This window comes from Scleropages formosus, chromosome 3 (genome assembly GCF_900964775.1).
Source record: "Scleropages formosus chromosome 3, fSclFor1.1, whole genome shotgun sequence".
In the NCBI taxonomy this organism is placed as follows: domain Eukaryota; kingdom Metazoa; phylum Chordata; class Actinopteri; order Osteoglossiformes; family Osteoglossidae; genus Scleropages; species Scleropages formosus.
In genome coordinates, this window is record NC_041808.1 from 19,467,528 (window position 1) to 19,598,448 (window position 130,921).

General features: G+C 43.7%; 6 protein-coding genes across 15 annotated transcripts; 3 read left to right on the top strand and 3 right to left on the bottom strand.

Annotated features, from left to right (window-relative positions):
* Positions 1-13,937: 13,937 nt before the first annotated feature.
* On the top strand, positions 13,938-22,728 carry agtr1 (angiotensin II receptor type 1). 2 transcript variants are annotated; one of them, XM_018753127.2, is made up of 3 exons: positions 13,938-14,381; positions 19,563-19,721; positions 20,632-22,728. In XM_018753127.2, the coding sequence occupies exon 3, from the start codon at positions 20,731-20,733 to the stop codon at positions 21,790-21,792; it is 1,062 nt and encodes a 353-aa protein (XP_018608643.2). In that variant the 5' UTR covers positions 13,938-14,381; positions 19,563-19,721; positions 20,632-20,730; the 3' UTR covers positions 21,793-22,728. The 2 variants fall into 2 exon arrangements, with proteins under 2 accessions (XP_018608643.2, XP_018608642.2); XM_018753126.2 differs by lacking the exon at positions 19,563-19,721.
* A 1,307-nt stretch (positions 22,729-24,035) lies between these two features.
* LOC108935215 (glycogenin-1) lies at positions 24,036-34,282 on the top strand. The gene is made up of 7 exons (XM_018753637.2): positions 24,036-24,296; positions 27,897-28,032; positions 28,815-28,989; positions 29,116-29,278; positions 31,678-31,804; positions 32,406-32,631; positions 33,139-34,282. Exons 1-7 carry the CDS (start codon positions 24,290-24,292, stop codon positions 33,304-33,306), a joined length of 1,002 nt encoding a protein of 333 aa, XP_018609153.1. The 5' UTR covers positions 24,036-24,289; the 3' UTR covers positions 33,307-34,282.
* A 69-nt stretch (positions 34,283-34,351) lies between these two features.
* On the bottom strand, positions 34,352-51,614 carry hltf (helicase-like transcription factor). 5 transcript variants are annotated; one of them, XM_029250321.1, is made up of 25 exons: positions 51,505-51,614; positions 51,028-51,409; positions 49,049-49,215; positions 47,472-47,605; positions 47,292-47,383; positions 42,653-42,724; positions 41,854-42,045; positions 41,570-41,665; positions 41,419-41,467; positions 41,193-41,259; positions 40,978-41,054; positions 40,461-40,508; positions 40,095-40,196; positions 39,404-39,495; positions 39,101-39,244; positions 38,726-38,864; positions 38,391-38,526; positions 37,984-38,163; positions 37,776-37,900; positions 36,960-37,141; positions 36,675-36,797; positions 36,402-36,514; positions 35,507-35,687; positions 35,311-35,391; positions 34,352-35,140 (listed from the first exon to the last, which is right to left on the bottom strand). In XM_029250321.1, the coding sequence occupies exons 2-25, from the start codon at positions 51,259-51,261 to the stop codon at positions 34,994-34,996; spliced, it is 2,973 nt and encodes a 990-aa protein (XP_029106154.1). In that variant the 5' UTR covers positions 51,262-51,409; positions 51,505-51,614; the 3' UTR covers positions 34,352-34,993. The 5 variants fall into 5 exon arrangements, with proteins under 5 accessions (XP_029106154.1, XP_029106153.1, XP_018608746.2 ...); XM_029250320.1 differs by having other exon boundaries at positions 40,101-40,196; positions 47,460-47,605; XM_018753230.2 differs by having other exon boundaries at positions 47,460-47,605.
* A 2,451-nt stretch (positions 51,615-54,065) lies between these two features.
* bdh1 (3-hydroxybutyrate dehydrogenase, type 1) lies at positions 54,066-57,752 on the top strand. The gene is made up of 5 exons (XM_018753657.2): positions 54,066-54,322; positions 55,585-55,695; positions 56,055-56,196; positions 56,332-56,484; positions 56,613-57,752. The coding sequence occupies exons 1-5, from the start codon at positions 54,110-54,112 to the stop codon at positions 57,077-57,079; spliced, it is 1,086 nt and encodes a 361-aa protein (XP_018609173.1). The 5' UTR covers positions 54,066-54,109; the 3' UTR covers positions 57,080-57,752.
* Positions 57,753-59,405: 1,653 nt separating this feature from the next.
* nck1a (NCK adaptor protein 1a) lies at positions 59,406-97,718 on the bottom strand. 3 transcript variants are annotated; one of them, XM_029250376.1, is made up of 5 exons: positions 97,578-97,718; positions 81,470-81,506; positions 77,142-77,385; positions 62,580-63,301; positions 59,406-61,789 (listed from the first exon to the last, which is right to left on the bottom strand). In XM_029250376.1, exons 3-5 carry the CDS (start codon positions 77,365-77,367, stop codon positions 61,595-61,597), a joined length of 1,143 nt encoding a protein of 380 aa, XP_029106209.1. In that variant the 5' UTR covers positions 77,368-77,385; positions 81,470-81,506; positions 97,578-97,718; the 3' UTR covers positions 59,406-61,594. The 3 variants fall into 3 exon arrangements, with proteins under 3 accessions (XP_029106209.1, XP_018609172.2, XP_029106210.1); XM_018753656.2 differs by lacking the exon at positions 97,578-97,718 and adding an exon at positions 85,223-85,351; XM_029250377.1 differs by lacking the exons at positions 77,142-77,385; positions 81,470-81,506; positions 97,578-97,718 and adding an exon at positions 71,544-71,622.
* Positions 97,719-103,108: 5,390 nt separating this feature from the next.
* On the bottom strand, positions 103,109-106,520 carry slc35g2a (solute carrier family 35 member G2a). 3 transcript variants are annotated; one of them, XM_018753361.2, is made up of 3 exons: positions 106,213-106,520; positions 105,315-105,497; positions 103,109-104,447 (listed from the first exon to the last, which is right to left on the bottom strand). In XM_018753361.2, exon 3 carries the CDS (start codon positions 104,422-104,424, stop codon positions 103,174-103,176), a length of 1,251 nt encoding a protein of 416 aa, XP_018608877.1. In that variant the 5' UTR covers positions 104,425-104,447; positions 105,315-105,497; positions 106,213-106,520; the 3' UTR covers positions 103,109-103,173. The 3 variants fall into 3 exon arrangements, with proteins under 3 accessions (XP_018608877.1, XP_018608875.1, XP_018608876.1); XM_018753359.2 differs by having other exon boundaries at positions 105,303-105,497; XM_018753360.2 differs by lacking the exon at positions 105,315-105,497.
* Positions 106,521-130,921: the final 24,401 nt, after the last annotated feature.

Below are 130,921 nucleotides of genomic sequence, written 5' to 3' on the forward strand. Positions count from 1 at the left end.
TCGTCTCCGATAACGGCAACTAAACAGCTACAGAGCTGCCCTTTAAAGAGGCCTGATTGTGTCCAAACACCTTGTTAAGCTTAATTTAAAATTGCCAAATAAAACGTTCGTTAAGATATATTAGGCTACAAATCATTAATGTGTTCACTCTTAAAAAAAAAAAAAAAAAAACCCAGTCAAACGTGTTTAATAGACTTTAACATTAGCCGTCGATCTCACTGTTTTAATTCTGTGCTTTGTTCCAAAACTCAAATGTATTCAAATAATACATCTTACAAGTGTGTTTACAAATAGATCAGATTCATTGTACGTGACAAAAATACTGAGGGGAAAACAAACATTACAGACTAGGCCAGACACTCAGTCTCAACTCGCTGACGCGACCTTGTAACTTACGGGTTCATGGCGAGCTGATTCCCGCAGTATTTGGAAGGTACTTCTCCTAGTACAGTAAAATAGTGCTTTTATGTTAATTTGTACATTATGGATTCTGGTCTGATGTGCATGCCGCTTATATATATATAACATGTCAGTTTGTACGGTAGGCGGAACGTTTCAACAAACATGATCATGAAGATGTTTTTCAGTGAACAGAAACATAAAGCACCTAAGTATATCTTCGTATCGCTCACATCTGGTCTTTTTAAAATAAAGATTCCAGTAAGAACGTTTCTTTGAAAACGGAACCTTGACTCCCTGTTGCATTTACACAAGCATCGGCTGTTACTCGTCCTTTAGTGCAGCGCTGACGCGACACGCGCTCAGCAAACGCGCGCATCCGGGCCCTTCACATTTCCTTCGCGAGACCTTTGGTCAAGGGTTCGCGCTACGCTGGAATTCCTGTCATTTGTGTTGCGTAATATTTGTAATTTTGCGGTAAACACAGTATTAACTAACAACAGTGGTCAAATGTTGAACCGAATATTACCCTTTCGGATTTCTAATTGGAAGTGAATGTTTACACTTTACAACATACTGTATGACGAATAAGAAAGCAAGACCCGCTGTTGTGTTGAATTGTAGTAGCTAGTGAGGATATGCTTGTGTAAACCCTGACAAAAAAATCATTTTTAAAATGTACTTAAAGTTTACTTGTTTCTTTCAGGTTCATTCATTGCTGTTGTAGTAGTTGTGTATGTTTTGGTGTTGAATTTTTTTTTTTTTTTTTTTTAAATTGAATAAAAATCTTTATCAATTTTGTAGCCACATGTATGTGGTTGCCTTGTTTCGTATTAATTTCTCACTGGCAAATATTTCAGATTTAACCATCAATGAAAATAACCATGGAACACGATAAACACGTTTTATTATTTCTGCTAAATGTAGCATTACATTTATTCATTTAGCAGGCGCTTTTCTCCAAAGCGATGTACATCTCAGAATTCAAACAAATAATATGCTAGTTTATTTTTGACCAGGGAACCTTTATGTAACAGTCTCCGCGATGTTTTCAAACAGAAGCTGGTGTCACGGAACAGAAGAGCAGCATCCCGACACATTTTACACAACTCTCAAGTGGGCCATGTTCTTTCACGCAGGGTATACAAACACAAATGGTTTTTTAGAAAACACAGCACTGAGTATGTGTCTTTTATTAGCCCTCATATTTTTGATGCCACGTTTTACCTCTTCGTAAGCGATAAGAGACGGTTTCAGGAAGGGGCTCAGTGTTTTACGCCCCATCTGACATGGTTTCCACAGATAGTAAATAAAGAGTAGAGCTGAAAATCTATTTGCTTACATTTTTTAATATCAAACCAATTACTGCTTTCTTAAAATGGCAGTTTATTTTTCTTTTAAGTTTTTTGTTGTTTTTCTTTTGTGACAATGAAGGCCTTGATTTGTATTTGGCTTTTCATCTTCTCACAAGTGTCAGTCATGTCAGTTAATGTCAATGTCCTGTTGAATGACAGAAATTGTCTGTGCCGAATTTATATTTGGACAACTTTTTCTTTTATATTTGATGCTCTCCATCATTTGACAGCTTTTGTTTTCATTTGAATACATGCTGATCTGAAGAGATGTGGGCTCTGCTTTACGAGATAAACATAAAGAGCAATCAAGGTCATTTGTATAATGATGGAAATCTTTTGTCCAGCACATCAGAAAGGCTTATAGACTAACTGAGGGGTTCCTTTTGACCCACTGGAGATGTTTGCTCTTGGGTTACGGAAAGATTGTATTAAACAAAGGTGAGTTAAAGATTATACATTCTGCAATAGCCTCTATACTTTCTTTTTCATCTGCAACTTGGTACATCAGCTGTTCCATTGTATTGCTCACAATAATAATCAGATTATTTAGAGGTTTTCACTAGGTGACACTGTGTTTAAATTCCACATACATGTATCGTGCAAAGCATTTCCAGCTGTTGATTGAACATTTATAAATTGTAATAGCTTAACAGTCAAGAGGAATAACAACATGGAAGGTATCTTTAAAGAACTCTGTAAGCCTTTAAAGTTAATGTGAATAATGTAATTTTGTGATATGATTTCATGACAAGAGGGCGCAGTGGCGTGGTGGGTTAAGCCAGTGCCCGCTGTGTGGTGGGTCCGGGGTCCGAGCTCTGTTTAGGGTGCCTTGCCATGGACTGACGTCCCGTCCTGCGTGTGTCCCTTCCCCTTTCAGCTTTGCGCCCTGTGTTGCCGGGTTAGGCTCCGGTTTGCTGCAACCCCACTTGAGACAAGCGGTTGTTGGTGATGGACAGATTTCATGAGAAAGAAAACATATAAGGCAGTCTGGACTGGGAGGTATTGAATTTTGGCTTTGCTCCACATTTACTGGAACTGCACCAGTTCACAAGACATTTTTTGAGCCATGTCTTATGACTTCAACATTCGCAGATTTGATCATCTTAAGTTATTCTGGGAATGTAAGAGAATTTTATTAGCCCATATGAAAAGAAAACCATAGAAGGAGGTTTTTTGACAGACCTTAATCCACACTTGTCATATATTTGCACTCTTACCAATAAAGCCCCATAGGGTGTGTTACAGTGGTGCAACATGTAGTGTTTTTACCTCGCAGCACCTGGGCTGTGTGTTTGGACACCTTCTCAAATCTGGCTCATTCTATGCGGAGTTCACGTGGCCTTCCTCCGAGTGCTCCAGTTTCCTCGCATAGTCCAAATACCTGTGGTTCAGGTGAATTAGTCACTCTAAATTTCCCACAGTGTATGTGCCGGCGACTTTTTAGTATTGCTCTGCTGTATAAATAAATTAATGACTGTAGGGAGTCTAATGTAGTGTATCTAGCATTGTCAGTCACCTTGGTCAAAGAGCCCACTGAATACTATTAACTGAACATTGGTTTGGAGACCAAGTTGGAGAAAAGGCTCTGCTAAAAGAATAAATGTAAACACAGGATGGAAATGTTCCATAAGGGGTATGAAGGTATAGGTTGTGCATGCTGTGCTGCAGCCTGGACCAGGTAGTTGTAAAGTCTGACTGCTTCTCAACATCCAGGACGCATTTGGATCACCACTGTAAGCAGACAGAAGAATTATAGGCAATGTTTTTTTTTCCCATACCCTGCTCTTATGGGTAACTGGATAGATATTAGAGGAAATCATAACTTATTCCCACTGGAGTTAATTGGAACAACATGTCAGATCCCCCTAGGACTTCTCTCCATGTCCAAATGCCATTAGGGGACCCATTACGTGGGCTGATTCGGTTACTGTAGCGACTGAGGCTTGTGTCTTTCTGTGGCCAGTGCACTTTCTCACAAAGTAGCTGATTTTCCTGCTTGATAAAACGCTTGTGTATGACGCAGACAAGTACTCACCCAGCCAGCCCTACCTGTATTTAGCTCCACTCTGTCCGAATGCAATAAAGCTCCCAAAATATTGCCTGTTGCTTTCACCCCTAATGTGAGTATGGTTCAATAACTGTTAAGGGAGAGACAAGCAGTGTGTCTGGGTTGTGCCACCTCCCGTGCAGATATCTAATTTATGGCCAAGTGGAAAAACATTGGCGGTGTATTTAGTTAATGCTCAGTGAAAACATTCACCAATTCCTAGGAGTACTGAGCATTCTTTCATTTTAATTAAGTGTTTGAGGAAAAGACAACTGCCTGAATCGAGTTGCTTTAAATGCTTTGAAGAGAATGCAAGAAAAGGATATGCATGCATTCACAATTATTTCATAAAGCAGCCGGGACAAGCTGAGACCCTTAGACATAGTGCTTCCATATGCTGAGTTGAACTGATAGTGCTGTGCTTGTCAGCATCTTGTTTCTCATGGGTTTATGGGAGCTGAATCACAGAGCCATCTGGAAGTTTTGTTTTAGTGCTCATTTTTATGACCTGTAATTATCAAAAGAAAGGATGAAGGGACGGCCTTTAGTAGAGCTGCATGCTGCTTAAAATTTGAAAATTTACATCTCTTTGGGAGACTTTAATGTTCTAAAACAGATGAGCAGTTGGATTTGATGTACCACATTGTCACATCCACAGCCTACAGAGCCCTTTTAAAAGAATGAAAAATGAATATGCCTCAGTAACTATGTTACAATTCTACATAATGTGGTGAGGTAAATGAGGGGGGATGTGGGTGAAGAGTTGCAGGCAGCATTGTGCACGTGGCGAACAGGTTTATAATCTTATTTCCATTCATTGGAGCTGAGGAGCTGGTTGTGAGTGGCGGCTCTGTTCGGGCTGTCTTCAGCAGGCCTGGCGTTGTGATTGAATTAGAAGAGATGTGTGTGTCTGTAACTTTGAGCTCTGATGCCTGGGTGCCTGTGTGCACATGCACACAAAGAGGTGCTGAGCAGCCGTACGTCAGAGGTGATGGGACATAGGGGTTTCAACCTTTTTGGTGGAACCCCCGTGGGAGATCAAATGACAAAAAAGCTTAGCCAGAACACAAATTCTTTTATTATCAGTAAGCATAAATTGTGTCATATATTATTTACAGTAAGTGTCCATTCCGTGTTTTGTTGGTGAAAATCCGTGCCTTATGCTTCAGTGAGAAGCAATTACGATTAAATCCCAAATTCATTGTTTTCAGGGTTTGCAGTTTTCCTTAGGGTTCAACAAAGGATTAATAAAAAACAATAAACCAATCATTTGAGAAGAGTTCCTATATAAAATACTCGTAAAATGCCCAAACTGAATTGTATGACATTAATAAGAATTTAGGGTAATGTTGACTTTGTGGTGCTAGTGTAGTGCTAAATTATTAATTCAGTGAAAAATATGAGACTTTTTTATTAATGCCAATGCATACTAGAAGGTGCTGCCTAGTCCTCTGATGGGTATAGTTATAAGAACTGGGCAGAGTCTGTCCCTGGACTATCACTGTGAAAATATTTACAAAGCTTTTAGGCTGGTATTTCATTAAGTATGAGGCTGACAAGTACAGGCCCAGAGGTCCCCCTGCGCAAGATCTCCGTGGGAGGAACCAGGCCGTCTGCATAAAGTCATGCAGAGACTGAGAACAAACATGCATTCAGTGAGATTCAGTGTGGAAGGGAGGGCAGACGTAGCAGGGGGGTGATGGGGAGGGCAGCTACACAGCTACCCCACGGTGCCTGATTATTAACACTGTCATAATTAGATCTGCCCTCCTCAGTAGTGGGACACTGCTGTATGCATACTTCAGATAAAGCCCAGGGTGTGAGAACATGTGTGACAGGAGAAGATGCACCTGCTGAAAGTTATCACTGATTAAGGGTGACCTTTTAAGCACATCCTCCTTTACATCTGTGTGAGATGTTTGCTGTTTCTCATGGAGTGGACTACTTTTCCTTCACATACAGCTTTGAGATAGAATGACAGCTTTACTGTAGTTGTACTGTAGTACAGGTGTGTTCTTACATGCTGAGCCCATCATAATGCTCCAGGTGGAGTGTGACAAAATATAATTTGTCATATATCACATCACTGAAAACAAAGAGAATGGGCCAAGGACCCCCAAAGAAGTGTGTCCTCCCTCCAGGAAGGAGAAGGATGATAGGACTGGTCAACAACAGTCAGTCAAGTCGAAATAGACTCGGGTATCGTAGTCGCTGAAACAACGCATTCTGTTGGTAAATCCTCACATTTTGAGTGAAACACACTCAAAGAAAAGTATTCCAAAAGAAATTGTAGAAGAAACAGAAGAAACTCATGTTGATTCACGGTTCTAAAGGTTAAAAGACAGGGCAGAAAGGATAATCAGGGTTTGGAGCAGTTCTCATGTCACCCAGCACCATACGCTTTGACTCCGGATATCGTATTTTACGAGTGTGACCACAAGACCATTAAATTAACAACTTTGTTTGAAAGGATACATGAGAAAAACACTTCACTAACTCCCAGCATAATACCATACCCATAACATTACTCACAGCTACTGTGTCTGTCTTTAAATCATTATATAGAAAAGTGCAAAACTGATCGTTTTGCTTGCGACAATAAGTTTACAGTGAAAGTCTACTTCTGTTTTTAGAGACTTTGTCTTTTAAAAGTGCTGTACTAGTGAAGTTCACAAGCTGGCGCTGACCGAGAGGTTACTATTTATTTGTCAGTCAACAGGAAACAGCAGAAAACAAATCACAGCCACCATTAGTATATTATCTCTGACACATCTGTGCAGAGAAACCTATCTGCTTGTTACGACACAATGAAAAATGTCATAACAGAATGGCATGGTGTGGGTCACTGACCCCCTCGGAGGAAGCTGTTGTCTATTTGGACTTAGTGAAAGATCAGAAAAGGGTCTGTGTTGACTCAGATGTTGAAGAACCTCCACCACACTTTGGATAAAACTTGAGAAAAGCAGAAGGCCGCTTCAACTTGAGCAGGGGGGAGGCAAAGGGTGGATAGCAGGACCTGCGGATATGTCCCTGCTATTGGCGCCAAAGTCCGACCAGTTCTCTCCAGTTTTCTGGTTAAGGAAAAAATACAGTCTCAATCCCCCCATCCCTGATCCCCCATCAGCCAATTGCTTCAGAGATTTTTCTCAACCAGCGAGGGCAGGGGTGGCAGGAAGGTCTGTTCACTTCCCACACAGTGGTTATCCACCAGGGAATCTGTGACACATTGTTATTTATTTGATTTCAGACAGTTTTGGATAGTTCTACTTTCATGGAGTAATAAAAACTTTTACTGATTTACTCAGCCGAATATACACTAAAGCACTAAAATGATAAGGGTTAGTCACTTTTCTCAGGAGCTCATGTCCTAGGATCTAAAATCTCAGCCTTAAGGTAATTTTCTCATTCTCATCTGACAAATGTGAAACAGTTTCCTTTCGGTTACTAACATAATGTAATTCACATAATTGTGAATTCTGTCACGCTAAGTGTTTGTAATCACTTCGTCAATACTGCTATCTGAGAAAGGCTAGGAATTAATAATCCTTGTAATGTGTAAATATATCAGCTGAAACATTAAAAGTATTGATATTAACAAGATATTTAGTATTCATTTTGTTTTAAGAAATATTGACCTTGAAGTGAGTGATATAAAGGCAATTACATTTTTAAAAAATATGTTCTTTGCAGTGTTGTATTTGTTTCTGTCAAGAATCTATGGTGTGTGACAAACAGTCTTAATTATATGGTCTGGACAATAGCAGCAGCAAGATTGTGTGGATAGCTTGAGGCTGACATTAACTGCTCGGCACAGGTTTAGGATATCTAATTTATTTCCCATTGAAACAGTTGTAGGCAGCCTGATAGCCTTGAAATATATAACCTGTGCTTTGTCTCCTACATAGATTCTCAAAATAAATTAATTCAGTCATTTTATTAACCTTCTGTCTGAATATTGTATTTCAAAACACATATTCATTCACTTTCACACAATGATTTGTTTATGTACCATTCAGCACATGTTCCTTCGTGAAGAAAAGTTGTACACTGTGATCTAAAATGGACAGATGACACAATACAATGAAAAACACATTGTGCTTTATGGGAACACTGAGAGCAATGGAAAACAATGCAGTGGGAATTTCTCAAAATGAGTGTTATTATGGTGACTGGGTTCTTGTCATTTTTGCCCTGAAACCATATGTTACAGCTTTGATGACAACATATGGCGATCCCAGGCCTGCTCGGTATAGAATTTTCATGATACACGTTCTTTCCAGTTCTACTTGCTGCTCTTGGTCCGTGAGAGATTTCCTGTCCATGTGTTTATCTGCTTTTGACATATCTGTTTATGGCCCCAAGTTGCAGGGCAGAAGCTGAGGTGCAGTGTGACCCCAGAGGCTGTAAGATCTACTTTGTGTACGCAAATAGTCCCCCAACGCGTGAGTGATCAGAGTTTCCGTGACATCATAGCCTGCCCCCAAAAAGACCAACCTGACCTGACATACTGGCCTTGGCTGCAAAGCAGCAGAACCTAAACAAGCATGTACATCCTAAACATAAAGTTGACTGGTTCATGCTGGTTTTCACCTTACAGTTAAACACATACCGAGAAAGCAAGGAGCCTTGTCGGCAAAATCTACTGCAGAAGCACTTCACCACACATTTCTGTATCACTAAGACAAGCCACTCTGGTTCCTCTCTTATAGCTGGTGTTCATGAAGACCTGCCTAAGTCCTTCAGTTTTGCCATGGCAATGACAGGTGCAGTCTCCTGCAAAATCTAACACTCACTCAGGTTTGTCTAAGGACAAACAAGTGACTCATATCAATATCACTCACACTCACACACACAGGTTGAAACCACTTTTCCCGAGCGAGGTCACTGCAAGCCGGAGCCTAACCCGGCAACACAGGGCACAAGGTTGAAGGGGGAGGGGATACACCCTGGATGGGACGCCAGTCCATCAGAAGGCACCCCAAGCAGGATTCGAACCCCAGACCTGCCAGGGAGCAGGACCCAGCCAAGCCCACTGCACCACCATGCCCCCCTCCTACCAATATGATTCATTGACAATTCAGATTGAAATATGGCTGCCAGTGATTTTGATAATAGGAGCTGTGACCAGTTTGAATGCTCTGGAATTGGGGTACTAGTTAGCATCTTTCAACATAGAACAATCTGAATGTTGCTTGCTCAAGGTCCAGGAGCAGGGCACATGACACGTGTTCCTCCAAGAACTTTGGATATATCTTTTGACATAGACTTTGTACATAAGCACGATCTAAGCAACAAAGTAATTCAAAAATAACATGAATATTCTAATGTGGTGTATGCTCTTCCCAAAAGACATTTAGACTTGTTCAAAATTTCAAATGAAATCAGTCCAGTGTCATCACAGATCCATCATGTTTTTGTCGATGAACAATTAAACAGCTGAGTGATATCTGATCACCCTTCCATGAAGTATATCTGTAGCCCACATGAAATAATGGAGTCCTCCTGCATGTCACCAGTTTTAAAATCGGGCGACTGAGTCTTTGGAACTTCTGGAAAGCAGTTTCTTTGACTGTTCCAAGTATAGGATTAATAAGTGCACATTTTCTCCTAATCACATATTGTACAGTAAGAATCAGATACCATTGGCTTGCCATCAGCATGTCACTAGCTTAATGTTCAGAACAGTGTCCCAAACCTGAACAGTGCTTACAGCGTGCGGTCATTTACGTCAAATTACGGGTTTCCTGTACTCTGTTGGCAGCTAGATATTTACTGATTTCAGGTTATAAGTACTTCCAGAGGGTACAACAGTAGTTCCCTTAGTTAAGGGTCTAGTTCTTTCAGTATCATCGGCATGGACAGCCAAGGTAATGCAAACAATGTCAGCATTTTTCATGTGAATGAAATATTTGATTAACCCTGACTCTTTTCAACAGCGATAAATCTCCAAACTAGTCCTTGGCATGCAACGAACCCCTTGGTTTCTCATTAAGTCAACACTTGGGTGGATAAGTTTATCCCTACAGCTGCCTTATTATGTACACAGCAACTGCGGCAATGTCTCCATCCAGAAAGCTGCAGCAGTGCATATTTCCTCTTGTGTTAACTTCCGCATGAGAAAAAAGGAGATCTGTGTACGGCCTGGATGACGTCAGATCACAGGTGTCCAGGGAAGGGAATAAAATATGCATCACCCATTGGTCCATTATGTACATCCAGGAAACCTCGCTTGTTTTAAGCTTAGGGCGCCCTACTTTTGGCTCTCAAGTCATATGTGATGTCATACATGGAAGGATTCACAAAAAGAAATTGAAATTTGCATCTTGAGAGTTGGGTTCTTCATGTATAGCTGCAGTCATCCAAGTCACGAAGACCTCATTATTGTCGGTCTCCTCCACTCAGTTTTTTCTTTCATCGAGGTTTCCTTAATTCATAGCAATTTTCAAAAGAGGTTACAATGAAATGAGTTATCGGGGGTTTTCTGGAAAGCGCTGTTTCATGAAGGCTCGACTGGATGTTATAAGAACAGATTACATCTTCACCACATTTAAAATTTGATTGCTCTCAGTAAACGAATAATTCCTTTTACAGTACAGTGGATTCCGGTTAATTGGGACACATCAGGGCTTGATCACTTTAGCCTAATTAATGAGCTGTTGAAATTATGAGAACACGCATATAAAGAGTTAAAAAGGTGTAAAGCAAAAACAAATTACCATTTACTGAGAAACAAAAATACTTCAATGATTCTAGAAGAGATGCTACAAACCAGAGAAAAAATTGTATGGTAAAAACTATTCAGTTTAATGTTTGTATCAAATGCACATATAATTCTTGCCAGTAAATGATGATAATTGTTATTGGTATTTTTGCTGATATTGAGTGCTTTTGTGAAACAATTCTGTTAGCTGGTGTCTGAAATCTGTTTGTGGCATCTTGTTAAGGGACTGAAAGATTACTATATCAAAATGCAAAACCAAAAAAACACATCACTGTCTAAATACACCTTTTGTTACTGAGTGAGTCAACACACAAACTACAGACCTGCAAATTTACCTTCTAGCTACAACTGTCCTGAGTAAACAGCATGGTGTCCCAAATAAGTGAAGCAAATTTTCTCTACTTGTTTTTGTTCTTTACAACTTGTCCCTGCCGTGGGTTGTTCCGGAAGGAAGTGGCAGACCCAAGTGCGGAGCAAAAGGGGCTTTATTATGGGAAATCTAAGTAGTGTTGTCACAGGACAGGCGAAGGTCTCCGAGGCGCGTACGTTGTTGAAAGTGAAATCCAAAAGACGAGGTCGATGAATAGGCAAGAAGTTGATGATCACAAACAGTTGAGGAGGACAGGGAAGAGGGAAGAGGGAAGAGGGAAGAGGGAAGAGGGAAGAGGGAAGAGGGAAGAGGGAAGAGGGAAGAGGGAAGAGATCACAAGACTAAACAAGGTTCCACGTTAGCTCCCGCTCTGCCTCAGCCTTTTATGCGTCTGTGTGTGCCAAGCCCCAGGTGTGCCTCGTCGTTCCGGAGGCGTGGGCGTGGCAGTCCCAAATAAACGGTTGTCTTGATTAACTGATGGCCCAGTTAACCAGAATCTACTGTATATGCTCAGTTCCCGTACTTAGGAGTAAGTAATTTGATCTAATGAGATCTCTGTACATGGGGAATAATTTCCTAGTGTTAAGGGTCTAAAATTTTAAATGTTTCACTAGGGCATTGAAAAGCATTGTGAATGATGTTATAATTGTCTTAGTCATTTCATTTTATGGGTACAATGATCCTAATGCTACTGTACTGAAGCAGGAAGTAAATATGCTCAACGAACTAATTTTTTCAAAGCATTTCTGATTAATTATTTCAACAATAAATGTTCCAGTGTTGGATTTCATGGCCTAATCAATTTCCAGATGCATGAAACAGACACCTTCATTTTCTCCCACAATTACCTGAAGCTATGCATTCACAGTTGACCCATTTTTTGGGATGTGAACATAAAGGCATGATGTGTACATTTTTAACTGACATTTCCATTTTGTCACCAGAATCTTAACTTCCTTACAAAGATGGCAGTCATGAAAAAAAGACTGGTGCATGAAGGGCACCTCACAACCCTGAGCGATAATTTCAATATGTCATGCCACTGTCATTTTCACCTTATACTTTTTTTTTTTCCACAAAAATCTCCTCCTGAACATGAAATCTTCCTTTGACGGAGCAGATCACACATCAGATTAACAAATTGAGACTCAATTCTGCTTCTTACTCAGGCTCCAAAATAACATCCTGTTTCCAAAAAACTATTTGTTTATCATCAATCATGGAGAAAGGCCATTTTAGAAATGCTAAAGAGGCATTAACTGATGTCTATCTCACTTTAAGGTCTCATGAGGTTTAGGCATCCATTTCTGAACAAGCGAGGAATTCAACACAGGAATAAAACATATAATTTGCCCATTTCCTCTCAGTGAATAAGAGATAAGGAAAAAAGGCTGGCTACAAGCCACTGATCAGCTTTTTTGTTGTAGTAACCACACTCACTTGAAAGCTAGTCGCATATATCTCGCACAGTGTGAGCACCACCGTAGAACCATATAGATATATATCTGGGTACCACAACGGACGTGTTGACATGAAAAAGTCATTCCAAAGCCTAGAAAACACATTAGAACCCTGCCAGTTTTGCTGTTTCCTATTTTAATCACAAAGCCCATTTGATCTGCTGAGCAGAAGCCGCGCTCACACTACTTGTCACAATATCTCCACCCTTACGAGAACGCCAATTGCATGAGGCGCACCGTAGAATCCAGGCTGGCAGGCCGACCGACTATCAGCAAAACAAATTGGACCTTCTTTGATGCCTCTCAAGGCTCCTGTTTTTTGGACAGTGAAAACAGTGGGGTAACACTGAGGAGGGGCACTCTGGTGAGGAGAGATTCTCTGCCTCTGTCGCAATCTTCACACACCACTTTTAAAAACATCCTCTCGGTGTCCCAGCTGGATGCAATGGATGTATTATAATGAAAACCATCAGCCCATCTTGTCTTGTCAAAGAGCCAGCCTTTCTCTTTGTTTAATGCAGATAGGAACACTGCGTTATATATAGCAGCTACTTAGCTGACCTTGGCCCGGACACCACCTCTCCTAAGATAATGGTGGTCAGTAGTTTTCCTTCTCACATAGAAAATGGCTTTAGTTGCAGAAGTAACCACAGCTTCCACAGTAGACACATTACAGTTATCCTTTGCGATGGTACCTGAAAGAAAGACGGAAAACTATTTAACTGCAGAAATGTGACTGATTCTCACAGCTGACATGTGTAGGGTTAGGGTTAGATGCTTTGTTTAGAGACCATACCTGCTGAAAAATCCACCCCCTACCTGCTGTGCCGGTGGAAAAGGCCGGATTGTGCAGAAGAGCCCGAGCCCTTCGAAACTGAAGGTCTCTCGGGAGGTGAGCCGGGAAAGAGAGATGAAGGGCAGATATCGGTGCCACGTGTGGAGCTGTCCGTTGAGCGGACGGAGTGAGATCATAATTATGCCGGGATAACACTCGGAGAGGGCTTGGGGATTCCTCGGCGTTCCTGCTGTGCAAAATGCGGGATCACCTTACAGTTTGGTTCACAAATGTATTCTATGTGCATTGTTTACTTTAAAGCACAGGCTCGCTGTTGCAGGTCATCATGGGAGGTGGCTAAACAGCATTAGTGAAAACTGCAATCCTAACCAGACTGGAGGGTGGAGACTCCCCACGTGGACTGATCCCAGGGGTCACAGAGGACCATGTCGGAAGCGCTCTCTGGGGACAGTAATTGAGCCAGAGTTATACAGCCTGCTGCACTAAACAGGTTTCCTTCGCATTAGTCCTGTTGCTGTGAGAATCACACACACAGTATGTCTGCAAAGAATGTAAAGTGTCTGACGCATTGCGAGGTGTTCGTAACACAGTGCCACTGTCATGTTGTGATCTGTCTCATTTACACCAACATCTCGCATGAACAACTACTAAGGCTGTGCGACACTGCGATGATCGCTACAACACAACTGGGAAAACACATGTCTTTGACCCCGGGATGACTAGATGACAGCTACCATTAAAGGCCACAGGGCATTCTGTGTCCCTCCCTCCCCTGCTTCCTCTCTCTTTGTCTCTGGCCAATGTTCCAGGACACTGCCGACATTATTAATAAAGGCTCCCCAGACGGCTCATTGTCACCGCCGGGACTGCGACGGGACAGAGGGGGCCAGCGTATAAGAGCAGTTGGAAGAGATGGGCTGGACACTGGCATGGGTGCAGACCATCTGGGCAGAGCTTAGATCTGGTGTGTGGAAAACACACAGGAGAGTTCTTTTGTTTGTGTGTGTGTGTGTATGTATGTGTGTGTGTCCATCTGTCTGTCTGTGTGTTTGTGCGGGTGTCCAGGCGTTTGTGTGTCCAGCAGAATCGCGAACTCGTTGCGCTCTCAGTCACCCTGGAGGCGTCATTCATTCATCACGAGGGCACTGAAGAGCACTCTCTCTCCCCCCCAGCCATCATTTCCTTCTCCCTCTTCTCGAAGAGCTTTACCAGACAATAGCGCCACAAACTCAGGTAAGGGCACTAAAGTCCATCTGCGTAGAGAACATTACGGTCTCCTTTCTTCGTTTCAGATACCGCTGTAAATGCTGTCCCGCGTAGTCCTTTTATTGCATCTGTATGGTTTTTTTTTTTTTCCCTTCCTTTGTTGTTTTTCAATTTTCATAATTAAAATTTATACCAGAATTTAGCCAGTGACATCTGTAGTATATTTAAAATGTCTTACAGATGCAGCTGAAGCAGTTTAATAACCCAGGAAAGATTTGTGTGTGCATCGCAAGCTGTAAAACAACTTTTCCGTTGCGTCCAAATCGCATCTACTGCGTAGTAAATTTTAGACTACAAAGAATTTTTTCCTGTAGTTGCTCCAAATGTACAGAATTAACTAACGAAAATAACAGACGGTGTTTTTCGTCTCTCCTCTCAATATTTCAGCGTAAGGCTAAAGGTGATCAGTCATTTATTGCCAAAGATTTTTCATTATTTTGGACTGTCTTTTGTGAGAACAATATGGGAGGGAACGGTATGTCCAGAATTAGGAATGCGACTTCCTCAACTCCCTGCTGTGGTGAATATCGACTTCCTGATCAACATCGCTCCTGGATCTCGAAAATCTGCAGTTAAACATGGTGAAGTCTCCTAGGATCAGGGAAGTGTTCTGGCATTTTCACAGCGCAGGGTCGTGACCCCGCTCTTCCTGAGAAAGAAGCTTAAATAATACAGCATGCTCCAGCCTTTCTCAGGAATGCCAGGGGTTTCCTCCTTCTTACACTTTCTCTTGGGTCGGTCAGCGGGGCTCCAGTGCTGCTAACAAGCCCAAGGCCGGTTCCACTACATTATATTTGTCCTTTATATATTTTTCATAAATTAATTTTCTTTTTTTTTCCCAAGTGCATTTATTTATTTTTCAGTGTTTTTCTTTCGCATACAATCTCAGTTATCACTTCGAGTTTGAGCAATTGCTTGCGGTGACTGCGGTGCAGGAACTGTGACCAAAGGCAGATGCGGCTATTTAACCTGGTCGACTTCACTGAAAACACCCGGCTGTGTCCGCGGAGAACCATGTAAAAGATGTGACTTATCCTGGTCGTAAGCGACTCCAAGCCTTATTGGTGTGGAGCGCTGCTGCTGGCTGGAGAAGAATTTAGGTCCGTACCTTATGTGGGTCCGCTGCCGTTCCGTTTTGGCCGGTACCTTGTACAGATTTACTGCTGTTCCCGGCTCAATCGCCCAGGCGAGCCTTTCCTGAAGAGCAGACGTGCATCCGCTCCTTGTCAAGCATTTGTTTGCCTTCATATGTGATGATCACTCTGAGAAACCTGAGCGAAACTCTGACCGCCCCCCAACTCCAGTCTCGCCAGTAGTTTCCAAGAAAACCAAAACTAGCTGTCGTCATTTATCAGATACCATCATTAATCCTGTTTCTCGGCCGTTTCATCGTTGCGCAGAGCTGGGTGTGCTCCTTGATGCAGGGCAGTCGAATCGAGATTAGATATCGCCATTTGAGTTTCCTCCCGCAACATAAAAACTCCAAAGAGAAAGAGTGGCACACCAGGGTGTGAGAGCACGCTTGTTGCTGCTTATCAGTATATTTCAAGTCCTTGGAAATATTCCCTGAGCAGATGGCAATCTATTTTTCCCCACACGGGGTGGAAAGAAAATAACACTAGAAAGAGGCAGAAGCGATGCTGTTGTTCAGAATAGCGAAACAGGAGAGCACCGGCCACACAGCAGCAAAGATATACAGAATGTAGAAAACAGACATTTGAAATTCTATATTTGGCAAATATAATAAAAATTTAAATTACACAAATTATGGTCATTTGCTGTTTTATTCCGTTCTGCATTTAATTTAGAGCCCATCACAGCTATAATGATTAACTAAAGAAAACTGCTTTTAAATCTGACAATGGACATCTGTACCGCCGCTTTATTGTGCCAGCTTTGAAGAGGAAACTCGGTGACTGATCTTTCATGATTTTGTTGCCCTTGGCACCCCATCATCCAGTTGCAACAATGTCCACATCTGCAACCAATACTGCTGCTGGTTTCAACGGAAAGTGATTTTCTAGTAATGCCAAGCAGCTGGTGCTGTACATGAGTAGTCCAGTGGCAACAGCCTGTTTCCATTATCGCGCATCTCAGGTAGTGCCTGTGCTGTGCCATGGGAAGAGTATGGGACATTTCAGAGAAGAAAAATTCAAGAAAATATCCTTAAACTGCGCCTCTGCAGTGCACTATAGTAAAAAAAAAAAAAAAAAAAAAAAATTGATTTATGGGCAATTTTCTGTGTATTCTATTATATCCATCACAAATAAAATATTCCTAATTCTAAAATGAGTGGCAGATTAACACATTCATTTAAATGATTTTAGTTAAAATCATTAATTTAATTAAACAAAGATCGTAAACATGTTTATTGTATGCAGCATGTGAAAAGATAATTGAAATACCAAATTACAAAAAGAAACAAACAATATAACTAACTAGGCATAAGGCCACCTTTTGCCTTCAGAAGAGTTTTAGTCCCTCTTGAAATGGATTTTAGAAACACTGAGAATACTAAAGCCTTTTGTTTTTGAAGGGTACAGAAGCTTAGAAACCTAGGCCACAATCAGCGCTTCTCACATGTCCAGAAAGACTCTTACCTTTAATCTGGTTGTCTGGGGAGATACTGGACATTCCTAGTGTTTATGAAGCCAGTACTGATTCACTACTGATAATTTGTTTACCAGCAAGTACTGCAGTGTACACTCACTGGCCACTTTATTAGGTACACCTGTTCAACTGCTCATTAACTCAAATATCTAATCAGCCAATCACATGGCAGCATCTCAATGCATTTAGGCATGTAGACATGGTCAAGACAATCTGCTGAAGTTCAAACTGAGCATCAGAATGGGGAAGAAAGGTGATTTAAGTGACTTTGAACGTGGCATGGTTGTCGGTGCCAGATGGTCTGGTCTGGTCTGGTCTGGTCTGGTCTGGTCTGGTCTGAGTATTTCAGAAACTGCTGAACTACTGGGATTTTCACACACAACTATCTCTAGGGTTTATAGAGAAAGTTTCTCTTTTTCTGACCAATCTAGTGAGTGGTAGTTCTCTGGGCTAAAATACCTCGTTGATACTAGAGGTCAGAGGAGAATGGCCAGACTGGTTCGAGCTGACAGAGAGGCAACAGTAACTCAAATAACCACTCGTTACAACTGAGGTACGCAGAAGAGCATCTCTGAACGCACGTCGAACCTTGAAGCAGATGGGCTACAGCAGCAGAAGACCACACCGGGTGCCACTCCTGTCAGCTAAGAACAGGAAACTGAGGCTACAATTTGCACGTGCTCACCAAAATTGGACAATAGAAGACTGGAAAAATGTTGCCTGGTCTGATGAGTCTCGATTTCTGCTGCAACATTCAGATGGTAGTGTCAGGATTGGGCATAAACAACATAAAAGCATGGATCCATCCTGCCTTGTATCAATGGTTCAGGCTGGTGGCGGTGGTGTAATGGTCTAGGGGATATTTCCTTGGTACCAACTGAGCATCATTTAAATGCCACAGCCTACCTGAGTATTGTTGCTGACCATGTCCATCCCTTTATGACCACAGTGTACCCATCTTCTGATGGCTACTTCGAGCAGGATAATGCATGATGTCACAAAGCTCAGATCATCTCAAACTAGTTTCTTGAACATGACAATGAGTTCACTATACTCAAATGACCTCCACGTCACTAGATCTCAATCCAATAGAGCACCTCTGGGATGTGGTGGAACGGGAGAGTCGCATCATGGCTGAGCAACCGACAAATCTGCAGCAACTGCGTGATGCTATCATGTCAATATGGACCAAAATCTCTGAGGAATGTTTCCAGCACCTTGCTGAATCTATGCCACAAAGAATTAAGGCAGTTCTGAAAGCAAAAGGGGGTCCAATCCAGTACTAGCGAGGTGTACCTAATAATGAAGTGGCCGGTGAGTGTATATGATGAAGCGTATGGGTACGTTACTGCCTAGGAATATGGGTACATTATGAGGAAACAGCACGTGCACCACAGATAATGCCTTGTTCCTTTCACGTTCCTTTCCTGCCGTTCTCTATGTCCGTGAAGAGCAGTCATCGCATGAATGTCATTTGCAGTATATTGATTCTTCCGCATTTTTGTTCTGTTTCAGTTTTTTTCCCCAGACTGAATGCTAATATTTGACTACATTGTCAGATGTTCTGTGATAACTGTGTGTATTTTATAGCTTGTACTTTAAAAATTTTCAAACTGGGCTTCGTTTCTTTCAAATTCGTAACCATGCTGACAGTGTGGCCTACCACAATTATGCACCAGTTTTCTTGACTTTATAGCAATAATACACACACAGAAACCATTTGTCCCAAGTGGGATCACGGCAAAGCAGAACCTAATACAGGTCGTGGGGTTGGAGGGGGAGGGGACACACCTAGGATAGGATGCCAGTCCATCGCAAGGTACCCCAAGCAGGACTCGAACCCCAGCCCTGCCAGGGAGCAGGACCTGGCCAAACCCATTGTGCCACTGCACCCCCCACAGCAATAATAATTCTGCTGAAATAAAATTTAATTCTAATACTATCCATGGAGGGGGCGCGGTGGCGCAGTAGGTTGGACCACAGTCCTGCTCTCTGGTGGGTCTGGGGTTCGGGTCCCGCTTGGGGTGCCTTGCGGCGGACTGGCGTCCCGTCCTGGGTGTGTCCCCCTCCCCTTCCGGCCCTACGCCCTGTGTTACCAGGTAGGCTCCGGTTCCCCGTGACCCCGTATGGGACAAGCGGTTCTGAAGATGTGTGTGTGTGTGTGTGTGTGTGTGTGTGTGTACTATCCATGGCCTAAATGTCTTCTCTTTCAAGTCAGGTTTATTGTCACGTGTACATAGTAGGAGTGTACATTACACAGTGACATTCTTGCTTGTCTGTCTCTGAAACATTATATACAACATCAGGACAATACATGCAGAAACACACATCAGGCAAAGTCTCTTTGTGCAGCTGGAAGGGTGGCTGAGCGCTGAGTACCTTCATGGCTTGTGGGTAGAAGATGTCTCTGACGTTGTGGTGCAAGTGCTAATAGTTCTATAGCTCCTGGCAGAGGGGAGCAGAGAGAAAAGTGCTTGTGAAGGGTGACTGAGCTCTTTAATGATACTGTTTGCCTTTCTAAGGCACCGTGTGTTGTAGGTATCTTGTACAGAGTTCCTGCGGTATTCTGGGCTCAGCAAGTGCCGCACCGGGATGTGATGCAGCCGGTCAGGATGGACTCCACTGTGCCCCTATACAAGTTACTGAGCAGAGATGGAGACATTTGGACTTTCCTCAGATGAGGACGTAAAGTCGTCGGTGAGCCTTCTGAACAATAGCCGATGTATGTTGTGCCCGCTTCACGTCCTCGGTGATGGCGACTCCTAGAGGTTTAAAGCTTCCGGCTCTCTCCACAGCATCCTCTCCAAATTAGACAGGAGGGTGGTCTGCTTCTTCTTCCTAAAATCCAGGACCAGCTCTCTGGTTTTGCTGACATTGAGCAAGAGACTCTTGTCCTGGTACTGCTGCGTCAGAAGGCAGATCTCCTCTCTGTACACCAAGAGGCAAGTGATGAGGCCTGTGACGGTGGTGTTATCAGCAAATTCAATTATGGAGCTGGAGCAGTGTCTATTTTGAAAAAAATGTATGTCATAACGGGTGGCATGACAGAACGGTGGATAGTGCTGGTGCCTCACAGCTGCTGAGATGTGGGTTAGGAGGCGAGTTAAAATGTGTATGGAGTTTATATGTTCTGCTGTTTGTGTGGGTTTCCTTACAGGTGCTCTGGTTTCCTCCCACAGTCAAAAAACATGCATTTCACGGGTTCCTGTAAATTGCCCTTTGTGCGTGTGAGTGAATGAGACTTTGTGTGTGATGGACTTGCAATGGACCGACGTCTCATCTGTGTTGTACCCTGCCTCACACCCTGTGCTTCTGGGATAGGCTGTGGAACACCACGGCCCAGCATAAAACAAATAGTTATAGATAAATTATTTTATTTTCAAAGAAATTTACCACACATTTATAATTACTGAGAACAGCACAAATTTCATATGGGTGTAACAGATGAGAGCCCACCTGGGACTTGATTATAATGCTACCTGGTTGAAAGTCCCTGTATGTGTGTACCACCAGACAGGCAATAATGTCGTCAAAGAGTCATACAGTGTGTACCATCTAGCCATGCTGAAGGAAAAAGTCTAAAGATCCTTTGTTTTCTTCTTCATAGGACACCGTGAGTCATCACAGCACAAGGCTGCTGCCAGCCTCACAGAACTCACCTCCTTGATCTTTGACCTGTGGTCTTTCAACCATTTTGGAAGGAAAAATGGAGAACAGCACAGAGGAAATAGGTCTCAAGTGCAACATGTCAGGAAGCCATGACTTCATCTTCACCCTGATCCCAGTTGTCTATGGCTGCAATTTCGTTATTGGCATTGTAGGCAACAGCATGGTGGTGGCTGTTATTTACTGTTACATGAAGCTGAAGACGGCAGCCAACATCTTCGTCCTCAACCTGGCTGTGTCTGACCTCACCTTCCTCATCACACTGCCCATGTGGGCCACTGTCACTGCCACTGGCTACCACTGGCCTTTCGGTAGCTTTCTGTGCAAGGCCACAGCTAGCCTGGTCATCTTCAACCTGTACACCAGCGTCTTCTTCCTCACCTCACTCAGCATCGACCGCTACCTGGCCCTGGTGCACCCGATGCGCTCTCGCCAGTGCCGTACAGTGGCCAACGCCCGCATCGCCTGCGTGGTCATCTGGGGCTTCTCCTTCTTGCTCAGCGTCCCCACAGCTGTGACCAGGGATGTCTTTCAGCTCAAGGACCTCAACATCACCGTATGTGCTATCCTGGATAGAAAAGACCTCAACTACAACCTGGTGGCTCTCAGCTTGATGAAGAGTGTGCTGGGCTTTCTCATCCCCTTCGCTATTATTATCACCTGCTACTGTTTGATCGGAAGGGCACTGCTGCAGGCCCACCGGGTCCAGAAGAGCCGCTCACATAGCGATGAGGTCCTCAGGATGCTAGCAGCTGTGGTCCTGGCCTTCTTCCTCTGCTGGGTTCCGCACCAGATCTTCCACTTTATGGACGTGCTGGCACTCCTGAGGGTGATTGAGAATTGTCACACGCTGGATATCATCCACACAGCTATGCCCTTCACCATCTGCATTGCCTACTTCAACAGCTGCATGAACCCCATCCTCTATGGCTTTGTGGGCAAAAACTTCAGGAAGAACCTGCTGAAGCTTCTGAGGGGCAGCCCGCCCACGGTTGCCACCCATGCCAGCCTCACCGCCAAGATGAGCATGTTCTCCTACCGGGCTTCTGAGTCACTGCATCTCACAGCCAACAGGACCACCAGCCTGCCTGATGTCAAATGAAATGGGCATCACAAATGACATCACATAAAACCACATCTGATAGGGTGATTGCTCACGTGCTTTCAGAAAAGCCAACACTGCGGCTGGGTGTTAAGCTAAATATGGATACGCGGCAACAGCGTGGCTTTTCGTGACCGCCCGTAAGAGGAAAACACACTCGGTCATAACAGGGGCTCCTCGTTCGCCTTGCGCCCAAAGCCCTTCTCTCCTTGATTCCTTCACTTCTGTCTCTGAGATGAATCCAACTGTAAATCAAAACTCTCAATAAGGATAACATTCAAAATGCTTATGGTTATTCAATGTATGCATGAGTGTTTTGTGATGCATGACATGTGTCGAGGTTACGAATGACCCCTAGAGCAGAACATCTGTGACCTATGAGTGAGTTGCACTTCACTGTCCTGATGTGGAGCTACTCTGCAACGTCATATTCGTGATGGAGATCATTGTTGTGTTTGCATTCAGCACCTCTCTGAATGGGACAGCACACAGGAGGCGCAAACTGTGCTTTAACGCATATATTATAATGGGAGAGCGGCCGCTGCAGTGAGGGGCGCACGAAACAGCGGAAAACGAGACATTTTAAAGAAATATTTCCCCCTTGTGGACATATCGTGTCACTGTACAGCTGAATTGGACCGTTTACCCTTTACCCGTGTATTCCCGTTATTTATTAGTGTACTCAATAAAATGTGTTTCGTTCGTGTGCTTCATGGACGTCATTTTTGTACTTGTACAGGCCGATGAGGTATATGAATGAATGAATGCATGAAGGAATGAATGAATGAATAAATGAATGAATAAATAAATAAATATTCTCACAGAAGAATCACGGCTCTGTGCCTTTTTCCCCGACAAACATGCGAACGGCAATACATATAAATGAAATATAGAAACATAAATATAAACTAATATTCAAGTCACACTTCCGATTATTCATTCACACGAAAAACTGCAATAGGAAACTTATATTGCGCCACCAGGTGGGGTCCTATTCAGTTCGACTGGCTGCACACTATTTTTGCTGCTTGCTTAACTGACGTCTTATGACGTAATAAATGCATGAATGAAAACATACACAGGGACTCGAAAAATAATATTTACGCCTTTTCTATTTTTCGCTAAAATGGATGTCTTTTATGATTTTAAAAAGTGTTTTGGTAAAAAAAAAAAAAAAACTGTCAGTAAGAAGACGACTCCCGCTGAGGCAGCGCAGAAACCAACGACTCTCTGAAAGTGACACTACACCGTTAACGTCAAATGTACTGTAATTATCAAGAACAATATTCCAAATATGCAGCAGTCGCCATAAAATTACTGAAATTCCTTTGTAATTACAGGTTACATCGTTTTACAGTACACGACTGCACGTGTTTTCTACTGCAGTAAAAAGACCCTTCAGCTTCCTATAGAACTCCATTCACGCCGGTGTATGTAGACCAGTTTAAACGGCCGTAGAACAAATGTTACGTTTATTTATTTAGCAGACGCTTCTCCAAAGCCACTTCCAATGAACTCTATGTAGTGTTATGAGCCCACACACCTTATTCACCGCAGTGACTTACACTGCTAGATACACTACTTACAATGGGTCCCTCATCCATACATCAGTGGAACACACTCTTTCTGTCACTCACACACTATGGGGGAACCTGAACAGCATGTCTTTGGATTGTGGGAGGAAACCGGAGCACCGGGAGGAAATCCACGCAGACATAGGGAGAACATGCAAAACTCCACACAAACTGAGCGGGGATCGAACCCACATCCTCTCGCACCACCCAGACGTTGTGAGACAGCAGTACTACTCAAGCAAAGCGAAACGAAAATAAACATGTAATTTCACCCCACGTTGCCAGCCTCCATCAGCTCGCTCTTTACTACTAGTGTGCTGCTTTGCATTTGCTGTGCGGTACGACTTTGTGTTTCCTTCCTGTTTATTCATCGAAAAAGTACCTTAATTTAATTAAAGTTGACCAAAAAATTACAAAGAAACCCCTAGCAAAAAGTTCAATATGTCTACATACACGAGTCCACATTAACGACGTTTTCCATTATTATTTTTTTTAATTAAAAAGTTATAAATATCCGCGCTGTTCCGCTGTGCTGCGCTGCCCTTCTGTCTACTGTAAGTATAGCGTGACTACCTGCATCCCATCACGTTAGGCTGGGAATGACCGGATGTGACGACATTCCGGTTCCGGTAAGATAATATACAGCGATCGTCCCACACGCGCAGAAGTCCGCTGGAACCACAGGACAGCAGTGACAGCGAAGAAGCGCATAACCCTCGGGGTGCATCGCGAACGCGCCCAGGGGGAGGGAGCGCGCCTTCCCCTCGACCAGGCACGGAGGGGGGGAGGGTCACGTGACGGTGTGTCTATAAACAGGGTTCCGCCCCCTTCCCTTAAAGCTACTGCTGTCGCACTGAGCTTTTCCTCCTGACAGCACGGTGGTGGTGTGTGTACGTGCACGCGCGGCGCGAGGGGCGGTCGTCATGGCAGGTGGGTGACCGCTGCGGCCTTTCTCTCTGTCTAATCCCGAACACTTCTGCAGTGTGTATTGACAAGTTTAGCGTGAACACCGGCGGCGACGGAACGGAGCTGGAGAGCGTGCGCGCGTCTCACTCACTCAGTGTGACTGTGTGTGTACTGTACGTACATACGTGCTTGCGCGCGCGCGTGTGTGTTGGCGGCTGAACCCGTGACGGCGGTCATGTCCTCTGAGGAGCCCTGAGCCCGACACACACACTTGCTCTAGGGCACCTTACGTGTTGTGCAGCCCTCGATAGCGTGTGCCACATGATGTATGTTTCCTGCCGTCACGTGCAGTTCCGTGTTGTAAAGGAAACTGTGTAGGTTTGGGGTCCCCGCTGCCGGGGGCAGGAAGCGCGTTCCCATCATCACTAGTTCATCATGGTGTCCGGGAGCATCTCGGAGAAGCGCGTCCACGCGGATTTGTTCGATCATGGATGGATGGAAACACAGAGTCGGCAGTTCGGATCAAACCGCTGTTGTTCCCGTGTGGACCCGACTGAGCGAGGTGTGTGTGTGTGTGTGTGTGTGTATATGTGTATATGTGTGTGTGTATATATGTGTGTGTGTGTGTATGTATGTATGTATATATATATATATATATATATATATATATATATGAGTGTCGGAGGCGTGGAATTGTGCGAGTCTGGTGTTGAAGGTTCTGGACCTCTTAGGATGGAGAGCAGCGTGCGGACAAAACAGACCGGAAGGGCAAGAAGAAGATGAGCTTTGCTCATGCATGGGATGTATTGTTAAAATAAACTGCTATTAAACGGGAGTTTCTGGACAAGTCTCTTTTTTTTTTTTTTTGATAATTAGTTTTCATGCATCTTGAAACTGATAGTCACATTTATTTATCTTTTCAATTATTATAGCAGTAACTTTTTTTTTTTTTTTTTTTTTAAGTTAAGCTGGCCTGTGTGTGAATAAATCAAGCAACACCTGTTGTTCACATTTTTGACTGTAACTTAATGGTAAGTGACTGGAGTTATGAAGGAAAATGTCCTGAGAGATGAGTGGTGCCAATCGGGTTCGTAAGTAGAAGAGCCAGTAGGCTGAGCGCGATGACGGCAAACGCCACGGTGCATGTGATTTAGAGACCGTCCTCGCACCCCGCCGGTGCTCGTATCTGTAACGCACACTCAACTTGGCTCATTCCCATGTGTCTTCTTGAGTCTGCAGGTGGTATGGACTGAAGGAGTTTGGTGTGAAAAGTAATAACTAGACAGCCGTACCCCCCGAGGCGCCCTTCTCACCCCAGTCATGTCTGGTCTCCTCTCGGTACAGTAACGGTACAGTACTGTTTACCTGAAACTAGCGGTGAGTGTCGCATGGGCCCGTGACTCTCGCCATTTAATCGATATGCTGATCACCTTCAGAAAGTGGAGGCAAGTTTTGAAGACACACATGTACACTCAGTCCCCTCCTTAGGAACTCCACAGGGACTGAGAATTGGTTTAAAGTTCCCCGGTTGAATGTGTCATGGGGTGGGCGAGGGGCTCGCCATCGCTTCTATATGCAGCTACTCGTGTAATCTGCGCTGGCACGGAACGGTGCTGTTGGACTAAGTGACTGTACTTCGAGAATTGCGTGTCTATCTGTATGTCTCTCTGCTGGTGAAGTGTACTTTTGTTAACTCTCAGTTCTGAATAACTTTGGCGAAAAGCATCTGCCGAGTGAATAAATGCAAATGTCAGCAACCTGTACCGCTCTGCGGGGGGGGGGGGAATCAAAGCTACAGTGCTTTTCAGATGGAAACAAAGTGGCATAGTGGACACGTTCACTCAGTCGCTCTCTCTCTCTCATTGAGCTCCCGTGGTGGGCCTGAGTGGCTCACGTACGCACCGGGGTGTTTCGACTCCTGTGGTATGAGTGTTTACGAGCAGTGTAAATAAGAAAGCGGAATAAAGAACCGTACCCAGAGCTATACCAGGATGTGGATGCTCATCTGCGGCTCCTTGATCGCTTCTTTTACCCCACACACACACACACACACACACACACACACACACACACACACAATTCAGAAACACCCAATACCACAGTAAGAAGCAATAAAAGCATAATAGTAAGAAATTTGAGAAATTATATGTTGCGTGTCATTTACCTTGAAGTGCAGATAACTGTGCGTCATCTTGAAGCCGGAGGTGCAAGATGACGGAGAGACGGCACTTCACTACCACCACAAAACTGATAGATGCGGAAAGTGAAGTATCATGTACACTTTGTTCACCGGCTGTCCTTACTGTTACACGCTTCAAAAAATGAAAGGTATCTTTATGATCGCTATCTGTCAGCACATAGGAAGTATCCTGCGTGCACAATTCAAATCGCTCTCTTCATGAAGTAAATATTTCTGTAGGTTTGGCACCCACAGAATCCAGAAATGGTCATTTAAAATGTGTTTAGAATAAATATGCAATATATGCATGTTAATTTTAATATATTTTATTTTTGCGCTAATGCCCATGTTTTGTTGCTTAACTGATGTTTTCCTCTGAAGTGACTTTACCACTTTTCCTGTAGTAAATCAGGGTAAGTACCTTCCTGAAGCAAACTTCTGCAGAGTTGAGGGGTGAGGTTCAAACTGGCAACCTTAAGCTTACAAGTCAATGGGTTTTACTGCTACGCCACCTGCTCGTAGTTCAGTCCAGCATGCAGGTATTAATGTTGCAGCATATAGACAACGCTTGTTATTTCACTGAACAGCCAGTGCCTTTGTCCATAGTACCTTACACTTGTTTCACGTTTGGACAGCAGGACATCTCACTGGAGCAATTGTCTTTAACCAGCATCCTCTGGGTTTTCAGCTCTCTGCTGCCCCATAACAATACCTGCGTTCAGACCGGTTAGACTTGCATAATAAAACTATTCAACAAAAAAGGGATCACATTCTAATGATTGAAAGATGAATGACTCTTGATTGTTGAAAGCCGCTTGCATAGTTCTCTAGCACATCGATAGACAGATTACCCTGAAGGACGAGGGTGAAGGTCTGGCGCACTGGGACTGGTCACGGCATTATGTTTCATCCACCATTTGTTTCCAGGGGCACACAATCATCATGGTGGTGTGTTTTTTTTTTTTTTTTTTTTGTAACATTAGTAGGTGTTGCATCAGTTTCGTTGTTGTTGTTGTTTTTCTTTAAGTTAATACTGTTATCCTTGATAGCTGTTTATGTGGCTAGAAATTGTACAACATTAGTTCAGGTAAAGACTGTTGCTGGAAGGTACCCACCGCACTGTGCTCTCTTTTCTGGGTAACTTGTCCGCTATGTGCAGCCCTAACTGGCATTCTTTCTGTAGTGGGGAAAACCATTAAAAATACTTCATAATATCACAATCTCTTTCTGATAAACTTGGATTCCTTCCTTTTTTCCTCCTACTCTCTGTTATGACAGGTTATTACATCACAGTAGGAGATGTCATCTTTAACTCGGAAGATCAGTCACATTCTGAGCATGCAGAAAAAGGGAACTTGCGGATACTGACGAAGGGAAGCATGCGGTTGTTCGCTTTCTTGCATTAGCTGTCGCGTTTTAACTTTCCGTTCCACGTTTTCCCCCAGACCAGGCATTTGTGACGCTGGCCACCAACGACAGCTATGCAAAGGGGGCGATGGTACTTGCCAAGTCCCTGCGTAGCCACAACACTTCCCGGAAGTTGGTGGCACTCGTTGGCCCCCATGTGTCGGACTCCTTCAGGTACTCTTCTCTGGACTGTCGCTCCGCTACGCTGGGGCCTTGGGCGCGTCACCCCTCTCCAGCTGCCCTTAGATACACAGCTGTTTTCCTCAGCCCTGCTTGGACAGGAGGTTAGACAGACTCACAGGCTTGTTATAACCTCCTAAAGAAACCTAGAAATTGTACAGCTGGAAAGCACTGTAATTGTAATACATGTGACAATCCCACAGAAACAACTGGGCTTTAGCATTTTAGCAGTGTCCTGTATCCCACAAAAAGATTCTCATGTCAAAATGATCAAGGAGGACGACATGTTCCACACAGAGGGGCTAACAGTGGGGCAATAAATCATGGTTTCCTACTTGTGCCATATTGTAAGATCTGTGACATCATACAAAGTAAGGAACACAGGCCATTAAAGTATTTTTAGCTTTCTCTTTTATTGTTATGTGACAGTTTTGTCTGCATTCTTAGCAATTTAAACAGATGGGTGTTTTACTGGAGAAACTGAGATTACCTGACTCAGGGACACGGCACCACAGTCTTTGCTCAGACACATTGCCCTTATTCCTCATTCACCTGCACTGTCTATAGTTTCCTTTAGCAAAGACCTTGTTTTTGTGCCTTTTATAGTGTTTTCTTCTTTTTTCTTTCTTCAAACAGTGGTTGTAGTGGTTTGATCACTAATAGGTCTAATGGGCCCTCTGGTCATTTGGTGGTTTACATCACATTTATTCATTTAGCAGACATTTTTCTACAAAGCAACATACAACTCACATCAGTCCTCCTGCTCTTTTATCCAGAAATGTGCTTTCCAAGCTGTATGATGAGGTCCGTCTGGTGGATGTGCTGGACAGTGGTGATTCAGCCCACCTGGCCCTGATGAAGAGACCCGATCTGGGTGTCACGCTTACCAAGCTGCACTGCTGGACCCTCACACACTACTCCAAATGCGTCTTCATGGATGCAGACACACTGGTGAGTGACCTGGGCCTCAATGCCAGAAAGAGCACATATTCCCCAGCTTTATGATGGGGTACTGATGTGTGTTTGGCAGGGTAGATACCATGGTGTGATAAGTTAATGACAGTCTTCATTTTCCAGGTGTTGTCAAATGTGGATGAGCTGTTTGAACGGGAGGAGCTGTCAGCTGCACCTGACCCCGGCTGGCCTGACTGCTTCAACTCTGGCGTGTTTGTGTTCATCCCCTCCAGTGAGACCTACGGCAGACTCCTCCAGTTCTGCTCAGAGACTGGCAGTTTTGATGGTAAGTTGTATGTCTGTCTTGTGCTCCTTTCTGGGACAGAACACCATAATGGGACAAAGTGCTGCTCTCCAACTGACGTTGCTTAAAGAACCCGCTTTGCTCCCAGCGGAGTCCTAGTGATGGTACTACAGAATATTGGAGAAAATGCCATGTTTAAATGCCACGTTTGACCCTTTGTAGATGGCCACATATGTGACCTGGATAAACTAAAAGTCCCCTGTCTTTGCTGGTTAGTGAAGAGCAGTTTTCCTTCTGTCCCAAGTGCAGCGCCTCTGACTTTTCCCACATAATATGGGTCATAGACATGTGGTGCATACCCTGGTGAGGGTAGTGATTGGGGTCCCAGTGTGTCGCCCTTCAACATGAGTAGTGATTCTTGTCCGGGGAGCTTTGACAGGAGTATTGGTACATTCTGAAACACAGGAGACTTGTGTAGTGTCACACAATGTGGCAACCTATTGAATGATGTTCATTCCAGTTTTGGTGGATCCATGCTGGTGCTCACTGAAAACAGTTGCCAATGCATATATTGGCATTAATGTCATGTGAGGAATGTGGTGAATTCATCACTGCCATCTCACATTCATAGTAAGCTGGTCTCCTTTAAATCCTGTGAAAGACCTGGGATGTCACAGCAACTTGAGAACAGGGGTAAAGTTCATTGCTGGAAATGAGTTTCTTGACAACTGTGACCTTTGCCCAGTGGATGCAGAACTGGACAAAGTTCTGCTTTTGGCTTCCAGTAGACTTTTAAATAGTATCGTGTCATTGTGTAGCTCACTTAGTCTCCAATTTTAAAGTATTTACAGTACACCAAAGCCATGGTTACATCACCCCAGTAGAGACTTCCTCTCTCCCCCTACCCTCCTCTGACTTGTAGGGTGTAGAAGAATAACTGACGTGTCCTTCATTTTCACTTTGGGTCCCTTTATCCACATTGATAAATTTGTCTGTACTTTACAGCCTGCTTCTTCTGACTGCCATTCTTGGAAGTTGTCTTGAACAGGACTCTGTCCCAATGCAGCCTGAGTGTGGTGTACCTTGACACAGATTGCGTTTACATCACTGTATCTAGCCCAAAGCGCCGAGGTGTATGGCGTGTGCTACGAATTACCACGGCAGGATGCACTTCCCCTCTCTTATATGTACAGACGGTCCCCAAGTTACGATGGTCTGACTTATGATTTTTTGACTTTACGATGATGCGATAGTGGTACACATTCAGTACAAACCATACTTAGAATTTTTTTTTCTCCCCCCCCGAGCAAGCGATATGCGGTATGATACTCTTTCTCATGATGCAGGACAGCGGCAGCGATCGGCATCTTCCAGTCTGCCACGCGGTCACTAGTGTATACAACTGATACTCTGCAGTACTTTCAACAGTGTATATTAATGTTGAGTACCAATACAACCATTCTGTTTCACTTTCAGTACAGTATTCAATAAATTGCATGAGATCTTCAACACCTTACTACACAGCCTATTTTATTATAATGAAATTTCCCAACTGTAGGCTAATCTAAGTGTTCTAAGCACATTTAAGGTAGGCTAGGCTGTGATGTTCAGTAGGTTAGGTGTATTAAATGCATGTTTTGACTTAGATATTTTCAACTTAGGGGGGTGCGGCAGCACAGCAGGCTTGGCCAGGTCCCACTCTCTGGTGGGTCTGGGGCTCGAGTTCTGCTTGGGGTGCCTTGGCGTCCCATCCTGAGTGTGTCCCCCTCCCCCTCCAGCCTTGCGCCCTGTATTGCTGGTTTGAGCTCCGGTTTGCGGCGACCCCGCTCGGGACAAACCGTTTCAGACTCTGTGCGTGTGTATTTTCGACTTACGATGGGTTTATCGGAACGTAACCTCATTGTAAGTCAGGGACCAACTGTACACTGTGAATTTGTGCACCTGTATAATGGTTCAGGGGGCCTGTGATCTGATTTGGCCATGTTGGGTCACTGCTGTGGATGGATTCGTGCCCAAATGACTAACACCCATTAGGGAAGGACACTTGCGCATTTGCCGACTTTTTCCTCTGTGGTTAACATTTAATTTCAAAATATTTAAAGGTGGACTACGAAAACAGAAGCTGGGCCTGGCTGCTGATTTTTCTAATTAAGCAGTGATGGGTGGCTGCTCTTTGCTGTCAGCTACCATTAACCAGTCACCTGAGAGAATGTTTTTTTCCATTCAGAAAATGTTTTTTTGGGAGTGTTGCCAGTTAACCTGGAAAAGTGCAAATGACACAGGGTAAGGGCAGAACCTGCAGTCCAGCCTCTGATCTGCTCCATTGAGGCCATTTTATTCTTGTAGCTGATTTTTAAAAAGCTTCTTTGTGAATGAATGGCTAAGGCTACAGTTTTGCAGCACTACAATAAAGGCAGACATTTGTTGTTCCCCATTTGCAGGTGGGGACCAGGGGCTTCTCAACAGCTTCTTCAGCAGCTGGGCCACAGCAGATATCTCCAAGCACTTGCCCTTCATCTACAACCTCAGCAGTATAGCCATCTACTCATACCTCCCAGCATTTAAACAGTGAGCACCTCCCCGTTAACCATTTGTTGTAGGATTACATTTTATTTTTTTAAACTTGTCCCAGTGTCTTTGAAACCAGCTTCAGAGCCGCGTTTTAGACTGAAAGGGAAGAGTAAGTGGATACACGGTCACATGAAAATGTGCCCGTGCCTCAATGGCGTCAGGTTACTAGAAACGCAGCTCTTGTCACGCCCGAGTCCGCTTGCTGTCCGCTGAGAGCCCTTCTGCTGTCGCTTCAGCCACCCACACGGATACTGGTCACCAAAAATAGCAGTTTATTTATAGGCATTTGCACTTGGTCACAGACTACTGCTTTTGCCATGTGAGGATCAGACCTTCCTCTTGTTTCTCAGTAACCTGAGCAGATGTGTAAAGCCATGGTTGGCATCATGTATGACAAAATACCCAGTGAAATTAAGAACTCGATAACTCTCTCTCTTCAGTCCCTGCAATGGTTGGGCAATAGAAAGATACCATAGTAACATTCAGTTCAACATTCAAGGATCAGTTAAAAGTAAGAATTGAACCCTCAAAGGGATTGATTTTGGATTGAATTGTTAAAATTTTCACACTGGCTCAGTGAATGTTTGCTTCCCTGTAGGTTTGGTGGCGATGCCAAAGTTGTTCACTTCCTGGGCAAAATGAAGCCATGGAACTACTCGTATGACCCCGAGACAAAAAGGGTCCAGGGTGACTCATCAGAGCATGAGTCAGTCCACCCCCACTACCTGCTAAAGTGGTGGGATATTTTCTCTACATCAGTTGAACCCTTGCTGAAGGAGCAGTTTGGGGACCAGCCTTTCGATTCTGGAAGCCACCATGATGTTGTAAGTGGCTCACCTCTACTTGGGCAATTTTGTCCAATTAATATAATTGTGGTCATTTATCATCAATCATGGGAATGTCCTTAATGCTTAGCTTTAGTTAAAAATAACCCCCCCCAACTATTGAAGCTCAAAGGCTACTCTTTGCTGCTCATTTTGATATAACCATAGAAACCTGTGTCAGGCAATACAGGAGTTGTTTAACTTTCAGGAATCTGGATAGACACTAAGTGCAGGGCTTAGTCAGCCTTGCACAATAACACTGGAGGTCAGTTCTCTTGGCTAGGCAAGAGTACTCCTCCTAGATGCCTAGCTCCTTCACTGCCTCAGTTCCTTTTTATTGGAAATATTAGAGCTGAGGGGTCTAATAGATTTGGGGTTGGATACTGAATGCACTCTCAAAGGAAATCATGCAAGAAGGCTTGTTCTGCATACCCTTGAAAGTTATACTCATAACAATGTTGAAGTCAGCGGCTTGCTCATGGCAGCACTTGTGTGCATGTTGTCCAGGACAGAATCCAGGAAGCTGTGTCTCGTGTCCATGTGGCTGAACCTCCCCCTATGCCGGAGATGTCCTCCCAGGAGCGTAAGCAGAAGTGGGAGCAGGGCCAGGCTGACTACATGGGAATGGACTCCTTCGAGAACATCAAGAAGAAGCTTGACTCCTTCCTAAAGTAAAAACGATGGAACAGATCCAGAGAAATACTACTCGCACTAGTTCTGCAGGAGTTCACCAGGGTGGGTGGGTGGGGAGAAGCACACAGAAGATCAATGTTCCCTGCTCTTGGACTTGCTGTTATATCTACATGCTCACATTTTTTTTTTTTTTTTTTTTGCTGTAATTTACCCTTAGAAACCCAAAGACACTTAAACTCTTGAGTTTAGATGTTATGGTTTAACCTAGCTATGCATTTTTATCTTTTGCCGAAAGCCTTTGCTCTGATCACAACTCCGTGCCACACACTGTGAAGCAATAACTTGCCACCACAATACATTAGTGTTACCACCTACTTTAGTGTTTTAGTTTTGTCACACCCATGTAACTTGATTCATGTAAACTAGTCTTTAGTATTGATAGTTTTAATGTTCTCTCAGGTTTGTACTAGTGTTCAGTTGGAAGAGGGGAGGGGGAAAAATCCTCTAAGGTTGCAGTGTCCACCATTTCTCACAAGGGATTGATTAGCTGACAATGCACACCTTGTAAACTTTGTTTTTGTGGTTCTCCCTTGTTATCTTGCATGTTTCTTAGTCTCGGGGTTTGGAAGAAACTCCCTTAATATTGCATCGTGCAGGGTATTTTAAATAAGATTCCCTTCAAGCCCAAGGACTGCTGCCAGGGCTTGTTGCAGTGGTGGAGAATTCTTCCCCCCTTGTTGCTCCTCACAAGCCTCAATGTTTCATGGGCAGTGCTGCAGAACTGTCTTCTAGCCATGGGAAGAGAACACCATTGCACTCCATAATATGTAAGCTACACAAGAAGGTGTAGCACACAGACAAATGATCAGTTTAGGGCAACATCCTACCCCACCATGCTGTATGTTCCACATGCTGTTGTTGGTCTGCTGTTGTCCTGGATCATAAAACAGCTAAAATCCACCCCTACCATACCCCTTTTCTTGCAAAAAAATCTAATAAAACAGTGGCAAGAAACATAGTGCCTTCAGTGGTACAGTTATCCTTCCCCCAGGGGAAAGGTGAGGCTGTTTTATTCAGTGTAAGCATTGGCCATTGGAAACTAGTTTTTCCCACATCCATTTCACCTGTAAATCCCTCCGAGTGCTTTTTTTAAAAAAATATTCCCTACAGAACTTCTGGAATGTATTCCCTTTCCTTTTTACACATTTCTAGTTAATCCCCCCTTAACACCAACCACTCTGCATTTCAAGGACTTGCTACAGTTAGCGAACACTGTTTCCATATGCTGCCCTATGAGGGCCCAGATGACCACCACTCATCCTCCCCCACTAAGGAAACATTTAACCATAAACTTCAGCTATTTAAACCCACATGCTTAGACTTGATAATTTTCCAGGCTGCTAGTGAAAAGGCCTGATTCTCCCAGTTTTAGCAACTTTGATAAATACATTTCTTGCAAGAATGTCAGGAACGATGTTACCCTCTAATATGTACTTAAAGCCCAAAAAAATGAAGCCTAAGCTAAAAGTAATAAGTAAAAGGAAAAAGATACTGCCAAGTCCCAGCCTCGTTCTGACATAATTATCCAAAAAAAAAAAAAAATTCTTTCCATTTCCATTCTTTTTCAGCTTATTAAATTGTTCGGAATTTAAAAACATATTGTAAAGGTAAGATGGTAATAAGGTAAATAAACAAAAGATGAGGTTAACAGAATCACCACACTGCACTACTACAACTCCATGAGAGCCCGAATGTCCTCAATGCGCGACTGTTTGCGTTCCTCTGCATTCTTCATCCCAAAGGCCTTCTCCACTAGTTTCTGCTTCTTTTGCTGTATCTCAACCATGTTCTCCTCCACAGAGTCCTTCACGATAAACTGTGGTAAAGGAGAAATTGTTACTTTTTGGTTTGAACAGAGTTGCAGTTTGACTTCTGTAGTTGATCTGTGACACACCCTTAGGAACAAGATGGGGGGGGGGGGGGGGGGACTGAACAAAGCAGGGGTGCCTTATCTTAAGCTAAGTGGAAGACATGAGGAAAGCTCACCTTGATAATTACCACATCAACCTTCTGCCCCAGCCTATGGCATCTGTCAAAACACTGGTCCTCAGCTGCTGGGTTCCATGCCTGTAACAGAACCATGGGCTTGGAATGTAAAATAACACATGCAGCAATGGACTTCCAAAAGCCATACTGAAAATGTGGCTGCTTGAGGGGGGGTCTGACCGGTGTCGTCACTCACAGGGTCCATGAGGAACACACGGGAAGCAGCAGTCAGGTTGAGCCCCACCCCTCCAGCCTTCAGCGACAGCAGCATGATGGTGGGGCTTCCCTGGGCAGTGTCCTGGAAGGCCTGTATGGCCTTAACCCTGCTCTTCTGGTTCATGGAACCATCCAGGCGTGTGAAGTCGAAGCCATGTTGCCTGTACCGGGGTCCAGTGATCAGAACAAACAACACCCACAGGTCACATGGTGCAGCACTAACAAAACTCCAATGATTCTACCGATCCACATAAACCCGAAAATAGCTAAATTACATTTTTTTTTTTTTTTAGCAGATGATTTTCTTCAAAGCAAGACAGTAATTATTAACTAGTACTTGCCTGATACCTTTATTCAAGGTGAGTTTAGATACACTGCACTAAACTCCCTACAGTCACACTTACACAGAAGAGGAACAAACACTCTTGCACACACAAGCAAAACATGATGAAATAAGCACGCAGATAGAAGAAACAAGAATAAATGCATAGACAAATTACAGTAGTACAGTAATACAGAACTCAGTACTGCTGCCATTAGGAGGCCACCACTCCGACAGGGAGGACTCATTATCGATCCTAGCGAGCGTTGCCAGTTGCACTCTTTGCAACAGCACAGCTGACAAGTCTATTGCTAAATTTGCCCCTAAGTTTAGTCAGGATTGCAAACATAGGGTGAGGGTCATTACCCATCGTGGACAGGAGTTTGTTCAGAGTCCTTTTCTTCCTCCAGGTAGTCACGATTCACTCCCAGAATGGAACCAGCCTCGAGTAATATATTACTTTATTAATTTGCCCTATATACTGCTCTATCCCTTTTCTCATATCGTTGCATTTGGATCCTCTCAGATTAGATAAACAATGTGGAAAGCCTACCTCAGTGGGACTTCAAGCAGAGACAGGAAACTGGTAAACTGAGACACCACCAAACTTTTGATTTTGGGATCTTGACTGCGCAGCTGAAACAGGTGGACCATCAAAGCATCCACCTATGTGCAGACATGCCACAAACAATCAACACAAACAAGCAGTGAGCGCACATTGTTAGAGAGCTCCACCACTTTTGCAGGAATATATCATCAGTTTCAAAAACCTTTTCCCTATATGTTTCCTTAAATTACAACCATTTCAAACATGCTCCCATTGTACCTTGGAGCTAGACAGGCACTCATCTTTATCTTGAGCTGCATCCAGATTCTCCTGCTCTCCTGGGTATTCCACCAGCTCTTTGATGTTGAGCTGCATCCGGCACAATGGGCATTTGGCATTTTCCTGAGGAATAAAGGAAGAACAGCTCGGCTAACGTGACCGGATGACACAATGCCTGCAAATGTAGCCAGGTCAAGCTTAAAACTGAAAGCACACATTTATTTGACAGTACTCTAAGGAACGGCACACAACAGAAACTAATGGGCAAGGGGGCATGGCCCTGACCTTTTCCGAGCGGATGACCTCACAGATGCAGGGCTTACAGTACACATGGGCACAGTAAGTGATGACAGGCTGACGGAGGGAGTCCAGGCACACGGCACACTCCTCATCTGAGCCAGAACTCAGAACCAGACTAATCTTCTTCACCAGATACTGCCGAAGTTCATCAGGTGTGCTCGCCTTCTCTTTAGTCCCAAAGGAATGAGAGGGAAAGTACAATTTAAACCCCACACGGTAGTTTACATCAAAACCTCAACGGCTCAATGGGGTAAAACTGAGCCAAGCAGCCATCAGGTAAATCGTACTCATTTACTTTCTTGGAAAATACTTTAACAAACAGCAAAAATACCCATGCGAGGCATGGTGGTGCAGCAGGGGCTGCATAGTGCCATGGCTGTCAGACATATGTTCAAACCCAGGTAGTCTGGAATTTGCATGTTCACATGCACTTCCCTCAGGTGCGTCAATCTCCTCCCGCATTCCAAAGACATGTTTCAAATCGACCAGTGGGCATAAATCCTCCATCGTGCATATGAGTAAATTAACATGTCTGTGCTTGCTTTGAAATGGACCAACGTCCCATCCAGAATGTACCGTCCCTGCCTAGCATCGTACGTTTCTGGGATAGGCTCCAGAGCCCCCATGTTGCCTAAGGATAAGCAGTTATTACTATGTGACCCATGTTCACCACCTTCCCCTGCAATACAGTATACACTGAAGCAAGTGATCAAAGACATTTACAGTAGCCCTCTGGAACATGAACTCAGTTCAGAATCATACTCTAGGAGTAGAAATGTGTACTTTTGCCACCAGACTGACCTGTGGGGCCTGCTGGGGTGGCAGCACCCTCCAGTAGCTGAGGATGGCAACAGAACTGCCGCAACCTGACCAGGATAGCCAGCACATCTGCGTAGTTAGTCAGCACGGTGCCCTCTCTGAAGTACCTGGAGGTAAGTCACAGGAGCACACTGGTTGAGGAATAAGCATAGGTCCAGTCCCACAGCCACCTGGTCAGAGCAGCCCGTACCGTTTTATTATGGCCCTGCTGTCTTTCCTAACCCTCTCGTACCGCCGTCTCTCGTCCTCAGTGAGAGTCACGTGTTCAACAAACACCTTCTTCTGTGGCAGTTCCACCAGCAGCCGGCCACCCACTCTGCTGTTCTTAGTGCGTCTCAGGGTGATTCCCTTCACTAGAGCCTGCAGATTCCTAACAGGCCAACAGCAATGAGTGAAAAAGAGAGCACATTTCCTCTGAAGCAGGGCTTCTGAGGAGCAAGTCACAAAGGGCAAGATCCCCCCCCCCCGCCATGGGATTGTATAAAGAGAACAGTCAACTTGGTAGGGCTGTGTACTAGAGAACCACACAAGGCAAGATCGCTATAGACCACGAAAGCCAATCCAGTAAGAGCACAAAGATTTTCCATGGACACCTACTGAAGCCCAGAGTGGTCACCCAACATGACAGGCCTCTGGATGACTCTGTTCCACCACTCCCTTATATCAAAGGGTTTGAGCTTCAGGAAAGAGATGAGCATCCACAGGTCTTTCAGGGAGTTCTGGACTGGAGTGCCTGATGACCAAAGGATGAAACAAACCATATGACCTAGCACCACTTTATGCAGAAACAATGACTTTAATTGAAGACACAAAGTAAAAGGCAGTTTTTTTTTTCTGTACCAACTTGAACAAATTAGAAGCAATCTCAGACAGAATAAAAACAACAGATGCACAAAGGAGAGTCTGAGTCCTGGCTGAGTCACTTATCTCACCTGACAAGACCCAGCGTCGCTCTGCGGTCAGAGCCAGCACAGCCTTGCTCTGCAGCGCCGCAGGATTTCGGACAATGTGCCCCTCATCCAACACCACCCGTAGCCAGCTCACTGCCTGCAGTGGGCTGCTCCTTTTGTCCTAAATGGAAGCCATAAAGTCAGGTCATCTTCAGCTGGCCTCAGGCTGAAGATGCTGATAAATTTAAAGAGCAAACTGAAGACATTGTGAAGAATGTGTTCAAGGAAAATATTTCAGCATCAGCCTTGTTTAAAAAGGTCATTTTCACATTTCGGACTGTAATTCTGACAACGGAACACCTATAGTCGGAAGAGAGAGAGGGAAAGAACAGAAGTCACAGGCCACTGGCTGCTCACCGTGTAGTCTGTACTGAGGATGTTATATGTGGTCAGTACCACATCCTGCTTGGCCAGGAACTTGGGGTCACGGATCCGTTCTGTACCATAGTACACATGCACATTCATCTTCACATCTGCAGATACATGCTGCTCAAATTGGTCCTGGAACAGCACATAGACAACGAGGTCAATCCTTCCCGCTAAATGGTACCGTTACAGCTACAGCAGAAGTTGTAGACTCATGCAGCGAGAGGAAAACGCATGCATAACAACGAACAAAATGAGAGAGCGCCCCCTTCCGACAGATCAGGCTTCACACACCAACCAATTGCTGAGCACAGAGAGGGGGCACACAATCAGGGTGGCTCTGGCTCCTACACTTTTCCCAGTCTTGCCCTGTGTGTCATCACCCCCTGAAGAGAATGAAAGAGAAACACACAGTGTACTCAGAAACTAACCTCAGAGTGAAGACAACAGCTTAAATTATGCCATCAAAAGCAGTCACTTTACTTTGTGTTCTATACCACATGATCACAAAGATTTTTTGCCTGCGGTGTTTGTTTATATTATACGTATATTCACATTTTTTCATTTAACTGATGCTCTTCTCAAAAGCAGCTTACAATGATTTACCCATTTATGCCGGTGACTAATTTTTACTGGAGCAATTACGGGTCGGTGCCTTGAACAAGGGCATTACAGTAAGAGGTGAGATTTGAATCTGAATCCTTTGAGTCCCAAAGGCAGTGGCTCGAACCACTACGCTACCTGCTGCCATTTTAATGTACACATATTATATGAGGGTGAGTCAAAGTATTCACAGTAATGCTTTTACTATGAATACTTTTTGACTTACTCCCAAATTTATATAATTTCTTTTAGTAGTGCTTAGTGCTGTATTTAGAGTGTGTTCTGTAATATTCCAATATTGCATACCTAACTTTCTGTGCATCAGAATGGTTAAGGGGTGTTGATCAAAAAAAGCAACACAAAACTTGAAGAAAAATTATACCCTCACTCTTCTTGTGGGCTTTCTTCTTCTGAGAACTCGGTCCCTGCAGAAATTCGCCCAGGGCAGCTGCAAAGTCACTGTCCTCAGACAGAATGACAGACCCTGCAAACACAGCAACGTCCCAACAACTTTCAAAACTGAGCGAGTCACAATCCTGAGGGCTGAACGTGGAGGCCATGGAGCTACATGAACAACAAAATCCATTTTCTCAATTATCTTGAGAACCATTTCCTTTTAACATCTAAAAACACAAATACAGAAACAGAGGAAAACAAAGCCACAAAAGTACAACTCAGTTATGACCACGAGCCCAGAAAAACAGCACTGAGCACCAGAGACGCACCAGAGACACTACAGAGGACTTACCCTTTGTGGAGCTGGTGGATGTTTCCCCTTTGCTTTCTTTGCGCTTAGCTGAAATGTAGAGCAACAGTAAAATCCACTTTAATCGCCCGATTACAACTTTCACAAGACAAGTGTGCTGTAACATAACATTACAGGACTTACTTAGCATAAGCCCTTATCCAGAGGAAGTTACAATAATGTGCAATTTTATATTCTCTATTCTGTCAAATAGTTATTAATTTGTTCATTCAATTTCCTTGGCAGCTTGTCAGTACTAAAGAGGCCATGCAAAAGCACAGGGTGCGAGGCAGGGGGAAACCCTGGAAAGGAGATGAGCAAGGGTAGTGTAGCAGGAGGTTAGATTTTAACCTGGGAACTTTCAGACAACGCTTGCTCTCTGTCACACACATGTGAAATCCAATATACTTTAAAGAAATTCATATTAAGGCTCCAACTGCAATGTTCCTCTTAATAAGCGTGATTGGCTTCCTGGCCACAAACCACACTTACACATGATCCTAGGTGATGAATTGCTCACCTCTCTTCTTGGGTGCCACACCTTCTCCAGCATCATCTGAGTCAGAGATGACAATTACATCGCTAGCTTCTGAACCCCTTTAGGAAAGAGAAAAGACAGATGTTCAGTTGGAGCTGAAGCTGCTGGAGCTTCAACACACCAAGCTCCCCGCAGAGGTGTGAAACAACAAGACAGGACAGGCTGGTAAGCCCACTTCAGCCATACTCATCCTTTACCTTTTAGGATGAGAAGAGCTTGCAGAAACTTTTGGCGTTTCCTCTGCAAAATGGCTTCTGCTCCTCTCTGAGAAAAAGCAGAAAATTGAGATGATCAGCTTGCTCTCCAATGATGTTCTCCACTGAGATCTAGCCATTAAACTGTGGAACAACTTTTCTACACTTCACAGTGCTGAAGAAAAGCTAGACCTGGACAGTGCAGAGCCCTGCTATCAAGCATCGTTACCTGATTCCAAAGACGAATTCCTTCCCTTGACCATTTTGGGAACCCTAACCTAAAGAAGAGGAGTGAGAAAAAGCTGAATGCATTCAGTGCTCTTTGAATATCAATGTCTTCTTACTGCAAGGCCACCAATCTTGCTGCTTTAGATTCTTACCGCTGACTTTGGTGAAGCTGCACACTTCTGCAGAGGCAAAGGCTTCCCATTGTGGAAATTTGTGAGGATCAGGGCAATTGTAGTAAGGGTTTTTCCCTAAAACACAAACCAGAGAAGATGTTTACACTGCATCAGCCCATTATGTGGAGTACATCAGCCAGTTCAATTTTCAAATCATCTAACAATTTTGTGAAATCCAAAAAAAATGGTATTGGTCTACTCACAACCAATTACAAAACATGGGTTTCACAGATTCATATGTGAACTGGCGTCTGTTTTCTCACCAGTCCCATGTCATCAGCTAGGATTCCTCCCTGGACCTTGTCTGGCCTTTCCTTCACAGCGAAGTTGGTGAGGACATTGAGGTACAGGTTGTTCTGCTGCTCCCAGAAAGGGGGAAGGTCATTGCTGTTCTCCCGCGAGGCCATCCAGGCCAGAGCCTGTTTCTGATGTGGAAGCAGCGGCGTGCCCACGGCCTGAAAGCACCAAGCACAACAGCACATAGCAGCCAAACTCATTAATGGCAACGGTTACCTGGGTGCTCCTCACCTCACGGTGCCTCAAAACCAGGAGTGGGATCCCAGCTTGGGCTCTTATGACTTATATTGTTGAGACGTGTTCTATGGTTGTGCCCAATATACAGGTGATATTCTTAAGGCACTGGACTTCTGAAAACGGTGTCAAAAGGACCAAATACCGGGAGGGTAACTTCTGGTACTAATTAGTGTAACTATTGAGGGGAAGGCAGAAAGTTCTTACAGCAAATAAAGTGCGTGAATTGTCAGAAAGGTAAATAAAAATGGCATACAGCAGTGTCTCAGGGTACACTGAGCATGAACCCACTACATAAAGTCATGAAACACAGGTGAAAATGACATGGGAACTTATGACAAGCATGGAGCTCTGTCTTGAAAATAAACAAACCACAATAAACAGAGTTTCAAAGAAGAATAAGTAAGAGTTCGTACCAGTGATTAGGATATGGCTCCATCACAGCTGAAAGGCTACCTGGTTACATGAATGACACTTAAAACAAAGCTGACCGAAAGTAAAAAAAAAAAAAAAAAAAGAGGGAAATCTGACCTCTGCTGCCTCCATCTCCCGAGTCTTGTCTTCCATGAGGTCATCGAAGAGTTTGTCAAAGACGTTCTTCAGCTGAGACACAGGAAACTGGTCAAAGTCTAGGCAGATTAAGGATACCCTGACCTCCTAAACAAACTACAATCAAAGCAGGTGGCATAGTGGTTAGTGCTGCGAGGTTCAGATCCCATCTCCTGCTGTAATACAGGCTTAAAATTTTAAGTTACTCTACGGGGGGAATAATCAACTAAATGTAAAAAGCAAATGTAAAAAGCAAATGTACTACAGGTGTTAATGACAAAAATAATTTAAAAAACACATGTGGATTACAAAACATGTAACATTTGAAGCATACATTACCAAATCAAGTTGGGCTTTTTTTTTTTTTTTTAAAGCACCGTAATGCCACAGTGCATGTCTCTAACAACACACATTTAAGCAATAAAGGCAAGACACAGTGGTTGCATGATTCGTCTACTTTCACCACAGGGCAATAAGGTGAGCTCTGTGAAGTCGACCCCCCTACAAACAGCACAAATGAAGAAAATCTTATGATTCATTAGTGCTACATTTGTGCCTTTGCAGTTCTTGAGATATTAACGTTTATTCCGAAGTGTTGTCGCTCCAACCCTCTACAATGCCGCAGACATTTTAACTGGGGCTCATTCATTAGCGCTACACTTGTGCCCATTTGTGCCGTTCAAACCGTAGTCCTCTCTCTCTTACTTTTTTAAATAGAAAAGATATTATTTCACGTGAGGTCACCCAGGACCGTGAACCCCGGTTCCATCTCTTATTTTTTAAATATTAAAGGATATATTACATATGACATTACTGCGGTATTTCAGATCTCAGGTATTAATGATTATATGACACGTTATTTCTGGCGATATTCATAACATGTACATTATGACTTGCAGTCCATACATTACTACTGTCTGTTACCTGTCCCACTTTACACTCATGTTGCGGTTGAACACAATGGAAAAACTGCTTCTGTTCAATGAACGGTATTACATGTATTCAATTAGCAGATGCTTTTCTCCAAAGTGACGTACATCTCATAGAAAATACAATGTGTGCATTACATTAGGAGAAAGAGACATAGCTGCAGATGTGTGATTCTTAAGTAGTTCCTTAAGTAGTTTCCTTCACCATATGCACCGACGTTCATCACACAAGTAGCTGCATAAAACTTTACCAGAAATCGCCGATTCCCAATCACCTTCCTAGTAGCTTTTTTTTTTTTTTTTTTGGAAATACATATAAACATTTACAGCACTGATTCACCCAATTCGACACACCGAGTAGGGAAAAAAACACTACTGTTAAGGGTAAGGTTTTTTTTTTTTTCTTTTTCTAAAATCAACAACAGAACTCAACATATATACAAGTTCACGGCAATGTTTCCAGCATGCTGTGTACACTACACGTGTTGTTCTGTAAAAAAAAAATAAAAAAAATACTGACAACAGAAAACATGAAGCGATAAACAAACATGTGCTGGAAAATTGCTGCTTCTCTTGTTCCAGTCTGGAAGTTGTGTGTGGGCAGTCACATCTCCCGACCGCCGCTAATGTAGCGCTGGGGCCCAGATCCGGCCTCATTCTATGCTATTGCGTATATATATAGTTGTTCAGTGTAAAGTTTCTTCACATATTATTTTCTTCATTGGAAATTTCTATTTTTGGTAAAAACTGTAGATAATAAAACACATTTCAATAGTATAATAACCCTGTGGCATCACATGGACTCCCTCCCCACCAAAAGGATTCTGGGTCCTTGTAAAGACTTATTTCATTTTAGTGTGTTTAATTACAGCACAGCATCCACTTTGATTTTTTGTTTGTTTAAAGTATTGTGATATTGGAAGATTTTGAGGAACAATGTCCTACCGGAACTGAGTATGTAAGAGTAGTTTAAGAAGTATTCATAAATAATAATTTTTTTCTCATAAGTTACATTTCTCAAAAACAATTAGTTTGCAGATTTTCCAAAAACTTCGTAAATTCGTATTTTTCATTGCCATATCCGTAATTTCAACCGTAGTATTTTAGGGAGATGTTGCCGTCGAAGCCGAATAACTTCAACACAGGAGGGAGAGAACGAGCAATTTTACAGAACGTTTATTTCCTTATGTTTTCTGTTAAGTCAGCATTGTTTAACAGAACAACACATGTGCTGTGTGTACAGGACGCTGCAAACGTTGCAGTGAATTTGTACAAGTTTTGAGTTCTGTTGTTCATTTAAAAAAATAAAAAATAAAAAAAAAACCTCGACGTTAACTGTACAGAAACCCCCCACCCCCAATCATTGCATCAACCTGGGTGAATCAATACTTTTTTCCATCATGTTTGAACACAACATGGACCGGTGAGTGTGAAGTGGGACAGGCAAAAGGCGTATTATTTGGACTGCGAGTCATGAATGTACATGTCATGAATTTCGCTAGAAATAACGTGTCACATAATCACTAATACCTGAAATACCGCATTGATGTAATGTGTAACGTATCCTTTTACATTTAAAAAGTAAAAGAGATGGAACCGCGGTTCGAACGGCACAAATGTAGCGTTAATGAATGAGCCCGAATTCGAGTTTCTCCAGCATTGTAGGGGGGCTGGTGACGTCACAGGTGAACCAGCTCGCAGAATGGTGTAAAGACAACAATCTCTTAATGTTGACAAGACTAAGATGATTGTTGACTTCAGGAGAACCCAAGCAGACCACTCGCCACTGCACATCTATGGAACAACTGTGGAGAGAGTCAAAAGCTCCAAGTTTCTTGGTGTGCACGTGACGGAGGACCTCTCCTGGACTCTCAACACCACCTGCCTAGCCAAGAAGGCCCAGCAGCGTCTTCAATTCTTACAGAGGCTGAAGAGAGCCAAAGTCCCCCCTCTCACCCTCACTACCTTCTACAGAGGGACGATAGAGAGCGTCCTGACCAGCTGTCTCACCGTGTGGTACAGGAACTGCACAGTCTCTGACCACAAGACCTACAGCGAGCTCTAAGAACAGCTGAAAAGATCATCGGAATCCCTCTTCCTACCATCAACTCCTCAAACAAAAACGGCTGCATCCGCAAAGTCACCAGCATCGCGGTCGACCCCAAACGCGGACTCTTCGCCCTGTTGCCGTCCGGCAGGAGGTACGGGAACACCCGTACCTCCGCCAGCAGACTCCGCAACAGTTTCTTCCCTGAGGCAGTCAGATTATTCAACACCTTGCTGGCTCCAACGTTCACCTGGCACAGTCAAACAGCTAACCCTGCATGACTCCATACACTACAAACTGCCTCCAGTTTACAGTCCATATCCGCATCCACATCCTGTGTATTTATTACTGCCTTGTACCCTATTCTGTGTCGCACTATGGTCTCCGGAGAAACGACATTTCGATCCACCGTATACGAGCTATATAGAGGAATGACCATAAAAACAACTTTAACTTCTAGTGCAAACTCTGAGGTTCTCGGTTCTGGGTCCGTTGTGGTGGAATGACCTTCCCCTATCACTCAGAACTGCGGAAACTCTGTCTATGTTCAAGAAGGGTCTAAAAACCCACCTTTTCCAGATCCACTTTACTCAGGATCTCTCCAACTCATTTATGGTGTAACTGTTCACGCATCGTAACTCCGTAAGCATCCCCAGATACAACCTTTATTCAGCCACTGCTCTCGCATTGTACTTGCTTATTTGTGTATCTTATAATATTAAAAAAAAAAAAAAAATTAAAAAAACTGGCGGGAGGGTATCGGGATTTCTCTGTCCTGTGTTTTATGCACCTACTCAAACGAACCTCGGTGCAGCAAGTGGTAGGTAACAAACTAGGTTTGCCTGAGACTTTCATGTCTGCAGCTATGTCTCCTTCTCTTAATGTAATGCATAAATTGTACTTTTGCTGAGAAGTACGTCGTTTTGGACAAAAGCGTCTGCTAAATGAATAAATGTAAATGTAAACAACTTCCATTGTCTCCAAAAGTAAAAAAAGGTAGGATGGCGGTTCGAACGGCACAAATGTAACAATAACAAAATATGCATGTCTTTATTTGAGCTGTTTGTGAGGGTCACCTTCATGAATGCAGGTGACATCAAGTGAAATACTATCCTTTATATTTAAAAAAAAATAAATAAATAAAAATAAGCAATAGGACCATGGGTCGAACGGCACACACACACATTTTCTGAACCGCTTGTCCCATACGGGGTCGCGGGGAACCGGAGCCTAACCCGGCAACTCAGGGCGTAAGGCCTGAAGGGGAGGGGACATACCCAGGACGGGACGCCAGTCCATCTAGCACTAACCAATGATCCAGAATTCGAGTTTCTCCGGCATTGTACAGTGGCTGGAGTCAGGTCATGTGCCATGTAAGCAACATGTATAACTCCAGAACCAAAGGAGGCAGAACTGCGCTTTAAACGGCAAAACGAATGAGCGCAAATTGGAGTTCCTGCGGCGTTGTAGGGGGGCTGAAGTGACGTCACTTCCGAAATAAATAAATGTTTATCTAAAAAAACTGCAACGGCACAAGTTCTAATTTTTTTTTTTAGCACAAATGTAGCACTAAGGAATCACAAGGTTTTCTTCATTTGTGCAGTTTGTAGGGGGCCAACTTTACGGAGCTGATAAAGTGGCATACCTGTTCCGGTGTCAGCGCCACCGCAGTTGTTTTTCTGGGGACTGTCCAAAACCTTTCCAGAGTAGTACCTGCTCTTGATGGCCCCTGCCCACCTGAAAAGTTAAACACATTAACAACATCACAGGTTTCCCATGTTTCTTCAGACATTTGGGGTTGAGAAACACTTACTTGCAGACAAACCTTTGGATCCCGGGGCAAGTTTGAACCCATGGTTGCTGAGCTCATTCACAACTTCCATGCGCTTCTCCTCCTTCCCCCAGAAGGAGAGATGTACAGGCATTGTGAATTGGTTGTTTGTACGGTAAGGAACAACCCTGATGAAATGACATCATGGGGGGCAGAGAGAAGAAAAATAACCATTCAGATCAATACATAAACAGTTCATTGCTCAGATATTTGTTTCACAACTAATAAATGTCACAATAAACTCATGCATACACAGTAACCACCACTCAGCGCTACACGGGTCCAGACCGAAACTGGAGAGGCATACAGAATCAGGCAGGGTGCTTCCTAAATGAGGAAACATCGCAGCACAATAGGTACCACTGGTGCCTCACAGCTCCTGTGCTGCAAGTTCAAATTTGGATCAGTCTGTGTGGAGTTTCTATGTTCTCCCAGTGACTCTGAGCAGCCTTTTGTGCGTCATTGCACTGCTATGGACTGGAATCCCATCCAGGGTGTACTCTGTGTCACTCCCTTAGCTTCAAGGTCAGGATCACCATGGCACTACACTGTACATGCGTTTACTGACGAATGAATGAATGAATGGGATGCCAGAATGCCACAGAGCATACAGGTAGACACAAACTTACTAATTCACAAAGATGTTATTTTAAAAACAACATTCAACGAGGGCTTCGGAACTCACCTTTCAGACCCATTCCTCTCTCCAGCTCCTGATACCTTTAGAAGTCAGCCCTTCACCACTGTTACTAGCCCATTTATCTATTCGCTGACCATTTTCCTATTTCTTTGTCACTTACATATGTGGCTATTAGCATATGTACATTATGCCAGCAGCCATATCAAACATCCTGTGCTTCAATAATCATTTCTCTGTATGTATCTAAGCCCCCTGCCATCTTGATGAACTCTACATTTAGCTGATACTTTTTCTCCAAAGCGACTTACAACGTTATTCTACCTACAGCTTGTGCTCCTCTGCCTTCCACCCCTCCTGGGGCACAGGCCACCAACAAGGGTTCCTTATTTACCCATTTATACAGCTGGGTAATGTTACTGGAGCAATTTAGGGCAAGTACCTTGCTCAAGGGGGACGCAGGGGCGTAGCGGGTTTGGCTGGGGCCCGCTGTGTGGCGTGTGAGGGGTTCGAGTCCTGCTTGGGGTGCCTTGTGATGGACTGGTGTCCCGTCCGGGATACGTCCCCTCCTCCTCCAACCTTGTGCCCTGTGTTGCAGGGTTAGGCTCCAGTTTGCTGCAACCCCGCTCAGGACAAGTGATTGTAGACATTGTGTGCGTGTGTACGTTGCTCAAGAGTATTACAGCCAGAGGTGGGGATTAAACCTGTGCTGTTGGGGTCCAAAAGCAGGAGTTCTAACAACTATGCTACCAGCTGTATGTCACTTTGGAAAAACAAGTATCTGCCAAATGCATAAATGTAAAAGTCAACCTTGGTAAGAAAAACACTCAGATCAAAAATCAACGGCAAAAGACAAATAAAGCAGGAGACCACACTCAAACCCAGAACCATGAAGCCAACCTGCTGAACCACAGAGGGTCTTTGTTCTGCTCACCCTTCCACCTTGGCCAGGTTGTTGTCCATGATGTGGGCCATGGGTGCAGCCAGCTGTCGCCTGATGTGTCCCACCTGGTTGCCATACACATTGGTCACCATCACCGCATTCCTGTCGTAGGGATTCTGTGGCTCTCTCACCAGGGAGACCATTTCCCCTTTGTTCACCTGCGGGAGACATTCGGGAACACATCACCGCCAAGCGGCAACTCGCACACATCGCATGCCTTGCGTAAAGTACACAGCAAGACCGTGTTCTTGCCTATTCCAAGCGAAAGCAGTTAGTTCCATACTGTGAACTTACAATAACTTTGGTTGTTATACAGAGAGCCTCAAACTTTCCCTCCACCCTTTTTATACAGAAATTAGTTGACACTCATGTTTGGATCTTACTCAAGAGCACCGGCAGCCTTAATTTTGAACATTTTTTGACCTTGTATTTTCCCGCAACTGCGTCTGTCCCATCCTTTCTGTCACTCCGCTGCATGTCTCTGACCGCTTCTTCATTTCCTTTCAACCCTCCCTCACCACTAACTCCTCGCCTCTTCCTGCACCTGTTGTCACCTTTCGCCGCAACTTAAAAATCTCTTTCACCTTTCTGCTTTGCCTCTGCTACTCTGGCCGCTCTCCCTTCTGCTCCACAATTCTCAGATCTATCTACAGATGATGCCACTAACACTTTCCTCTCTGCCCTCTGTCTTCTAGACCAGCACGCCCCATTGCTACCCCATGGCTGTCTGATACGTTACGTGCCAACAGGGCCAAACTGCGGGCGGCAGAACGAAGATGGCGTAAATCCAAAACTCCCTCGGACCTGGATGCTTACCAGGCGCTCTTAGCTGCTTTTCAGTCTGCTGTCTCCTCAGCTAAAACCTCCTTCTTCCACAACAAAATACAGTCTCCATCCAAAAAAACCACAGTCTCTTTGCCACCTTCTCATCCCTTCCGTGTCCCCCGCCACCTCCTCCTCCCTCTTCTCTCACTGCTGAAGACTTAGAGTTTGTCTCTGAAAAACAAAGCAGAGTGATCACCGATAAATTCTCACCAACCTGCCGGGTTTACGCCGGACCTCCCTGCGAAACTGTCCTCTCCCACTTCAAGCCGCTCTCTGAATCTGAAGTCGCTGACCTCACGATACTGCGCGGAGCAACCACGTGCTCGCTTGACCTGATACCATCGTCACTCCTACAGAACATTTCCCCGCAACTCTTCAGCTTCATCTCTAAGATCATCAACTTCTTGCTCTCCTCTGGCTGTTTCCCAGCTGCCTTCAAAACCGCTCTAATTTCACCTCTGTTAAAAAAACCCTCCTTGGATCCTAATCTGGTTGAAAATTACAGACCGGTCTCTCTCCTCTCCTTTCTGTCTAAAACCCTAGAGCGGGCGCCCTATGATAACTGTCTGATTTCCTCACCCGGAACCGTCTCCTCGACGGTTATCGGTCCGGTTTCAAAGTTGGTCGCTCCACCGAGACGGCCCTTTCGGTGGTGTCTGATGCTCTCCAAGCCGCTAGAGCCGCCTCCCTCTCCTCCATCCAGGTCTCTGGTTTGAATCTCACCTCTGGTGGCAGTACCCTTGAGCAAGGTACTTACCCTTACCATTACCCAGCTGTATAATGGGTAAATAATCCTAAGTGCTTTACCATGGTAAGTCACTCTGGGGAAGTGTCAGCTAAATGAATCAAGTTATGGACTATATAATAAATAAATTATTTTATCGGACACCCTGTCCAAGGTCCTACATTGTTTGTATTTCAAACAATTTGTATTTGCCCGTGTTTACGCAGAAGGAGGCAGGGTATTCTGAGAGTCAGTAACTCGGCACGAACCGAAGCCGAAGGCTCCTTCATCAGCGATACTACGGCGGAGCTGGATTCGAACTAGAGATGCAGAGAATGCAGAAGAGAGCAGCTGGAGAAAACAGAACGAACGAACGAACGAACTCTCCGGCAACACAGTGAGTGACAGTCCTAGCGCGTACCACACCAGTGTAGTATCGGAGGCCCACGACGCTGCCCTGCAGGGTTCCGAACAGCACGTGCCCCTCCTGCTCCTCCTCCGCGGGCTCCTGCTGCTGCTCGGTCCGCCGCAGCACCTGAGAGAGGCTGTCCCGGTCCCGGTCCCGGTCCCGGTCCGCGCTCTCCACGCCGAACACATCGGCGAAACGAAGCTCCAACCCGAATCGCCTCCTCCTGCTGCTGCGGGCGAACTGCATGATGACGTCGTCCCTGCCAGTGGTTCTCCTCCTCCTCTCCCTAACGGTTCTTTGGGGCGAGTGGCAGGAACCGCAGTCACTCGCTGTCAGTCACTGCCAGTGTCACTTCGGTCTTCACTTCATCATCGCTGAACTCAGTGAATCAGATCTGTAACATGCAGGTACGCCGTACGGTACGCCTTCAAAAAACAAGTTCCAATACAGGGATGGAAAACCGCGCAGGCGACAAACTTATAGAGGTACCTTGAAAAATGACACTGCGGCGAAACGACTACGGACCGTATTATACGAGACACTTCACGAACGCTCCACTCACTAGGCAGCCGTGTTTGCAAACAGGAACCACAAGCGTAGCATTGCCCTCTCCAACCTGGAATTACTGCTGTCACATGAACCAATCAGCATTTTGCGCGGAAATGAGCAACCGGAATCATTGTTGGAAATTTGTCCGTTGCGTGCACGGATTGGACAATCTGAATCAAGTGGCGCGCTTGATTGGTTCACAACAACAATGACGCGAAAGCCAAGGAGACGGCAGGTATTTGGTCGACACGGAAACATTATTATGGCGGCTCTGTTGGATGGATGGTTTTCAGTGAAGCACTTGCAATTTCAGCAGTTTCCCGTCACTTCTGAATATCTGTATAAAATAACAGCCCGTCTCAAAAACGAACAAAGAGTCGTTTAGCTGCCTGTGCAATATCAGAATCCGAATGAGTTTTATTGGGCAAGTTTGCTGAGATACACAGGCGGGAATTTGCTGTGTGGTCGGTGCCGGCCTTCAGTATTTACACACAAACAGCTGACAGAATTACAGAATAAGTAAATAAATAAATAAAATATTTACCGAATACACAAACATGAGAGTATAAATAGCAGTATTATTACAAAAAAGTTCATAAGAATTAAATTACAAAAAAGTGGTTGTATATGTTGCACTGACAGGAGACCTAAGGGACTGTTAACTGATCATGAGAGTGATGTTCTGAGGGGAAAAACCATTTTTGTATCTGGTCGTTGAATTTGTGCCCCGGGTATGTGGGATCAGTGACAATTTTGTTTGCCTGCTTCCTCATTTTGGACTTGTAGAGGACCAAGATATGTTTAATAGTAGGCCTACAGCCATTTTTTGGGTTCATTAGGGATTTCTTATCTTCGCCCCACACACACACACACACCGTCTACAGCCGTTTGTCCCGAGCGGATTCGCAGCGAACCGGAGCCTAACCCGGCAACACAGGGTGCAATGCTGAAGAGGGAGGGGACACACCCAGGAGAGGACACCAATCCGTCGCAAGGCACCCCAAGCGAGACTCGAACCCCAGACCCACCAGAGAGCAGGACCCAGCCAAGCCTGCTGCACCACCACATCCCCACGCCAAATGTAATTAATATAAAATTGGTTAAAATTCTTTTAAAAAAAAACTCTGCCAAGAGGTTCATGGGGGTTGTGGTGGGTTTGGCCTGTGCCTGCTGTGTGGCTGGTCTGGGGTTCGAGTCGTGCTTCGGGTACCATCCAGGGTGTGTCCCCTCCCCCTTCGGCCTTGTGCCCCGTGTTGCCAGGTTAGGCTCTGGCCCGTGGCAACCCTGCTTGGGACGAGCAGTTGCAGACATTGCAAAAATGGAAATAGGCACTAAACAGCGGCCCTGGTTATTTATTCTGGAGTGATATGTTAACTTCATAGTTAAAAAAAGTTGATTGGACTAAAGGATCACTTCTGAGAACATAAAAAATATATACAGTAAATGTCACATATTCCATATAACTCTTTATTGCAATACCAATTGTAGAATGTAAGGAAATCATTATGGACTTGTTAATGTCTACGCTGCTCACCAAAAGTTCTGAGTGTTGGTCCCGCAGACCCCATGCATATGCTGGTTTTTGAGCCCAATTCATTAGCCAATTCAGTTTTTGATTTGATGAGTAGCATGATTCTATTCAATGAACTCTCTAGGTTCTGTTGTGTTTTGTCATTTTAAAGTTCCTAGTTCTCTTATCCTTCAGCTACATTCCCCTTGATCAAGATATTTACTCTGAATCGATAACATACATTACTGTAGAAATACAGTAAACTGGTAGAGTAGTGGTTCGAGCTATTACCTTTGGGTCCAGATGTCACAAGTTTGATCCCCACCTTCAGCCATAGTACCTTTGAGCAAGGTACTTTACCCTCAACTACTCTCTAAATATGTTGTTTATTTATTTATTCTCTGTCAGCCATTTGTTTAAACACCTAGAACCACAGCAAATTCAGTGTGCATTAGCACAATTGGCCAATAAAACGCATTCTGATTCTGAATTGCTCCAGTCAAAATTACACGGCTGTATAATGATTAAACAATTGTAAGCTTGTAACGATAATAATTGTAACCTACATTACAAGTCGCTTTGGAGAAAAGCATCAGCTAAATGAATAATGTAATATGCTGATCCCTTGTAATACCCAGCTCCAAGGTGTTTACTCTGATTTGATAATGATAATATACCTCTTTCCTGTACAAATAGGTAAATGATTGTAAGCTTCACTCATGATATTGTAAGTCATCTTGAACAAAGCTGTCAGCTCAGTAAAGGTTAATGAGACAAGTCGGGCCACAAATATGACAACGTGATAGTGAGCCTAAATAACTGTTTAAGAGCTCAGCTAAAACCAGACTCTCACAGAGGGGTTTACCCTTCGGTATTTTGCGGCAGGTGCAGAAGCTGTTCTGGTTGGACTACATTTCCCATAGTCCTTTGCTCTGCTTCCATGAGTGAAGACCTCCAATGGCATTGAGCCCGTGCTGGGCAAAAACAGCCCCTGCGGAACGCGCTGCAGTGAGTGTGTGCGGGGGCGAAAGCAGGATGGTGTCTCCTACGTTTAAGCGAAGCATAGTCCTCGTGGCGTTTTCCGTGTCTCTGACACTAATCCTGGGCTTCGGACTGCCGGCTATTTTAAACAGCCTGGCCAGGTACAGCGGGTTTCCCGAGGCCAGCGTAGCCGAATGCATCGTTGTGGTGTATTTGCTGTTTGTGCTGTACGTGGCGATGCCCCCCATTCCCAGGGGCTCCGTGAAGGTGAGTCAGTCAGTGTCGGTGACTGAGCGGCTCGGATGTTGGTCCGGTACTGTGGTGGGCGTCTGGACTGGAGTCTCTTCCCACATGATATTGGAAGTACGAATGCGCTAAATAAATATGAGCTCAGAGTTCATTGATCGTGAGCGGTCCGGCGTTGTTGTCTCAGCAGCGATCGCCGCACTCACGACGTCACGTGTTTGTTGGAAGGATGAATTAATGAATTCGGTGTGGATGTGATGTGGGTTTCGCGAGACTGAGCCTGTAAATGAGCGCTCGTCTTTTTAACTCTGAAGCTAATTTCGACACGCATCATCATGATCATGCGTGTACGGTTCGTGTCCATGTGAGCAGGGCAGAAGTAACCCCTTGTGGTGTAACTGTAAAATCTAAATGTTCATCAAGATCATCATGCCCGGATAAGCCTTTTTACACACAGCTGCTCCTGCAACGTACCTCTAAATGTTTGTGTATCTCAAAAACAAAATGAGTAGGAAGGTCGGGAAATCGTCAGTATAAATAATTAAGAGTTTTGTGCAGCTAGTCGTGTGAGGAACTTCGCTGTTGTGGACGATTCGCGGTGGGAAGAAACGCCTTGAGAATCACGCGGCGTCTGCAACTCTCTGTGTGTCTCTTTAACGCACACATATTTTTCTCTCAGTCAGATGTACGTCGCTTTGGGGGGTAAAAAAAGCGTCTGCTAAATGAATACGTGACATGTATGTACACGTTTCCCACGCGATTGCGAGCGAGCGGCCGACGTGACGCTCTTCTTCATGTACTGTGTGATTTATTGATTTGGGACTGCGCGGAAAATGAAATTAATCATGTCGTGTCGCCGAGCGCGATGTCCGCCAGAGCGCAAATCAAAATGTGTGCAGTTATTGTGTGAAAAAGCTCTTTCTTTGGGAGCCGGAGGGCGGTGAACGCGTCGGGGCTGCCAGAGCTTCCGAAGCACTTGACTTGAAGCAAGAGGCGCGCGGACCATGAATGATCCGGTGGTCCGTGTTCACACACAGTCACTGTGTCAGTGCTCCGCACTAACTCGCACATCCACCACGACACAATATTGATTGTACCGCAGACCTTTACCCTTTACCCTTACTTTACTCGCGCCTCCTGCCCTTTCTGACGTGATGTTTTTCGTAATTCTGCACTAGTCAATGTTCTTGACCTTGTGTGGGACCTGAACTGGTCTGGACTGGAATGTACGTTCCACGTCTCAGCAAAGTGTAACCGGTTGCTGTGGCACCCTTCCCTTGCAGATTGAGGGAAAAGCAGTGTTCATTACCGGCTGTGACAGTGGATTTGGATTTTCGCTGGCCAAGCACCTGCATAAGCTGGGTTTTACAGTCTTTGCGGGATGCCTTCTGAAGGTACCGTCATCGTCCCCCCCTTCCTTCCCCGTCAACCTCTGAGAACACGGCCTTTGTTCGCAGGACGCCGTCATGCAGTTTCCTCATTCTGTTCCCGCTCTTCTGCCTTTCTACCCTGCCGTCGTACGTCCCCTAGTCCTGTTGAGGAAATTGCATGGTGTGCTGTCGGTTATTGCCTGTGACGAGTCTGCAGGGGGAGCCCCCCTCCCCCCTATTACAGACCACCCTGTGAACTTGCAGCACGAAGTGAAATCGCGGCACTTTATGTCCACCAAACTGGAATTTTGTTAGCAGTGAGTCGGGCAGAAAAAGAACCCCATAATAAAGGTATTAAATGGTGGCTCTGATGCGCTCTGTAGGATAAGGGTGGAGATGGGGCCTCGGAGCTGGAGAACATGTGTTCCGAGCAGATGAAGGTGCTGCAGTTGGACGTGTGCAGCGAGGAGCAAGTGGCCCAGGCTGTGGCATTTGTGAAGGCCAACTTGGAAGATCCCGAGAAAGGTAAAGGCATTGGGCCACATGGTCACGTTTTACTCTGAGCGTAACTTACGATTGGCATTTTGGTCCACAGACCTTTTGCGGTCTTGCTAAGGTGTCTGTTGTACAGGAGTACCATGGAAAACCTCTCTGGGACAGGTCTATGGGCCGTGGTGAACAACGCCGGGGTGTCCACGTTCGGTGAGGTTGAGTTCACCAGCATGGAGACGTACGAGCAGGTTATGGACGTGAACCTGTGGGGGACCGTCAGAGTGACCAAAGCATTCCTGCCCCTCATCCGTAGGGCTAAAGGTGAGCGAATCAAAGTGCGGTTTACTGAAGCACGTCCGTGCCTGGCTAGTCAGTCATTGAATGGCAAATTAACGAAAGGGTACTTGTACTGCGAACAAGGGTGAGACATGTGTTGGCATCACCCCCAGGTCGAGTGGTGAACATAGCCAGCATGTATGGTAGAATGGGCAACGCCCTCCGTTCACCCTACTGCGTCTCCAAGTACGGGGTGGAGGCCTTCTCCGACTGTCTTCGCTATGAGATGAAACGCTGGGGTGTCAAGGTCATCGTCGTTGAGCCCGGGAACTTCATCGCAGCCACAGGCATCCTGAACAGGGACATCGTTGCCGCCACGGCAGACAAGCTATGGAAGGAGGCGCCTGCCGAGGTCCAGGAAGATTACGGGAAGGCGCACTTCGAGCAGCACGTGGCCGTGGTGCGGTCCTACTGCAGCAGCGGACAGCGGGACGTAGCGCCCGTGCTGGCGGACATCGCGGATGCCGTCGTATCCCGCCATCCCTACACCCGCTACAACCCCGTGGAGGTACACTGGTGGATCCGCATGCAGATCATGACACACCTGCCGGCAGCCATCGCTGACAGGCTGTACTTCTGACCCGGCCAATTCATTACCTGTGCAGGACCAAACCTTGCGAAAGTCCATAAAAATAAAGTGGACTCTTCGGCACTTTTACTCCTCCTAAAACGTCAGCTGATATTCATCTATTTTGTAATAGATGAAAACAATCTGGTTTTCACATCATTTGTTAAAGTAGGACTCTAACACTGAGTCGCAGTGATAGTGCAGGTTTGGTCCTCTGATCCTGGAGTGGTCTGAACAGGAGAGTTTCATGCAGTGGAAATTTACCTTTTAACATGGGATCATAACAATCTTTGAAACTTTCGTTGATTTCTATGCTTTGTGACGTTAGATCTGTATTTTTAAATGTGTTCAGTAGCGAACGGTTTAGTGTAACCCTTCCCTGTGCCTGTAAAGTCCACCCCTGTCCTACGGACACTTCGTGCCTTTGTGCGTTTCCTTTCAGCAACTAAGGCATAAGGAGCAGTGAAACCACCCACTGCTTCTCTGGTGTGACCAGTTCTGGAAAAATGAGTTTGACACTATTTAGGGAGAGCTATTGATTGACTGCTTAGCTGTTACATAAGCAAGAGAGGGTGACTGGCTGCTTTTTCTCCTGTGGAGGAGAGTTGGAGTGGCACTCGGGGCCAACTTTGTGCTTCCTGCACCATGGCTGCAAATCTGGTGTAAAAAAAAAAAAAAAAAAAAACACTTTTGGCAGAGGGCATTGGCAAAATCTGTTTTGTTCAACGCTCGCTGGACTGCCTCAACACATACTTGGCCTTTCACCCAAAACTCAACAGAAATTCCCACGGGAGGAGGGCTGAACTTCTAAAGTATTTGGTTTTAAGAACTTTCTGAAGTATGACAAAGTTCAGCCTCTCCCCATCTTTAAGTTTTGCATTGACAGCTGTTATATCCAGGGATGTAATTACATTTCATTTAATAACCATGTTTTGCAATTGTTTTTACATGAACAGTTGTATTTTCCACACTAAGAGAAATCTTTCAATTAAAAGCTTACATTTTGTCACTCATGAATTGCCATTTGCCTGCTGATCTACATTTGACTGTAGATGCAAGAAAGTAACAAAACAATTATTTGCAGTTTCCAGTGTTCTGTTCAGATGTTCCAACTAAACATTAACTATGTTTGAGTCTGTAGATAATGCTACAGCTTGTGCTGTTCCTTAAAATCTAGATTAGATGAAGCCGGGTTCTAGGGTGTGTGTATATTTGCACATAAGACATCTAAGACGACAAACATTCCCTCAGTGATTTATATCTGTGTTGAAAGTTTACATAATTAATCATGTGCCTAATGACGTGTAAGGAACATCGTACCGGACAGCGGATAAAGCCAAACAAATGGGAGAAGCGTAAAGCCTCAGCTCTGATAATGTTGAATGACAAATTAAATGTGGTGGTCTTTTGAAAACAAAGCACTTGTCCATATACAGGCCTTTTATTTTTAAAAGCTTTGTTTTCATATTTGTACTGTTTTCTATCTACATATCACAATTTCTACTGAAGAAATGTAGAACTCAAGGCCACAACAGTGCGAGTCCAACTTGGTGCCTTATTGTGCCATGGCACTTGGGTTAAAGATTTACTCCAGCGCTTTCTCAGAACAGCAATCGCAATCCCTTGTGTCCTGAGAAGGCCAGATAATGCATTACTGAAATGTTTTATTCACTGAATTAAGCTTTTGGTTCACGCAGATCATGTGTACAACTGTGCAACATTTAATGTTTAGTGACCGCGGACAGCAACTACAAATCCACCGCATCTTGGCATGGCCAGCACTAGGTTACTTTGGACAAAACCATCTGCCAAATCAAGAATAATACTTAAAACCAGCAGTAGGGTATTAAATATTTACATTTGACCAAAAATGACTTGAAAAGCCCACTTAGACTCTTTAATTTTAAAGACATTGCATGTGACGCTGGTTAAAGAAACTGCACTACCCCGCCTGCCCACCAGGGGGCTCCAAAGACAGCTTTTCCTGAGCGCTGCGCCACACGTGTTATGACATTAACTGTCAGGCTGGTGCTTCTCCCCCCTACACACACACTCTTCCACCTCATGCTGTCTCCTTTGGAGAAATAAACCCACCAAGAACAAACACCACGGACGAGTCGTTAATCATTTTATTATTCACTTTTAACAGTCTAATAAACTTCTAGAAATATTGTGTGAAGTTAATTTCCCTCTGTAAACAACCAAGAGGGGACAATACATTAATGTTCACAGTATTAGCCTACTCCTTTGCACTGCTTACCTCGAGTGCTCTGCATTCAAGTGACTCTTCCACACAGATCCAGATGGCCTGCCAGGACGAAAGGCAGTTTCTTGTGGGTTTTTTTTTTTGATGACCTAATCAGCATTGTTGCACAGAAATAAAGAAACCAATGAACGTGACTCATCCAACTCTGCGTCTCACCCACCAAACGGACGACAGTTATTGAAATGCTTGAAGTGGAACTGAAAGAGAGCTCCTAGAGAACACTCCTTGAGACAACAAGACACTTCCTTCTCCTACTGCAAGCTTTCATCTGAGCGCATACGCATTAATGAAATAAGCTATAATAAATTAAGGTCACTTAATCTCCTAAGAAACTCAGATTTTCTAAACTGAGGATGAGCTGCTGCTCTCCATAGGCGGAAGGATGAAACCTAGAAGAGAACGTGCTGGTAAAAGGAGCGTGGTCCTCAACTGAAGCTATGCCTACATGACCTCATCGTTTTCCTGAAATACTGACGACGTGTTGCTTGCGCAGGACAGAAATTGTTCCGCAGCTTTTCATTTTCTGCTTTTTATCAATTCACTTGGACTGGTGGTACTTCGGGCCTCTGTCTTGCCCCATAGTTGCTTTCTCGACTTTTCCGTCTGCATTTCACACACACATTTTTTCCATTTCTTCTACCAAAACATTCTTTATTCCAACTCAGGCACATGAAAAAATCATTAAAATTGTGTCCCTGGTGAAGAATAAAGGACTTTTTTGCTGTCCCCCCCCCCCAAGCACCACTGGAATCAGAGACGGATTCTAAAGAATACCATATTTTTCCGTACAGACAAGCATCATGTTGCTCTAAAACTTTACCTCTCAATCTAATCTACCCCAACGCGGCCACAATGAGAATATTTTGTCTCGTGAAGTAAAAAGAGAAATCTGAGATGTAGAAAGATGATTTTTCCACACTACGTTCGGTTTCATACCAAGTCGACCTTCAGTGCAGGCAGCAGAAACACGCACATTCGCAGCGGTGCAGAAAAGTCACAAACAGGAAATGATTTTAACACTGGCAAGTGCTGTACACACACAGCTCTGTGATCTCTGAAGGCAAATGGGTATCATAAAGCAAGATGTGAATATGGAAGTGAATGAAGCAGCGTGAGAAATCAATTGCACACACGCACGCGCATACTTGTCTCTTTTCTCTGCTTGGATCAACACTCAGACTAATTAGTCATTGTTTCAATGAGAAGGGGCTGTTCTATGGCAATGCTAAGCCAGTCACATGTACAGTGGGACAAACACACGCAGCTCAGTGTTACAGTCCTCCCAGATGAACTAATGGCACTGAACTCCTCTTGTCCAGAGAGGGAGCCTCTCACCTGTGGTCCAAAACAGGGAAAAAGAACGTGACGAAGGGACAGGTCAGTGAGAGCACACACAGACTAGCAAATGGCTCCCCACAGCAGGACCCTCCACCACTCTTTGTCCCAAAGCCAGCAGAGAAGCTTGCAGGCAGCCGAGCTCCACTCCGATTAGTGCTACAGTTGGTGCGTGTGGGGCGGTGCTATCGGACTGCAGCGTGTTCTCTAGGAGCACATGAGCTGGGATCTTGACCTGCTCCTTGCCCCAACTCTAACTCAGACCATGGTGAACCTATACAACACACGGCACCAGCACCCCACGTAGCTCCTCGGCCAACTCTTAGACCTCTCAGCTGGCTGCGGAAGTCTACTCTATGGTACAGCAGGCCATACCCAGAGTGCCCTGACAGCCTGGACCCACTCACCCAACTCCCAGCACCTGTCAGTCACCCAACCTTAAGTTAATTTCGACAAAAAAAAAAAAAAAAAACCTGATAAAACATGTTTTGGTCAAGGTTGGATTTTCCTCAATGATTAGAATGCAGGTCTGGCAGCACTGCTGAAAAGGTAAATGTATAATCCTAATGGAACCCAGAGTCCACTGACTTCATAAACCACACCCCCTCAGACTCTACTCTCCCACAAAGTCCTGGGAGGTTCCGTTTGAGAAAGGCAAGCTTTAAAATGAATATATATTTATATATGTATACATTAACAAAACTAAATTGTAGCTGATAAATGCTCTGGTCAACATACATACATATCTATGACCTAAACACAACTCCCAAAATGAAATCATTGGAAAATAATCGAGTATGTCGGGTTCTTTGATACGCAGGAGTCCACAGAAAAAGCTCACATTCTGATTCTCTTTCTGAAATGACTTATTACCACCCATGGGATGTGGGCGAAACAAAACATCTGGGGGAGTCATCAGCTCAGGATCAGGACAGGGCTTTGACCAGGTACAGTTTGTCCCCTTGCTCGCTGGTGAAGATGGGAGCCTTCTTGTAGTGTTCCACAAGCTCTTCCATGGAGCTGAACTTGCGCTGGCCAATGCAGTATAGACTGTCCTTCAGCTGCACCTTGAAGTGCTTGTTCTTACCCTGGGCCTTCAGGGAGATGGAGAAGTCATTGGGCTGCAGGAAGAAAAGGGTAAACAGGCTGGTCAGAATGGGGCATTCACCACAAGGATGACCACCACAAAGACTAGAGAGGCCTGGGGATGACTCAGGTCATTTGCTTAAATTTTCATAATCGCAATGATGCCTATCAGAAGGACAGATGCACAAATTAAGAAGAAATTAGATGAAAAAGACATTCACATTTCCATTTTATATTGTCCAAACCTGTCAAAAGTAAAGCAAAACAGCCCTTACAGCCTGTTATTCTGGGCAATTTCTTTTAAGGAGACACTGCTAACAGTACTGTGTAATCTAAATTTTAGTGCTACATTTAAATTTATATTCAGTCATTTAAATTAAGATAGATATATTGTTCTCAATGAAATTTATTTCTGAACTAAAATTGTGTTGCAAAAAAGAAAGGCAGCTGGTAAACTTGTGAATAAATATTCCTGTTGATTTCCAAGGATATTTTAAACATGTACTGACTCAGGCCGAGAATTCAAAGTGCAAATAGTACAAATGAACAGCCATTAAAAAAACCCTATAGTTGATACATTAATACATTTACACCACAGGTTCAAAGTTAAAAAAGGAAATGTGATTTAAGACACTGCACAGATCAGGACAAGGGAGATTCAGCTTGGTAAAAAAAAAACAAAAAAAAAAAAAAAACAATTTGGCCAAGGTTTTTCTGAAGAATTGGACACATCTATGTTCAGACTGCCACCAATGGCTTGTGTGCAATGCTGTCCCATCTCACAACTCTAGAATAGCACAAGCACCCAGCCTGGGGCGCACTCACCGAGGACTCGCTGTCCCTGATGAGGAAGTCACCCTCGACACCGCGCTGGTTCAGTGCCACCTCCGCCTGGTGCCGGGTCACCCTGCCGTAGTACCACTGTTTTCCGGCAAACCTGCCGCTCGCCGATGGCTCGATGTAGTCACAGTCGGGTGTGGGCGGGCCGCCGTTCCCCGGGCCACCCTGGGAGTTCTGCAGGATCGTCACATAGTTCTTTGGCACCAGGCCCAGCTGGCCGTCAGCCTTGCGGCATCTCCACCACTCGGGGTCATTTTCCGGCTTCTCTACCACGTCCATAACCTCGCCCTTGTCGAAGCTCAGTTCCTCCTCGTTCCCGGAGCTGAAGGGGTAGAGAGCCTGCACCACGTGAAGCACGCGATTGCCGTTGGCGCTCTGCACTGCGGCTGCCAGCTTCTCCGTCAACGAGGCGGCCGGGTCGCCTGCCGCCATTCCATCGGGGTCCTCCGTCACGTAGTTGGAGGGAAACCAGCCCACATGGCCACCGTAGCCGCCCCGCCACCAGCCGTCACTGCATTTCTCCATGACGATGACTCGCGTGCCCTTCACCAGCGACAGCTCGTCCTCACGCTCAGCTGTATAGCTAAACTTCACCAGTGCTGGCAGGTTCAGGTCATACAGCCGCTCTCCATTGTCAGAGAAGACATCGCTGTCGGCGTTGGAGGCCGTGTCCCTCATGCTGGGCTTCCTCTTGACCTTCCCGATTCCTGCAGGGAACCGAAGCGGAGGGAAGAAGATTGGTGGGGGGGGTTAACGCTCTGCTGGGCATTACCTTTACACACCAGATGTGGATTCTGAGTGAGTCCAAAGACCCAGGGGGATGCAGAGCAATGGATAATATCATTCTCTCTGCACAGCTGATATGCCGTGCCCTGGTTTGAGAGAGGTATGACACCCGCCATATTTGGGCAGCATCAACCAACAAGGAGGTGTCCACCTTTCACTTTAGGGACCCCTCCCCTCCAAAAAAATAAGGTTTTCTCAACAGACAAACACACTGTCCGTTCATAAATCTAAGGTCACATTTACCAAAGTCGCAATCAATAAATGCTTATATTTCTGACATCTTTCAATTTATACACAGGTTAGGTTCTGTACAAACCCCAGATAAGGCTACAGTAAATGGAAATATATATGGTTTATTTTATTTTTTCACTTCAAACCTTAATTTTAAATGACTGAAAACAAAAATGTGTAGTTTCTACAACCCAATCAATCCCCAAAATTCCCTGATTGAGCCCGTAAGCGCGTGCAATGTTCTTCAGCTTCTGATCAATTCCAACTTTCTATATTACAGTCTCTACACAATCAAAATGTTAATCATACAAGCACCCCTTGTTTATACATTGGTAAGTTCAGCAGAAGTCTCAGATAAAGCTAGAATATATTTTTAAACATTTGTTAACTCCAAACATTAATATTAACTACTTAAAATAAACAATAACAAATAATGAAAATAAAAGAATGTAGTCTCCAAAAACTTTCATTTAATTATTGGTGAATGTTTATACCATACATGTGCAATGTTCCTTATGTATTTAGTAACCACTGACATTCAGAAAAACCATACTCTGGCTGTAAACACGGTAAAAGGCAGTTGAATGAAGACACTCCTACACTGCCATGCCATTTTGTTTCACGGCCGGATGCAAAAACACAGGTTACTTTTGCTCTGCAACACAGAAATTTTCTAAAATAAGTTGGGGAAAAAAAACGCAGTTTAAAAAAAAAAAGATCCGCTTAAAAGTTGTATCTCTGAAAATTCATAAATTAAACGTTCATAACAGAGCTAGTGTACAAAGGGGAAGTCATAAAAACTTTGTCAAAGTCATTTTTGTGATGGTTTCAATTCCGCACATCAAGGGAAGATTGACAAATAAGTTGGGCTATTTCAGCTTCTCACTAACTCTCCATTTCCATTCAGTCCTCAGTTCTGCTGCTGCTGTTGTGACTTTCTGGGCCTCTCAGGTCCGCTCAGCAAGTCAGCTAAGACAGAAGAAACAGTGTAAGCATAAGGTACAAGGGGGGACCGACCCAGCAGGGGTTAGTCACGGGGTGGCGCGGGGCCAGTGCCAAGCTGCCGCAGGCCTCCGACAGCTACGGTATCCCTGGCCTGCGCCGAGTCGCACACCCAGCTGGGATGAGCCGCTCAACATCGCAACGGGTTTCACGCTGCCAGACAGAACCAGTATCAACAGACCGGGGCCAGCGATGCCAGGGCTGCCAGATCATAACAGCAACAAAACTCTGTATCATCAAAGACCTCTTTGGCATGTTTGGCATCACAATAATACAGCCATCAGGAAAAGTGTGTATTAACAATACACAGAAGTACACTAACTGATTCATCTTTGCATTTTTTTTTTTTTTTTTTTTTAAAATATGACTTTTCACTGTTCTCAGAAAATAGTTTAAAAATCCCCCCCAAAAAAACAAAAAAAAAAAACCCCTACACAATTTCACTTTTAGTTGATTGCATCCACAAAGCTTTTTTGAGTTATACAAGGTTTTCTGGATCTACAGGGTAACAGCAAACTATTTGTGGGAATTTAATTTTTGCAGTTGGACTGTGCACAGAACCTCTGAGAACATGAAGGGTGCAGTGTATTCATCTTCCATTTTAATCATCACACTTACTCTGCTCCCAACTCCAGCTCAGAAGGATATGCAAATTGTAGCACATATTTACACTTTACAAACTCAGTAAACATGAATTACTTTGTCCTTCACCGCACCCACATTTCCTTGCCAAAATGGCATCTTGAAGAGACCTGGGAGGGATACAGCTGGGCGGACGCACGCTGCTTGACAGATACACGGCTTGAGCAGAAGCACAGGAGCACAGCCCTACATAGAACCCGAGTTGTGTGCCGGACGCTATTAGGCATCCACATGTCCCTGGGATTCGTCTGGATTGCGGACCCTTCTGGAAAGGCCGCAAACCAGTGATGTCGACACCGAAAAGATGAGCAATTGATAAGACGGACAGCGCGGGCTGCTGGTAGCATAGTGGTTAGAGCTACTGCCTTTGGATCCAAAGGTTGCAGGTTCAATCCCCCCCTCCAGCTGTAGTACCCCTGAGCAAGGTACTTACCCCTCCTGTGTAAATGGATAAATAATTGTAAGCTGGTAATAACTGTAACCTTAACACTGTAAGCCGCTTTGGAGAGAAGCATCAGCAAAATGAATAAATGCATTTCGCTTCTTATTTACAAAGACAGGCACCTCATGATGTTCCCTTGCGAAAGGCTCCAAACCCTTAACTGCTTCAATCCATGTAGAATTGCTCAGAGAGGTCAAATTACATTTTTATGGAAAGACTAAATATGAATCTGTGTGGGATTGTAGAGACCAACACGCAAATGCTTTAGGGGAAAGCCAGCCTCCACAGTAAGGAGTCCCTCGTAACAGGCTATGGACACACACTACCTCCAGTTCCACGGTAACACAATAGATGCCATTATTGTTCCTCTCGGTGGTATGCAGTCATCATTCCTTAGAGGTTGTCTGACCTTTGTCTAAGTAAGGATGCTTCTGTGGATCACCCAGGACATGCAGGAGAGGCAAGTAAACCCCCTCTTCACTATAGCACTGCCAGGACTTACTCAAAACGGAAAACATGGGCCAATGGCTTTCGAAAGGGAACCTGATCAAGAGCTGACTGAGAAGATGAATGTCAACTACGGATTGCACTTTAAACCATACTTTTCAACAATATAAACCTCCTAAAAGCTGAGTCATACAATACATTTATTCACTTAGCAGATGCTTTTCTCCAAAGCAACTTACAACGGATACTATGTAGTGTTATCAGTCCACACACCTTATTCACCAAGGTAACTTACGCTGCTAGATACACTACATCAGCGGAACACACTCTCTCTGTGTCACTCACACACTATGAGGGAACCTGAACAGCATGTCTTTAGACTGTGGGAGGAAACCAGAGCAACCGAAAGAAACCCACAGGGAGAACATGCAAACTCCACACAGACTGAGTGGGGATCGAACCCACGTTCTCTCGCACGACCCAAGCGCTACGAGACAGGAGCACTACTTGCTGTGCCACCACGCCACACAATATAGGCCGAGTTTAAAAATGATAGCTCCTACAACACATTTGTGCCTGTATCTATATGTACCCACGTCACATCTAGCAACTAAAACGGGACAGACTAACGCACAGAGATATAATTGTTTTGACACAAACTGCTCCAAAGTCAAAGGAGTCCACGTGCTCGCCTGCCGAGAAAGGAAAATATAAGGGAGCAAATCATGGAGAGCTATACAACACCGCCGGTGTTCCAGGCTACTGTTATGGTTCAAATGTAAGAGCAGCCCTTGTACCTGTAAATTAAAATGAAAATGAACAGCTTTGAACATGTTAAGTTTGACCTAGAAAACGCAGCGTTTTTCAGGCAAAATGGCAGAACTGTTTCCTTGCCTCAGTGGAATTAATAAGGTTAAACTGACATTCTGCAACACCAGAGGCAAAGGAGGAGCATTAGGTGGAACACCCAGACTGAGATCACTGCCCGTTCTTGCTAAACCTAACATTTAAAATACTGAGCTGCAAAAGCAGAAGCATTCTTCAGGGCCTGGATGCAATTAAAATGATATTCAATGCTTGGGGAATACTGCACTAATGCCTAAAGAATTGAAGGATATGATGGAAACTTGGATTACATCCACACGTTTAACAATGTGAAATGCATATACGATTGACATTACCAACAGGGGTGTAAACTCAGCTCAGAGGTAACCCTTAACTGAAAACACTTATACTGTGCTTTCAGAATAAAAAGAAATTTAAAACATCTTAAAATATACAGGAGACTCATCAAATTACAAATACAAGCCGGAGCAGAAAGCCATTTGTAACTCCTTGATTTTAACTCCAAAGCTACTTTTCCTATTAACAAAGCCTTGATAATACAGCATTTACTAACAGATTAGTTGGTGTAAAAACCCCAGATATGTCTAAAAACTGAGTACTTCATAAGACAAATAGCTTATCTGATCTACCTAAAAGTTGAAACAAAAAGTGACAGAAAATAAAAATTTCATCTCCACACTCTGCTGTTCAATGCATACTGTAGATTGGTTCATCTCTTAATCATACGCAACATGTGATCTTGTTATTGATCACCAGCACTCAGGAACACCAGACAGTTTACACACGTTGTGTTTTACGTGCACTTTACCGGGTCTCCTATTGCTTGAAGGGACAAAACATAGGTTGTGTTCACGCCATTCGAAATTTTAGAGAGACAGATTGAAAAATAAAAAGGCATACTGGGGCGGGATTTTTTTTTCAAAGCAAAAAAATGCATTGGAAATATACCTTTGAACACTGAAAGGAGACACATTTTTCTCTTTCAGATCCACAGAAATTCATCCAGTTTTGACACAAATGCTCATCACACTCCGTTTCCGAAGTTCCGCTGAAACTCGGCAGCCTCTTTGTTTTCACGGCCTCAGTCTGCATTGAGAATAATGGATGGGAATTGACCGAGATGCTTCCTGCAGGAAACCAAAATGGAAGCTTTGCATAACGCCTCCCTCCACAGAGCTGCATCTATTTTCCTGTCGTTCTTCAACCACCACGACGAAGAAAATTACTTTTCATCTCACGAGAAAGCACAAAGGCTGCGGGCAGTGGCAAACCTTATCGACCATGTGTTTCACCCCATTCATATTAAATATGAACGCTGAAGTGTGCACGAGTGCGGGAAGAGTCCGCTTACGTTGAATGACTGAATAAATCCGTCCTCTTTAATAGCCGAGTTTTTCTAAAGCGTTCTTACATCAATTCACTAGGTATTTTTACTGAAAAAATTCACATTAAGCACCCTGCTCAAGGACACACATTACTTTATTTAGCTGACACTTTTCTCCAAAGTGACTTAAGAGAGTAGGACTATTTAAACTGATGTACTTATTTATACAGCAGGGCATTTTTACCGCAGCAAACCAGGGCATGCACTTTGATCAAGGGTACTACGGCAGGAGCTCGGATCTGAACCTGGCTCCTCTGAGCTCAAAGGCAGCAGTCCAAACCTTTACACCGTGTGCATTTCTATTGTAGGCTGGCAACAATGTCCTGAGACAAGGACGAGCAGAAACTCAATGTTTCTGAAATTTTCCTAAATCCGTTTAGTCTAAATGTCCAGGAGCAGAAATGGAAAGAATCAGATGACTTAAACATACTAAGAGTGAGCAAATGTTCAATTTGCCTAAGAACTGGACACAAGCAGAGCAACATTCCTTTCAATCTTTGGCCCTTGAACCTGGTCGGCGACACAACAGCCCGGCGAACGGGAGTGGAGCCGCCCCATTCTGCTGCTTGGAAAAGTCAAATCCACAGGAGGAAAATGAGCCTATTGTGTTAAGATGCTCGACGTCAACATTCCATCTCTGTTAGCTTTCCTGTAGGGAGGATGTGCAGGAAGGAAGCCATGCTGGCTCAACCATGAATCAGAGAAGCCAAAGAGAAATTTAAATTCCATCCTTGGCAAGTCGGGGCTCCCATGCTTGAGAACGCACAAGTGAAAGTGAGTAGAAGAGGCGGCAAGTTGGTGAAACAGCACAGGAACACAACACACGTCTCTCCTGTCCCTTTCAGTGTGGTTTCCATTGCTGATCAGAGGCAAAGGAAGCTGGCAGGTTTTCTTTTAAGTTTTGATGTCTTTCTTTTATTCCAACGATAGATGAGTCCTGAGGTTTGAGACTTCCCCAGCACCGCAGTATCCTATTGTCTGGTAACAGACACAGTTTCAGTTTCAGAACCGCTTGTCCCTTACGGGGTCACGGGGAACCGGAGCCTACCCGGCAACACAGGGCGTAAGACCGGAGGGGGAAGGGGACACACCCAGGACGGGACGCCAGTCCGCCGCAAGGCACCCCAAGCAGGACTTGAACCCCAGACCCACCGGAGAGCAGGACTGCGGTCCAACCTACTGCGCCACCGCACCCCCTTAACAGACACAGTATTTGGGGAAAAGTTTAGCAGGAAACTCCAGGCTGGGAAGAAAAAAATAAAAACTGGACAACATGATGAAACGGTGCGATACAATAATCAGCGAGTGTTGCAGGAAGCGACATACTGCCATGACTGCAAGCAACGCTCTGGTCTACACAGAAATATAATTATACCGTTTCAGCAAGGTCCCCGAGATAGCGAGTGAGGGGAAAGGGGGGGGGGAAAAAAAAAAAAAAAAATCACTATTACACACCTTGTATTTTGAATAAAATTACAAAAGACAAAGATGTGCAGCTTAGCAAAACACAAATTTGCAAGCTGAAATTTTCTGTACTCATTGTCAATGTTATCTCTGATCTGTGTCTCAGAGACCTCAGCAAAGAAGAAGGAGGAAACAAAAAAACAAAAAAAAAAAAAAAAAGCGTGACAACGGCTGTGAAGATGTGAGGCAAGTAAGCACAACCAAACTTCTCACTTTTTGTTCTCTTGCAGACTGTGGTCATTCACTCATGACACCAGACAGACTGAGAAAGAGCCTCCTACATAGAGTGACAAACCTTCTCCAGAACCCCCGGCAACGTGTAGCCGTAAACAGGAGGCAGGCCCACCAAGTGCTTCTTTGTGTCACTGACCTGGACTAGGGTATGGATCAAGGCCAGGTGTGAGACGGAAACCTGCTCAAGGTACTCAGCCTGCTGTTAAAATGACCCATCAGGAGGCCTACAAGCTCAGCAGGAAACACTGAGGGAAGGTGTGTGTTGGGAACCTGCATGTCTTAATGACAGCCTACTGTTGCGGTTGTCTGAAATAAGGAAGGAGAAACACTTTTTCAATTCAGCACTGAACCTAGACAACTTGCCTTAGGCCAAGGGATAAAACACTGGAAGGGGAAAGAAAGAGCAAGAGTCTACACAGCAGGTAGCGTAGTGGTTAGACCTAGGTCTGAATCCCACCTCTTGCTCTCCAGCTATAATTACATCATATTTACAAATCAATGCAAACACTTAACATCATAAGTCCCTTTGGAGAAAAGTGTTAGATGAATAAATGAATGAATGCAAAAGTAGAACTCCTGATGGTTCCAAGATCTGTTACTTCTCTTCTCATTGCTTCCCTAACGGCAGCCCAAGACCTAGAAAATCTGTCTTGCATTAAAATGCTTCCGCTGACAGAAGAGGAAGAGCAAGCGAGAACAACTCTGTCGAAGTATACAGGAGATGCAGCTAATTCATTTTGTGCCACTCTGTCCCTCCGATTCTGGGGCATCCAGAAAATGGGCAAAGCAACACAACACACAAAAACACAGTCTTGTTGGTTCCTGACACATCCGGCTGTCCTTCACACCCATGGTCACCCATGACAGTGGAACGTCTGCCACTTCTTGGGAAAACAGGTAACCACAACGTACAGGAAAGTGACCAAGGCAGAGCACAGGAAACCGTATGTTACCGCTTCAGGAATTCACACCAAGAAGGAACAAAAAAAAAAAAAAAAAAAAAACACACCACAACTGGTTCATTTCCAGGAAGCAAAAACCCGGTGTTCGACAAACTGAAGCGGATGGAAAAGCAAAGCGCGCGCAGAGCGTGAGAGACGGAGAGACGTGGAGAAACTGCTCTCGCCAGTTCAGACAGCTGTCAGCAAAGCCGCATCTACCCACTGTTCACAGGTGTCAAGGGCATCAGCACATTACCTCCCATCTCAACTATTTAACCATTTATAAAGCAAGCTACTGTGACAAAAGAACATTAAAAAAGTATACAAAGATAAATCACTGCCTTCTCCCTCTTTGCCGCACAAAGAACCGGGAAAGTCTCCATCCAGCCAGCAAAAAATGTAAATGCAGGCGCACAGTACACATAAACAGTGAAATGAAACAGAAGCTCACAGTGCCAAATCACTTGGGCTCCAGTGTGAAACACAAGAAGCTTGGAAAAGACCTCAAGACTGAAGGAGAAAGCACTCACGGAAGAAGTGTTTGAAGAGATTCGCCATGTCCATTGCGGAGAGTCGCACCCGCGCTGCTGCTCCCGTCGCCCCCTACAGCTGCACTGCTTTTCCATGAGAACTTCCTGAAGGGCCAGGGCTATTAGGCGAGAGGCTCCCCACCCTGAACACATGACCCAAAACAGCCAATGGGAAAGCTGCTTGGCCTCTTCTCCAACCCTGCAGCTGCGGGCCAGGCCCCTGCTCTTGGGGCCTCGCACGAGGGGGGGGGGGGTGACTCGTCATACAGAGCTGGCGAGCTGCTGCCACGGCATCTGCGCTTTCAGCCTCTCCACACCGAGGCAATCCCTCTCCATGGCTTTTATTATTATGTGTTCCAAGACACAGGGGTGTGACTCAAGCATTGCTCACTTTCTCACACTTCCAAGTGTGCTGGAATCAGCTGCCCCCACCCACATCCACACAACCCAAAAGAACACGCTATAGCAGCTGGGACCGCAGGATATACTAGATACCTGCTTTGAGATCTCTTTTCCAGCCGAGACCCTCAGCTGTCCAGCGCAGCATTCCGAGCCTGTGCAGCCGGGCTAGCTGCTCATAGTGCAGCCACCGCAACAGCCCCCATGCCTGCGTGCTCCCTCCCAGCTTCTTGAGCTGTTATACAGGCTGAGCAGCAACACAGGTCAGCAGACAGACACTGTAAAGGAGCACACTGCCCAAGGGCCCCAGTACGATCCATGCTAATGAACACATGTTCTTCATTTGCCTCTGCAAAAGGAAGTGAGTAGCAGCACTCGGGAAGTGGCCTCCTTTTTGGGTCCAAGTCGAAGAAGCGGTACACGCCACGTGAATCCTGGCAGACAATTTCGACTCATTCTCGACAAGAGGAAGTTCAGGACTGGCCCTAAAGGAAAAGGCAACCATGCTGCAGGGCCACAAACATTGCAGTACCATTGGAACCATCTGGTCACCAGCATAAGGGGTAATTTTGGAAGGGGTGGGACAGGCAACCATCAGGGCCCCAGTTTGCTGCACCAGGTAACAGAGAGAAACACACACACACACACACACACACACACACACACACACACACACACACACACACACACACACACACACACACACACAGCATGGAAGGCGATGTAGGAGCATTTCAATCAGCACTGTCTGAGCAGAACAGTTTAGGTTAATTCAGCTCTCCCCACACCCTTCCGATGTCTCAATGCTCTCACACCACAATAAATACCTCCTAAGATCTCAGGGGTTGTCAAACAGCCAGTGTGAATAACTAAAATCAGTTACTGGAATCAAAAGGTCAGAACTGACAAACACCGAACATGATCGCCAGCGCACAGGCACACCATGGTAAACAATCATGCACACCAACGCACACATAAGCAGTCATATACACAATGTGAGAATACAAAATAATCGTACACTACTGCACACATTCATATCTGAACACACAGAACAAGCCTGGAAGTCCCAGTGTGACTGCTCAGCAGATGACAGAGGGCAGCAAGTGGCATAGCATTTAGAGGCAGATACCACGTACTCAAAAAACCCAGGTTTGAATCCCACCTCCCACCACCTATAAATGGGTAAACTTTATTAGGGGCTTAATATTGCAAGTAACTGGAGGAAGGCATCAGATAAATGAATAAATTTAAACGCAGCAGCTCTGACCTATGGTGGCCACCGTTCTACACTGGAAATTAATTGCCTCTGAACCTTCAGGCTGACACTGTGACCATAGCGTGAAGAGGATGTTATCAATGCTGAAGAGTACTCAGTTTACACTGCCAAATATTTTACATTACATATCTCCGTAATTACATTGGATTTCTTTAACAAAAAAAGCCAAAACAAGTCTGAATATGAGCATCAGCTCTTGTGCAGAGCTTGTGACGCAGCCCTGTGTGAGTCGAATCTCAGCATCATTTTCGGCAAACTTAGTACACTTACACTCATTAGCCAACACTTTTCTCTAAAGGGACTTACGATGTTAAGCTACTTACAATTACTTACCCATTTTATATAGCTGGGCAATTTTACTGACGCATCTTAGGGTCAGTGCCTTGCTCAAAGACTCTACTGCTGGAGGTGGGATTCAAACCTTTGACTTTTAGGTCTAAAGGCAGCAGCTCTAACCACCACACTACCGACACTAGTAAAGACGACAAACTACACTATGGAAAAAATTTTTTTAAATTTAGTTACGTTGGTTTTTGCGCTGATTATGACTCATTAATCTTTACCAACAACAAAAATATCACTAGTTCTTCTGAATTGTTGGTTTTAGTTGTTTGGTTTAGTGTCAGTTTTTTACAGCCGCTGGAAGATTCTAGAAGGCACCAGAACATACGTAGAAAGTACCAAAACATTCTATCAGATCATCAGCATCAGATTCTAAAAGGTACTAAAATATTCGATGCCAAAGTTCTCCAAAATTTGTTAATTTCAAGAATGTGGAATTTTGCCTAAAAACTGACATATAGTATGAATGAACGCAAAAAGTATTCTTAATCTGACAAAACAATGTAAATTGCTTAAAAAAGACAAATTAAGAGCCCAAAACCACAGAAACCCAACCCACGAGGTGTTCCTTGGTCAGGAGTATTAATTGCTTGGCAGACACCTCACTAGCGCATTCCTTACCTGGAGGAGCGATATGCAGCAAGGAGAGGCACAAGTTGGTCAGCAACAGCCAAAAGTGACTGAACCGCTATGAGACGAGCTCGATGCTAACTGCACTTTTCTTGTGCGCAAATGGACCACCTTCTTGTTTGACGTCTTTCTGCCACATCCTATAGCAGCTCAACACAGAGGGTACTTCAATAGACTGACCTAAATTTGGACCACCTTCCTGTTTGACGTCTTTCTGCCACATCCTATAGCAGCTCAGAACAGAAGGTACCTCAAAAGACTGACCTAAACTTGGCACTAAGATGGTTTGAGTTCTGCCTATCTGACAGATCCCATCAAGTGGTCTGGCGGGCTCCCGTTCTTCTCTGCCTCTCTCAACTGGTGTCCCACAGGGCTTGGTACTTGGTCCTCTGCTCTTCTTGATCCACACCTCCTCCCTCGGCCCTGTCATTGCCTCCCATGGATTGAAATACCACTGCTACGCTGATGATACCCAGCTCTTCCTCTCCTTTCCACCTGGAGCATCAGACATTTCCGCACCCATCACTGCCCTCCTCTCGGACACGTCTTGGGCAGTGTTGCTGCCCAAGGTGCGTTTTAGTTGCCAAAGCGTTTCTATGCATCTCCTCTACTCGTTTCTCTGCACTGACTTCCAATAGCTGCCCAGATCAAATTTAAGACCCTGGTTATTGCCTACAAATGCATCAATAGAACTGCTCCAAGCTATCGACAAGATTTGATCAACTGCTACACCCCAACCAGACCGCTACACTCTTCCACACCTGCCCATTTGGTGGTCCCACACACAAAAGGTAAATCATGGAGGTTGTCGGTTCTGGCTCCGTTGTGGTGGAACAACCTCCCCCGTCACTCGGAACTGCTGAAACTGTCCACATTTAAAAAGGGTCTGAAAACTAACTTCTTCCAGACTCACTTCACCCATGATCTCTTCAAGTTTACGTAAGGTGTAAATGTTCATGCACCATAACTTTAAGATCATGCCTGGAGAAGCCTTTACACAGCTACTTCTGTATGTACATAAATGTGTATCTCGAATCCAATATTGTCAATACTCAAAGTTTTATGCAGCTACTCGTGTCATGAACATTGGTGATCTGATCGTACTTAAGAATCACACGTCTGCAACTGTGTCTCTCTTTCTCCTAATGTAATGCACAAACTATTTTCTGCGAGATTTACATCGCTTTGGAGAAAAGCATCTGCTAAATGAATAAATGTATTATATCTGGGCCTAAGAACAGACATTTTACAATGCACATTTGCACTGTTTTAATTCATTCTACCACAAGCCCTTCCCATGCTGCTTACTGTGGGTGTATTTCTATAAGATAGAATGCTAGAAAGTTAATTTTATCATCCACGAAAACAGTAACACCTGTATTTGCAGCGCGGCCACATACATGCTCCGCTGTGGCTGAAGAGGTGTGCTGCTCCTTTCCTTCAGGCCCTTGAAAGAACACTGTTGCCATTGTCTCTGTTCTGGGCTTCCACCGTGACCTCCAGCAGGAAACGGAGAGCCAGTCAGTGCAGACACCATCGCCTGCAGTCGGGAAACCCTGCAGTGGGCCTCGTAACACACCACTCCGCAGTGAAACACATTCGCAACTGCACAATGTTGGAAGTCTGAGCTATGAGGGAAAACTAATGGCTTTAATAGATCTCCGCATCTTGGAAAAATAAATGGAGTTGACAAAATGTGTTCCTTCCGTTGATGTAATGCCCTTTTTGTATTGTTCTCTGAGATCTGCATCGCTTTGGGGAAAAAAAAAAAGCGTTTGCTAAATGAATAATTGTAAATCTGTTCAAGCAAGAACTTAAATTAAAAAAATGAAAAGCACATCTTGCTTGCCAGAACAGTTAGATCCAGGGCTGGTAATATTTCTGCCAATTACTACATGTGGCAACAATACTAAACAAAAAGTTTACGCTACTGCACTACATTCAGTGCTGTAAAATCACCATGCAATTTCAAGAAATTCTTGAGGGAAGAAAAGCACTGAAAACACTTAAAATACCAGAAGCTTCAGTATACTGAACCTACATCTGTCGAGAGCTACCGAATTGTCGGTGTCCACGCTGTTTTGATAGTTATGACGCAGCTCTGCAAATCTGCATTTTCTTCAACATATTTCACTGTCTACATTTATGTGTGTGTTACATGTGGGGTGTGTTAATCACTGTCCTCACTATCTCCTCTGCATGCCAGAAAGAATGCGCAAACTCTCTACATGAATTTAAAAGTGGAGCAGAGATATGGTTTAGGTTCACGTATTTCAGTAAATTTCGATCTATGGCCAGGTGGGAAGCTTGCTAGGATTCACAGGTATTTTTCTAGCTTACTAAAAATCAAAAAACTTCTTGATGGACCAAATACCCAGAACAGTGTTTACAGAAGTTCTTTTGAAAAATGATTGCTTTTAATCAAGAAATATTAAACCATTTTTAAAGGGTGGTTTCATTGGAGCCTCACAGCTTTTGGGGCTTATATGGACATGGTTCAACCCCCACTCATTCTGTGTGGAGTTTGCATGTTCTCCCAGTGTTTGTGTGGCTTCCTTTCAGGTAGTCTGGTTTCCTCCCACAGTCAAAAGGCATTTGTTTCAGGTGGATTGATGACTCTAGACTCTACACTGCCTGCAGTGCCTCTGCTGCTCTGTGGTGGACTGGTGCCGTCCAGGGTGTAGCTTGCCTAACATAGCACCCTATGCTTCCAGGATAGGCTCCAGACCATGGAGATCCTGCCTTCAAATAAGCAGCTACCAATAGTGACTGAGCGAGCAAAGGTTTGTCAGCAAGTATGGTCAAGATCACGTTTCATCCGCCACAATGGCAGCTGGTCTCAATACCTTGTTACTGATTCAGGGTTTAGAGCGTGAAAAATGAGGTTGTAGAAATACTACAAAGGGTGAGAATGAAAAAATGAGATCCAAATGAGGGAAAGGTAGTCTTACCTAGGGTGTCCTTGAGGTTCTTCACAATGGAGGTCTTCCTAGCACTGTTCTTCCTCTCCACATAGTTAGACGGCACAAAGCCCGTCCGATTGGTGGCATTGCGCACCCGCCACCAGGATTTGGAGTCATCCAGCAGCCACAGACGCTCGTTCTTCTTGATGTCCAGCTCCTGCTCCTGCTGGGCAATGTAGTCAAACTTGGCGACGACGATCACCTCTTCCGTCATCTTTGGGTAACTGTAGTGCTGGGATGGGGAGGGGCGCAGAAATGATGGCAAAACCAGTGAATACGGATACAGAACAGATAACATCTTTCACAAGTCACACCATTCTATAAGTGACAGACTAAATAAAAAACACTTCTAACCGATATTACACTTACTGGAAAAAACAGCATGCAATTATTTAGAATAAGATTACACCTGGCTAATTTTTGCCCATGTATACATAATCACTGACATCAGATACTAGAGGCAAAAATGCATTGCTTGGATGGATATGAATGCATTTGCACAATAAGAGCAGGAAAAAAATGGGAAATGAAAGTGTTGCATTAAAAGGATGTCAAATATGCTCTCCTGAATTTCAGCAAGCCAAGTCCTAAATGTTTAGGTTTTTGGCTATTAAATTCTCAGGTGCAAATATTTTGAAATGGCAAAACTGTTTATTCCAGGAATTTAAACCTGAATCAAAAGGCTCCCACTTGGAAGAAAAGAAATAATCCAGATACACACGCACACACACACATTTTCAGAACCGCTTGTCCCATACGGGGTCGCGGGGAACCGGAGCCTACCCGGCAACACAGGGCGTAAGGCCGGAGGGGGAGGGGACACACCCAGGACGGGACGCCAGTCCGCCACAAGGCACCCCAAGCGGGACTCGAACCCCAGACCCACCGGAGAGCAGGACCGTGGTCCAACCCACTGCGCCATCGCGCCCCCCTCAGATAAAGAAAGTGAAATTAAAAAAAAAAAAAATATCACCATTTCACACTTCAAACGAAGTATGCTGAATTGCACAATTTAAAGTACTACTACAACAAAGTCATTTGCACCACAAAAGCATATAACTGTTTTAGACCAGTTTAAATGTAGATGTACAGGTATTCTTAGCATTCAGGTTATTTCAACAATATTTCAGAGTTAAATGAAAAAAGCAGAACACACTGACACTGGCATTAGGATGAAGTCGGCCTGAGAACAAGAGCACGCGACAGAGGGGAACTCAGCTCTTAACCCATTTACCAGAAGTTCACTCCACACGCTACGCAGTACACGAAAGGGTAATGAGGGTTTCCAGGAAGGGATTCTTTCAGCCTCTAACTGACCTGCATTCAGTGTGAAGTCTCCTGCCTGAGCCTCCACTCAAACCCCACGAGGGTAAAAAGTAAAATATAATCCTTTAGAGCAAGCAAAATTTACAGATAAGAAAAATCAACCAGTGCAGCTTGCACCTACTGGTACACTGGTGCACACTGTGTGTGTCAGTTATTTTCCTGAATGTGTGTGTGAGCGGGTGCCCAAACTTTATCAGGGTAGGTTGTTACAGTAATGGAGTGAAACTCCTCTCCTGTTTACTATGTCCTCCACAAGATGCGTTCACCGCGTTCCGGTCTCCCAGGCTCAGCCATGATACACGTTTCAAAATTCGACCCAGAACTGAATGGATTCCTGCACCCGTTTGTCATATAAAATGGTTCATTCCTTCACTAAAAATCACTCTTTGTGCAGTTCAAATTAGTATTATTTCTCATGGGACTCAAAAAAAAAAAAAAAAACAGCTCCACAACATTACTTTAAATTAGCTGGAATACCAAAATGACTTTAACACATTACAATTAAATATATTTTATATTTGCCACAAAAATTTATAGCAGGTCCTTTAAAGTTATATTTTGACTTAATGTATTCATTATCATTAATGTCTATTACATGTTTGATATAAGAATACAATACCTGTTTAGCAGAATAAAATACCCGTTGTAAAATAACCATGTAACGGGAAAAGTGAAGTACTGAATAATGAGCCCACTGTAGGAAAAAGAGGCATATATTTTCTTTAGCTGAAGCAGGATTTTGCTATACAGGAGCTCGTTGAACGTACTAATGTGCAGGCTGAGCGTACTTAATCCGGCCAGCTGCCAGTGTAATGGGGAAAGAACCACACAATTCACGGTTGCCTTGCCAACACTTCCCTCTTCACCTAAACAAGAAAGCTCGTTCTGGGAACTTCTTTTGTCTGTCTTTAAAGCGAACAATTAAGAAGAAGTCCAATTAATTTCCATAACAGAGCACACTTGTAAACCAGTGCCCTTCCTTTGGCAGGCCTGCGAGTCTACAGGACTCTGCAACACAACATGCAAACACAAATACACACTACAATCAGAACAGGCATATACGGTACATCATTAATACACATAGCCCACTGCAAGATGCACTGTGACACAGAAATACCACGGGGTATTATTATTACATTGTGTAATGTACCACATGACATTACTACACCATACAAGCATACACCAACACTTGCGAACATGAATCTAAACCGTAGCATGGGAAAATGTTCCCTTTGTGATGCCCGCGCGTCAACGGTGTACCCATGCCGACTCCCTTTGTGAGCAGGACGCACCCTACCTCTCTACCTACTGAGTCAAGCACAAATGCAAACCTTCATAATCCTCACATGCTCATGTGCTCCCGGAACATAAGCTCAGATGCAAGAGTACAGTTACAGTGCACATCCAATACACGTCTTGTAAAACACTGCTGGATGGAGCTCGAAGTTAAGCACCCAAAAGGCTCAGCCTACAAAACTGGCATTGCACCTTTTATAAAGGGAGAATTCTGAATTCATTCTGGAAATATCCAGTGGACTATGATTATACAGGTGTGCTTGTAAAGGCCTATAGAAAATTTAAGCAGAAGATCATTTTTTATTATTATATAATCACTGGCTCAAAAGCAACAGAGAGCAACATCAATGTGATATGCTATATAAGGTCATCTTTGCAAGACTACACTGATGCGGAGTGAGGAGTTCCGTCACAGCTGACGGGTCTTCCCAAACTAGCAGATTATGATTTTTTTAAAAAAAAATCATACTTAGACATGATAGTAAGGCTATTCGGAAATTAAACCTAAGAAATTTTAATAAAAATATTTTGTTGCATGTCTTTAGAGTTGTATGCTTACAAATTACTTGAATTATTGAAATACAGTGGGTTCCCTAGTTACAAAACTTGAGCAACAAACTTTTGCCATTACAAACTGAGAAGCATTCAGTATTAGTTTTTTTCAAGAAGAGAACTAGCATACTGTACAAATTGCATGTCAAAGCATCATCTAATGCGCCGACAGATAGTGATCACAAACGGTAAGCGACAGCTTACATTTTTCAAGAGAGTTGAGAAGCAAACAACTGGCGAAGAAGCTGTAGACAATGCTTTGTCTTCTACACCTACCATATTAACCCATCAGTGAAATGCTCTCTCTCCATCATTCTAGACCTCCATGTAGTGCCTCTGGCTATGAGCTGATGTCTTCAAAAGTAAATAGCATACTACTTACCCTGTTTTTAAAATTTCTTGCAACATTTCTTATTCTTAAACTCTTATGAGGTATTAGTGAATGTCCTGTGATTTGTGGGGCAAAAAACAAATCTTACTTCCTGACTGTTGGTATTTACATTTATTCATCTGGCAGACACTTTTCTCTAAAACAACATACAATGCAGAGTAAACAAAAGGGAATTTCACAACTGACAGATACAGACAGAGACACGTCATTTTCAAAGTCACTTAGTCCACACATTTTTGCCAGTGCTCATTGCATGTGTAGCTGTATGCAGAATTGACGTCGAGCCCTTCACCCACTTCTGACTTACGAACTTTGGGTAACAGAACAACTGTGTCCCCATTAAGTCTAAGTAAGGAACCAAGTCCAGTTATTTTTTTAAACTACATTTAATTTTGCCCAATATCCTATCATGATCTTAAAGAGAGGGAAAAGAATAAACAAACACCACAACTCTTTCCGATGCCGCATTTCCAAAAAATAATTTTACGTCATGTATTGAGAGTAGCCTGATTGAAAGTGACTTTTTTTTTTCCCCTTCTTTAACAATTTCGGTTTCAGTTCATTTGTCAACCACCTATGGTTTTCTTAGGTTTATTCTTTCAAATTTTGGAAAATATAATATATTTTAAAAATAAAATTGTGATGCACTCGTCTGTCCCCGTTATTCACATATACAGACATCAGAGATCCAGTCATGCACTGATGAACTATATGATTTCATCTCAGGTGAGTGTTTATGCAAAAGGTTTACCTGTGCCACATCCAAGCTGTCAACTTCACCGTCTGATCTGGAAAACAAAAGCACAAGCACTATTGTCAATGAATTACCAAAGCACATTCAGAAAGGGTAAATTAGCATGATACTTTTTAAAGCACCAATTACAGGAGGGATACCGCAATACAAAGCTTTCTGAAAGTAACTGAATGGTTAAATTACACATAGGCTCGTCTCTAAAGAATAAACCAGGATATTATCCTCAGCACTATCAAAGACATCACCCGCTAGGTTACGTTCATGTGACCAAATAATCAGAAGAAAAGATGAACTCCATTGTTTCCAGTAACCGAATGTACCCCTCACCAATACACAGTTTACAGGCAAAACTGTCAAATAACAGACTTTTTTGTTATAAAAACATGAACAGGACAGGCTTCCTCCATGGTTGCGCCCAGTAATTGTCCACCATGATCAACAAACCCCAGTCAGGAAGCTCAAAGAGCTGCCAACCACAGCCCCAGACAGCTGGAATCCCGACTGGAATGGCAGAGAGGATGCCGCCTCCTGTCAACCTCTGACTGCCACAGTGGGAGGACACAAACAAAGGACTCCCGCTCTATTCACTAATGAAAGTCCCCCCCTTGTGATGCCCCTTCAAACACCATCAGTGATGTAACCTGGAGACACTAGGTGTTTCGGGTCTTTCAGCATCAGCCTACCCTACTCTACCCTATCCAGATACAGGAGGCGACCCAGGGTTGATCAGACCCTTGCCTGCGTCCAGGTAGCGCTACTTTGAACCTACAGCTCACCTCTCCTTATCCAGATCTCCTCTCCCCAGCCCCACTGCTGTCAGCGTGCGCCACTTCCTACCTGTCCTGAACTCAATGCCAGATCCTGCAACCTAAGATCACCGCATTCCCTGTACTGCAGCACTTCCCTTGCCCGTGTTACCCCAACCTCCTCTTCTAAACTCCTGAAAGGCATCTTTAGCTTGTAGCTCTACCTATAAAAGGTAATGCCACTCAAGGTTCGAGGCAGAGAGAGCCACCTAAGGGGACAGCGGCTTATCCTTCTCTCACGGGCCTCGAATGGTGTTTAGCTTAAATCCACAAACAGTACAGCAGCCACAAAAAGTTATAAGCACAGCATCCCTGCACAGGCAACAAGAACAAACACATCCAAAGGAGTGTGCAGGAGTGTGTCTCAGCATGCAGCGTATTACTGTGTGCATCAAGCAGCGCCTTGGAGCAGGAGACCAGCTTCACTGGGAAGCATCATGGACAACGCAGCTCTTCTGACCACCTCCCTAGGCACCGACGGCAACCTCTCGCCAAGTTAACGAACGCTAGGGGGCAGCGTTCAGAGTCACAGACTACGCGACGCGCCTGCTCGTTCTCCGTCATGCAGCTGAAGAGTCAGAATCTACAGCACCGACACACAGCTCCCACAATTCAATGCACTTACACAAAAGGACTAAAATGGGAAAGCAAGAGACCTCCTGTGGTTACTTTTGTTGCAGCAGTGTCTTTTTTTCCCCTTTTAGAAAAATTTATAAGTATCAGTTATGGTAATTTGAGTGGTGGAGAGCGAATGTGCGGCATATTTAGCACCGAAGTAGCCGTGCAGCTGCACCCTGAATGAGTACGGCAGGAGCTGAACCCTCAGCGGCAGGCGGTCACGGTGTCACCGCCACTCCGTCCTGCCGCTCACCCAGCTGCCCATCCATACAAACAAGTTGCATATCAACACAGCAGGCTCCCTGCCACTTGTCTACATCTGGGCTCCTCTAGGGGTACCACAACAAAGACGCGCAACTGCAAAAGGATCCCGGTCCATCGATCGGCACCACAACCTGCGCAGGCACCTCCAAAGCTCAACGCAGCAGCTAAATAAGGAGGCTTCTGAAAAGCCTATTCAAAAACACACAACAATGAACATAACAGGATGGAACACTCATCTTACAAAAGTGTCGTAAGAGAGGAGACGGTCAGGATATGTTAGATGAAAAAGACCATTCAGCAGCTCAATCAGGCCCACTTGTCCTTCTCTCAAGGCATACACAGGCACCTTTAAATCAAACCCATGTTCCTGTGCTCCAGCTGGTTTGGAGGCTCTTCTGGAACAAAGAGAGCAGCGTGCAGGCAACAGGAAGCCCCCGCGCTCTTCTCCGACATCATCTGTGCATGAAAGGGCTTCCTAACTCTCGTGTGAGGAAGGTGGTTCCGGCAAAACCAGAGACCAACACCTCTGCGCACACTGAACACCAGCACACAGGGGTTCCTTCTTTGTCACCTTGCGGTTGTGTGTTCATCGCTTCTTTTAGGCGTGAGAAGAGAGACGCCATGAGCGTGTGGGGTTCATACACGTGCGCTCTGCTCCGTAAGCATAGCTGGGAAATACAGGGCAAAATGAAGAACAACAACAAAATAAACAGATCTTGGGAAAACACCCCAGATCTGCAGAGAATGATTTGAAAGAGACCCAGCACCCACATGTGCTAAGGTCACAGCGAGCAGCAGTCCCCCTCTGAGCCCACTTTTCTGGGTGATACTTCAATACCAAGCCCAAGCTATCACTTCCTAGGGAAGTCAACCTATGTATAAACAGCGACATATAAACTCACCCCAGGATCCCCTACGCTACGGTTTACTCAACAAGGTGCATCATGGAGACCGGTTCTGCAAAACCACAACTGGTGCACGACGACAAACACCGCCACCCATGGGAGCATCATAATCCAGAAGATGCCTCCAAATCCTTCAGCGTTCTCATGTTAGTATTTCAGAAAGGACACCTTTCCACTGTGATCCAAAGGGAACGGAGTGAGACTCCTTCTGACTAGATGTTTAGGTTGTACAGAGAGACACAGCCCTGTGTGGAGTTGCCGCTGTACTCAGTCAGTGTTTTTCGGTTAAGGTGCACAACTGAAGCACTCAGACTTCCTGCATACTTTAACAGCAGGTGGTATCTGTATTCCTCGCAGTACACCAGCACATTTTCCAGGGTCACAGCCATCATCCTGGCTTTTGTGCGATGATGTGCACCTAAAAGGGGAGAATGTGAACACGGGATTCGCGTCAGGTTTCACCCTCTACTCAGCTCAACATACCTCACACCCCCCACTTCCACATCTCCTCCTCCTCACAACGTTCTCACACCTGTGCTCTCCGCACCATCTTCATTCTACACACAGTGCTCAAACATTTTACAAACCCTCATCTGTGCTGAAAGTAGCAGGAAGGAAGTGTAGGTTAAATAGCCAGCATGCTTTCACTAACCAGGCTGTCTTCTTCACAGCAACAATAGCGCAGTAAACCTTTCAAGCCCCTGGAAGGGATCTGATGATACAACACTGAACATGTTTTTCCTGTCCTGTTTCAGTAAAATGCCCAGATATTAAAAGATCTAGAAGAGCAGAATGAGAAGTGATGCATGTGGCTTTGGGTCTACATACCTCCAGAAAAACTATAATAAGGTGATCAGATAGAGCAGACCTTTGAGGCAGGTTTCTGACCACAGAACAAGTGTCGCTCTTTCCTTCTCAGTGCAAACAGCTGGTGGCCACCAAGCAGCAGAGCTGCAATCACAGGCTCTACGGCACTTCATCACAGAGATACACACTATATAGCCACCACCAGCCTTGCAATGTTCAGCCCAGGCCCCACTCAGCTCTTTCTACACAGTAATCTGTGCTCACAGAAAAGCAAACAACCAGCTAGCTAGAGGAAGCAAGCATTTAAACAGAAGACACATGCACACACACCAGTGTTACCCAGCTCTTACATGCCATGTGGCAGCATCGCCACAGCTGCAGGCGGGTGGTCCTGTATCACCAAAGCCTCGCCGACCCAGGAGTCGCAAATGGGACAGGAAGACCAGCACCTCGAGCTGCAGGGCACGTGTGAGTTCAGTGTCACTTTCACACACGCCGGTGCACGATGAATCACTGGAGAGGGGGATGAGGTGGTTTCCTTCACCAGAACAATGCACGCCCAGCCCAGCGTCATAGGACTGATGCACAACAGTTATGAAACTGCATTCTGCATCATGCGTCGGGGTGAGGCAAGGCAGATCGGTTTAACAAAGAAAAAAAAAAAAAAAAAAATCCCTTTCACCACATCCTGCTCTGCTTCTCTCAGGGTACCATTTCACGACTCTCCAAACTTGTCAGATGCCTCCTCCTCCTGCTGCCTTGTTTGGGGAAGGCTGGGAGTGCAGTAGAGAAATAGGTTAAGAAAACTTCCTACATTTCATTCACGGAGCTGTGACTAACGAACAATTCTACAAGGCCATACAGATTACTGGTACGCCACCGTGTCGGTAGACGCGTAATCCATCAACAGCGAACTAACCTTCAAAGAGGATGAATCAAACCCACCCCATCTTTATTACTACACTATCTATGGCACTTTCATCCAAAGCTACTAATAGATCTGTTACTCATTTAAATAAGACATTAGCACAAAGCGATTTGACTTTAAGCAATTTAAGTGTTATTTTCATTTATTTATTAAAAAATGAGACGATCACAGCCCACCCTGGGACTTAAACCTACAACCTTCTGGATAAGTACAGTTTTTCTATTGCTCTATAGATAGACACACACACACACACACACACACACACACACACACACACACACACACACACACACACACTGTGTACGTGAGTGAGAGAGAGACAAAAAGGTGAAACAGTGAACCAGCAACCTTCTAGTAACCCTGCTTCTCAGCTACTACCCGGTGATGCTGAGGTGGGCATTCAGCTCTCACCACTGCACCTCTTTTCCGAACCTCTCAACAGAAAAACGAGACGGACAGACACATGGACTGAAGAAACGATGCCCATTGTGGTTTTTGCCCGTTTGCCTGTCTCCTCCTTGCACAGGATACTGTTACCACTGTGAATGATCAAGGATAAACACCTTCACAGAAGACACATTACCAGGTCTGCCCCCATTAAAAGTATCTGCTTCCATGACAGCCCACATGGCTCATTTAATTGTTCATGTGAAAAACATGCACACTTGCAGGAAAATATTGGCTCACGGAGAACAGGGAATATACAGTGTCGGGCTAGAAAATACCTTGGTGCAAATTGCTGAAACAGACCAATTTTAAAGTGAAGTGTCCCTAATTTGGTGCGTTTGTTGTATATATGTAAATAAATACACTTGATCTTCATGCTACCAAACTGTCAAGTCACAAATTTGTCCAGTTTGTTTATTTTTATTATTATTTTCTTCTTTGATCTAATAGAACCTGCATTTACACACCGAGCAGCAAAGAAGAGTGTAAGATCACAGAGTTTACAGCTCATGAGTTTCAATGATGAGTAATACAATGAAGAATGTTCCACATGTTCAGGCAACAAATCAATCAACATGCAGAGCTTACAGGAGTCCATGGAGACTGGATCTTTCATTTCACTCATTTTAAATTTGTTTTAATGGAGCTTAGACTTAATAGACTGAAATAAAGTCTATTAATGTATTTTTACCTGCTGTCCCACACCTGAAACTTCCGCAGAACTTAACTCTTAAATAAACCGAGGAACGTTTGTATAATCAAATAAAAATTACAAACAAAACGGACTTCCGATCCCCGCTGCGTATAAGCCGAGGAGCCAGCATACATGCAAACACAGAAAACTGTCGCCTGACTTCGTTATTTCAAACCTCTGGGGGCAAAAACCCATTTCACACCGGGGGGTTAAGTTTCAAAAGTTTCCAAAACATTCACTGAAGGGAAACCCAAGATGATCTTTTTCATTGTAGAAGGTCAAACACAAACTAAATCACATGAGAACACAAATCCCCATCTCCTAATTAATGGCCCGGCCCATGCAACTTCCACGGCCCCTAACTGAAACTGTGCGAACGCCAACCGTAGCTTCCCTGGGGTGGAATTTCAACTGCTCACACGAGGACGGACCACACAACCCCGCAGAGCAAGAGCCACTCGGGGTCATGGGAGAAATCCACATCCGGCTAACGCACAATGAGCAGATGTGAAGGAGAAGAATGGCACACTTAGGCCACACAGCCAACATTTATCTACACGAGCGCTGAACTTTGGGAGACAGACAAGTCCAGGCAGGCATGTGCTTTTAAAACCGGGACCTAAAACGCTTATGTCATCCTAACGAAAGCCAGAATGTGTCTGCTCAAATCAGACTTCAAACGGAGCCTAACCATTTCTGAGCACAGAGCATGCAATGTACAACAACATGCAAATACAACCAAAATACAACTGTGACATCCCAAAGCCAGCGCTTGGCAGAATTCCCCAATGCTATCTCCTCGATGGCACCAACAAGCCTACGTTAACTTAACCTGTGCAAAAGCCTGTGATCACACCCCACCCGGGACACTTAGTTTTCCCACATTTCACAAAGCCTTAAATAGACAACCATCTGGATGACAGTGCTAGGGGAAGGCCAGGGAGCTGCTCTCTCACAGAGATTTGGAGAACATGACCTCGTGCCTGCCGGACTCTCTGTGCTCCAAGACTGCCGCTGTCTCCCATTCTGTTGTCATTGTCATCACGGTTGCAACAAAACCCTGACAGCTCAGGAAGCCAGTGGAGGGAAACGGCTTCAGAATCAGACCTGTGAATAGGGGCTGTCAGATGCAAACTCTAATCGGATGTATTTTATGTAATGCAAGTTCTCACATTAACATATGACACACCATAAACTCAAAATGGTACAGCTCCACAGTACAATGAAATAGGATGAACAGAAAACATACAAAGGACAAACACAGGTAAGAACAAACATGCAATTTCTACGTGACAGACAATAGAGCCGTATCACCAAAGACCAGAGCGTGGGTCATTACGCCACCACAGGCAAATTTTTTTTTTTTTTTTAGTACAAGTGAGGTCAAGCCCTCTGAATGTGTATTAGTTCCTGCCACAAGGATAAATTCATCACTAGTTATAAAAGGTATTTTGGTTTGTTCAACAGAAAAGCATAGTCTCAAAGACCACAGTGAAGTGCCTCCCAGACAATGCTTTAGTAGAACATAAATATTATGACAGCATGAAGAGACAATTATACGATGGATGAAAAGCTAATGGTGACAGTCATACTTTAATCAAGACTCTTTTCCACATTGTCCACTGTACGAAGCCTCATGGTGATGCAGTACTACCTGTATAATATTTAGATGCAGGAAGAAATACTGTAGGAAAACGCTGTTATGAAAAAGGGTTGTGTGTTCTAGGTTTTCACCAGAATCTCCATTAGAAAAGCTATCCATTTCCACAAACATCAGCACAATTTGAATACCAACCTCTGCCATGGCACCGGTGTATCTATCAACTGTGCAGATCATCACACAAAGACTACTTGTGATGCACTTCCTCTCCAGGTGTCTCATTGTTCTCCTAATAGTGTGTCAGGTTCAATATCACATTATCATGAACCACGTATACCAAGTCATGTTGAATCATTTCTCAAACTCCACCTATATCAAGACTTCATATGACGGCGGAAAAAAAAAAAAAAGAAAAAAGCAAAGTTCAGTATCACTTGGTTAATCAGGTTTCACCTCCTACCAAACCCCAACACTAGTACAACAGAAAGAGCTACTGATGTAGAGCCCCAAAGCATGTTGCCTCATGCCATAGTATAACACTGGTTATGTATAGAACTAGAACCATTGCAGCTTTGAACCCTCCCCTTCACATGGGTTCCTCTTCATAATGCTCCGTTGCCTTTGGAGAAGAACTAGTAGTCGAAGGACAGGTGCCTCCTTCCTGCCTCTCACTGCCTCCTTCCGAAAGATCCTACTGAATTAGAGAACTCCGGGGGTCTAAACCTCAGCTTTTCAGTCAAAAATATCCAAACTGGTAACTGCTCCTCAAAAACACAGAAACAGAGAGACAAACAGAGCACCAAAAGACACTAAAACCATACAGTACAATGAACTCCAAGAGGTGAAAAAGTGTTGTCACAGCTGTGGCTGTTTACTCAAATGTCACTTGCTGCCATTCCTTCATTATAAACTGTACTTCGATATTTTTCTTTTTTTTTTTTTTGCATCAGTGAAATCACAACATTGCTTGTACATAATTTTATTTGGGAAGTACATAATTGATGCTTCAGACATTCAACATAGAGAACAAACAGCTACACATTCTGATGAAACTTCAATATATAAACAATAGACAAATGGCACCAACAGTACAGTACAATTGCCTACAGGGATGCACATGAGCATGTTGACATAAGCTTATGGGCAAAATAACAGCAAGATTAAGCAAACAGGTACTTGTGGCTGGAGATGCATTAATAAACACGTCACTCTTGACAGTCTTTGGCAGACAATCCCTTTATACCGACAGGATGCACCCGGGGACCCCCCCCAATACCAAATAAATAACTAAGTTACTACAAACCAAACATATGAACAAGTGCTGCAACTTTCAAGAGCAAAAAACTGGGGGAGAAGCAGTACATTCCAATAACATCCTGTCACATGAAAACAAACAAAAATAACAGCTTAAGAGACTTCCAGAGTGCTTTAGCTGATCATTAAAATCCCAGGAGTCCAGGACCGCTTACCCCTGGAGGAGTTATTTGTCAGGAACAACTCAAACTGGCTTCATTGATGTAGTGCATTTTTATTATTTCTACTAAATTTCTATTCATTTCTATAGACCACTTATGTCAGCAGGATGACACAAGATCAAACTGAACCAGGGATTTATCCTGTTGGACTAGAAACTATAAACTAGTTTATGGTGCCAGAAACATGCAATGCATGAGTTTTAAGTGACACTGCCATTCATTTATTTATTTAGCTGATGCTTTTGCATTTATTCGTTTAGCTGACGCTCTTCTCCAAAGCAACTTACAATGTTAAGCTACTTAAAATTATTTACCTATTCATACAGCTGGGTAGTTTTACCAGAGCCAGTTGAGGGTAAGGACCTTGTTCAATGGTACTACAGCTGGAGGTGGGATTTGAACCTGCAACCTTTGGGCCCAAAGCCAGCAGCTCTAACCATTTTGCTACCTGCTTTGCCAATCTAATAGGTTATAATGAAGAGACTGATCACCCCCAACAAATGACTGAAGACAGAACAGTAGAAAATATCCCTTGTAAGGTAACTGAACTCTTCATTCACTATTTTTAAACAATTCTCTGAAATTCACCAAATGCCAAAATTAAACAATCCCTGAAATTGGCTCAATTTTACTTTTTTTTTTTTTCTTTTCCCCCCAAAGAAAATACTTCAGTAACATATCCAACAACTGGAAGAAGGCTGCACATGACCCCCAGTCATCCTCGGTTGTTAGCCGAATCCCACATATGAACCTTACAGCGTGTCAAAGGTGTCATTTATACTTACATTTCTGATAACATGATCAAGAGGCTGAAGGTTCTAAGACCATGAAAAAACTAAATTGTCAGCCAGCTGTCAGTGTGGAAGGGATTTCCAAGTCTACTCAGCTGGTACAATTTGCAGTTGAAATCCAGAACCCAAAATCTCTCGAAATATAATAATTTCTCATCCACAGTTCAGATGTGATCAGAACAGATTCTTTTGGTCATAACGGAACATTCGTGTCTCAATAAAGCGGACAGGTTTCGAGTAAGTCTCAGCAAAGAGGATTACACATCAAGGCATTCTTAAAAAAAAAAAAAAAAAAAAAGAAAAAAAAAGTCTCACAACCCATACTGTATGGCTGAAACCACAAGCATTGAAGTTTGTGGAACAAAGCAAACATTTCGACACAAAAGAGGCAATACCCTCAGAAAAAGGAGAAGCTGACTGCACTGCGAGGCCAACGAGTTTCACCCAGCAAGCGTAATCCGAAAAATTGGCGGGGGGGGAGGATTTCAGGACTTTCCCTAAGTACTGAGTCAAGGTTTTAGCTGCGGTTGCTGATTCAGCAGGACATTTGTAACAACATTAAAGGTAATGCCACATAATGTCACTGCTCACCCACCGGTAACTAGTCTTCCTTTGCACCTGGGGGCAGCAGCTGGGGTAGTGGTTAGAGCTGCTTCTGAACTCAGAGGTTGCTGGATCAAATCCACACCTTGCTGTAATACCCAAGAACAAGTTACTCAGCCTGAACTACACCAGTCAAAAAAAAAAAAAGGGGGAGGGGGGGAGAAAAAAAAAAATTTTTTTTACCCACCTGTATAAATGGGAACGTAACTTAACAGGGCAAGCTGAAAGCGTGAGTTAAATCAATACGATGAGCAGCTGTTTAAGCACAGACACTTTTTAGCACATTAGTTTTTCCCAGCCTCCTTTGACCAACGCGAGGAACCCGGCGCCGGGTTGTGGGTCACGGGAGCAATCGGCCCTCATTCCAGCAGGTGGAGCCACACGCACTCAGCCCAGGCAGCCAATGAGCATGCGACGCATCACACGAGGGCAGCAGGTGATGTCATGGTCAACGGAGCAAGAGCCGCGACTTAAAGGTTGCCCTCGAGGGAGGTACTTAACCTGACCGACCCCAGCAAAACAACCCCCGCTATCAATGAGTAAAGCGTAGAAGGAAATCTCCGAGGACGGAGACGTCTGCTAAGCAAGCAATCACTTAAATATTACTTACTACCAGCGCCACATTATGATAAATACTGCATGTGCAGCCTTCTCTAGGGGATTTTACTTGTGATTTTTCCACCCTCGCCTGGAAACAATCCAAACACAGTTGAGCAAAACCATTAAGAACTGCCTTCTGAAGCTGACCAACGATTCAAATATGGAGCTGAGGGAGGATGATGATCATGTGATTAAAAGACTGATATGAACAACGGAGAAAATTTAGATTACCATCTTTCTGTCGTGAAGGAAAATCCAATAGACACACTAATTCGAGCACTATTATTACAGGTTATGGGTGATATGAATCACTTTAAACTGTGTGAGATGACTCATGTAGAGACCGTCAGAATCAGCTCATTTGTAGCCATTTGTTTAGCAGAGTCACTTGTGCATTTCTAATTGACTTACAAACAGAAACTAACAACAACCAAAGCGACAGATTCTCCTGGTCTTTACACGGTGTTCACTCGTCTGACTGTACAATAGATGGCTCGCGGGGGGGGGAAATAATCAAATTATAATCCAGGCCATTTCCATCCCACTTGTTCCTGTGAGCCCACCCAGAGACACTATCAGCATACTAAATGAGCCCCCATCTGCATCCATTTCATATGAGGATCTCTAATGAACGCGGGACGGCTCAGTCCGAAACAGTCTGGTGCCATACTCGTACAGCGGACAACAGTAAAATGTTTGCCGACAAGTGAAAACGGTGAACAACACAAAGCTGGATCCAGGGTCGATCTGGATTTTTTTCCCCCCCTCTTTTTTTCTTACAACCAGTCCTAACAAAAATCATCTTATTGCGTTTCACTTTATTCAGTCTTGTGAAATAGCAGATTTAAAAAATAATTAATACTAAATTCTTGAGTATAGAATTGCTGGAAACTTACACCGTATTTCCAGCCTACCACAAAACCCAAACGCACCTACAGAAGATTTTTCAAATCAATTTCTAAGGTTGGTTCGACAGATTGATCAATTTGTATTTGACCCAATAATCACAACTTTAGCATATTCCCCATTAAACGGAGCAATGTCATCGTTCTTTTTAGACCAAGTGTTACAAAATATATGTTTCATTCAGCATACATGGCTGCACTAAAACCCCATCTCCAACCTAGGAACTACAAGGTGGATTCCCAAGCCGACCCAACAACACCTGCTGGGATATTCTGGGTTTGGGCCAGGTCACGTATTACTCAGCAGTGGGTCTGAATATGAAGAACAATGTGCTATTACAGTGATCTCTATGCAAAAGAGTCAACGTGCCAATATCACACTATATACGAAGACGCAGAACTAGAACAGCTTCATTAAATCTGAAACCCAAATTGAAAGTCAAATGTCGCTCAAGAGAGCTAGTATCGAACACAACAGCAGAGGCCATGGCACAGGGCTGGCGCCGGCACTGCCAGGGAACAAGGGGCCTCTGCCAGCGCCCGACTTGGAGCTGGGAGGGGCAATTTCCACACTCTAGCTTCTCTGTTGAAGCAAGCCAAGTTTTTTTTTTTTTAACCCCCTAAGGAAATAACTTTATGTAAACAGCTGCCCCAACCTTCTTTAAATCCCTCGATAGTCAGCCCCACAAGTCAGAGACCCAGCCCTCCCTGCACCAATCTCACATCCTGAAATTTTAATCAGGGCTTATGATGCCATGAAACACTGCAGTACCAGTTCCATTCCTTTCTGGTCCATTACCCTCTGCTTTACCACTCTCACATACTCACACACACACAGCACAAGTGAATGCAGAGGAAGGACACCATTACAGAGCCCAAAGTAATAAAAACTACAGACAGCACCGAATGCTTCCACTCTCAGAGTCTGTCGGAGACTGCTGCAGGTGTGTGGTCTAATCCCCAGACACTGGAAATTGACTGCAGCTATGTGGTCTAATCTCCAGATATTGGAAAATTAGTGCAGGTATGTGGTCTAATCCCCAGATATTTAGAAAATCCACAAAAGCAGGCTGTCGTTCAGCCCCTGATAGAGAGTATCTCGCCAATGCTATCAGCTCAGCCTCATGGAAGTGTCACACTGATATTGGTGCTGTCGGGGAAAGAGGAGGCATGAAAAGTGCCGCGAGTCTCTCTGCGGTTCTCTGTTGGATCATCCGGTCACCTGAGGTCAGAGAGGTCACCAACTGGCCCCTTACAATTATGACAGGATCTCTTCACATAATACAGTCAGAGAAACAAAATGCTTTACACTTACAGCAGATGTTTATACGGTGAATGTCCGACAAGAGAAAGACAAAATGTGGCACTTCCTCGCGTTTACATTTATTTACTCACATAGTCCCGCATCATCACTAATGCAACCTAACATGACCCTGATCTTGGACTTCCTAAAATATAAACTCTGGACCTCCTCACTTCTCCAACATGAAGCTCAAGACCCATAATGCTGCTTTGACATGAGACCCCAAGAAAACAAGGCCCCTCCCCAACACTATTTCCATGGTAATTTGACAGGGGTGGCAGTTCTGCAGGAGGCAGACTGACTGATCACAGGGCATCCAGAAGAGCATCTGACCAAGACAGGAATCTGAATTCCAACCACAACCGGAAAATACGGAGCCTGGTTCTCAAAATGTATCTTTAGAGCATCCCTATACCTCTCCTATATTTATATGCACGGTGTCCTGAGGCTGCAGCCATAATTAAGGCCAAAAATAACACGGTGCACTCGCAGTCTCTAATGACACCCTGAACTTGACTGCAGGCTACGGTGGAGTGTGCGTACAGGACAACGTAGAGCGCTCACAAACATTACAATAGCATGCACTTCAAAGGCCTTGGAACTTTGTGCTGGAAGGGGTCAGAACACAATCCCTTAGAGCAGGAATCCATTGTTAAGGTGAGTTTGTCTCACAAGCAAGTAGCGGTCACTATCTAATGGCTTAGAAACCAGGATGAGGGGGAACTTCTCCAAGAAAATGAGGTAAAGAGAGACAGTGCCGCTACGGTTCAGCAAACCACCCAGGTAGCAATGGCTCTATAATCTTTAACGGAGAGCTACGAGGAGCAGAGGTGGGTGGGGCAAGAAACAGAACAGTCATTAACAACACCCCTTTTTTTTGCAATTCCAAAAACAACTTGGTGAGCAAAGTCTGATGGTGTATACTCCACAGCCTACCACACATAGTCCTGAAATACAGAAGTAAATGCTGTTAGCTTCTATTTAACCCTTCCGTTTCTTCCATACCCACCCCGAGCGCTTCCTTGGGAGTACGAAAACAAAAAATGGCAGGGAAAGGGGTTCAACATGCCGAAAAGGTCACAGTCTTACTCCCACAGGCTGTACATGCTCATTCCACAAAAGAGCAGCACACTAAAGGCATTAGTGACAGCAATAGCTGTCGACATGCTTGGATTTCAAATTAACTTCTTGTGTTTTCCATAATTCCACTAAATATTTACAGTAAACTGATTTGGTTCAGGGGGTGCGGTGGCGCAGTGGGTTGGACCGCAGTCCTGCTGTCCGGTGGGTCTGGGGTTCGAGTCCCACTGGGGGTGCCTTGCGGCGGACTGGCGTCCCGTCCTGGGTGTGTCCCCTTCCCCCTCTGGCCTTACGCCCTGTGTTGCCGGGTAGGCTCCGGTTCCCCGTGACCCCGTAAGGGACAAGCGGTTCTGAGAATGTGTGTGTGTGTGTGTGTGTGTGTGTGTGTGTGTGTGTGTGTGTGTGTGTGTGTGTGATTTGGTTCACAGTGCAGCAGTTACCAATGGTTTCTAATGACTCCTGGGCTGTGGGTCTGGCATTTAGTTTCGCATCTGGTTCAGTCCGAGTCGAGAAACAGTAGGTGATGCAGCGGTTATAGCTGCTGCCTCTGGCTTTGGAGGCTACAGGTTCAAATTCCATCCACTGGTATAATACCCAGAAGCAAGACACTTACCCTAAATTTCTTCACCTGTATCAATGGGTAAATAATTGGAAGTGGCTTCACATTGTAAGCTCCTTTGGATAAAAGGATCAGCTAAAGGAAAAAATGTAAATGAGTTTGCGTGGGATTCCTCAAGGTGTTCTAGTTTGCTCCCACAGTCTAAAGACACATGTCTCTATAGTTGGCCGTTGACTCTAAATAGCCCACAGCATGTCTATGTGTGGCTACCCTGTTTTGTACTGGTGTCCTGCTCAGGGTGTACCTTACTTATGCTAGTGTCCTATGCGCCTGGAATACCCTCTGAACCACCATGACCCTGGATTAGGAAAAAAAAGTTAGATAGCAACTGAGCGAGAGGGGCTCGGTCGATAGCAAAGAAACCCTTGACCAGCACACTACGAAATGAGATTTAAAGATTAGATTTATTTTTGCTGCCACTTACAATAAAGAGAAATGTTATTCAATAGAAGCTTTAGCCTTTTGTTCCTAATTATATATATTTTGTGATATAACCAATAAAAATGTCATTTGTGTTATGAACACAATGCGAAAGAGGTATTTTGGACTTCAATGACAACCAGACCCTATGATAGTTTGCCTTCCCAACACTGAGTACCAGGCAATGCCACCCTGCAAGTTAGGGACCTGTGCACACAATGGGTAACACACGTTACTGATGGGAATATTAGCACTAAGCCTTCCTGAAAGGACTGCTTGAGAAGTACTATGGTGTGAAGATAATGCAGCAGATATGTAAACAGTAGACTGTGACCCTGAGCTCATGAACCCCATCCACACCTCCATATCGGTCCCCATTCATATCTCCATCCTCATCTCTTCCCCCATTCTTATGCCAAAATCCATCTCCAAACATGAGCTCTTCTAATCTCCATCCCCATACGCATGTATGCCTCCATCGGCTTTTAAGCATTTTCCCCGAATATTATCTCCACCCTCATCCCCACCTTTTGTCATTTTCATTCCCATTTACATACCTATTCACATTAAATTAATCTCTATCTCCCATCTCCATCCCTCTTTTCTAACCTCCATATTCATGTAACTACACATCAACATTCTGATCACCAATCTCATCTCCATAACCATCTCCACACCCTATCCTTTCTGATCTTCATCCCCATTTAAATCATGCCTATCCACATTCTCCTCTCCTCTCCATTCACATCTCCAGTCCATGATTCTTCATCCCCATCTTTTTCTCACAGCCACCTCCATTCTTCTCTGCATCTCCAACCCCATCTCCTTCTGTTCTGGTCACATAAGCGGACCCAGCACAGGGAAATTACATGAGTAATAAGACTTCCCCCCGCCCCCCAACCCAAGCACAATGAATGTGTACCAGGTGGAGAAGCAGAAGAGCCTCAACCCGCCGGCATCACCACACGGCTACCACATAGTACCAGTGATGAGTAAAAAGCCCGTTCACAGGACTTACTCTCCAAATGACCAAAGACAGAAAATATACCACGAGGCGAAAAAGACACTGAGGGAGAATCATCAAGAATAACTGAGAACAGGAATAATAAACACTGAACTGAAATATTTCAACGTTGCGTTGGGTTGGTTGCGCTCCTCTTGTGTTTCGAATCACGGTTGGTGCCAAATTAAAAGCGCAGAAATTCTGCAGTCAGATTAAAATGAACAAGGATTATCCTACCTGCTTTTCTGTGTTCAGAAGCCGCCGTTATTTATACAGTTAAATAGGGTAAACATTGATGAGTGCAGCGAACAAACCAAGGTGTGTGAGAAGTCCCACTCAGGCGGTTCGCCGCGCTGCGGTCATATTCCTCCCAACACGGAGCGCTCCGCTCAACCTAACTTGACCTACGGCCCCGTCCTATGGCGCCGTCCATTGGCTACACCAAGGCAATTATTCCTTTCTGATTGCGCTAAACCTCTGTCTGTCACACCCACCGCCGCACGCGCTGTGGCAACAGGGTTAGTGTGCGCCAGGGACTTGGAGAACGTAAGCGTGAGAAGAACAGATCTGCCATGGCTTCTCATGGCCTGATAACGCAGAAAGGTGTCTTTTGAAAATTTAAAATTCTAAAATTTAAGGCACGGATATGTTTCTTCTTGAGCGACGAGTATTGTTTTGCAATCGGCTGAAAAAAAATGTTTTTTACAATTAAAAGACCATGAATGCATACAGTCAGAGGAAAAAACAGAGAGACGGATTTTAAAGTCAAATGCACTAACATCATCTCTTCATCATCATGTGTCTAATAAAGATATTTTTGTGTGCGTGTGCATTTTTAATCTTGCTGTCACCGTTCCATGCTCCGATCCCTGCCCTTGGAAGAGGCAGATCCACCCAATAATTTAGGAATGACCTCAGATCTAGGATTTTCTGCCATTACTACGGTGTGGCAGAGAGCGCCAACATTCGGATAGTAACAGCAGCGCAGCGCAGGCAGCGCAGGCAGCGCAGCGCAGCGCTCGGGAATAGGGGGTGGATTTGCGTTCTCACGCTATTGATTTCCACGGTCCTCTTGCTGTGAAAATAAGCAGCGAACAGGAAAAGGAACCATCAGGAAAGAAGCCAAGATCATAACAAAAAAAAATATGAAACATATGGGACTGCAGCTCGTCTGTCTGAGACCAGGCCTTTCTCCAGGCGCAAAATATACGACAGTGTTATATTAGCATTTAGTGATTCGACGTGTTTCATTCACCGTTCTCTTTTCACGGCCTCTGTTATGAACATAAACGTGGTTTTTGATGGGGGGGTGGACCCCCCTCGGTGCAAGCAGCTCTCCTTGTTATGCAGACGTGCTCCGCAAAACATCCCCGATTAAGAACAATGGCTGTAATCGAAGATGGCCGCTTCACACCAAGGACGCAACGTGCAGGTCTCAGAAAGCACGTGGGCCAGATAGCGAGCATGAAAACTCGTGCTTAGATAGAAGCGCCCTCTTAAAACTCCACCTGGAAAAGCACAGCGGGTTTGCCCAGGGTTGGGCCACTACACCACCATGACAGCTTCACTTAGTACCCTGAGCGGTAGCTCCACCATTACATTTTCTGTTTATTCACTTAGCTGATTCATTTCCTTCCCTACATAGCAGGGTAGTTTTGAGTGCAGCAACCCAGCACAAGTACCTTGTTGCAGGGTATTACAGCAACAAATGAGATTAGAACCAGCAACATTCTGAGCCAAGGGCATCAGTGCTAACTGCTCCGCTAGCAGCCATGACGCATTTGAACTCATAAGATGCGGATCTGCAATCCCACAGACTGCGGCACAATGTCCGCCGCGGAACATGATGTTTCCACTGAAGATGCCTTTACACCCTCCGAGACAAATCGCGAAGCGTTTAGAGTTTTGCGCATTTTCTCTCAGCATTTTGGGTTGTAGGCGTTTGGTTGTGGGTTAGCTCATGGCCGCCGGCCTTGGGGCTGTAGGACTGTTCACGAACTTGCACGTTTCACGCCCTTTTTTGAAGCCAGGAAGGTGCGTCTCTCCGAGGTTGACTCTCACAGGCATTCAGCATCAGAGGCGTCAGCACCAAACGCTCGACGTTTGCAAGCGTTATTAAACGTCAGGCTGGAGCAAGCGCTTCTTCCTGTACAAATTTAGAGAGGCCATTGCTCAACACAGCCTGATGACTGAGTGTGTGTGTGGGGCCCTGTTTTGTTCTGAGAGAAAACAATGAAAGGAGTACATAAGAAGCCCGGCAAAGCATTCATCCACACCACATGAGAAATATTAAACATTTATTTCATGCCGAAGCCTTGGTTTTGTTCATGGTTTTACTGATGCGATACAGGGGCAACAGCGGAGCGCTGTGTGGTCTAATCAAAGCGCCTCGTCTTAAAATTCATTATCGTCATCAGCACTGGAGTGAGAAAGGTGTAACCGCTGTCAAAAGTAAACTCACTCAACGTTCATTAATGGACCGGTGTATCAAGGACAAACGTCAGTAGGTAATGTGTGATGATTGTCATAGTGTGATATTGTATTGTTATTGTGGTTGTGAAGGCCTGCTATACGTGAAGAGCTGGTCGAGTAGCGGTTAGAGCTGCTGCTTTTGGACCCAAAGGTCACCAATTTAAATATCCCTCTCAACATAGTACCCTTGAGAACTTACCCCTACATTTCTAAAGTGAAAGTTACTCAGATGGGTAACTAATTGTAGGTAGATTAACACTGCAAGATGCTTTGGAGAAAACTGCCTGGTAAATATTATTATGTGGGTCCCAATATTCATAAGCATAAACAGAAGAGTACAATTCATTTTTGAGTGCTTTGATTTCGAGATTTGGATCTTTAACCTTGAGGCTTTGAACTAGAAATGAGATTCTGAGAAATGGAGTTGTGAGTATGAACCATATACACAATTAAAACCTCAGGTTCTGATCTGGAAATGAGATCAAGTGAAAATGAAGCACCTAGCCATCTCTGACAGGAAGTCTTTTTTCAGAGGAGTTTATTTTTGACTGTTGCACACATACTGCACAAAGCGTTTAGATAAGCCTGAAGAGCCTTGTGTAAAAGACAATGATCTTAGTGGACTATTGTTATTTGTGTGTTATCCAAAAAGACGGGAGGTGTAGAGCTAAGGTCTAGGACAACGAAAACTTTAAAAATACTGAAGGAACCACCAGGTCCAGGTGGGCAGGGATGAGTGCAACCATGTCTTTCGCTTTTTGCTGTGGGAGTGGACCATGAAGGCTGGGATCCCATGCCCACCAGGATGAATTCGTTCTTCTCTGGATACTGTTACCGGAGGCACCTGAGGAAAGAAGTGTATCGCATTAACCCAGGTAAGCGTGGGAGAAATGATCTCGCTGTGGATCTCAGAACCTTTTTTACACGTTTTTATACCAAGATTTACAGCTATGAGCCCACATTAAGAGCAAGCTGTAAAAAAGTACCATTTCCCCAAATGTGTTTTATCCAGCATGGGCCATCTGTTCAAACATCCCTGATTCATCAGCTATGGGCAAATTGGCTTTAAATATCCAATGGTAATTTTACCCCATGGCCATATTGCTCTTTCACAGTTAATACACACAGTCAGCATTAACTACGGTAGAAGCGGCAGGACTAAACAGTTGACTGTTAATGTACTTCTGAGAGATATTAGCTGTGCTTGAAGAAACCTGACGGCAGCCCAAGATGGTTTATAAAATCAGGTTTACTACATACATCGGTGCTTTTTAATAGTTCAAGGTAGGGAAAACTATAATCTTACACGAAGGACAATACTGCAGTTAACACAGCAGCAAGAGGTACTAAAATCAACCCGTGAAATCAAGCTATATGAAACTGTTAACAGAACAAAACTGTTAACACTATCACACACACAAGACACGTTAGGCTAAGTCCTGCACTTTGAGAGAAGGTTGTGAGAAACGGCCAAGCAGTTGTATGAAGAAGGTGTGAAGATGAGGAGATTTGGAACAGATCTTATGTTGAGATGAAGTTCTTTGGAGGTAGGAGTGGGACTGAGACATCCTTTAGAGTGCATCTAGAGAGAGGAGACAAAAAAAAGAGTTGGCAACCAGAGGCATGATGGAGCCTTCACGGTGAGAGTCTGCAGGAAACGAGCTGAGCCGCACAGGGACCTGTACATAGTGGACTATGGCAAAAGCTGAGGAGCAGCCCTTGTTTGGTGAAGAACAGGAGGCACCAGACATTGGCACTGCATTGTCATTCTATTTGGAAGCCATGCTGGTTTTGAAGGAGTCTGTTTGTTAAGTCTGCCACCTGGTGGCCAATTTATGAAACATTCCTGAAGCTGGGAAAATGAGTAAATGTAGCAATTGTAATAATCCAGTAATTCAGCGTAAGACACGCAACCAGTGCATAATGTTTTTCTCTGTGTATTACTGTAGTCTTTTAATCAGATGACTAAAATGTAAAGAAACTATAAAGGGTTCGACAGCTAATGGAAAGAAATGCATTTTTGGCTCTTCACATCATCTGTAAATAAGGTCTGATCTGTTTTATGGCATGATGATGGTTTTATAAATCTAAGATGAAATGTATCATTTTCTTGGTTATTGAAAACTTACTGTATTATTATATTATTTGTTCTGTGATATACAGCATGAATATATTTTTAAAAAGTTTTAAAAAATATTCTAGGGACTAGTCAAATACATGACAATTAATGAAAAAACGAATAAAAAATTAAAAATAGAAAAGTATTTTAAAGATAGAAGTATTACAGAACTATACTGCTATAGAGACCACCAAGTCAGTCTCAGAAATCTCATAAACCTTGCAAAACAAATTTAAATAACATAAAGTCAACAGACGCGAAAGAGCATACCCTTAAGAGCAACGAGGCTTAACTTTTTGAGTGTTTCCACTGACAACAACTTGTCCTTGATGGTTTTCAGCTAAAGCTCACATTCACAAAATATAAGTAAGCAAATGTTCATCTTTATAGTATATATAAAAACATTTAATTACTATTTAATTAGTCATCAATATGCTTGTATTTTTTCTGAGGGCGCTACACCAGTAGCATAGTCAAGCTGTGATCATACCCTTGGCTTTTTCTTTAAGGAGGGTAGCCCACAGTGGGCCAGTCATATTGGCACAGGATTACTGACAAAAGGAGGGAGGCAATGACCCTTCCATTTCAAACACACTCTACTGTCATCAGCAAGTGGGACTGAACTGAATGGGTGGCAGCCCAACAAACAGCAATAACTGCAGTTCCCCAGTACAGAATAGACACAGAGCAAAGAAACCAATTCAAAGCACTAGTATTCCTGAAATTTAGATTTCAAATTTGATTTTCCACATATTTCAGTGCTCTACGGAGAGATTCATTTAAATCTGAAAAACAAAACCTGGATACAATGTGATCAGATATGCTAGGCATACAACAAAAAAGCAATGCAGAGGTTCTTCTTGTATCTGAGCACTTTTCCTGTCTTTATTTTTGCAGTAAAGAAGCAAGGGAATCTTTTAAATGTATTCAATTAAAGAGCTCATCAGCTTCACTGTGAAAAAACCCAATCCTCTTTAAAGGATTTTCACATCATTTACAAAACTGCATTTCCTATTATCTAAACGGACAACACATTTAAATGACTAAAGAAAAATCAGTAGGGAAGAGACATTAAGGTACGTTTGAGCGTATGCATTGCAGAAAATTTTTATTTCACAACAAAGACATGACACAAGTTGACAATCAACAGCACAATGCAAAATAAATATATCTTGGCTCACATTCACAAGACTGCCCAATCATAAACCTGCAACTCAGACCATTTTCTCCAACATAGCACACTCATTTTATTGGCGAATCAAGAATCTCCTGGTAATCCTGTCGCCTACTCCTGCCCACCCAGTACAGCTTGACACCAGTGAGGACAAATACACTGACAATGATGATGAGGCCCCCAATGACATCATACACAGATGGGATCATATGAAGCACGAGGAGCTGGAGGATCATGGCCACCACAATCTCCATGTGCTGCACAGTGCTGACCAGCGCTGGGTGGAACTTGTTCAAAGCATAGTAGACACCCAGAAATGCAACGGTTGAACAGATACAGATACCAAGCAAGTAACCCCAAGTCTCCCCATCAAGTGGGATGATGGGCTCTTGCAGAACAAACATGGTGGAAGCCCCCCACACAGTTCCTGTCCAGCCAAATGTGAAAAGGGCTGTCCACATGCTCACGCGTTCCTTGATGGCCCGGTAGACAATCATGGAGAGGGCAGCCGTTAGGCCTGCCATAACAGTCATGGTGTAGCCGAAGGCCTCCTTCCAGAATCCCAGTGGGGTCTTGTCTTCACCTACAATGTTGGGGATCATCACCAGGCAGAGGCCGAACACACTGGAAATCACTGTGACTACATCGGTCAGGCCCAGGCGCTCATCAATGAGGAGAAAAGCCAGCACAGCACTGAAGACTGTAGTAGTGGCTCGCCACATGATGGTACCATTACTGGGTGGCACGATGGCAAAGGACGTGTAGGCGCAAGTGATGGAGATGACATTGCACACACCGTAGAAGAAGAGGCGGAGCCTGTACCCCTTGGGTCCAAAAGGGGCCTCCTGATGATAGAAGACCACCACGATGGATAGCACCTGGATCACTGAGCGAATAAAGAGCAGCTCCAGTGAAGGTACCTTGGAGCGGTCGGCCGCCAGTCGTGTGATCAGCGCCACACAGCCATGAGCCACCGCGGCACCGAAAAGCGCGCACCACGTGACCCGCGAGGCAAAAACAGAGGCCTCGCCAAAGCTCTGCAGTTGTTCGCCCACGCCATTGTCCCTCCGTTCACCAGGGGGATGTGCACGAGTGTCCATGGTGCCGAACAATGTTCTTCCACGCTTGCTGTCAGCCAGCAGCTTCCTGTCGGGATTCTCCTCCACAAAGGAGCCAAAATCCTCAAAAGAGGGTGCATCATCGTAGCCCTCATCGCCTGGCTGTGGGAAGTGGGTTGCATACTTCACCGTCACTGTGTTGGGATGGATTTTAACACGCTTCTTTGAGCCATGCTGTTGCCTGGAAGGAGATGCGTCCATGTTTCTTCAGATGAGAGTAAATTCTACAATGAGATAAAAACCAGTTTGTTGTTTAATAACAACACTACACTGACATGTCTGCATTGAAAAGGGTGCCAGCAAAACAACACTTAATATCACAGAAACAAGTGTCAAGTTTCAGCACGAAAGAGGCAGGATGAAATGGAAAGGACCTGTTAACACAATGTCAGCACTATGCATCTTCTTGATCTTGACTTGGGCCTAGATAACCAGAACAGAATCATTCCAAATAAATGACCTTCACACAATGTGTCTCGAAGCAGGAGGTTGAGATGCAATGAACCGTTTACATAATTCAAAAACACTCCACACTTCATCCATCAACATCCTGCCTCCATCACAGTCTCCCATACAGAGGGCAAGGCAACACTGTAAAGGGAAGGTTCCGATGGCAAATGACATGACAAGATGAGAAGCCATTTAAAACCATTTATTGGTATTTGAACAAAAGACACGATCAAGTTTATGCTGGAGGGGTTTGCACTGCCTATTTCGGGAACTCGGCGCAGCTCTCCGTGCTTCATGGAATCATGCCACATAAGCCCCTTTTCCTCATTACCTATCGTTTTTTTTTTTTGTCGCAAAACGGGTGACAATACCGTAATGGAAAATGAGAGGAACCACAGCAGACATGTGGAGCGTCACTATGGTGTTGTATTTATGCGGCTCCTCATCTTTTATCAACGAACAACTTCAGTTCTGCCTCTGTGAAGGCAAAGGGATGTAGTAAAGCATGTCTACTGAAATTATTTGGAGGACTGTCGACTAGGACTGCTTTCTTAATGCAAGTTCTAATTGTCCAAATAATTTGTTCCGATGGTCCAAAGGGGTGCCACACGGATCATACTGTACTTTACCTGTCTGCCCACCTGGGTGCAGGGACAGCCTGTACTCCTCGGATTTATTCAGCCCCTCAGAAGATGGTAAAAATAGCTGGGAACTGTAACTATACACGTTGCTGCAGAACGAGTGTAGATATGGAGAAAAGACACACTCGGGCAGCTCTGGCTTCGTGTGCCCTTCACACTCGCTGGGCGAACCTCGACAGAAGCCTGACCACACACACACACACACACACACACACACATATGGTTACATTATTTCTTATAATATATATACATATACATATATATACACATAAATAATATATAGCACAATCTGCGAAATTATTCAGTATAACCGAACAGCCGTGAGCGAAATTATTCAGAATGACTCACAACATCAGACAGTATGTCCTTCCGTCAACGGTCAATGAGAAACATGCCGCTTTTGCCTCAGAAGCATCATCGTCGTGTAGAGAGACAGAGAGTGAGGCTCTCAACTCAACTGATCCCACCTTTTTCACTTCCAACTACTCATTCAGTTCGTCAATGCGCTGAATTTATATTTATAACATCCATTTATTATTATTATGCTGCCGACCCCGTTTTACGTTTGAAATTTCGACTGGATTGATTGTTCGAAGAGACATTTTTTTTTAGCTCCCAGTCGAAACCCCATCCCGTAGACTAGTAGACCACTGAAAGACAACAAACAACATTTTCCGTGAATTTCCTTCACTGCGGCAAATTTTTTGCGAATGACATATATTTTTCCTCCTATTATTATGTGTGAGGAGATGAGACAGACACAGGGGTGCACGCGCCGCGTCCCCCCTTCGCGCTCGCGACCTCTCCCGCCGCATCCCACGCGCACAAGCGAACGGTCACTTTACGCTCAGTCGACCCGCTTCTTCTGCCGTTCGGCGGTGTCCATTTGGGTACTCACATGGTTACTCCAAACACGCGGATCCCCACGGGACAAGAGAACCAGGTCGCGCTTTTCCTGCGTCGTCAATTATAAAGGACAATATGATCCCCGTTTCTTTTCTGCGCGCGGCGGTGCCGCTCGCTTCCTCATCTTCTCGCGGACCTGACAGTGACAGCCGCCCGGTAGGTACGGTTGCTGCGCAGCTCTGCAGGTGCTGGAAAGGAGGGCAGAGCAGAGCAAAGGGACACGACTCTCCCCTCCAGGTTCACTGTCCGTTCCGCTCCTTTCCCTCGTGCGGCAGAAAATCCGCACGCGCCACGCCAGAACTCCACGCGACAAACCCCTGCCGTCCGCTCTGCGCATGCGTAATGAGGCAAGCGCGCTGTCCACGACTTGCGGTGGCAGAGACAACGTGCGCTCACGCGAAGCGGCGATGCTGCTCTCATTTATGGTGACACGAATGCGCGGAGAAAATACATTCCAGCATCGTTTCAGAGTGTACCAGTAGGTGTTCATCTAACCTCCTAAATAGTTCCTTCCAGAATTTGCTTTACACCGACCATTTGCAGGGTGACCACCCAGAGCGGCAGAGGGTGCAGGAGGAGGAGGAGGCAAGGTGGATTAGATCGCAATCACGGGGTTAATACCCGGTTCAGTCGTGGCTGAGTGAAATAACAGAACAAAGAAATATGTCGGGGCTCTTAGACACCTGCGATAGACTGGTGTCCCATCCAGAAATTACCCGGCCTCATACCCTGTGCGTCCAGGTCAGGTTCTGGACCACTGCAACCCTACCCTGGACTCTGGAATTGGTTATCGACAGCAAGTGTGTGTGAAGCACTGTTGCTGACATCTCTTACCTCAGAGTGTAGGGCAACAAGTTGTGGAATTATTAAGGAAATGGAAATGTCAGTACAATTTCCGCAGTGCATATGAGTGAAATGCTTCCTGTGCAAGTCATTTATGTGACGGTTATCTGCAAAGCAGCTAAAGTAAAGCCTACAAATAGTCAGTTTATAGTGCAAGGAGCGAAGCCTTGAGCAAGGACTGTCCTTTCTATCTCATTGTCCACAAGCAGGTCTCTAGTCCATTACGCTGATAGCTGTTTCCAGACACTGCAGACCCAGTCTCTCTTATTCTCCCTCTCTTGTCCTTACCAAAGCTGCCAAAATGAATTCACTCTGATCAGAAACAAATGACAGACATGAAATTTGCCAGTAGGTGAAACAAGCAACACGCTTCAGGTTTGAGCACTGAGAGAAACTGAGGAGAGTGGCAGAAAAGACCAACCACTAGCTTTCTTGATGTGCTGTTCAGCCATGAGGATAAGATTAATCTTTTTCAGAAAAAACCTGGCACATAAGGCCCATTGTTTTTGGTTTTGTCTTAGAAGTTTTCACTTATACTGTTGAGGTATTTTTCATAAAATGAGCTGAATTTTTTTATAAAATGAACTGAATGACATACATAAGAATCTACCATCCTTCAAGAAGGGATATGCATTTATTCACTTAATTTCCATTTTTCTACAAAGTAAGTTATAATGATATGTCCATTTAAACAGCTGGATAATTTTTACTGGAGCAATTCAGGGCTAGTACCTTGAGCAGGGGTACTACAGCAGGAATTGAGACTCAAACCTGCATCCTTCATGTCCAATGGTGGCAGGGCCAACCTCTAACGTACCTGCTGCACCCAATGCAGTTATATTAAAATACATAGAATCCTCACCATATCTCAAAGACAAATATAAAAATCCTGCAAAAATGGGTTTGGTAAATCCTCTTCTGCAAAACAGATGGCCTGTGTTTTCAGTCTGAATTTAAATATATGCCATATAATTAGGAAGGTTAAATACTTTCCAGCCACATCATACAACACCTCATTGAATAATGCAGTAATAGCAAATACTTTGGTCAGTTGAAAATCATAGTATTTGGCAACTGCATTTAAATCTACATCCCTTAGAAACTAACTACAACATGCTAATGTCTGCACTACACATCTTTTAAACAGGCAACTTACAGCAACCCTACCCTAAACCCATACTTGCTTGACTACATGCAACAGATCAAATAAGAAACATAGTATTGATCTTCCATTCCTGTCAATGAAATCAATGAGGAAAAAATCTATGAAAGAAATCTGATTAACACAACCAAGTATGCTGATAATTCAACTGACTGAAACATTAACTACTGTTTCTCAGGTTCCCCAATGTTTACAACTTTTGACGGAAAATGCATAAAAAGAGAAATGCTTTAGTACAAGAAGTCTACAAAGTTCTACAGTTTGACTTTAGGAAAAGAATAATGTGTTAGGTCCAACAAACAGGTTAAAAAAGGAAAAAATGTCAGTCATATCAGAGTGAATAAGAGTGGACATAGATTTATGGACTCCAGAATTGGATAAAAGTTCTTTGCAGATGAGTCAAAAAATAAACAAGTAATGAGTTAAATGTGATGTAATCATACAGTTTACCATTTTGATTTTTGATGAAGCAATGATCATACTGGGCTAATCCTAAGCCTGACCAGCAGGACACCATGAACAGAAAAATCTGTGTACTAAATTATGAAGTGAAGGATTCTGATTTCTACTATACCTTACAATAGCTGGATCTGAAAGATCTTTGATAGAAAATTTAATTCTTCTACATTAAATTTTCCACAATAACAATATGATGCATTTCATCAGAATGCAATCTTTTTCGAATGCGGCACACAAACTAATTTGCTATAAAAATTCAGGTATTAATCTCAGTTTTTCACACAGCATTTCTCCTTCAATTGTTTAGGCAGAAAACAAAGGTTTGTGACATTTTAAAGAATGACTTTCCTCAGTGTGAACAGCACACCGTGATGTAACGAAATTTCTTGAGGCTCTTGCAGCCTGTAATTTTAGATAGTAACAACAATAATGCAACCGTGCATCTCAGCCTCTCTGTTCAGTGCTCCCTTGATCAATAAAAGGTATTAAACCAATATTTGCCTTCCAAAACAATGAGCTAAAGTAAGCAGGACCAAAATGAGCTGTACCACACCTTAAAAATGCAGATATCGTTAGATGCACCATTGTGTCTTTATCAGCTGTAATGGAAGCCAGGCGTAAGACCCATCTTTGAATGTGTTTTCTCTGGCTGCCTTTTGTTTACAGATCTTTCCAAAAACTGGCATTTTACCAGCTGATATGAGGATGGCAGAACTACTTTGAACTTAGGATTCAGGATTCCCACTTATACTCAAAACAGGTTGACATTGTGTTTTTTGTGCCCTTCATACTGACAAAGCAGGAATGTTAAGAAAACAGCAGAAGACAAAGCTTTTCTCGTCTTTCCAAGAAAAACACGTATGTAATAAAAAGTGAGAATAATATGCAACGCTTATTATGGTTACAATGAAACCGGGGTCTTTATTAAACTCTTCAGTAGCAATGTGAACAGATGGGATTGCTGAATTTATTTTACTTCCTAGAGAGAGAGACTAATTATGTATTGAGATATATTCAGAGATATTCAGCCACTGACTTGTAGAAGTAAGACACATGGTTGCTGTTCATTACCTTCTGAGTCATGAAAAGAAATGAATTATAGAAATAGACCACAATGTCCCACATACAAGAATAGCGCATATTCTAATAGATTTTTTTTTTGCTAGAAACTCAAACCAGTTTGTTGTTGCTTAAATATATTCATTATTCATATTGTCAGCAGATCATTAAGAATGAAAACTACATTTTTATACATTTTGTGTTGACTGTCTCAGTCTTAAAAAGTGTTGCTCTCCTGATTTAATGCTTTTGGGCATTTTTCATTAATGTTGGTCAGGTGTGTGTTTCAGATGTGCAAGTCACTGATTTACTTCCCTTTAATAGAATAGAATAGTTTTCTGAGTAACGAGAATGACATAGCACTATATGGCATAATGGGTCATAAACTCGCGTTCACGGTATAAACAGCAATATGACATTCAATTCTCCGATACACCCTCTCAGCTTTACAACCACACAGCTGCTGATTTGTGGGGGAGTTATTCCAGGCACGGGGTGCACAGTTTTCTGTGCACATGCCTGCTTATCATAGCTGTGGTGATGATGATGATATCACAAACTAGATTAATGTACTTTCTTTATGCAGAACAAGTCCTAGCCTCAAGTGCCTGTCACTCGTGCATAAATGGTGCTCTTGTGCTATTACATGATGGCAAGGTTAAGCTATACGCACCTCTTAATGGTACGATGGTATAACCCACTCAGGATTGGAACCAACAGTCTTTTGGATGCCAGTCTAGGTAACAGCACAGAATACATCTAAAACCATGCCATTTCAGGTTAAGATTTATCATAACCAGACATTTTTTTTCTGCACATTTCATGGCCTGGCCCTCTCGTGATGAGTGGTTTATTTCAGCTACTCAATAGAATTGTGTACACTGAATGTGAGTTTTCAGCTCAAATTGTCATTTTTGCTGGCTGATGGATGTCCCACAGGTGGGAATGTTTTTTTAGTAAGTGTCATAATGAGCCCATAATGAGCTTGTGGGCATAGAAAATGATTTGTCAGGATAGATATTATCTTCTTTTTTTCCTCACTCCAGTTGAGGTTGGGCAAAAGTATGCATAGAACACTGTGCTGTTCACACATTGTACCCATTGAGCTATTCTTTAAATTCATTACTAGCTGTTTCATATTTTTACTATGGAACTGTTTTCTGCCAGACTCCAGAATGTCAATCATAGAGTTGCTTGTGACAACTGGATTGATATTTCTTGTGAGCTGGAATTGCAGTCCCTTTTATTTACTTAATGATATCCTTGTTTTGTAAAGTCCACACTGACACAGAGGAGGGGATCATGTTTCATGGCGCCAGTTCTTCCTTTCTGAGTAGTGTTAATGAACATGAGCACACAGCTCAACATGGCATATTTATCTATCTAGAGATGGTGCAAGGAGGTTTTTTGTTCAAAGGTTACATTATTAATGAAAGGATGAATTATCTGCAGATTAGCTACTCTTTAATGCAAAATAGCAATTGAACAACAACAGAAGCATTAAGTGAAGTAAAAATTTACTTTGACTTTTGAGGGGATGGGGGCAAAATCCTTGTCCTAGAAAATTACAATGCATTGTGGCTTTAACTTTACACAAGTTCTTAATTGGTTTAAGTAATAAGTTGCCTCTCTTGGTCTTTCAGCCATGAACTAATTAATCTGTGGTCTTTAAGATCTGTTGAATGGTGCCAATGGCAATATAGCAGTGGAATAGGCTTTGTGATTTTTCTTCCTTGTGAGCCACTCAGATTAATTTATCTGTTGAAAAAAGAATTGATGCAGAAAATGCAGTCGTCAAGTGTTTTTTCTGTACCAGCAACCAGGAGACAGTCTCCACTTTCCATTTCTGAAATAATATAAATTGCAATAATCTCACCCAAGGGAGCTCTTTTAACTGGGATTTTGTGAAATGGAGAATCTGTGATGAAGTAGGAGATTGCGCAACACAGACAGGAGTAGTTTATCAGTTAATTCAGAGGATTTTAGGGCCAAACGTTTGCTGGTTCGGGTTCCAGCTGGTAGTCTGATGTAGAAAAGTACCTATTCTTTTTTAATTAAATATACTCAGTACTGAATAAACCCATGTGCTTAGCAACTGAAACTAACTAAATAACATTAAAAGGGTATTTAAATAGACAAACATATTTGTGTAAAGACATATTGTATAGGATAGGTCTGATTTAGTCAAGGTTTTCTGCAGCACCATTTGTACCTGTTGAAGTTTTGTTAATGGAAACTGTTGTCCTATTGTGACTTGTATGTTTGTCACAAGGTCTTCAACACATAGCATAGACAACAACTTGTCTCCGTGGCCACCAGCTATGGCGTCATTCCTGCCTCATCCACGTTACCAAGCAACCGCATGTCGCTGTGTCCTGAGATGAGTCATCCTTAGGGTCACTGCAAGTCTGCTCTGATTTATGATGCCAGGGGTTGGTATTGAGGCTCTTCATCCATAGGAGACATCAGGTAAAGAGGTATGTTTCCATGTTGAAGACCAGCACATAACTGGCTGGAGAGAGAGATTTTCTCAATTTTTTGCTTGTTATAAATTAGTCAAAGAGATATCCCTTCCACCTTAGCAGTCAGTGCACAAATAGCTGCGGAGATATGTCATCCATGTAATTTTTCAGTGAGAGATATGCTGTTCACTTTATTTGGTGGTGAAAGAACACGGTGTTTGTAGCTTTTCTCAGGGGACCAATAAGGAATGTGTTGGATGTAAAACTGGACTTGAAATCCATATGGATGTCACCCAGACAGGTTCAAATCTCCATGCAGGTTCCAATGTCATGGACTACACTTAATCGCTGAAACACTGTAAGTCATCTTGGACAAAGTTTTCAGCTAATTAATAACAATATTAATAGTAAAACTGCACTTGTGGACACTCTGCCTTTCAGAAAGCGGGGACAGGCAGGTAGTGTAGTGGTTAAAGCTCCACCTCTGCACTTGAAGGACCTATGTTTAACTCCACCTTTTGCTGCAGTACCCTTGACTCTGAAATTCTCCAGTGAAAATTACTCAGCTATAAAAGTGGGGAAATCATTATAAGTAACTTAACATCATAAGTCACTTTGTAAAAAAGCTTCAACTACTTGCAAATACAAACTGATAAGTTGCATTCCATTAATGGTGAAAGTGAGTGCGATGGAAACATTGTGTTGTGGTCCAGCACTGATTTCTTTGGAAGGAATTTCCCAATCAGAAAGTAACATTAAAATTATGTCATTCATCTTTCCCTCAATGGTTCCTCTGGCCAGTAAATCTCTCATGCAGTGTTATTTTATCCTAAAACCACCTGGCTTCCTACTCACTAAACAGAAACCAATTTACAATTTCATGCTGACTTAATTAAATTGGTCTGTTGTCATAATGGAGCCACGCTGGAAACATTGAAGTCCTACTTCAAAAAATACTTTATAAATAGTCATAGTAACCACTGATGCTTAAAAATTAATTCAGAATGTCAGGGAGCTGGGAGCAGAGCCACTCAGTTTTTGAATTTACAGAACTCAGTTTTCAGAAGAGACCTGCTTCTAGACACCAGTGGTCAATGGATATAAACAGTGACTGCATAACACAAATAATGGAAATGGTTGCAATGCCTCTGTTAAAAGACAAAGTTCAACCTTGGTCACATCTGAACTCTTTGTTACATCTGGACATGTACTGATCCCTCAGGATACAATACAAAATTTGGAATCCAAACAGACCTCCTTTCCCAATTGTATTCAAAAGTTCAGGATCCAGTATACTTTAACAAGCTTAAGCTATTCCCTATTCCCCACTGAAACCCTTTCAATTCCAAAACTCATATTATATGCCTTATGAATGCACAGCACTGCTTCTTAGGGTTGAAACAGTTCCTGTAATGAAATTCCCAAAATTTTTCATAATTATTTCTATAAAGGAGAGGGACAGGCTATGTCATGTTCCGACCTTCAGACAGTTCCCTGCAGCAATCAGAATGGTGGTTATATTAAAACAGAAGGTACAGCTTTTGTTGGGTCTGTCTGGTTTTCGAAATGAAATGCCAGTGAGTCATACGCAAGGTTCCTCAAATATGTATCTATGTCCACTACTGTTTGCATTCTAGACTCCTCGAAAACCCATCAACCTGCACTGCTTCCTGCCTCTGATATATCCCCTGATAAATACCTTTCGGCAATAATGGTTTCCTTGTCATCTCTGATCACTGAACAAACCCAGGTCTGTGATGCACCCTAGTGACCTACAGCGGTCCGAAAGAGCCTTAGAGACAGGCAACCCTAGTGACTACTCATATGTGAATGTTTTCCCCCACTCATTTGAAGGTGAGAATTTCTTCTCTTGCCATTTGCCTGCTGCGTGCCGTTGTGGAGAGATTACTCCGAAAGGGATTAGTGCACCTGTCACCACTTGCCCAATAAATCAGGGAGCTGGTAATTAACAGCAATCGCAGAGCGATTACTGGGCTGTCGTCCTGGGATCAATACTTTTCCTGGCAGTATGAGCTCACACAGTTGAAAAACCAAGAGAAAACTTGATGTTTTGGTTAGGCTATTTTAATCTTTGCTGCAGTCAATGAAAAAAATTATGTAGCTTTCATTTCATAACAAAAAAATTAAAATGACAGTCTCCAATACAGTTAGAAATATGATATTCATATTACAGAAAAAGATGATGCTCGTGTTTTAATTATCTGGAAAACAATGACCAATAACTTAAACATACCTGTAGCCTATGACAATAATGGCCCATGACCATGAAAATACCTTACTGTTTAACCCAGTGTGAACTGTTTTGCCCCGTCTTGTACCTGTCCACAACACACACACACTGACTGAAACCGCTTGTCCCAAGTGGGGTCGTGGCAAGCCAGAGCCTAACCCAGTAACACAGGGCATAAGGCTAGAGGGGGAAGGGAACCACCCAGGACGGGACGCTAATCCATCGCAAGGCACCCCAAGCAAGACTCGAACCCCAGACCCACCAGAGAGCAGGACCCATCCAAGCCCACCGCACCACCACACCCCCTTCTTCTCTACAACACATCATGGTGAATTAATTTTTTCATTCATTCATAAATTAGCAATAACTCCTGGTAAAAATGCAGGGTTGCTCCACCATAAAGATTGACCCTGATTTGACCCTGTTGTGTCTTAGTGGCCATACACACACAATAAAATAATAAGGGATTCAGAGAGTCAGATCAACATTTTCACTCTTTCTTTGAATTCTGAACATGACACCTGACACAAACACACTGCCTCTCTCACCATCACACACAAACACGCTGCCAGATCTAATTAATCACTTGTGTGCATCGAACCAAATGGGAAATAAATCATCTATCACAGATTAGCACTAGTTCTACATTACGCACTACAGAACCCACATCCAAACTTACAGCCGAGGCGCAATGAGATATCAGCACTACCTGCTGTGCCTCTTGTGCTGGCTGAATAAATGTGTGTCTGTGTTTATGACGTTGTTGTGTTACTGTTAAAAGAATGGTTATGCAACAAATGTAGAATCACAGAGAATGAAAGGGAGTGCCAATTGCTCTCTTGCATTTTCTTTACGTTCGACAGATATTAACTCTTTACATATGTACATAATATCTAACATAGTCAAAAAAGCAGAGGAGCATATATTTACTTGAATTGAAGTCTTTCATACAGCCAGGTTGGAATCAGTTGGTGCGTGCAGCCTGCTGCACATCACTAGCCATTACACCACCAAAAAGGTCAACTGACAGATGGCAGGTACGTTCTGTCATGTGAGTGAATGATACAGGCATTAGTGTGGATATATCAAAGAGACCAGGAAGGAAAGTGGGAATAGACGGTGTTTACAACTGAAAACCTTCAGCTGTCCATCCTCCTCATTCCTGGAAGAAGTGTTATGAGATGTGAGAGAGCCGTTGGCTGTGTGTGTGGGTGCACCGAAGGCGTGGCGACATTATGTTGGATGGGTCCTGGAGATTCACAGCTGATCATCTCTGGTACTCAGCTCCAGTGCCTGAGCTGGGGAGATAATGGATTCTAGCAGATAAATGGGCACATGGCTGGGGGGAAAATCAATCTCTAAGCTTGGAAAAAGAAGCAAATTGCTTTGTTTCAGTAGCTGGAGGAGAGTGCCCTGCAGACTCAGCAGAGCAGAAGAAGACAAATATAAAGTCCATTCAGTCATTACTTATTTATTATTTATAGGTAATTACAGTGTCTTAAAACTCAAAAGACAATGTGACAATGATACAATTTTTTGTATTCTTGCTGCTTTATTGGTGGTATAAAAACTCTGATGCCTTGCACTGCTTGCAGTGAATATTTTTTTTTTTATTTTAAACACCTTCATACCTACTGAGGAACCATAATGAACTTCCTGTAGAACATGAGTCAGAGGTTGAGTGGAGGACAGGATGGCATTTATTATCCCTCAACAAGAGGAACCATTCACATTTTCAACAAAGACCACCATATGCCAGAAGAAAAGGATGGATCCTGTACTGAGAGAATAAGTCCCTATAGACAATGGACTTAACTGGACAGAAAAGATCACGTGGTTCCTGGTACCAACCATATGAAGAGTTACCTGCCACTGAGGAATAAAGCATAGCTGCAGACAGTCTACATCTACAGGGCATAATAGAGGAGGTTTCCCCAAGAGTGATGTGAATTGTTGAAGTCCTCATTCCCAGAAAGAGTGCATATACTGTTGTATTCCCTTTCTTTAAATGATTAACACTGATCTTCTCTTTCCTCTGCTGCTCACATTAATATCATACTGGAGTCACTTTGCTGCACTTAATGAATTGAAAACAACTCAGTGTCTAATGCCCAGCAGCTATAATCAACAATGACAGACAGAGAATAGCCACCCTGAAAACTCCATTATTCAGAAATGCCACCAGCTGAGCTAAAGAGATGCAACATATGAGGAAAGCAACAGAATGTTACTCTCTGTAACCACAAACATATCTGTAGCATATCTTATAGTTTTAATTATAATAATAATAATCACTTTAAACTTGCTTTTGTGGGACATTGATGGCAGCCAACTTCTCTATATACACACTGTAATTGCTAAAAAAGTGTGCTAGTACATAAAACTTCATAAATGAATGAAAGGCAATTTAAAGCACCTCTATACCATACATGGAGGGGTGCGTGGTGCAGTGGGCTTGGCCGGGTCCTGCTCTCTGACGGGTCTGGGGTTCGAGTCCTGCTTGGGGTGCCTTGTGACTGACTGGTGTCCCATCCTGGGTGTGTTCCCCTCCCCCCAGCCTCATGCCCTGTGTTGCCAGGTTAGGCTCCGGCTTGCCGTGACCCCACTTGAGACAAGCGGTTTCAGACAATGTGTGTGTATATCATACATGCACTCTAGCTTGAGAATAGAGGGCATTGACTTGATTCCTACAGTGCAAACACAGGGGGATGCTGCCAAGTGCTCCTCCAACATCAAAGATCTGAGAGACAACGGATGCTTACAGATGTATTGACACAAGGTCTTTCATGGCCATTTGTGTGTGTGAAACCTACATTGACTGCCATTACACATCATCCCTGGAGGTATGAAGGTCAACAAGACAAGATTAGTCACTTAGCTGGATTTGATCAGGACCACTGAGACAAAGACATGAGGAAGATGCATCGCTAATCGAGAAGCGGAATCGAAACTCATTCGCAAAGAATGAGGAAAATGAATTTGGGCTGTGTGTCAGGAAGAGCCGGGTCACTGCGGTAATAACAAAATAAACGAAGCGTGAAACCTATCTGTCAGTCCCCAGATATGTATGAGGGTTTTCAAGAGATCTGACAGAGGAATTTAGACCCTGGAACGAATAAAAAAAATTACATTTAACCAGCATGAGCCACACACAAGTTAAATGAGATGGCACATAATCTGTCAATAAAATGTGTGGGTGTTTACTGCCTGATAGAGATCTGTACATCCTGGAAAGGAATTTTGTCAAAATCGTCGTAAAACCCCAGTGTGTGTACAGTCCACCTTACTTCTATAATCTGACCAGAATAAAAAGCACAGTGCAACTACAGTCAGACAGCCTTACAGCTAGACAATTGTGAACACAAGGCTTTGCCATTTTTGCTATGTCATAACATTCTGGATCGCAAAAGTTCATTCGGGAAATCAAGATTTTTCAATCTGAATCCCCCTTTTGGAATAAGAATAGCTCTCTATGCTTCTCCCAGACCATCACGAGCAAGCAAATAGCTGGATTAGAATAACACCCATCTTTTCCCCCCACCCCTCAAAAATTTTAATTAATGTATGTTAAATGGAGAGGCGAGGCAGCTAGTAACTTATGTTTATCTAAAGAGTGTAGCCAGAATTAGAATTACAGCACAAAATTCTCTTCTTTGGCTCCTCTTTTTCAGTCTCTGATGTTGGTGATAGGTCCTAAGAAGGCTGGAAATGCAGCCTTTTGTTAATGTTTTCATCACGTGACAATAAAAGATTTCTCTGAGAAATATCAGCAACATCTCTGCATGAAGACCACAAGGTTAATGAAAACCTGAGATGAGACCGCAAGTGTAGTTATTAAGTGGTTTTACTGCAGTGACTTTTTGTTCTGCTTTCATAGAGACTGAACAAAACCAGAACGGAAGCAGTGATTCCTTGTGCATTTATAGGCATGTTAGACAAGTCAGTCTCTTTGCTGAGCCTTGGAGGTGGGAGTTGGGGGTTGAAGGGGAGTGGGACTTGCTGAACATCAAACCTCTTCAGTCTGTGAGAAAATACTCATTTGGGGCAGCGGAGCCACTGCTTCAGTTTATGGAGAATGCCGGGTCATCAGAGACACCTGCACGGGTGTGTGTAGGGATACCTGTGGTGTCCATACTATTTGATATAGTATGGTATGGATATGTTTGATATTATCTCACATTACTGTTAATATGTTCTCTGTATGAACGCTACTGCCATCATGTTCATTTTCATCACGGTCACCGTCCCAGTACTGGAATAACCTTTCTGCCTGTCACCATGTTTATTGTCCCACACTCCTGTCCTCATGTTCATTGTTTCAGCGCTACTCTCACCATGTTCACCATCACCATGCTCACTGTATCACACTATTCTCATCATACACACTGTCCCAATGGTTAAGATGATCACTGGGCTGCAGGTTATCATGCTAAAAAAGAAGGGTCCTGCTCCTGTATCCATGGGGAAAGAATTTAATTTTCAACTGAAAAATCAACCTGAATAAATGCATACAGTGTACAGCTGTAAAACTGCTAAATATTTTATTGTTACGTAAGTGACACTGAATTTGGGAATCTAGTAAAAAAATAACAAAGATAATTAATACCCTAAAATATTACACAAATAGTACGCATAAATGATTTTTTTCATGTTTTTCCTCCACTTGCTATTTCTGACAAGGGGGGTGCGGTGGCACAGCGGGCTTGGCCGGGTCCTGCTCTCTGACGGGTCTGGGGTTTGAGTCCTGCTTGGGGTGCCTTGTGATGGACTAGTGTCCCGTCCTGGGTGTGTCCCCTCCCCCTCCAGCTTTGCGCCCTGTGTTGTCGGGTTAGGCTCCGGTTTGCCACGACCCCGCTTGGGGCAAGCAGCTTCAGACAAATGTGTGTGTGTGTGTGTTTCTGACAAACACCTATAAATTCACTAAGCAGCTTCTGCTGCTCCATTTGACATTGCCTCTACTCTTTAGATGTTTAAAAATACATGGTAAAAGTTGGCAGTGGCATTATATTTTCACTGGTTTTTTTCCATTCCTTGTTGCAAATCTGATTATGTTACTAATCTATTTATTCTCCCTGCAAATTAATATCCATGCCTCTTTGGAGTTGTCGGAACAAATTACCCTTGTCAGTCAGCAAAGATTACCTTCCTTTGCAATGCATAATGAAGCACCATAACAAACCCCTGTCCCTCAGCTTTGCCCATTAATCTGCTGCAGTTGAAGAACTGCAGGACTTTCATTTCCAGTTTGAAGCATACGAGTCCCCAGTGTCAGGTGGCAAACTGCTGGATGAACTAAATGGAACTCAGTAGTATATACCCCTAATAGGAAACTGTCATTGCACCCTTGAGAAAGGACCTATTCCAAAATTGCTTAAGTAAGACAATACACACACACACATTTTCAGAACCGCTTGTCCCATACGGGGTCACGGGGAACCGGAGCCTACCCGGCAACACAGGGCGTAAGGCCGGAGGGGGAAGGGGACGCACCCAGGACGGGACGCCAGTCCGTCACAAGGCACCCCAAGCGGGACTCGAACCCCAGACCCACCGGAGAGCAGGACTGTGGTCCAACCCACTGCGCCACCGCACCCCCGCAGTAAGACAATATAACAGTGCAAATGCCCAAAAAGATGTTTTGAAGAAGTAAATTGTTTTCAATAAAAGCATATGGTGATTCTGTTGACAGGCTAGTTTTTGTTCACTTGTGGACTTGGAATCCAGCACATATTCATCAGCAGGACAATTGGCACTTAGGACCCTGAGACACATCTGATGATGTCCATCACTGAGACAGAAGACAATCACAGTGGCATTTCAGTGGGTGAAGAATTTTACCCGATGGTTTGTATGAAACAAACTAAAGAGGCCAAGGATCAGAAGATTTATTTTTTACCAAACAATAGCATGAGGTTATGAAGGCATGATTTTGAAATATTACTGGTGTTTTGAAATAGTGTTCGTGTCAAACATGATGACTAAATGGTTCTAATGGACACGGTTTACCTAAAGCATTGCTTGCTGTGGCCTTGCATATTGCACCTCTGTGGGCTTTCAATATATCCAGGAAGTTGCACTTCTGAAGCAGCCAAAAGTAGCCCCACGCTTGTTTCCAACACTTTGGATGCATAACTTGACAAAAACAGAATGTTAGTGGGGTTGGGATGAGTTCGAATGAAGTGACTCATCATTTTTTATTTATTTCCTATGGACACATCAAGCACTCCTATTGGCTAAAGGTCACAGAAAGCTCTTAGAAGATTTCTGAAAATGAAAGTTGAAGCTCAATATGCACATAAAACATGTATTCGCGAGAAGATGCAGTGTTGTACTTCATTTGGACTGTTTACATTTCTTTTCATCCACAAAATAAAAAGAACACGTTGTTTGAAAAATAACTGTTAGTATATGGCTGCAAGTTCGGCATTTGTTAAGCTACCATTCAGCGACTAACTTCAGCTCTGGATTCGCTTAATATTCTCAATTAAAAGCATCAACTAAACAATTTTAAGCTAAAGCAGATGGGCAGCAACCTATTATACTGAGCAGAAGACTATCACTTATCTTTTGGGAAAGCTAGCTCACCTACTCCTCCTGCTCCACTTGTGTGGGAGTCCCAGAAAAGTGTGGAGGAAGAGTAATTTGAAGTCCAGAAATCACTGACATATGTTATAGGTGTAGACATTGCAAGTGACCAGGCAGCCAGGCTGTAAATGGTATATGATGTGGCTTCCCTTGTGCAAATTACTGCTTAACAAGTCTACAGTCTTCATGAGCAGCTGGTGCGATGTATATGTACATCAGACATATGCTGTCTAAGCGAGGCCAGTCAAGAGTATAAGGCTTGCTGTGGTCCACTGCTGTCCTCCCCCACCTACTCCAGCTGGATTTGCTGAACCTCAGCTCCCCAGTTGCAACCCCTCCTTCTCCTTTCATGCATTTTTCACTGCCGTGAAAGCAAAAACAGCTCTGAAATTTCTCTGCAGAAGAGAGGGTAGAAGTTGCTCTCTCTGCAAAAAAAAAAAAAAAAAAAAAAACCTTAAAAACCTTAGATCTTAAAAATAAAACACCAGCACACACACTCAGATACCGATATGTGTATGATGTGTATGCATGCACACACACACACACACACACACACAACCTAGCCTAGTCAGTGGTCAGTATAGTACAATGATAACACAAGCACTGTTCAATTTGCAAGGCATTGAAATGGCAGCATCAGATAACTCATATTGATTTACAAGTCTTTCTTATTTAAGATGCTTTAAAGCAGCCCAATTTCAGAGCATTATTTGAGCAGAACAAAAGAGTACTTGGTATTCATTTAGGACTGTAACCTGCACATTACAAAAACAGTACAGGAATTCTGCAGATAGGGCAGATAAATTAAATCTAAAATTACATGCAATTGAGATAAAATGATTTTTCTGGAAACTCAAAACAATTAAAGTGTTAATCTACAGAAGACAGCACATGTTTAACTGTGCTTTCATCTCTGAAATGTATATAAATATTTTGGAACATTTATATCAGGAAGTCATAATAAGATTTCAACTTGCAAGTGTATCTCTAATTATGGGCTTCATTACATGACAAATGTAAGTGTCATTATTTAAATTATGCCTTAAATCCATGCATGGTGAGTGTTTTGACAAGCAGGTATTGCAGTAGTTGAGACTAGGTCCTTTGACTAAAAAACCATAGCAATAAAACTCTTGCAATTTTGGGAAGTGTGCATAATCACAGTTGATCAAGATGTGTGTGACGTTCTAAGATGTACAGGGCAACTTCAAAACATTGTCTCTTACATAATGAAGTAAAGTAATATGATTTTGAATCATACTGGAAATGTTGCAGATACAATAAAAAAGATCGTATAAGTCCACACTGCATTATATACAGTACATAGTATAAGATTTGTAAGTTGAACTGATAAATGGTGTGTTCAAAGCAAATAAAATAACATGTAATTACATCATAGAAACACGGTTTAAAAACCATCTGTGACTGCTTCCTCTACTTTCTCTGCTTCATCTGCTTCACAACCTCCTGTCAGCCTCCAGAAGGTGATGGGGAGCCACGTTACTATGTTTTCTGGTTGAAAGGATCAGCTCCTTTTACAAAGCTCTCTCTATGTCATCTGACCTTCGGTCTGTCAATTTAATCGACCTTGCGCACCTAGAGCTTGAAATGTGAGTATGATGCATGTTAGGACAAAACTTCCTCAAGCTGCACAGGGACAAAACACCAAAAGCCAAAAAATTTTGAAGAACAGAGAACTGAACAGTGATTAAGGACAAAGACCGATAACCAGATGCTTGTTCATTCATGTCCTGCAGGGAGACAGAAGTGTAGTAGCACCAATTAAGGCACAGCTGAGTGTTTATAGTAAAACATCCAAGCGTATAATAAGTAAAAATGTAATGTGATTTGGATAAAAGCACTGGGTAAGTAACAAAATGCAAGCATATCCTGAGATGTACATGAATGTATGTCAGTTTTGGGGCTGAGGAGTGCATAAAAATTTTCACAAAATCGAAAGTAATAGTAATTACATTTTTGACTAAAAGAATTAATCTTCTTGCAAAGGGTTTTTCAGAAATTAATGACCTTCATAAGGGGGAAAGACTGTAGTAATGGTGTAAATTATATTTCGAAAGGCTGCAGTGAAGTGTAATGGGGTCTTTCTAGGTTTTCTGGGGTTAGTTACACCCTGCGGGTGACACAATATGACTCAGTCAAAGGACAGATGATGGAGAGTCTTTCACATGAACAGCGGGAGACAAAATTACTGGTGGACTGCAGTTGGAAACGGACACAAAAACATCAGTGCGCAGAGCCGCTGCAAAAGACAGACCACATTCTGGAGGGCAACTTGTCAGTCTTGGACTGAAAGCTATTAATTGGACTATATGAAAATCTGACTAATTACACTCATGTTACAGTGTTTATTTCATCTTAAATACTCCAACATGTAAAAGGAAGAAACAACAAACAAAACACAAGTGAGTGGATTTTTCGAAATGGGGACTGTACTGCGGTAATTGTATCCTTGGCGGCAATTTCAGGTTGCCATGGAGACTGCCCAGTAGCGATCAGTTTAAACATTCATTGGGGTCCTTGGGGAACACCTGTTTCAGAACATATCTCAAGCTCTCTGAAAAAGACAATGGAAAGAGTGCACTCTCAAGGCCTGTTTGAATATTTCATCAGTATGCATGGAGTCAGGATTCTTAAGGCTCTGTACTGGAGCCTAAATTGCTTTTGTCCAAACCAAACGTCAACATGGCTGATATTATTCCGGCTTATCATCTGAGGAATACTGAGATCACAGATCTTCCAGAGTCTATCCCTACCTATGCTCTTTCGTACTAACCAGTTTTCAGCTGTCTCTTACAATCTCCTTTATCGCTTTGAGTCACACCCCAGCCTCCTTATTTTACACAAAATAGTCACATGGCGCAACTGAAGTTATGGCATAACTTCCACTGCAAGGACCAGCAACCTCCAGGCGTGCAGAGGTGGTTCACACGGGCTTCTAGTAAGCCTCACAGCAGAGATATCTTGGCTGTCCATAAGCATTTTGCTGCAGCCGGAACAAGGCGCCTGCATGCCGCTCGTTGCCCGAAACGTACGTCAGTCAGCAGGACGACCGCAAAACATTAATGAAATTCTGCATTTGATGTGAGCGTGTGTTTCTCAGTGAGCTGCAAGCAGCCAGCTTTCATCAGCAGCACGCGGAAGGAAATCCTGTTAAACGTATCCTAACAGTCAGTGAACTGCAACGCTTATCTGTCACATTCATGCTCACTTTAACTCTGCAGAGAATAGCTGAAGGCTCCCGACTGTGCGGCGTTGATAGCGTTGGTGGGAGCCACACGAAAGCTCACTTCACGCCTTCCAATCCTGGACCCTGGTTCTACCACACCGCAAGACAGCAAGGCTTCAAGTGTCAGTCTTTTCAGAGTTACTACAGTTTCAGTCAGGCAGACAGACAGATCTGAGCTGTCACACAGTAAAATCAGCAGTGTTAAATTAACTCCAGGAGAGTTCATACAGTCCATGAACCACTACATGCTCAGAATGAACTCCCTTCAGCATTTATTTAATCAATGTTGACTTTTACACTTATTTATCACACACTTATCTCCAACATGACTTCCAATGAACTCTGTAGGGTGTTATCAGCCCACACACCTTATTCACCAAGGTGATTTACACTGCTATATACACTACTTACACTGGGTCACTCATCCTTACATCAGTGGAACACACTCTCTTTGTCACTCACACACTATGGGGGAACCTGAACAGCATGTCTTTGGATTGTAGGAGAAAACTCACACAGACCCAGGGAGAACATACAAACTCCACACAGACTCAGTGGGGATCGAACCCACATCCTGTCGCACCACCCAGGCGCTGTGAGACAGCAGTGCTACTTGCTGTGCCACCTTTTTTGTTCAGGTTCAGTACTTTAGCTTCAGTGAGAAAGTCAGCACTCCGAGTAATTGCTAGTCCAAATATTTACTACAGCTTCAGCTGTCTGTCTCTACATAGGTATTGTAGTTCCAGTTATACAGTTAGGGTTCAGTCATTACTCTTCATCTGTTTACAGCAATTTCACTGCAGCCTCTCAGTTTATGCATACTTTCTGCAGCTCCAGTTTCATCATTACTGAAGATATGAATACAGCTTTAATGCTATTCACACAATGTTTTTATTTGCATGACAGTGTCATATTTAGTCCCATCCTAGTCTGTGTTTCAAGTAGATTTCTGAAACATATTTGAATATGAACAGTTGACAGGTAGCAGAATTTACATGTGTTCATTTAGCTGATATTTTTCTCCAAAGCAACTTACACTGTTAAGCTGTATTTATTCATTTAGCTGACACTTTGAGCCAAAGCAGTTTACAATGGTAGTCTACCTACAGTTATTTACCTATTTGTACAGCTGGATTATTCTACTGGAGCAATTTAGTGGTAAGTACCTTGCTCAAGGATATTACAGCCAGTGGTGGGGAGCAAACCTGTAACTTTTGGATCCAAAGGCAGTTACTCTAACCACTATGTGTAACTATCAAGCTAATTTCAGCCTGATAGACTGAATCATATTATTTGTTCCAAGTTTCTTGCACTTTACCCATAATTACCCGTCAACTGAAAAACGCTTGCTTTCAGAATAGGTCCATATTTGGCTTTCAAAGAGAGACCTAATCTTAGACTGGTGGCCATTCTGCCTTAACTGCCATGATGTGAATTAGCTTACAAAGCTCAACCGTGTTCAGAAATCATACAATTTATATGTAACATTGTAAAATTTGGCCCATTTGGAAGTTGTAGGATGTTTTCTCTATATGCATATACAGCAGTCTTGTATTACAAAACACTGTCTGTTGGGGACATGTAAAGTCAATATGTAACCCCATTTTGCCATATCCATTTACAGTCCTTTTCAATACTCTTTTATTGTTTCAACCCTAATAATCTATCTGAGACTGAAGTCAGACAGCCATTTATCAACAGCCCCAAGTGAAGCGCACCAACTGCTCAGTAGGAAAACTTCACACAGGATGAATCTCTTTGACTTTGTGTTCCTGAGAACCATTCCTCACTTACAAAATGTTTGGCCAGCATAGAGTTGAGACTTTTGGAAATGTCAGGTTAATATTAGCCTAACTGACTAAATCAGATTATTTATTTGGTCTGGGGTGTGGTGGTGCAGTGGGTTGGACTGGGTCCTGCTCTCTGGTGGGTCTAGAGTTTGAGTCCCACTGGGGGTGCCTTGTGATGGACTGGCGTCCTGTCCTGGGTGTGTCCCCTCCCCCTCTGGCCTTACGCCCTGTGTTACCGGGTAGGCTCTGGTTCCCTGCAACCCCATATGGGACAAGTGGTTCAGAAAGTGTGTGTGTGTGTGTGTGTGTGTGTGTGTGTGTGTGTGTATTTGGTCTGATCTTTTTGCACTTTTTTCACCTGAAGGACCTCACCAGAGATACAGAAGAGCAGTAATTAAACACAACTGAAACATGTTACTGCTTATTTTGCATTAGGAGACCAGAGCACACATCTGCGGCTTTATTTTAGTTGTCAGGGACATTACAGTATATGTCATGAGATTTATTTAAATATCTATATTAAACTCACATAAAGAGCAACATTGCAGATTTTTATGCTTAAAAGCAGTTTTGCTTCAAAATTAGCACTACCCAACAAGATATTCACCAAAGCACATTATTTACATATGCCTTTCTCAGAAACATACTGGGTCAGTAGTTACCCAATGAGAGCAAAAACAATGTATTCACAAGTCCATTTTAATTTTAGTTTTTATTTATTATCAATGCTTTAATGTCAAGAAGTCATATAGAAAAAAATCTTAAATGCACAGCGTGGAGAACGGAGTTTTTTAGTTTGTGACAAGAAAAGGTTGAACTACATACCCAAAATTCTTAATTCGTCTGAAGGTTCGTATTTTTATCCAAAACTCTTCTTCATTCTAACCCTGTGCTTACCTTTTTTGAAAATGGCCTTGGCAGAAGCAAAAGTTAAAAACGACTCATTTTGCCCCTTATTTTTCATTACTTCATAACTAACCAATACCATTATTTTCTTTCTGATTTGCACTTGACTTGAAGCATGATAAAGTGTTTTACATGTATTAATAACTTTTAAACATTCTCACAGTGGGACAAGTCAAGTTGTTGAAGCCTCTTGAGTAAGATGTGTAGGGTAGTTGTTAGCACTATGGCCTACAGACCCCAAGATTGCCTCTTTGATTCCTACCTCTCGCCATACTATCCTTTAATAATGCACTTACCTTAAATGGCTCCTGTAAAAATCATCCAACTGTATAAATGAGTATAATCATCAGTAACTTAATATTACAAGTTACATTCAAGAAAAGCACCAACTAAATGAATAAAAATAATGTAAATGATCTACCTGTCTTTGTCATTTGGATTTTCTTCATCTGTTGGCAATCAAATGAACAAGCACACTGGTGCCTCATACAAATTCCAGCCCCAATACTTCTTGAGATAAATAATTTGTACCATTTAGTGTGGATAAAAGAACTGTAAATGATATTGGAAAAAGGGGGAGCACATTCATAAGCTGCTCCTGAAAAGGACAGGCGCAAGATTAATTTAAGATGTAACAAAACACGACTGTCCTAAAGATCTCCAATAATTGTGTGCTTGTGTGGTGCATAATTCATTTTGGCTGTCAAGGGATTCAGATGGGGTGACAGGGTGTTGCGAGTTAGGAATACATTTTCATTCTCGGTTTCTCACATGGTGGGGTTGGTACTAAGCTGGCAAAAAAAATCTCTCTTACACTTGACAGCTTGTCTGGCTGCTAAGATGTTTCTAATACTTTGATACGGTTGAGCTTTTTCCTGTTTCTGTATGAAAGTCATTTAGCTCATAGTTTGAACATGTACCTCTCTCCTCCAGGTGTGCCAGGACAGTTATACACCTTGATTCGCACCGAGTGCATATCTGGACTTCCTTCTGTCAGCATGAATGGCAAACAGGAAGGGAAGGTTCTCAGGTACCACAGTGAAAACGCACATGCTCCTCAGTCGGCATTAATACACCTACTGAGACTAACGGACATAGCCCGTGTCTTAGTCCGCGTGTCATTAATTACACATCTGCTGATGATTACCGCTCCGCGCTCGAAGTGAGGAAGGAGCCATCTTGTTATATTAATACATGATGTTTTACCAGAAAATATTTCGTTTGCTCTCGATGAAGGAAAAATACACAAGGGTGAACGTGCCTCCAGCTGTGACAGAACCATTCACAGATACGACAGATCTGTGTGCTGGGGGGTGGTGTGCTGTGGAGCAGCTGTGTGGGTGCCTGCAAGCCTGGCATCTGTCCTCCTGTGTCATCATGCCCCAAGCCCCCCCCCGACCGCCACTCCCCAACAGTCTGGCCTGTTCAAACAGACACCATCCCAAAACACACAAGCTTTCACTTTTACAGAAACCTGCACCTCATTTCCCGCAGTTGACTAACATTTCAATTCTGTGGCTTTTTACTTTTTAGACATATGCACATCATTACCAACACAAAAACGTCATCAAGTGAAATAAACCCTAACCGGAAAAAATAATAAATTAAGAAACATTTCCAATTTCTTGAACGAGTCTCCTGTGTTAACAGTCACACTCTAAACGAATGTTTATGACTTTTTTACATCTGTATCCTTTGCTTTTAAAAGCTGTTGCCATTTGTGTATTTGATTTATGGTACTGACATTCCCAAAGTAAACAGCAAAGGACAAAAAGAGCTGAAAAGGGAGAACATACAGTATATGTGCGTGTTATCTAATGCGTGCGGTGGGTAAGTATCCTCTGTGGGTACTTCCCCGTGAAACATAAACAATGAGGTGGATTAGATGAAGTGAAACAAGGAGGAAGTAAACAAAGGATGAGAAGGAGGTAGAGACTGTATGGCCAGTTGTGATTATATCATGTATTAGTTGAGCTATATAATACTCCTTGCAATTTCCATTGTTTTCTGCTGTGTTTTATATAAAATTAAAGTTCACATAAGGCACCTGGGACAGAAGGGTAAGCTAAATAGAGAACATAATAATAATGAAGTGCTGAACAGATACATTATTATATATCACTCAGTGTGCATGTTAATTTGTGTCGGCTTCAAAATTAAGACATTCAGTTCAAGTGTTGAGTCTCAAACAATTAGATTTAAAAACCATATAGATTAGATTAGATTTAGAACCATAACATAAACTGCTGAGAAAATTATTGTAAATGTATATGGCGAAACGGAGAACTATGACCATTGAGGCAGAATTGCCGGGAGTCAGGATGAGATTCCCTAAGCTAAACCCAACCATTGAAAATCAGCTATGGATCTCTTTTAAATGATTTTCAACTGGTAAACTGTATTTCCTTTCACACACACTGTCTAAACCGCTTGTCCCATGTGGGGTCGTGGGGAACCAGAGCCTAACCCGGCAACACAGGGCATAAGGCCGGAGGGGGAGGGGACACACCCAGGACAGGACGCCAGTCCATCACAAGGCACCCCAAGCAGGATTCGAACCCCAACCCCACCAGACAGCAGGACCCAGTCCAACCCACTGCACCACCACGGCCCCCCATATTTCCTTTTAGCTCTTTAAATTTAAATGGCTTACAGGTAGTAAGAAAAACAATCATTTGTGCAGAAATACAGGAGACACATTAGTACGAAAAGAATTTCAGGAGGATTGAGACAGTTGAGAACAACACAACTCACCTGTCTTTTGGCAAACTGAACTGAAACGCACCTAATTCAAAACCCCTTGACTGCCATCGTACAGCTGGCAGTTTTCCATGATTCAAGTCATAATGAGCCAACAAGACTCATTCTAGTAAAAAAGGTAATGATTTTTTTCCCCCCAATGTGTGCAATTTGCCTGATTGTGGATAATAAATGTTAAATATGTTTTCCTATATTAAATATACATATTGGAAACCTGGGGGCGTGGTGGCGCAGTGGGTTGGACCAGGTCCTGCTCTCCGGTGGGTCTGGGGTTCGATTCCTGCTTGGGGTGCCTTGCGATGGACTGGCGTCCCGTCCTGGGTGTGTCCCCTCCCCTTCCGGCCTTACGCCCTGTGTTGCCGGGTAGGCTCCGGTTCCCCGTGACCCCGTATGGGACAAGCGGTTCTGACAATGTGTGTGTGTGTATTGGAAACCTCATGACACGAAAAGCCATGTATGATAGCCTATGTAAAATGCTTAGTTTACCCTGGTTGGCACTGGTTTTCTCTTGACAAAAATACAATGGTTGGAAAGGTTAGAGGAAAAAGAGGATGACCGGCAACCAGATGGATGCATTGAGTCGTGACAACGTACACAACCCTCGCAACCCTGTACATTGTCACAACTCACTAACCACACAAGTGGAGGACATAACATCCTGGAGGCACTCTTACTCCTGTGGTCACCAAGAGTTAACATCTGCTCGGTGGCACTTAGCAACAGCAACAAGGCTGGTTAGTTTAAACGTGGTCTCTCTCAGGCGGACAAAGACATTCCCCGCTGTATTACGTGGAAAAGGTCAACATTAACTGGAAAAGCTCAGCATTGATGTAGGATGCTGAAACCGGATTTATCTATTTCCCACAAGGGAAAATGCGTAAAACAATAGGTGGATATCTAAATTATTCACTTTTAACACCCAAGTTAAGCAAGAAACGTCGACATTAAAAAAATTGCATCTTGCCAAGTCGCCATGGCTGCCAGTGAGAGTGTTTGTGATACATTAACTTTTTTATTGTTGCATTCTGGAACAAGAGTGAAGATTAATCTAATAAAAGTGAAATGGGCTGGCGCTGCTCCTGCCAGAGAGCAACTTGTACTACAAGTACAGTTAGTGTAAACGTCGTAAATGGCCACACTGACTGCACATATAATCATGAGTTGTGCGAACAAGAAA

Coding starts and splice junctions, on each gene's coding strand:
- LOC108935215 (XM_018753637.2), top strand. Junction 31,805..32,405: donor TACCTCCCAGCATTTAAACA/GTGAGCACCTCC, acceptor GCTTCCCTGTAG/GTTTGGTGGCGATGCCAAAG. Junction 32,632..33,138: donor CTGGAAGCCACCATGATGTT/GTAAGTGGCTCA, acceptor CATGTTGTCCAG/GACAGAATCCAGGAAGCTGT.
- nck1a (XM_018753656.2), bottom strand. Junction 63,302..77,141: donor GAACCTCAAGGACACCCTAG/GTAAGACTACCT, acceptor GGTTCCCTGCAG/GAATCGGGAAGGTCAAGAGG. Junction 61,790..62,579: donor TCAGGGACAGCGAGTCCTCG/GTGAGTGCGCCC, acceptor TTCTTCCTGCAG/CCCAATGACTTCTCCATCTC.
- bdh1 (XM_018753657.2), top strand. CDS start 54,110: ATGGTGTCTCCTACGTTTAAGCGAAGCATAGTCCTCGTGGCGTTTTCC. Junction 55,696..56,054: donor TTGCGGGATGCCTTCTGAAG/GTACCGTCATCG, acceptor TGCGCTCTGTAG/GATAAGGGTGGAGATGGGGC. Junction 56,485..56,612: donor CCTCATCCGTAGGGCTAAAG/GTGAGCGAATCA, acceptor CATCACCCCCAG/GTCGAGTGGTGAACATAGCC.
- hltf (XM_018753230.2), bottom strand. CDS start 51,261: ATGCAGTTCGCCCGCAGCAGCAGGAGGAGGCGATTCGGGTTGGAGCTT. Junction 42,046..42,652: donor GGGAGATGGAGGCAGCAGAG/GTCAGATTTCCC, acceptor TGGTGCTTTCAG/GCCGTGGGCACGCCGCTGCT. Junction 37,901..37,983: donor AGCAGGGCCATAATAAAACG/GTACGGGCTGCT, acceptor ACTTACCTCCAG/GTACTTCAGAGAGGGCACCG.
- agtr1 (XM_018753127.2), top strand. CDS start 20,731: ATGGAGAACAGCACAGAGGAAATAGGTCTCAAGTGCAACATGTCAGGA.
- slc35g2a (XM_018753360.2), bottom strand. CDS start 104,424: ATGGACGCATCTCCTTCCAGGCAACAGCATGGCTCAAAGAAGCGTGTT.